The following is a 144,179-nucleotide window of genomic DNA, read 5'->3' as shown; positions in this document are numbered from 1 at the left end:
ACTTTGTTAGAAAAAAACATTTAAGATATGAGACAAGATAGTGATGAGTCATATTAAATTGATGGTGTAACATCTACCTTCTCTTCAGCTATCCTACCAAAACCAGAAAATTCTTTTATTTTAAGAAGCAATTTACAGCATTTCATTTTCCTTTGGAAAATTGTTCCCTAATCTCACTGGCATGGTCAGACACTATACATTATACACATTGTTCTTATTTTTTTTAATAAATTTATTTACTTATATATTTATTTTTGGCTGCATTGGGTCTTCGTTGCTGCACACGGGCTTTCTCTAGCTGTGGCAAGCAGGGGCTGCTCTCTTGTGGTGCTCAGGCTTCTCATTGCGGTGGCTTCTCTTGATGTGGAGCACGGGCTCTAGGCGCTCGGGCTTCAGTAACTGTGGCTCACGGGCTCTAGAGCGCAGGCTCAGCAGTTGTGGCGCACGGGCTTAGTTGCTCTGCAGCATGCGGGATCTTCCTGGACCAGGGCTCAAACCCATGTCCCCCTGCATTGGCAGGCGGATTCTTAACCACTGCGCCACCAGGGAAGTCCCCACATTGTCCTCGAAGTTCATTCATTCACCAGATTTATTACTGCAACTAAAATGTTCAGAGCAAGTGTGTCTCTTGATATTTCTCACCCCTTGTGTCCATAAAATCTTAACCTGAGTTATACACTATTTCTTCTTCACTGTCCAGCCATCCATAGTATAGCTATTAGTAAATTTTTTCCTAATAATTTGAGGCACACTTCAATCAATCTTAAAGGAAGAAAACTTTCATTCTAATCATTTTCAGCACTGCATCAAATAGCAGTATTTCTGTTATTCAGTTTTCTTAACTTGCTAAGTGTTTCGAAACCTGTGCTGTGGACTCCTGGAACCGCCCAAATTGGAGAGGGAATAGAAAACTCCTGGGGTGATCTTGAAGACTCTGAGAAGGAAGCTGAAGATGAAGGTGGCAGTGATGAAGCTATTATTCTTGATAGTATAAAAATGGACACAGGAAAAGTCTCTAATATTGGAAGCCAAGGTATGTGATACTTTATGGCTATATGTAATATATATATATATATATATATATATATATATATATATATATATACATACATACATATATATCCCTATTTTAGTAATCTTATTTTTATATTAGCAGTTGGGGCTAAATATTTTATAATTTAAATTTCAACTAAACTGTTGAGGCTAACTGCAAGAATATGCTTATCTTTGAGGAATAGTGGTATTCTTTGGTATGTGAAGGGAGTGGCATTTTTTATTTTTAAGTTTTTTTTTTTCTGTTTTTGTATCTTATCCGGGCCAGTTTTAAGGGGATGAGTTTCTTAAAATCTCATTCCTGTGTGCTATTTTTTCTTTGTATAGTTTCTAGACTCAAACATAAAAAGGCAGTATCATACGTATATTAGAGTAGTGCCATCCGTAGAACTTTCTGCAGTGTTAGAAATGTTCAGTCTCTACACTGTCCAGCATAATAGCCACTAGCCACATGTAGCTACTGAGCAGTGAAACGTGGCTTGTGTGAAGAATTCTAAATTTTAATAAACAAGGAGGGATCTAGGAAGTAGGTTGGTGGAGAAATAAAGGATACAGCTATTAAATCTGGCTGAGAAAATAGTGAAGGTGATACTGTTTTGGTGTGTAATGCACATACCTGCCTGCCTTCAAGGAAGATCATTGCCTGTAAATATTACTGAGGACCTGCTGGGGTTTTTTGTAAGGCAAAAAAAAAAAAAAAATCCCCATTAATTGGTACCCTTATTCAGCTTTCCCAGTGGTTACTTCTATTTAGTATTATTCTTCCAGACCTCGTTCCATGTATTTACTATATATTTACACCAACATAAGCTGCTTAAACACAGGGACTATTTATTGATAGATGTTAACTTTTTTTTTTAACTCCATATGCCTTTATATATTTGTGAAATTTTTCTAATAGGGAGAAAGTAATTGAAAACTCTATTTAAATATAAAGAATTAATGTAGTAAGTTTCATGGGGAAAATGGACAAAAGAACAGAAACAGACGTTTCTGTTCTTTTGCCCATTTTTTGTTTCTGTTCCTATTTGTATTTGCATTCCCAAATACAAACGGCCAGAAACACATTGGCAAGGGTGTATAGGAAAATGGGTTAATATACTATTCTTGGAGTGTAAATTGAAACATTTCTGGAGGGATCTGGCAAAAATGTCTTTCAGAAGGTATATGCCTTCTGACCAAGGAATTCTGCTTCTAGGTATTTTTCCTTTTAGTGTTGTTTATAATAGGGAGAAATTTAAAATCTAGATCTTGAAAATTAACAAATTCAAGGAGTAGCACAAGGAATTCAGTTGGCATATTGACTTGTTTCCAAATTGGTTCTATAAGATGCTCTATGTGTGTGTGTATAGTGTGTGTGTGTGTGTGTGTGTATATATATACACACACACACACACACACACACACACACGTATGTAGAATTATCCCCCTCATTTTAATTCTATTAAAGAAGCACACATAAGGTTTTTCAGAGCTCCAAGGAATAACCTCAGGGAAGGGAAGAACCAAATAGTAGATCTGTAAGCCTCCACCCAAAATGCTGCTTGGGCTCTCTATCTGAAACTTATATTCCTTTCTTAACATTTTCTTAAAAGATGCCCCTATAGTGCTCTCAGACAGTGAAGAAGAAGAAATGATCATTTTAGAACCAGATAAGAATCCGAAGAAAATAAGGTAACATTTCTGGTTTATTTCAAATGTATACATATACTCAAGACTTTTTAGAAGCTTGCTCTCTGGGTTTCTTCAACCTGAGATTTATAGAATTAGGTCTGTAAAACTGCTTGGATGCCTTTCAAGGTTACAGTATTCTTCTGTCATAGGTGGCAAAAGTAAGCTCCTAGTACTAATACTGTTAAAACTTGTTAATTTACTTTGTTCACAGAACACAGACCGTCAGTGCAACACAAGTAAAAGCACCAAGTAAAAAGCCAGTGAAAAAGAGAAAAAAGAAGAGAGCTGCTAATTAAAGTTCACATAGTTGTATATTTGTGTATATAACTATTAAAAAGGTATTTATTCAGTGCTAACAACCTTGGGTATTATTCACAAACCCATTACAGAATCTAGTTCTTTATACAGTTTTTACATTATGCTTTAAAATAAACGTCTGGAGGACTCTTTAAAACAGGTTTTAAATAACTGTCACTTTGGTAGGTCAAGTGTAGTAAAAGTTGATGAATGAAAAGCATTTTCATAGTGTGTACAAAGACCTGAAAGAGTCTTCTTAGATTATGCCCAAGTCAGACAGTTGGCCCAGTTCCTTAGGGAGGTGAATGTCATCACCTGTGTGTTGGAAGGAGAAGCCTTCCCTGTCCCCATGCTTTAATAAACCAAATTAATTTCTCTAAGTGAAATCCTGAAGTCAAATTTTTGCCTCAAATTAAATTTGACTTACAAACCAAATTTTCCAAATCAATTTATTTCTTATTATCCTGACAGCCGGCATCATTAATACTTTAACAAAAACCACTTAAAATTAGCCAAATATCTAAGATAGTTACATGTACAAAAGATATACAAATTAAAACCTTTAAAAAGTAATAGATACCATAATTTGTACTTGACCGTAACTTCCGTATTCAGAAATGATTGTAAAATTAAAACCTAAGATAAAATCTGTACACCATATACTTTGAGTGATTTACATCCTAGAAAACAAAGGCAGTCTTTCACTGTTACACATTTAGTGTCTCGGGTGGGTTGAGGAGAGAAACACCATGATACCTGTAAGCAGGGGAAAAAAAATCCATTTTTAGTAAACATTCATTGGGTGAAACAGATTATGGAATGAAACATATACTAGGAACTCACAAATGCTATTTCTGTCTACTTGAATTAATGGTTATAAAACCATAGTCTGGTCCCCAACACCTGCATGCATGCCCACCGTTCCTCTCCCCTCTTCTCCCTCAAATACAAGACAGAAGCTCAAAACACATGGCTGCTAAGAGAACAGTTGCTTAAGGAGGCTGTGCCTGACTTGTGAATCCCTTAAGTAAAGTTAAAATGTCAAGGATCTCTGAACCGTACGATAGCCTGGAAAAGCAAGCTTCTTTGGTATCTACTGCTGTTAATTCTTACTTTGAGTTTTTGTACTTTTCTCTTATTGACTGTTGTGCATGCCGCGGAGCTCTGAGGTAGGTCTGGTGAAGGTCCATGAGACAAGGCTTTAGAGTTTCCAGCGTATATCCAGTCTTTTGTACTAATGATTCAGGCTGCAGGAGGGAGGACGGAACCACTGAGTTTTGTTTTTAGTAACAGACACTGAATACAAGTTAGTAGTTGGCATTAGTTGGCTTGAGTTTTGTCCTAACACCTCCAACTAACATCTTCCTGTTTTCTCAAGCTCTTTTTGCTAACTTTGATCAATTTTTACTATTTTCCTTGCCAACAGCAAGTCTTATGGCCTGAATTCTTTAAGCACACCTTTCAAATCCAAGCATTAATAGTAACCAAGCTTTCTACCTGACAGATGCTATTAAACAGGTAAGACAAAATGCTTTCAACAGTGTACGTGGCTGAATAGCTCTTCCAGTTCAGTACATCCTGACAACTGTCAGTTGTATAGGACAGTTATTTAACCTATCTGGCACAAGCATTTACAGCACAAGGTGGATGTGTAAGGACGTCGTCATACATACCCAGCTTTGTCCTGTGACAGTGTAGAGTGCTAAATGAAAGGCTGCTGCGGCGGTCACTGATGGCAAATACTTTAGATATGGGTCAGCATCTATCAAACTTAACTCTCCCAAAAACTGGAATGAAAAAGTAAATATACTTTATGATCATAAGAGCTCTGGAATTCAAAACTCAAATCCTTACCTTCTGACCAAATATTTTACTATCTTTAAGACTGGCTCTGTAGCAACCATTGCCACATCTTTAAATATATTCACTATCATATTTTGCTTCATTCTCATCCTGTATTTTTCCTCCTTAATAGCTTTAAAAACAACTCTTCTGGCTACCATTTACCAAGACTTCCTCCTCATACCACTATTCCTAGTGCTTTCTCCATTTATGTTTTCTTTTGCCAATGGTAGGCTTTCTTTCATGCTGCAGCACTAACCTGTCCCCAGAATACTAAATCCCTTGACCAAGGCTGTATAATGAAACTAGAGCTTGCCCCGAAATTGTGACCTTAGAATCTTCATTCAGCAAAATGAAAAGAACTTACCATTGCTAAACTTTCAACTTTGCAGTTTGCAGACTGCTGGTGCAGAAAGTACTGGGTAAGAAACTGATTTATTGTTGGTGCAGCTAAGTCAAAGGCAAGGACTTTCAAAACTAGGTGCTCCATTCTCAGAACTTGTTTCTTGGTATAAGTGTCATCTGTAATGTATACAAACTCTGCTACTTCTGGGGGGTATATTTCTTCAAACTTTCTACAATGAAAGAAGTTTTAAGTAATCAATCCTTTTATAAGAAAAGCAAGCTTGTTTGTCCCAACTTGAAATCCCTTAAGCAGAATGAATGGAACGAATCCAAAACCAGTTGCCTGTTTGCACTGATACTTGACCATTTCTAGCCAAGACTAGGTAAATGCTAATTAAAAGCCCCAAATATTTCTCCCACTTCAGTCAAAGGAAGTAAGTGAGAGACTGACTTCCCAAGATGGGAACAATGCCAGAGTTCACCAAGTAACTGAAAATGTAGGAAATTTCCTTAGAAAAATAAATAATTTACATTTTAGTTTTCATGTCTTAATGGAGAAAAGATAAGATTTTGCTTATATACCAGAAAGTACTTTAAAGTAGAAGGAAGCACTCTGTAACCTAGTCCTGGTGTATTAAAATGTCGCCAATCTGTAGGTTCATTCAAGGTGCCCTGAAATCCAAATCTAGGAAAATTAATGTCCTAAATTTAAAAAGTTTCATCCACTCCACCATCCCTAAAGTAGTCGCTGACTCCCTGCCTTGTATAGTATGTTAAAATGTCATACTTTAAAAGATCACAGTTTCTTCCCTACACAGAAAGATACTACTAATCACTTTTAACCCAACAAACCAAGTTGTACTTACGAGGCTAACAGCATAGCAGCAGTGCCCACAAGCTGAAGTTTTCCTCTCAACACAGACATCGATGAAAGAAACCTATCAATGTAGTTCACAGCCAAATGCAGGGTCTCATTCTGTAGTTTATATTCTTCTCCTACTTCAACTAACCAGTCCACGAGGATAGCCCTCATACTGTTAGTAATGTCTGGCTGTTTCTTCATGTAACCCACTTTAGGCTTACATTTAACCTGTTGAGAAGGTTACTTAGTGTTAAAACTGCAGTTAGATTATTCTACCATTAACAGATGCTGCCTATATGCTAGAAACTTAAGTATAGCATTAGAGTAATTCACTGGCAGTTAAAAAACTTAAAAACATTATCCTCTTAATTTCCTTTCACCACAGTGAACAAATAGTGTAAAAAGTAGATTCAGAGAGCCTTTACCTCCATTTCCCTAAGGTATGTGTGAATGTCCTCATGGTAGTCTGGTACTTCATTAACACTCACTGGCTTTTCATCTTCCAGTACAATTGACATATCCATAGTATGCGGTGACTCTAGGAGAATTCAAAAGTACAGTGAAGTTCACTTTTCATTTTCGACTTAATTTAAGAGCTAAAAGTGATTGCCCTTGTAAGGAGTCCCAAACTACCAATGTGTTTATTTCATCCAACTAAAAAGAGCTTGTTACGACAAAGTACATAGAAGATTTAACTCTGATTTTAGTACCTATGTCCACTTAGTTTTGGAATGATTTTAATTAACAAGAAAAAGTACTGACAAACCATTAACAGCAAAATGAGTTAGAGGAGCAGGTATTGAAGTGTCTTCATCTCCCATGACAGGAGTACACTGGTTTTGCTAGGACAAAGTTAAAATCCAAGTTTGGAGATATCTAGGATTTGTCAAAAGAGAGTTTGCAGACCCCGAAGTCTAACATTCAAAGCACAGTCCAGGCAATAACTAGAAGTAGGGCTAACAAGTGTGCTAAAGAGAAACTCAGATTTCTTATGGGCAGTTCAAACACATTAACACTAATATCAATGGGTGATTCTTTTTTGGTAAATTTAAATTATCTTTGAAGGCAAAAAATATCCATTATTCTTTTTACTTCAAGGTTTGAGTTTAAAATTTGTTGCAGATTTTAAATAAAAATACACCAATTATTTTGTTTCCATAGGACTTCGCTGCTATACCTCTCATCTACAGAACTAAAGCTGAGATTGAATTTAGTGAGCTGTCCAGTGACTCGATAGCCTGATGGTAAAGAAGCAGCACAAACTGTAGTCAGAGTTGTCTATAGCAGCTACTCTGACCCACAGGAGGACAATGTCCCTCTCTGGTATCAGACAATCACTCAGACTGATTTTACAGAAACAAAGTTTTAAAGGTGGAAGAGATGTTGGCTATCTCAGTATTTAAAGCTGCATTCTCAAATAGCACTCTATTTGAGAATGGTATGTACAAAGTGAGTCTTAACACAACTGAAATATATTCTCCCAATCAAGCAAACATTTCCAGGGTCAGATTAAAATAAGTCTGAGATCTAATGAAATTGATGTGATTAGAAGCGTACCAGGAGCACAGGATTAGGATCCTTTTGTAGGTCACTGGGTCTTGGATTAGCTGTGAGGCCTGAGATAAGTCACACCCTTTCTAAACTTGTTACATTAAACCTAACTCATAATGTAGTTAAGGATCAGGTAAGATCATGTTTTGAAAAGCAAAATTTCATTAATCCAGTCTATTCAATAATTATGATTACATTGATTTGATACAAATTTTTTTTAAAACTTACCAAAACTACCATCCATTGGGTAATCAAGAGGTGCCAGTGGTTTTCTCGGTCCTGGTAAAGTAACAGCTGAATTAAAAGCCAAGACATCTTCACTTTCTGGTTTTTTAGATTCAACTGGCCTCTTCTGAGTCTCTTCTTCTGCTTCATCCACATGGATGGTAAATGCAGGCTGTTGACTGTTTGCTTTCCAGGGAGGAACGGTGACATGCTCATCATTTATAGGAAGATCCTTAAGAGGTGCAACCTAAAAAATAACTGGCTTTGAGCCTATTAAGTGGAATTTTGTTCTGCTTTCATCCCCTTATACTGCATTTACTCCCAATTACTCTATCAGGAAAATTAAACTTTAGGGGGGAAAATCCAGACAAGGAAATTTGAGTAGTCAGTTGGAGAAAGAAGGGATGTTCCAATTTGTCACAGGCATTCCTGCAAGGGTTTTAGGGTCAGATTAAGTGGAATTGGGCAAAACTAATCAAGGCCACGAGATGGGTGGAGTGGCAGGGCGAAAAATGCCAAATTTAGGAAAGATGGCAAAAAAGTGGTTTACCTCTTTCGCCCCAGGGTGGAGCAACAGAGCAAATTCGGTAAGATGGCGGAATTGACCAAAAGCAAAGTATTTTTTATACCCTTTCCTAAAGCAGAGGTAATCTCTTAACCATATGGGTAGGATGAAGGAAGTCCGAGCAGTGCCTGGGGCTTAAAAGCAGAGAGAAAGGCGTGGAGCCGGGCAAAGGCCATACTCATGTTGTAGGACTTGGTTTGACTTCGTTACCTATAGAAAAATACTCCCAATGGAGGAGAGCGGACAGCCAGCACAAACGCAGAGTGCTGGCAGGGAGAGTAATGGGAGAAACTAATGGGAGTAATGTGGCATCCTACACTCCAGAAAACCAGGGATCAAGGGACTCCAGATCCTGGCTTCCCGCGAAAAGGCCAGGGGATGCTTTCTCGCCACTCTCCTATGCCGGCTAAACCCATGCAAAACTCCCGCTCGGCCCACCCTCCTGCAGATACGGCTCACTGCTTTACCCGTCGCGTCTTAGGCCTCTGCTGCGGCGCTGGTCCCCGCGAGTTCCCGGCCTTCAGTACCGCCAGCCCAGCGCGGGTCCGGGACTGCTGGGTGGGCGCCGCCTTCTCGGGGTTGATGTTCTCCTGGTCCTCCTGGAGCGCCGTCTGCTGCAATGTTAACAGCGCCGAGCCTGCCTCGCGGGCCGCAGGCCCGGGCGCGGAGCTGCCCAACATCACTGCTCCCGGGGGCGCGGCGGGATCAGCCTGCGGCGCCAAGCAGCGTGCACTGCGTCCCGCTGATCAGCCTAGGTACACTCCAGCTGTACCCGCCCGCCGCAGCTCGGGCCAGCCTACCCACCCGCTGGCCCGCTCGAGATCGTGTAGGACCGAGGAGGTTGCGAAAGGCGGAGGCAGGCACTGCCGGACGTGGAGGACCAAAGACGCCCCCGAAATGAAGCGAGCAGCCCGCCGGAGCGGCGGCTGTTCATGCAGTTCAAGTATCCCGCGACTATTGAAATGGACCAATGAAAAGGGCCGAGGCCCGTGACGTCACTCGGGGCGACGCGGTCGCAGGCGAGTGAAGGCGGCTGCGAAGGCAACCGAGCAGGGGCGGAGCGGGGCGAAGAGACGTCGAACGGCGGCAGGAGGAAGTACGCGCGCCCGGCGGGGAGGCGGGGCCTAAGTCTACTGTGACTTTAAATAGGGCCGCTAGGCGGTCCCTGTCTCGGGGTAAGGGCTGTCTCTAGGATAAACTGAATTAAACTTTAGCAATTAGTAGCGGGCCGCCCCGGCCTTCTGCCCTAGGACCTCCAGTTAGCTTGACTGACTAGTTTCTCAAGGTCTAAAATCTGATCCGGCCACATACTGGCCTGGTGGTCTTGTTCAAGTTATTCAGTGTCTCCAATTCTCAATTTTCCTATCTGTTAATTGGGAATGATATCTACGCGTTATACAGTTGTCGTTAGTATTAAATAACGTGCATAAATCATTTAACACGCTGCTTATGTAACTGATATAATATTGAAAGACTATAATGTCATCTTACCATTTAGGTGTTTCTTCACAGTCTTATGCTTTTTATTTTTCCTAATGAAGATGCAATTAATTTAAAGTGCCACCTTGAACTACTGTTGATATATGTAACAAACAGTAATGTACTACAAGAAATTCAACTAGACAGTCATTAATTTTTATCTCTTTTTTCTCCCCAAGGTGTGGCAGCCGACAAAAAGCTCGGAGTAAAATTCTAGTGACCTAGATATAATTATGTGTTCCATTTAGAAATGAAGGTTGTTTAAACATAGTAAAAGCAATATGACCTTATAAAAGTAAAACTCTCTTAGCAATATGTGCCTTTAACAAATTTTCACATTTAATATACAACAAGGCTTGCACATAACTAATAAATATAATGGTATATAATTAAGAAGCACTGTTGTTTTCCAACAAATTCATAAGTGTGCCCTTCTTGAAAACACACAGAATAGTTTATTTTCTATTGTAATCCTTATGCTATTTTAAACAACCTTTAAGTACAATATTCACCTGAATATGAATAAAATATGAATTAAGATTAATGACTTCCATAGCCTTAAAGTCATATTTCCCTCCATTTATGATAAAAAAGAAATCAGTGGATATTAGTGCAGGAAAATCTAAGAATCTGTCACTATTTCGACACTATTCACATGTAGTATACTTGTATAGCCCTACTGGTTACAGCACATCAAGTTAAGATCCCCCCAGTCTGTGCAAATTCTGCTGATTTACCTGGCCAACTCAAGTATTTTACAAACTGAGCATGGGTCACAAAACATTACCAAGCAACGGCAAAATCAATTGTAAATCAATCTCAATTCCTTAAAAAAAATTTATGTTATTTCCCCTGGTTGACAACATACATAGTAACCAGAATGCAATCCAGGCACCAGAACTTGGGTTCCACCTTTACAAAATAATAGCATGTCCTCTTAAACACTTAACCTCACTGAGAATCAGTTTTCTTACATGATTTGACAAAATAATCAATATATGTTGTCAAGATCAAATGAGGAGGGACTTCCCTGGTGGCACAGTGGTTAGAATCCACCTGCCAATGCAGGGGACACGGGTTTGATCCCTGGTCCAGAAAGATCCCACATGCCGCAGAGCAACTAAGCCCCTGCGCCACAACTACTGAGCCTGCGCTCTAGAGCCGGTGAGCCACAACTACTGAAGCTTGCGTGCCTAGAGCCCGCAACAAGAGAAGCCACCACAATGAGAAACCCTCTCACCGCAGTGAAGAGTAGCCCCGGCTCGCTGCAACTAGAGAAAGCCCGCACGCAGCAGTGAAGACCCAACACAGCAAAAAAATTATTAATTAAAAAAATAATAATTAGCCAAAAATAAATTAAAAGAAAAAGAATCAAATGAGGTAACATACGTAAATACATTTTGAAAACTGTAAAGCAGTTTATACATACGTGTGTTAGCTTATTAAATATTTGAATATATTTTTATTTTCCAAATAATAGTTCTCGATTATTATAAACATTATAATTACTATAAAATAATTATTTTATACAATGATTATTATAAAACATCCACTTGAAAAAAATTCACTAAAATCCCTTATAATCATTCCACTTGTTTTAAAATGTCCTCCTCTCTCTCTCTGTCTCTCTCTGTCTCTCTGTCTCTTTTTCTCTCTTACTCCTCTTCCTCTTCCTCTTTCTCTGCTATGTGAGGACACAACAAGAAAGCAACCATCTGCAAGCCAAGAAGAGAGCTCTCACCAGAGCCCAACCACGCTGGCACCTTGACCCCAGACTTCCAGCCTCTAGAACTTACGCGGACCTCTCACTGCCGTGGCCTCTCCCGCTGCAGAGCGCAGGCTCCGGATGCGCAGGCCCAGCGGCCATGGCTCACGGGCCCAGCTGCTCCGTGGCACGTGGGACGTGGGACCCTCCTGGACCGGGGCACGAACCCGTGTGCCCTGCATCGACAGGCGGACTCTCAACCACTGCGCCACCAGGGAAGCCCTGAATGCGGATCTTGATGTTTGAATATGTTTTAACCTTGCACGATGTCTATACTAACAATATATGGGTTGTTTGATAAATATTTTAAAAATTAAAAAAAAAGTTCCATTTGTCAAAAAAAATAGAAGCATTACTAAAAAAAGTCATAACATATTTTTAGATAATATTTAAAAACGCACTTGAAATAAAAGTATATACAGTTAGCTTGCAATTCTATTTTAACAGTTTTCATTTAAACATACAACTTTGGAACTTTACCTTATTTATATTTCATGCAGCATCAAAGAAAGCAATCAATGCATTTTGGTCATAACTGTCCAGAATCTCCAGTAAAAGAGGCACTTTGGTTTTTACATTGGTGCCTTTGAATTTGAACTTATCTATGAAAAGATCGGTGATCATGCCTATAAAGAAAAAATGTTAATTTTCTGTCATTGATTAATTCTATTAATGACACATTATTTAATGAAAGTAAGCGACTGCTTGAGAATCTATTTCTAAGCACCTGTAATTCCATTATTTAACATACAGAAATCTGAAAGGATTGATGCATTAAAAAATATTTGGGGGGGATTTTAAGGCACGTTTCAAAATATAAATCATTTGGCTAATAACCCTCTTAACAATTGGCTATAAGCTATTAATTCAGACAATCAACTGCTGGCCAGTTTTGAACTGCTATTGGTATATATAAAATTACAACAAGTGGGGTTTTTTTTCCCACCAGGCTGACCATTTTGACATAGTGTAGACATATTCTGTTCATAACAGCTTTATCTGAATTAAAATATCCCATCTATATGTTGACCATTCTTAGGATTTGACTTGACAGCAAATATTTCTAGTTTCAAAGATCTGGGCAAATTATTTCACCTTTGAGTTTTTGCATATATATAGTGGGAATAAGTCAAGCTATCAACCTTTTATCCAAAACTCTTGATGCAAGATGTGTTTCAGAATTTTTCACATTTTAGGAAGATAATAAAAGGAATATACCATATATATGGCATAATACCCGTGGAAAGTGAGTGGCAGCATCTGATAACAAAACATAACATTTCTGCAACAAAATATATGAATATTCATACTAAGTGGAATAAAAAAACTATAAATAACCTCATATCAGTTTAAGTGAGGTTTTGTCATTAATTCAGATCAAGTCAGATTTATTGCCAAATGATTTATGAACAAAGTTTTTGATTTCAAAGCTCTCTGGACTGTGGAATTGGTGATACGATATGGTGGTTCTGCACCACCCATCTTCTAAGTTGTAATGGGAATAAAAGATCATGTGTTTGCCACATAGTAAATATTAAGATATTAGATATTATTGTTACCGTTTATGAGCAAGTCTCTGGGCATAAAATAAATTCATTAGGTAGATCTTAAGGATCAATATGGACTGATGATACCAACTGACTCTACAGAAGACTCGGCACAGTGCAAAAAGCTTGCATTTGGGGGCGAGGAGATTCTAATGAAGGCTTTGCCACCACCTACCTATGTGACAACACATTCTTAAGCTCAGATTTCAGTTTACAGATGTGAAAACCAGAGATAACACTATCTACCTTGCTGAGCTGTTGGAAGGATTAAATATCCCCCCTGATTATAAAGATGTTATAAATAAACAGGCGTGCTATGCACAATAGGTCTTACATAAAGATCACAAAAAATGTTTCCTTAAGCTGTTCCTTCCTTCCTCCCTCTTGCTCTTGCTTTTTCAATACAACTGTGAAACATTCACCTTCTCACCACCAAAGCAGAATGAGTTTTAAACATAAACTGACACAGCACATATATACCCCCATTAAATTTTGCATAAAAATATTAAATGCTGCATTTTGATATTTCAGAATAGCAATAAAAACTGAAAATTATTTGTGTGAAATATAGCCTAAATTGTAATGCTTCATAGGATACATTCATTTCACACTGGGTTTCTTCATATATATAGATTAGTTCATTGCATTAGACTTATTTCACTTCTTAATATTTATTTGTATTTTATCTAGTAAAAATATTAAACATTAAAACCAACTTGACAAAATAAATACATTGGGCAGTACATGGGTTGTTACTGGTTCATGACTGCTGTAATCTTTGCCTGTCTCCTTCTGCCCAGCTTCTCTCATGTGATCCTTTGCAAACAGCCAGTAGAAAAGAAATATGACAAGGTATTCTAGAATAGTTCACTAACCATAGAGTCTTTCAAGATGTGCAGGTTGCTTTTTGTATTCTTCCTGTAGGTGATCTGCCTCTTCTAGGATACAGCGATATTCTGGTATCAGAAAGTTTGTGTTTCCCTCATGAACCTGCAATTCCTTATTTAAAATTAAAAACAGAAGCACTTAATGTTCAAAATTTAATCCAGTGTAAAGTGGGTTTAAAGTGGAAAACTTTAAGGTCTTTACAATTTTAGAAATCCCATCACAATAAAATAATGATCATAAGTCCCGTGACACAAATACTTACTTTTAAAGCATCAATTAATTGCACTTTCTTAGCCAAAAGCAACTGGTACTCCAGTTTTGGGTGGATTAGCTTTAATGTGTGTTTGACTGATACTTCATTTATCTCTAGAAGAAGTTAAGTCAGGCACAATTAGATAAGTCACTTTGATCAGGAACATTCTTATTGTAACAACAACCCCCCCCCCCAAAACAGAAAGAATGATTCTTTTTTTTTTTTTTTACCGTATAATATGTTGAGGTTAATTTTCCTTTTGTAGCTTCTTTAGAGAGCACATCTTTTAGGATGGATATAGTAGAAATGTTGTCAGATTTAAAAACTCCTTCACCTTTTCTATAAAATTAATATTTTTAAAAGAACAGCTTTAGAAGGAAATACATCCAATTAAATATGTCCAGTAAATACATATTTTGCGAATAGGACCTTGTGTTTAGACTTCATTTAATTTTAGATTTCTTTATATACACATCTCATTATTAATGTAAAACATATTTAAACATGTAACCTTTTACTGTTGTAGCAATTCAAGTTCTAAACATACTTATAAAACTGAATAAAAGATGTTAGACACATGCCTCCGAAAGATACGACAATTTATATAAGTTCTTCATTTAAAACACCTTTTTTTCATTTTCACTAATAAAATTTCCAATAGCTAACCCCTTATGTATATAAAATGCATTTAGAATTGCTTGCTTTCACATAAGTTTTTTTTATGTAATCACATAAATTACAGCACGACTATATGCTTCATCCTTAAAAGAAAGCTAATATCAAACCTAAGAGTAACAACTTCTGTTCTTCCATGCCCAGCATCCACTGCCACTTCTTATGTTCACAGTACCCTTCTTTTTCTTTATGGAACCCCTCCTTCTCTCTCTCTCTTTCTCTCTCACCCTTTTCAATCCATATAGTTTCATTGGCACTGGCCCCAACCCCATTTCTGGGACTTCAGGAGGAAGTTTTCAGCAGCGTATTCCATACCCCTGAGCACAGTGGTTCACGACTCAACGATGATACTCAATCCTGGGACTTTTATTGAAACTAGTGGGAAAGAAAGGCTATGGTAGCTGAAAAGATATAAAGCTGGATGGAGCTGTCGGTGGCCACCATGGCACTACAGAGGAAAGCCAAGAGAAGACAAAAACAGAGCTGAGCAATGGAAAGGGATAAAGTCTTGACAATATCAGTTAAGCCATTGATCCAGTTATGCTTGAAGCAGACCACTGCTAGTCTTTTAAGTTATATGAGCTAATAAATTCCTTTTATTTGGTTTAGCTTGCTTACGTTTGGTTCCTTTTTATGATGACCAAAATTTTCCTAATTAATATATACCATCTTTTACATATTCAGTGTTGCCTTTTTATTTGCTTTTATATTGACTGCTGTAGGCAAATGCTAATTCTTTTTTTCTAGAAAGATGAATAATACACACTTATTTTGATCCCAATTATGTGTTAGAAATCATGAGATTTTTTTTCACTAGTCTTCAATTTTAATTAATAATATTTAACATTAAATACTTATGCAGTACCTGGCACTGTGGAATGACTCACGTGGTTTATCTTCCTTTAAGCATCACAATTCAGTGAAGTAAGTGCTACTATTTCTATTCGTCAGAAAAGAAACTGAAACCCAGAAAGTTAAGTAATGTAGCTAAGAGCAAATAGCTGGTGAGTCACAGAGCCAGATTCAAACCTAAGTATGTCTGTCTCCAAAGTACATGCTTCTATACTTCTTCCATATATATGTATTTTATGGAACAAAAAACCTTTATTGAGTACCACTATGTTCAAAGCCATGTGTTAGATACTTGGAGGATACATACAAAGTTAATTAAGAAATAAACTCTGCCCAGAGCTTACAATCTGATTTACAGACAAGCTTACATAAAAATTATTATATACTTCAAAAAAATAACAATAAAAACCTAAGGCAGGTAAGAATAAAATGTTATGGGAACAGAGAAGAGAATCAAGGAAGACTTAAAAAATGTACCTATTGAGTTGGGCCTTGAAGAATAAGTAGAGTTTTGACTATTAAGGAAAGAATATTTAAAGACACAGAATGGTAAAAAGCAAAGGTATGCTATTATAAAAATATGTAGTATGCCAGGGGCCTGTCAAATTGTCTGCTATGATTAAAACGTGAGGTTCGCTGTGGTACTTCAAAACTGAAGTCATGATTCCAGGTTTACACAGGTAAGATCCCCTGGAGAGTACAGTGAAACACCCCCATAGAACTGATGCTAAAACCAGTTAGATTTCTGGAGAGTTCTTGGTCCCAAAGGCTATATTCAGAGGTAAAATTATGTGTTCACTGTTGTTTCCAGAACCTAGCATGGTAAAGTCTCAGCTAGGAAGCAGAAAGTAGAATACCTCAGTAAACTGCTTAGGGAGAGAAGCTTTAAGAGATTAAAGCTTCTGTCTCTACAGAGAGAAGATAAGAAACCTCCTCCCCTCCAAACAAACAAAATAAAAAAACAAAAGATCAAACAAACAAAAACAACCTACAGATGTGAGAGGATGAGAATGCAAAAACCTTGAAGAAATATGAGGGTACAAGCTCAAAGCAGAGGTAGAGAAACCAGCCTTACCCAACACATTCAGAAAAAGAACAAAGGAGAAGGAAATTTTAGCCTCTACTATATTCAGAAACAGAAATTATGGGAGCCTATGGGAGATGAGTAGGGAGTGACAGTGAAGGGGGCAGGAGGGCAACTGGGAGCTTGAGAAGAGTGTCAAGGAATAATGACCTTCACCTCAATGTGGTCACTTCAAAAGCCTGCATGTTCTAAGCTCTCAAGTTCTTGAGCCATTTCCTATTTTTGCATAAAGAAATTCAATGGTAATTCTTCTTGTAATTCTTACTGGAATTAGGATAAATGTTCAAATCAATTTGGGAAGGACTTGCATGTTTACATTGTCTTCATATTGATAACTATAGAATATATTACTCCATTAAATCAAGTCTTTAATGTCAATAAAATTCTAAAGTTTTCTTCATGAAGTTCTATGTATTTCTAATAAAGAATATTCTTACAGATTTTATATGAACATTTTGTTATTGTTATCACTGCTCTGAAAGAATCTTTTTAAACAATTTATTTTCTAACTGGTTATGGCTGAGAATTGGAAAGGTATTGCTCTTTCATATTCACCTTTAGTCAATCATTTTTTAAACTCATTAATTCCATTTGTTTTTCAAAGATTCTCTTAAACAGTATAGTTTTTTAATCATATTATTCGCAAATTATTACTGCCTTAAAACTTATGAAAATTTAGAAGTTCCATTTATGTAAAAAACACTTGCGAGCCAGGAATAAGTTTTATTTACCTGTAGGTACTTTCAAGTTGTGTATCCAGGAAGGTGTTCTGAAAGTAAAATGTCACACATTCTCCTGCTGGAGGTTTTTCAGGAACTTCAGGCAGGCAAAAAACCACCCAGGAGTGAAGTTCAGCAAAACTGAACTGGCCTGTCAAAGTCAGTGTATTCATGGGTCTGCAATTAAATAGCAGAGGTACACATATTTGTCTGGGAATACACAGAGGTATTATATGTACTCAACACATTAAAAAACAGAATTTTGCAACAGTAGTTACAAATAGAAAAGTAGCCATTTAATTTTTCTCGATTTATCTTACCCATCAGAGAAACATTTTGATTTCAAGGAAAAAAAAAGAATGCTTACCTATACCTGTACTTTTAATATTCAGTTAAGTGACATAAATAGCTTGTTTTCATTATAACATGCCTTCACAAATACAATTCAGTTTACTCAGGTAAATTCCATTTTTAAAAGTCCATCTAGTATTTATATTATAGGAACTACAAAACATAAGAATCTCCGAAAGGAAAAAATCGGCATAATGTGAAGACAAAGAATTGGGCTTTTAAGTAAGATGGACATGGGTTTGAAACACTAGCTGCACGCCACTGGTAAAGTTAGGGAATGATACCTTCTATTTTGCAGGGATATGCAATTAACTTTCTATCTGCAAATTACACATACACACAAAAGGTTGTAAAATAAATCAAATAAATTTAAAATAAATCAAATGGACAAAGAATTAAGAAAATGCACATTTATGGAATTAAAGGTACAGAAAGAATTTTCAGAGAATACAGAATAGAAAGGACTTTTGAGATTGCCACATCATCTCTATTTGCAGATGAGAGAACTAAAGCCCAGAGCTTAAATTATTTTCCCGAAGTCATGTAGGAACAGATATCAGGCTATAATCTGAGTCTCCTGAGTCCCAGTTTGCTGCTCTTTCCAGAACACCACACTATACCTCCTTTAACAACTCTGACTTTTAAGCAGGAAGACACCCTCAGAGAATCCATTCTCTTTAATGTTTTCCCAAAACCTTCCTAGGAACTTTTCTCCTTACATCTTATTTAAATTACATACCTTTAAAATTACAAGCTGCAATAGAAAAAAAACATAGGCTTTGGCCTCAAATCTTCACTCTGTTTCTCATATCAACAAGTTACTTACTTTTCCAAACATTACTACTTGTTTTGCCGTAAGACTTAAATGGTAACACTTCTAAGCACTGAGCACAATGCATGGCACAGAGCAAGTATTCACTAATTGTTCATTTCTTTCTCTTCTTCATTTAAGGCCATGGTCTCTCATTTTCAGAAAAGAAAGTGAAAAACTATAACCAGGAGGATGATTAAGTTGGAATGGAAGTTAGAAATAATAGGGACTATCACAACTAATTGCTCCTGAGGTGAAGTAGAAAGGAAATATAATGTTTGAGGCTAACACAATAAGGTCCTGTTTACAGAGAACTCAAATGCTAAACAGTATTTTCTCACGATAGATGTTTGAGACAGAGAACTATTACTCTACTGATTTCAGAATGGTAAATATATGCGAAAGATAGGAAAGTCCAGCTCAAATCAGCCTCTAAAAGAAGACAAAGACTCTTACGTCTATTAGAAATAATACAGGTATCCCCTGCTTTTTGAAAGTTCACTTTATGCCACTTTGTTTTTACAAAAGGCCTACACGAGTGCCCATTTTCGGTAACCAAGAGAAATCCAAAGAGGATTTTTGCTTTTACCAAAAAAGGTGAAAAGCAAAAACAGCCTCAGCATTTGTTCTGCAGCGGCTGTTACCGAAGCAGCAAGTACCCCAGCAGCACTGAGAGCGGCCCCGCCGAGTTCCTTCTCCAGGAACTACACTCATCAAGCCACATAGCTTTGAACTGTCTGTGAGCATCTGTGCTTTATCCCAATTTATTTTGAGCACCCATCATCAAGATGTGTCCTACAGTAACTGCTTCTTCGCTTTATGCTATTTTGGCTTATGAAAGGTTTCATAGCAACATGCTACTTTCAGATAGCGGGGGAAACCTGTACACAGCATTTAAATATTTATTTAATTTTTTAAAGGTACAACTAGCTACCAGAATTACACTACTAAAATAAAAAGCAACTTTATCTGCATAATGTAATATCCTAAAAATAAACTTCTCCCTCCTTTGTCCTACCTGTCATGATCAATAAAGTGAGTTCTTTGATGGAGTGAAAGGGGTTTGATAAGGTACTGGCGGACCTGACATGTTTTGGGTTGAATTCTTGGAGTCACATATGCTTGAAGTGTGCCATACTGGCCTTCAATTGAGCGAATCTGAACACAAAAGAGGAAAGAAAATAAGAATAATCTGGCAACATAAAGGCTATCTTTAAAATGTTCAACACAAGCAAGCAGGCACTCAGACCATAATCTCTTCTGTAATATTGTGAAGGAAATAAGGACATTCTATGAAACAAGAACTTTTTACCTCTACCGTAAAAGAAAATTTTAAAAGATTTTGGAAATCAAAAGCAAAATTAATCCATCTATGAAAGTCATCCCCACCACATATTTTTAGGTCTGTCATTCCAAAAGACAGACATTCTCACACACCACCCTATCACATCTAAAAGTGTAGGTGTATAATATATTGTGTAAGATTCACATAAAAAATGGTTAAAATTTAGACATTTTTGTTGAAGGGATAAGTGGGTCAATAACTAATACTTCATTTTCTCAGAAATAAGGGTATTATAGCATATGGCTATTGCTATAAATATCTACTGACAGAAAAAAAAATGTTTCCAAGAACTTAATTCTTGACTTTCTATGAAAATAGAGAAGCATACTCACAATTTACTTATGACATATTTGGATTAGGAAATTCTTTTTAAGCTATTTTGAATATGGCTAGTTGGATGTCCTGAGAATTTAAAACACTTACAGAAAACCCTAATTCATGAAATTATGAAGACCTAATTTTAGGAGTTAGAAAGCAGTCAAGTTTCTCCCTCCTGTCCCTTTCAGCTCTTCTCTGTTCCAATTCATGAAGTGGATTGTAGTACCTCTTGTATTACAAAGGCAGCTTCTCTAATCTAACTGATACATCAGCTCATACTTTTCCTGGCATGTGCGGGGGGGGGAAAATCAATGTTTTACCTAAATGGGAAACATAAATTAAAGTTTAAAGCAAGATTTTTTGCAAATTTTATACTGAAAATATTGTTCTAAATGGGAAGAGAGAAAAGATAAGGAAAAGAATAAAAATACAGAAGGAAAATAAAAAATCGATCTGATAAAGCTATATTTTAGGGTTTCTTTTTAAAGGGTAAGCTTACACTGGCACATAAATTTTTCCACAATAAGTTCACAATTAGTACAACACGGGGAATATAGCCAATATTTTATAATAACTGTAAATGCAGTATCAACTTTAAAAAAAGAATATAATTGTTCATAATATTAAGAAAAGTCATAATGCTTTCTCTGATTGTATACTTCATATTCATTTTTTAAAAATCCACACAATGAAGAAAAATTAGGATTAACATATAAGTAATCTGAAATCCTACCACCCAGAGATGATCATTATTGCTATATTGATAGTCAACCTTTCTTTCATACATCTCTCTATGCAGATGTACAAAAATAAATGCATAACTTCACATGACTAAATTCTATTTATATCATAGACATCTTTGTTTTTATTTCTAATAACCAGATTTTTCCCTTATCTCTGCCTCTCCTAATACCATCACCTCCTTCCCACTCCCATCCCACCCATACCTTCCCCCTATTGTATGACCTATCATATCAGAGAGGTATGTTTCTTTTTATACATTTCTTCATATTATAGATAATATATATATATACATATGTAGGACTTTTATCTGCATTTTGGGTTTTTCATGGAATTTGCTCCATGTTAACAGGAATTGACCAACTCATTCTTTATTGCAGCTCTGCAATATTCTATGAAATGGATAAACAGCTATTTATTCAAACATTAAATTACTGAGTGTTCACTTTGGTTCAACTTTTCTGCCTCTACAAACAATGCTGCAGTTAATTATATACATATCTGTGTGTACAATACTGTGATTTTATTGCTATGAAATAGATTCCAACAAATGGGATTATAGCCTATTTTACCAAAGTAGCAATAAGAATTTTTATTTCCTTCAGCTATGATTGAGAGTGTCCTTTTCCTCATCCTGCCACCTGGTAATTCTGCTTTTTCAAAATTTCTGCCAATCTGTTAGACAAGCGGAAACTGATTTTTGTTATTTTGAGTTTCCCTAACTGATAATGAGGTAGAATATGTCCTTTTAATATTTGTTAGCTATTTTGATTCCCTCTTCTGTGAACTGCCTATCCACATTGGCCTATTTTCCTAATTGGGTAGTCTTTTTTTTTTTAAGGAACAAGATTCTTTCTTTCTTTGGCTGCGTTGGGTCTTAGTTGTATGTGGATGTTTCATTGCAGTGTGTGGGCTCAGAAGTTGTGGTGTGTGGGCTCTCTAGTTGTGGCATGTGGGCTCCAGAGTGCATGGCCTCAGTAGTTGCAGCACGCGGGCTCTCTAACTGTGGCACACAGGCTCAGTAGTTGCGGTGCACGGCCCTAGTTGCCCCGTGGCATGTGGGATCTTAGTTCCCCAAACAGGGATTGAATCCGCGTCCCCTGCATTGGAAGGTGGATTCTTAACTACTGGACCACCCTGGGTAGTCTTTTTAAACAACTTATAGGCAGTCTTCATATTCTGATATTTACCCATTATCTGGAAGACAGCTTCTTTTTGAAAATAACTAGGTACTTAATTCATCTGAATTTATCTTTTATAATATATGGCATAAGAATCCACTTAATATTCTTCCAGATGGATGCCAGTTGTACCAATAGCAATTTTTATTTTTTTAATTTATCTTTGGCTGCATTGGGTCTTAGTTGCTGTGGGTCTACCATTGTGCCACCAGGGAAGTCCCACCAAAAGCAATTTTTAAATAAAAATAGTAATTTAATAGAATTTTCCCTATCTAAAAACGCTGTGCATTAAATTCCCATAAATATGTGCTGGGCTATATTTCTAAACTTTATTTTGTTGTGTGACCTATTTATTTAGGCCTTGTAAATACCCCACATTATTTTTATTATAGTAGCTTTATAGTACATTTTACCATAGGGCAAGATAAGTTCCACCTTTTCTCCTTTTTCATAGTTTTGTTGGCTCTTTTCAGGCATTTACTCTTTCCTCTGAACTTTAAAGTTATTGTATCCAATTTTTAAAAAGAACATAGGTTTTTAATATTTTTAGGCCTACTTCCTAATTTATTGGCACAATCTAGCTCAGTGAATGTAATCTAAATGTTTAATTAGGTTACATAAATATGCTGAAGTATATTCCTTTAGAACTTATACCAGTTTTCAATTTTTCCTTCAAAATACATGAAAGGGGACTTATACAGATGAAAATAAATTGTTTAGAAAAAAATTACATTTTAACTGGAACTTCCTTAACCAGATATGAAAAAGTTATTGTGCAATAGCATCTCTCTTGAAAAAAGCATACTCTGCGTTTCAGAACATCAGGAAAAAGTTATAGTGCTTAATTTTTGGGTCATAAACGTATCAAAAATAAAATTTTTTTTAAAATTTCACACTAAAAATTAAATAACTAAAATAAACTTGTATGCTACAATCAGTATTTAATTATAAAGTGATTATGTTAGTAAACTGCAAAAGGAAACTTCAAAGATTTTCCCTGGAATAGTTGGTAATGACATCACTGGAATGCAATCAGAAAAATCCAGATAATAGGAAAATATAGGGCAAATGCTCAGATACTTCAATAACCAAATTACCTTATTTGGACCATGATTGGATCAAACAAACTAAAAAAAACACTACACTAAACATTTGATAATACTAAGGAATTATTATTATTTTTCTTAGGTGTGACAACAGTATTGTGGTTATATTTTTAAAAAGAGTTCTTATCGTTTAAGTGGAGATATGTATATGCATAACAGATTCACTTTGCTGTACACCTGAAACTAACACAACATTGTAAATCAACTATACCCCCAACAAAAAAATTTTTTTAAAAATACAAATTTTACATAATCACTTAGAAAAAAGAGTTCTTATCTTTTAAACATATGTATTGAAATATTTACTAATAAAATTATAAAGTATCTTGTATTTGCTTCAAAATAATTTAGAATGGAGAGTGACAGCATAAACAGGATTGTCATGAGTTGATCATCGCTGAAACTGGAATCATTACTTTTATGTATGCTTGAAACTTTCCATAATAGAAAATTATAAAAAATATTTCCAGTTAGAGGAAATTTAGGATTGGTAATTTTAGAGAACGTGACTGGTTGAATGCTAACAGAAAAGAGAGTGGTTTGGGCTGAATTAAAACCTAATAGGTCATTCAAAAGACATTATTCCAAAATGCTCATTTCAGGGAGAAATTTAATGCAAAGAAATGATATCATATGTTGCAAGATTTACCAAGGAAAAAAGAAAGTTCAAACTTTCAAGTAAAAGTAATCTCAAACAGTTTTACCTTGAGTTCCAGCCTCGTGGTATTTGCCTGGCACCGATAAGTGGCGAGAAGAAAGTTGTCATTTGACTAGGAAGAATTCAAAGTTGAGGAAAAGGATGAATCTATGTTTTTAACAATAACAACAGCACCAACAGTAATAATAATATTTATTTTTACTGAGCACCCATCATTTGGGTGGGACCATGCTATGAGCTTTATGCTTATTCCTACAAACAACCCTATGTGGTAAGTTTTAACAGATGAAGAAATTGAGGTTTGAAGGGTTAGGTAAATTTCCTAATTGCCAGTAAGTAATAACACTGGTATTCAAATTCGTATCTTTAAGACTCTAAAGCTCAGTGCTCTTTCCATATTAAATCTCTCCAATAACACTTTAAAATATTAATTGTTCTCCCAAAAATTTAACTGGCAGTGCAAACTCCTAATGTTTGTATTATAAAGGTAAAAACATCAATGTTCAGTGTTGAATGTATTTGATTTTCACACATACTTATAGACAACTGAGAAATATCTCATCTATGCATTCCCAGCAAATAGCATAGTGTCAGGTAGACTGTAGGCATTCAACACGTTTGTTGAACAAAATTGGAGAGGTTACTTCAAGTATGATAACTTCTTAAAATTGAATAATAAACTACTAAAAACAGAAGAGTATATCTGTGTGCATGAATTGCAAAATCAGACAAAGCAACGTGAACTATTTGATATGAAATTTTCAGGCACTGCTATTTCCCTATTTTTAATAAATACTGAAGAAATAAAAAGAATGCTAATGTTAAAAAGAAAATTCAAATGTTTTAATTTCAAATCATTTAAACTCAGCAAACACAGACGATCAGTCAACTTAAAAATAAATATACTTGTGTGTAATTAAAAACAAGTGTTATATATTTAAGTATTCATGGATAAAATTATATATACTAATTAAAGGCGATAAAATGTCTGGAATTTGGTTTGGGATGGGGAGGGACAGGGTAAAGAGCATAAAACAAGACTGGCCATATGTTAAAGTTAGTGATGAGTATATGGAGGTTATTTCAGTATTCTTTCTCCTTCTGTATATACTTGAAATCTCCATAAGATTTGTTTTTTAAGCCATCATTCTAGAAAATAGGTTTTAAATTAGTATGAAATACTCATTTCAAAGAATCCTGCAGTGATATAAACAGGTTAATCTTTCACTGTAACTTAGGAATTAAAGATCTGAAGTTCATACTAACTTGATTTTTTAAATGATCATAAAAATGTAGGCCTTAATCCTTTTGTTTTATTCTCAAACAGGGATGACAAAGCACATATGATAAATAATACAACTGCCATAAAATCTCTTATCAAAAAAAAAGCTTTACTCTGAAATTAGTTTGAAAATTATTCCCTAATATAACTATCAACTTTGTTCTTTACCTACTCTTGTTATCCTTCTTTTTTTTTTTTTTTTTTTTGCGGTACACGGGCCTCTCACTGTTGTGGCCTCTCCCGCCGTGGAGCACAGGCTCCGGACGCGCAGGCTAAGCGGCCATGGCTCACGGGCCCAGCCGCTCTGTGGCATGTGGGATCCTCCCAGACTGGGGCACGAATCCGTGTCCCCTGCATTGGCAGGTGGACTCTCAACCACTGCGCTACCAGGGAAGCCCTATCTTTCCCTTTTTAATGCCAACTCCAGTCACCATTTCCTGCTCTGGCTTGCTTTCTCCCATGCAGCTGCTCCAGACCTTCTCTGAACCCTAACTTCTCTTCAGGAGCCACACCTAAGCTCTGAGACTGCTAGTCAGCCAGTACCATGCAGAAAGAAGTGATACAGTAAGCACGTCCAAAAGCTCTGATATGGTCTCATCCCAGGTACTTTGCACACAGTAAGTGTTCAATAAATGTCTGTTGAATGAAGGTTAAGCAAGAGTCAACAAGAAAAAGTGAGGAAAGACAGGCAGATGGAACAGATCATGTTTAAATGTAGGAATGTGTGAAGCTGTATAGCATTTTCAAGAAATTTTAAGAAGTTCAGTTTGGCAGAAATCATGTGCATGGGAGGGAAGGTAGCAGCTGGTGAGAGATTAAGTTGGAGATGTAATCAAGAGCTGAATTACAGAAAGTTTTTTATGCTACAGTGAGGAATCTTGACCTACATGCAGCTCAGGAAATAAGGAATCTTTAAAAGGTTTTGAGAAAAGGAATGACACGGGGATGTTTGTCTTTTAGGAAGGCCTCTCTGGTGGCAGTGCACAGCATAGCCTGGAGGTGACAAGCAATACTGGAGGCACAGAAACTGGCAGACGAGGAGTTCAAGCAAAAGCATTATGAGGGCCTGGAAGGTTAACAGAAGTGCAAATGAAGCAGAGTAGACGTAGAAGAGCAAGGAGGTGGAAATGACAAAAATTAGTGACTACAGCAGCACCCCCCCTTATCTGTGGTTTTGCTTTTCAGGTTTTCAGTTACCCACAGTCGACTGTGGTCTGAAAATATTAAACAGAAAATTCCAGAACTAAGCAATTCATAAGTTTTAAATTGCACACCGTTCTGAGTAGTGTGATGAGAACTTGTGACATCCCATTCCATCCTGTCTGGGACATGAATCATCCCATATTCATGCTGTATATGCTACCCGCCCGCTAGTCACTTAGGAACCATCTCAGTTATCACATAGACCAACCTTCATGGTACTGCAGTGCTTGTGTCAAATAACCCATGTTTTACTTAATAACAGCTCCAAAGTGCAAAAATAGTGATGCTGAAAGAAACACCGTAACATACAGAGGTTCCGTACTATTCTGATTTCAGGCATCCATTGGGGATCTTGGAATGTATCTCCAGCAGAAAAAGAGGGAACTACTGTAACTGGATTTAACAGATCAGAGACAGGAAGGAATTTAGGACAACAATCCAGTTTCTGGATTTTCTGAGGATAGGGAAAGAGAGTAGAAGCAGATTTTGAGGGAAGGGTTATGAAAGGAAATACAGAAGAAACATCAAACACTAGTAGCATTCACAGGCTTTATACAAAATGGCATAATGGAAATGAAAGCATCTGAAGAATTTTTTATATTTTTACTCACCTCAGAATCACAGCTGCTAAAGCTGACAACAGCAGAATTTTTATCCACATCTAGTAAATCTATTGGAACATCACTCTACAGTCAATATTAAAAAAAAAAAAAAGGTTTAGATGAAAAACTAAAAATTCTCACAACACATATTTTCTCTAAGGGTTCTCCTTAGCTCTAGTTTACATTTGTCTCTAAATTTGACAGTATGAACTCTCTTAACTTGTATTTGATAATATGCACTTCTAGAAAATAAATATGATAAAGAATAAGAGTTATATTACAATGACCTATTTTTTTCTAATTTGGATTAATCAGATCACAGAATTTCATCTCTCATCGCTCTCTTTAAAGTATACTCTTCCTACTTTTTTTTGTCAGTGCTAAAAATGTTACCATGGGCTGCAAATAATCATATGACCATTCTTACTATATCAGTTCATTTTTATCATTTCTTACTTCACCTGTAACACAGAAAGGGGATAATTTTTGGTCTCCTCCAGAGAGGTAGCTTCTAGGACAATGCTGTTGCACTGTGTTCTGTGTGAATGGTGCTTCTGGAGTTGTTCAATGCAGTAGCCCTTGAGCTAGCATTACCTGAGAGACATTTCTGCCTCTAAGTTTTAATTAATAATCTGATCTCTCCCCCACATCTTTTAAAACTTTGTCTTCTTCCTCTTTATTCTTTTCTCATTTTCTGATGTGTTTTCCATCTTGCTTATTTTCCATTCATCCTACTATCATCCTTTTCCATTCCCTGAATATCTTCCAATTTAAAGAAAAAATAATTGTTAGGCACCCATACTCCAATGTAAAATAAAAATTTTAAAAAAACTAATAATAAAAAAAGAAAAAAGAATTAAGTACACTGATAAATGGAGTTATACATTATTATCCCTAAGTTTCACCTTTTGAGATTATCTACCTAGAAACTGATGGCTAATGACCAGGCTGTATTATTTTAGTAGTTGGAGCTTAAAAAAGGTTCTAATAAGGATATAAAATACTGGAGTTTTCTAAGTCACATCTGTTAAGATTCTCCTAAAGGCTAACCAGAGAACAAATCTTTAATGTCCTTTCTAGGTCTTCCTGAAACTTAAGTCCATTGGTCTTTTGTTTAATATGTACGGGATAAATAAAAAATAAAGACATAATTTAAATAATCTATGAGCCAACTGATTAGCTAATGGAAGATTAAGATAAACATTTAAAATCACCGTTTAAAAGTGTTCAATAATAATTAGTACATATGACTTGTTTGCAAAATAGATCCAGCCATAAAACAAAGAAATTAGACATTTCGCTTACCTGTATTAAGACATTATCTATCGCCGTCTGAACCTCTAAGATAAGGCTGTAGCTGGCATCATCTTTATTTAATGTAAACTTGTCATTTACACTAAATGAAGGTACTGCTGATTTTGCTTTGCTTGATTGAGAAGACTGTTGATATTTCTCTCTTTCCTGTAGTACCTTATATTGCAGATGTTCCAACTCACTCCTAGAGGAAAATATATACAAATTTGTCACCTAAGTGACATAAACATTTGAGATCCTTAGAATATTTACAAAAGTCTGAGACACTTACTGCTGCAAAATGCATTTTTATTGGTTGAGTTAGAACTATAACACTAATAGGAACAAAATTTTTACTTCTATGACTGACCTAATGGTTCCACATTATTTATCTCTGATCTAAAAATTAAAACATCTACTCAGCCCCACACCAGCAATATTAATAAAGCATTGTAAGAATCAAGGCAGGCTGCAAATAATCAATCCTAATACATGAATCTGGTTACAGTCACATATAGCACTAATCAGAAAAGAAACTGATTGTTCTGGGGTAGAGGAACATATTAGATTTAATAAGAAGAAACAGAACGTGTGAAATCAGTAAACATGAACCTTTCAGTAAGACATTAGGGGCAATAGACAAAATAAGAAGGCTGCTGAGTATGAATATATTGGAGACCACAAGGATAATCACGAGCCAGAGGTACCTGAAGTTCTACCAAGTGTTGGAGATTGAACTGTGCAGGCATTGCTTAGAGCTGCTCCAGTTAAAGAGAGAGGAAATGAAGTAAATAGTAACTAGGGTAGAAAAACATGAGGTTTAGCTACTAGCCCCAAGTTAGGGGGAAAAGTCTGGGAAGGCGCTTGGAAGGGATTTGTGCACTAAAGAAAAGAAAAGATTCATTCGCCCAAGAAATATTTACTGAGTGACTCTGTGTACTTAGGATCCGGGTGCTGAATGAACAAAATAGACGTAAGCGTCTCGTGAACGTACATTCCAGTGGAATCAGGAGGGGGCTGACTTGGTTATAAACAGGAGGTATTGTACTGAGGACATGAGACAGTAGTTCATTAACTCTCCTTGGTGTCCTTGCTGCATGAACATTAGAGCTTTCTCTCTTGGTGACTTTGGTGAACTGGTTTGTGGTGAACTGGTGGTGTGGCTTTAGTGAACAAGTACTTGTGGCATTTGGTTGCCTCAAAAACTTCTGTAGCCATCAACTACCACCAAAAAAGGATCAGCCCTCACTCCTAAGGGCTGAGGTCTGAAGGGCTAGGGTAAGGAGAATAGTCATTAAAAGTTTCAGTGACTCCCACTTCTTCATTGTATGCAGCAATTTTCCTTGAGGCCATTTTCAGAGGATTTAAACTGAACAGGTCATGAAAGCAATCCCTGTGTCTAAGAGAGTCAACATTACTCATTTCCAGTAAGAAAACTTATAAGCCAAAGTTACAGACTCAGAAGGGTCCACAAGAGCAGTAAACATTAGAATTAATGAGGAATAGAGCCATCTGTGTTGATTTCTTTCTAATGTCTATGAAAACAAACAAACAAACAAAAAAACACTGTAACTGCTTATAATAAAGGAATGAAAAAATACAATTCTTGAGCTAAGAAAAAAATCAACATAGAATAAAACATATAAAAAGTGTATTTCTAACTCCAAAATATTAATCAGCACTTACTGCTAATTTTCTCAAACTGATAAGCTTTTATTTAAAAAGGTCATAAACTAATTAAATGTATAATTCCTTCCAATAAAATATACTGCATTTATAAATAAGTAAAAAACAACAATCACACACTTTATGAAATGAAAAAAAAAAGAAGCAAACAAAAATCCAAAATTACCGTAATGAAGAAATTTTATTCTGCATCTCCTGATTAATGTTTAGTTCTTCTCCTGGTCCACTTTCCTTATGAATAGGCTCTGTTGTCAGACCTGTAACCCAGCCTGCAGAGATGAATTACAATCGTGCACCATTAAGTGCTGCTAGTGTTAAAAGAAACCCAAGATACATGCCCCCGTGTCCACCAACATCAACCTCGCTTAGTCTTGGACTTATTCCTTTTCAAACAACAAGACAAAACAAAACACAAAAGAAATCAAGCTAGAAGATATTCAAACCGTAAAGAAATTACTTTGGATACCATTTTTGTTTTGCCTGAAATACTGTAATACTACGATTAAGGAAATCTTTTACTTCTTAATTTGAAGTTTTAGTTTTCAAGTATGGAATAAGTCAACACATTCTAGGCAAATGCAAAACATAGCTGATGAATAAAAGTTGTCTTTCAAAAATTATTTTCATGGAAAGTTAAACTCTCATATAACTATTGTGAGAATACAAAAATGACCTACTCAAAAGCAAGCAAGTTTTATAAGAAATGTACACAGTAACAAAACAAACTAAATTTCAGTAAATATTCTTTTTAAACCAAAGGATATCATTTAATTTTCAAAGATGCTAGAGATATACTAAGTACTTTTAAAAAGTATTATTCAAATATTAACTGTTTTATAAATCAATACACCTACTCCTTCCTTTCTTATTTTTTAACCATTAGAGCTTTTAATGCTGTAAGAGTGACTTACTAATAAACATTTTAAAAAGTAATCATCAAAAGCAATTTATTAAATTTATATTTTTTATTATTGATTCTTTCTTCAACTAGCTATTACCATTTACCTTACCTGAATATGTGGATACCACGATTTCATCATAGCCATCTTTCCCTACACAACCACCCTGGATAGATGTGACACTCTCAGACAACGTCTAAAATAAATTTAAGATCAAGCACGTCATTAAAAAAATTTCACAGATATGTGAAATAATAAGCCACAAAATTTATTTTCCTGTCTCCCAACATTCAACATATATTTATTGAATACTTATTATGTGTAGACACTGAGATTGGAAAGGTGAAAATCCTGCACAAATGGCTGAAAATTCCAGTGCTTTTTAATTTGGGGAAAGAAGATTGAAAATGATTCATATATTTGTGTGTATCACTCAGCTACAGTAGTCATCTAATGAGCAAAATCATTTGTTTATATAAAGAAATAAGTTTTTTTAAAAAAATGACATAAGCGGGAATTCCCTGGCAGTCCTGTAGTTAGGACTCCATGCTTCCACTGCAGGGGACCTGGGTTCCATCCCTTGTCAGGAAACTAGGATCCTACAAGCCACGTGGCCAAAAAAAAAAAAATTACATAAGCAAAACTCTCAATACATTTAGTTTATTACCTGAATTCCACAGACCACCTCTCATGTGTTTTCTCCAAATAGTTTTTTAGAAGAATAAAGAAGATGCTAGCTTACATGGAACCTTTAGACAATATGCTACTATGGAGAGAAACCAAGTTTTTCAGATGCTTCAGGGTTTATATCTCTTTTAAGCAATACTTCCCAAACTTGTCTGACAATAATCATTTGGGTGAGTCAACTAGGAATCTGTATTTTTAACAAGCACTCTAGGTCAGTGGCTTTCAAGCTATTTGGAAAGCAAGCAATAAGTTTCATATTGCAATCTGGTATAATTCACACATGAACATACACAACAACAGATATAACTTAAAAGGTTTGTGTTGTACTCTGATATATTCTAATCTATTCTCTTTCATTTAAAAAAAATGTGTTGGCAACCCATTAATGAGTTTAATTAATTAATTAAACTAACTAAATTAATTTCATTAATGACCAGTAGCTCTGCCAGGTAATTATTATCAGGCAAGGCCCAGAACCATTGTCCTAAAGGAGAAGGTACAGGGAATGGACACCAGCATTAAAAATGCTAGTTCTCTTCATTCTCCCTGTAAGAGGCAAACCTCTGAGCTATTCTGCAAATCAGGCTATCTTAGCTGTTCCTGAGCTAATTGCCTGAGAGATTCAAGTGACAAAGGTTTGATTATACATTTGCATGAAGTTAGGTTCATAGGTGCATTTTTTTTTGGCCACACTGCACATCTTGCTGGAATCTTAGCTCCCCGACCAGGGATGGAACCAGTGCCCACTGCAAGGGAAGTGCAGAATCCTAACCACTGGACCACCAGGGAATTCCCCAACAAGTGCATTTTTAACAAGTGTCCCAGTGGATTTCATATACACTAGAATTCTTCAAACTTTTTTGTTCATGTTCTCGCTAAAGTTAATTCTGAAAAAACAAACAAACAAAACTGCATCCATCCATTGCTGTGTACATTTTTAAACTGACTTTCAGATTTTCATCACCACTTTAAATAGTTACAAAGAATGTAATATCTGGAAGTTTTAGAGATTATAATTTTAAAATAAAACTGTCACATAATCACATCCCAATCATACCCAATGAATCTAAATATCAAGACAAATTTATATACACAATTGACTTAAAAATGAAAAAACAAATCCTTCTTTCACAGCTGGAAATTTTACATTGTTCCCTAAACTTCTATTTTCACTCCACTTCCCCCACATATATTTATCTTAATGTAATATACTCATATGCTTGAAATTATTTTATATTTCTCTGCAACCAAGAAAAAATAGAATTTTTTTATCTTCTGTGATTAAAAAGCTCTAAGAATTAGAAATTTCTATTGTCCTAATTATTAGTATTTCACAATTGATGGACAAATATATGTTTTATATTTTTAAATAATAACTAACCACTAAAACAAAATTCTATAGGAAATGTATCTCATGAGACAATGGGACATTTTTTCCTTCTAAATTATTCATGTACCACAATGAGTATTAATTATATATTGGTAGAATAAGACTGAGTTCAACATCAGTCCTATTCCTTTTTTTCATTTTCATAGATAGAAGCACTAATTGAGCTTAGTACCATAAAGATATTGATGAGACTAAAAGAAATTTTGTTGTAGAAAGTTCACTCTATTGTTTAAATATCTTCCAAGTTACATACCTAAAATCATCTGATCTACCACTGAAAATGTTTAATGATGTATCATCTGACACCTTGATTAGGTCCTCCTTCTATTTATTGAAAGCAAAACACTGGAAACCAGCTGACTACAGAAGAATGTTTTACAGAGTCAAAAGAGTCACACACATTCGCACTTTCTGAGTGGTTTATTGAGTGACTATTAATTATAACTTACTCTTTCACTCACTTAGAAGTACCTTATTTAACCTAATGTACTCAGAAAAAGTTATAAAAATTAAAAAAACTGTTATTTTCTACATGTTTTTTGTCAATACAACATTTTAATGAAATTCATTTATCTTATGTACTTCAAGTACCTTTTTATAAAAGTCTTGGAGTTGTAGATTTAGTTAATTCAACTTACACCTTAAAAAAAACAGTCATAGAACCATAACACAGGAGATCATAGACAACATAGTATAGACATGCTTTATGTAAGTAACAACATGGAATGCCAATTAGGAGAACTCACAAGAAAAGACCTTGGTCACTGCTCAAAATATTGGTGAATAAATATATATTTATAAGTTTAAATTACAATGTGATGTTTAAGGTATGTACATATTGTCTTTTTATGATCTGCTCCTTAACATTTTTGATTAACCAACCATCAGTCCAGACTATGTCAGATAAGAGGACTTCTCCTGATTAGGAAAACAATAAAGAGAGTGACGTCATGAATCAAGATGAGGCAGCATATTCGCAGCCTTAACACAACATGGAAGCAGTACCTCTATCATCAGACAAACAGAAGAAAGATTGGGAAGACAGGAATTCTTAGTGCTACACCTGGCAGAGGGGAGAGATGCTATGTCATTACTGGGGTTTGGAATAGAAGTCAAAGAGGAAACTTGGGGTCTAAATAGGAAAGTTTCTCAGGGGTTGATGAGAATAAAATGGGAGATCATCAACACAGGATTATTATGTACTTTTAAGCCTAAAGTATTATTTGCATCATTAGCAAGGTAACTTTTGGCACCAAAGAAAGATGAACAAGTACAAAATAAATCCAGAAAATAAGTTGTATAATGTTTTTATCCCCATATTATCTATATAATAATACACTTTATCTATGTACCAAAACATCTGTTATTTACTGATATACAATTAAAGTAGGTACTGGGAGAAATTTACCACTATTAGAGAAATTAGACAAAGAAAGAAAAGTTCATACTGAGTTGTGGTTTTTTGTTGCTGTCATTAAACAGCCTCAATACATCATGCATGAGGCAGGATGGGAAAACCCTGAACAGGAGAACACCACTTTATGAAAATGAAAGATTCAGTTTATGCCAGAATGCTTCTCCATGTGACTCTGCACCTTGGGATAAACAAGCTTAATTACACTTAAAATTTGTGAACTAAAAATTACTCTTATCTAGTATTTCTTCTCATACTGTGGATCTTGGGTGGCGAGAAGTGAAATTGCTACTGTTCCCTCTCTGCTTAAGGATATTTTTGATATTGTCTTAACAATACGAAGTTTATTCCTAAAACCTGATTACTTTAAAACAACACAATCTCATTTATGCTACCTAAACATATAAATGTTACTCCTGTAATCTATTATGCATCATAGAAACTAAGGTAATACATATAATAATTTGGATATACAGTATTTAGAAATCAAATAAAAAAGTAATTTATTGTTCAGCTTGAGGGCAATAGTCATTTATTCAAACATAAGAGTAGTCTAGAGAAGATTTTGATAATGTCAAAGCAGAGATATTTTAAGCCAAACACAAGATTTTAATATATTTCATTTAATAAAACACAAAGTCAGTCATCTCTATAATTGTTTGATGAATAATAAGCATATATAGTCTTTTTAAAAGTGAACTTACCTGATCAAATCGTAGAACAGGCTCATTTGCATTATCAAAACTATACATTTCCACCATTCCATCATCTCTTCCAACAAGTAAATCTTTAACCCCATCACCCACAATGTCAAAGCTGTCAATACACAAAATACCTTTAAAAAAGGTAAGTGATAAGTTATCAATAAAATTGATATTATAGTAAAAAATATACCAAGTATGAATGAAAAAATATATATATCAAATCAGAGTAGGAAAAAAAAACTAGGGTAAATTAAAACAACTATAGGGCTTCCCTGGTGGCATGGTGGTTAAGAATCCGCCTGCTGATGCAGGGGACACAGGTTTGAGCCCTGGGCCAGGAAGATCCCACGTGCCGCGGAGCAACTAAGCCCAGGCGCCACAACTACTGAGCCTGCGCTCTAGAGCCCGCAAGCCACAACTACTGAGCCCACGTGCCACAACTACTGAAGCCCTCATGCCTAAAGCCAATGCTCCACACAAGAGAAGCAACAACGAGAAGCTCGCGCACCACAACAAAGAGTAGCCTCCGCTCGCCACAACTAGAGAAAGCCTGCGTGCAGCAACAAAGACTCAACACAGGCAAATATAAATAAATAAAATTTTTAAAAAACCAAAACGAAACAACTGTAACAATAACTTCCCAATTGAACTCCATGCCTCTAATTTTGACCTGCTTCCCTACAAACCCACTCTCCACAGAGTGTTTTTGTTTTAGTTTGGTAAATTAGATCACATCATACCCCCACTTACAATTTTCCAATGACACCCCACTACAGTTAGATTAAAATTCAAACCCCTTTACCAAGGCTCATGAGGACCTATGTGACTTGGCCTTACCCTACCTCTGTGACTTCATCTCATGCCATACGAACGTATTTAGCTACACTGGTCTTCCTTCTCCTCAAATGAATCGAGTTTACCTCTGCCTCAAGTCCTCTGCCTTTACTTTTTCCTCTTCCTGGACATTCTTTTCTCCTAAATCTTATACATTGTTAACACGTTTTCTTGTCAATCAGATCTCATGCTGTACTTATAAACAGCCATCCAAACCTACCAAGTCAGATATAAATTCCCCTTAGAAAGGTGTAAATTCCTTAGAAAAAAGGAATATTCCCTGACCCAACTGCACTTCTTTGCCTCATACCAAGTAGTCCCAAATTCCAATTAATTCCCTACAGCAAAAAACAAAAAATGGATTTGAGCATAGATTAATGTTATAGATAGACATTAGTCCATAAAAGCTTATCCATCCCAATTTATTATTAGCATATCTTACTTTAAAAATTATGGCAAAAGTATGATAGGCCTGCTTAATAAACAAACAGTAAATAAACCTGAGGCAGCTCTGTAAATTGCTAAGTCTGCTATACATTATGAATAAATAAAACAGAATGAACTATATAATGTAGGTTGACCTATTTATCTATCTATCTATCGAACCCACACCCTTGGAAGTGAAAGCACGGAGTCCTAACCATTGAATCACCAGGAAATTCCCAGTATATTTTATTTAATAATCACTGAAATTCAGAATCTGAATTACATCACAAACATACCTCCCGACTTCCCTGGTGGTGCAGTGGTTAAGAATCCGCCTGCCAATGCAGGGGATATGGGTTTGAGCCCTGGTCCAGGAAGATGCCACACGCTGTGGAGCAACTAAGCTAATGTGCCACAACTACTGAACCTGCACTCTAGAGCCCATGAGCCACTACTACTGAGCCCACATGCCACAACTACTGAAGCCCACGCACCTAGAGACTGTGCTCCGCAACAAGAGAAGCCACCACAATGAGAAGCCCACACACCACAACAAAGAATAGCTCCCGCTCGCCACAACTAGAGAAAGCCCACGCGCAGCAATGAAGACCCAACGCAGCCATAAATAAATAAATAAATAATACCTCCCCTCTTTTTCTCATTTCGAATTTCCCACTTATGTATTGGTTTGGATGTAGTGATCTGAATAAGCCCAAGTTTTCCATCTGACGTTCCAAACAAAAGGTCTTCTCCAGAGTCACCTAGTTATATTTAAAGTCAACATATTATATTTACCCCACAACTCACACTATTTCTTTAAAACTGAAATATTTTCAAATGTACTTCACGTAAAATGTCTTTCAAATGTCTTTCATGTAAAAATTTCATTTAAAATATTTTAAAAAGACAGATTTTAATTAATTTACTTAATTTAGAAGGATGGTTACACATTCACAGAATTTATAACCATAAGAGATAAGACCTTTCCTCATCAACTAATTTTAAGATGAGGAAACTAAAAAATTAAAGTTCAATAACACATTACTGTTAGCAACTGGCAAGTTAGAAGACAACTGTCTCTATTCCAGTTCATGTTCTTCCTACAATTTCCCATTTTCACTTAATATATAGTTAAATGATTAAAAAACCTGAAATATCTCAACTTAAATAACGTAACTCACTCCCTTATTTGATTGTCAAAAATAAAGCCCTGATTACCGCCATTTCCATTGTGTAGGGCTAAAACAGTAGGTGGGCCAGGAACTTCAATTTCATACATCACATCAGATCCCTGAAGGAGAACAAGTATTTTAAAACTAAAACAGAAGACAAATTTAAAATAATATAGGTATTCATAAATAATATCAATATTCATATAAAGAACCCTGGAATAAAACTACTGAAAAAAACTAGATTGTGAATATTAACTTCTATTTGTTAGCAATTCTGCACGTCGACTCATTTTATAATAAAAATATACATATATAAAATATAAAGAGTGAGGAAATAAATATTTCAAATATTCTCCACTTTGAATACTTTTCACTTTAGGTACTTTGTTTGCCTGAAAACTTGACACTTGAAAAATTTTGATAGGTAAATTTCCCTATCAAAACTTTCCAGGAACAAGTTGTTTCTTCTGTCCTCTCTAACTCAAGGGCTTTAACTTAGAGCACATTCAAACAGACTCAGAAACTCTGGCCTTGCCTTTGGGTATTTCTGAAAACCACTCTAATAAGAGGCAGAATGACCTGCTATTTAGATAAGAAAACAGCTAAATCCTTTTATTTGTCTTTTTTTCAATTTTGTCACTTATAATGCATAGTATTTGCATAGTATTTGTGAATAGTATTTGTGAAGTTGTTAAAGAATGAGGTAGAAGAATTAAATTCACATAGAAAAATTATGATAAATCACTCAATGAAAAAACATTGGCAAAATTACAGTAAATCTGGTATATCATTATTGTTTAAATTTTTAAATATATATAGAATATATAAGAGCCATATGCTTTATATTTTATTTAGAAAAACATTAAAAATTCACAGATATCTACATGTAACTATATAAACACAAAAGAATACACACAAAACTGTTTTAAAAAGGCTACCTTTGGGGTAACGGATTGCCTACAAAGGCAGAGGGGGAGTAGGGGAAAAGTGTGCAGGGCAGAGGAAAGACTTCAACTTTTTACTTTCCACAAATACTTAGTGATTTTTTTTTTTACAATTAGCATATGGATCTCTTGTTAAACAAAGCAGAATCCTAGAATTCAGCCAGATCAAGTTCTAAATGGGTGTGAGCCAACTCGTTAAAAGCCTTATTCAAACAATTCATATTTGAGCATAGGCTAGGGGAGAAATTAATCGTTCACCCCCCTAGAGTGAACCTTGAACATTACTTTAATTCCCCATAGAGAAAAAAAAAAAGAGAACTTCATAGAACCACTGGATTTGTTCTATAAAAGGGCTGGTGCTGAGACAGGCCATCTAACTATAAAATTCCAAAGAGTGAGATAGCCTTTGGTGGCACAGAATAAACAGGTAGACTATTTGTTCAATTGCACTATCATCCTAAATTTTGATCCAATTAATCCACTTGTTATATGTTATTTACATCTAAACTTTGTTTTATGGGTCCTGGGGTGTGTGTGTGTGTGTGTGTGTGTGTGTGTGTGAGAGAGAGAGAGAGAGAGACAGAGACAGAGACAGAGACAGAGAGAGAGAGAGAGAGAAAGAGACAGAGGGTATGTCTATTTTATTGAAAGTCACTTCCGGAATTCCCTGCTAGTCCAGTGGTTAGGACTCAGCGCTTTCACTGCCAAGGGTCTGGGTTCAATCCCTGGTCTGGGAACTAAGATCCCGCAAGCCGTGTGGTGCGGCAAAAAAAAAAAAAGTCACTTTCAAGAAGACAGTTGTAATTAGTACTACTAATAACAATGGCCTTAAGTAGTTGGTTTAGCCAATCATGGTTTTTAATAGAAATGTAAAGATAGTAAATGCTTTTTCAAATATTTACTGAGCGCTTATTCTGTTCAACATACTGTCATAAATGCTGGGTAAACTCAAATGATACAACTCTGATCTCAACTCTCTCCTGTTAAAGCCTAACACCCTCTCCCCAATCCAACTTCCTCCTTTAATTTGATTTTTTGGGAGAGGGGAGGGTGATGGAAGAAATTTTTTTAAAAAAGGGGACCTCCCTGGCGGTGTAGTGGTTGAGAGTCCACCTGCCAATGCAGGGAACACGGGTTCATGCCCCGGTCCGGGAAGATCCCACATGCGGCGGAGTGGCTAGGCCCGTGAGCCATGGCCGCTGAGCCTGTGCATCTGGAGCCTGTGCGTCCAGAGCCTGTGCTCCGCAACGGGAGAGGCCACAACAGTGAGAGGTAAGAGGCCCATGTACCATAAAAAAAAAAAAAGAAAAGCTAGGAAGGGTTCCCTATAGCAAAGGCATTAGATTCTTATTGTACTAACTCATATATTATGTGTGGGGGGGAAAATGTCCTTTCTTCCATATATGCCTCTCTAAAAACCTGTCAAAGATTTCTACACATTCGCCTCAAGTAAAAAAAAAATAAAACTTAGTTAATTAAAATATTAAAAAATTTTTTCAAGATATAATTTTAAGATATTTAAAGTAGTAGTCACTAAAGTAATTTATCTCAAGTATACACTGTTCAGCAATATTTTTTTACCTAAATTATGAAAAACTATAAAAATGCAAATAACAGCAACCTGTAAAACTCTGAGTACTCTGTCCTGGCAGGCCAACACCGGTACATCACGAAGTACTCTTTCCACTGGAAGGCAGATGACGTCATTGATTTTATCTCCAGAAAGGTAATAATGTTGGTCTTTGCAGTCACAATAATGGTTATAGATATAACTTGCACTGAGAAAAAGGTCTGAGCCAGATATGTGCCTGAGAATATTAAAAGTAATTTAAGATATCAATATAAGATTCAGGAAGCTCCTGGATTATTTTCAGAGATGAAAATAAGTTTATTTATATACAGTTTACTATCATTTTATCACAGACTCAGAGGACACTTTTTGTTTGTTTTCGTTTCCCCCACTTAATTTCTAGCCTTTTGGTAAAGCATTGATATTGAAAGCTGAAACTGAGGTTCTACAGGCCTCAGGCTTCTCAAAAATTGAGCTCAGAAGAACTGAAAACAAAGACAAGATAATGGTAATATTCATTGCCTATATCTGAAGACAATTACTATATCAAAAAGGAACTTTTCTGAATGTGTACTATGGGCCAAGCACTGTCCTAAGTGACACATGTATTAGCTCAATCCTCATAACTTTATAAACTTGGGACCATTAATATCCCTATTTAAGGAGAATAATAAAATGTTAAGTAACTTGCATAAAGGCACGGAACTAGTAGACAGTAGACTGGATTACAACTCAGTTTTTAACTCTACAGTTAGCTTTCTTACTACCACACTGAATAGAATAAGGCTATTCGAACTGAATCTACTTGAAACTAAATAACAAACAGTGGGAAAAAAGAGTTCACTAGAATTTTAACTTGAAAAAAGAAATAATAACTTCATTTGAAATTATATTTAACAAAATTTAGATAAATAATCACAACTATGGTATAATTCTTATAATGAATCAAGTTTCTACTGCGGAGCTAAAATTTTTGACAAAAATTATATACTAGTATATTATCATCACTTCTAGATAGCTATCACCACGTGGTCATAAAGAGGGTATTTATTTGACGGTTTCACCTATTTTTCCACTTCTACTCTAAGGTCTATTCAAAAAATTTTTGATACTAAAATTATTCCTTATCCTATAATGATCCTCATTGATTTTCTCTTCTTCAATTATTGTTCAAATGGCTTCACTTTGTGGCTCTGCATACAATTTCAGAAGTTCTCTTAATATAGGGCAGACAGCAGAAGCAAGAAGAACTACAATTCCGCACCCTGTGGAAGGAAAACCTCATACATAGAAAGACAGACAAAATGAAAAGGCAGAGGACTTTGTACCAGATGAAGGAACAAGAAAAACCCCAGAAAAACAACTAAATGGAGTGGAGATAGGCAACCTTCCAGAAAAAGAATTCAGAATAATGATAGTGAAGATGATCCAGGACCTTGGAAAAAGAATGGAGGCAAAGATCGAGAATATGCAAGAAATGGTTAACAAAAACCTAGAAGGATTAAAGAACAAACAAACAGAAATGAACAATACAATAAATGAAATGAAAAATACACTAGAAGGAATCAATAGCAGAATAACTGAGACAGAAGAACAGAGAAGTAACCTGGAAGACAGAATGGTGGAATTCACTGCTGTGGAACAGAATAAAGAAAAAAGAATGAAAAGAAATGAAGACAGCCTAAGAGACCACTGGGACAACATTAAACATAACAACATTCGCATTATAGGGGTTCCAGAGGAGAAGAGAGAGAGAAAGGACCAGAGAAAATATTTGAAGAGATTATAGTCGAAAACTTCCCTAACATGGGAAAGGAAATAGCCACCCAAGTCCAGGAAGCGCAGAGAGTCCTAGGCAGGATAAACCCAAGGAGAAACATGCTGAGACACATAGTAATCAAATTAGCAAAAACTAAAGACAAAGAAAACTTATTGAAAGCAACAAGGGAAAAACAACAAATAACATACAAGGGAACTCCCATAAGGTTAACAGCTGATTTCTCAGCAGAAACTCTACAGGCCAGAATGGAGTGGCACAATATATTTAAAGTGATGAAAGGGAAGAACCTACAACCCAGATTGCTCTACTCGGCAAGGATCTCATTCAGATTCGATGGAGAAATCAAAAGCTTTACAGACAAGCAAAAGCTAAGAGAATTCAGCACCACCAAACCAGCTCTACAACAAATGCTAAAAGAACTTCTCTAAGTGGGAAACACATGAGAAGAAAAGGACCTACAAAAACAAACCCATGACAATTAAGAAAATGGTATTAGGAACATACATTTCAATAATTACCTTAAACGTGAGCGGATTAAATGCTCCAACCAAAAGACACAGGTTCGCGGAATGGATACAAAAACAAGACCCATATGTGCTGCCTACAAGAGACCCACTTCAGACCTAGGAACACATACAGACAACGTGAGTGGATGGAAAAAGATATTGCATGCAAATGGAAATCAAAAAAAAGCTGGAGAAGCAATTTTCATATCAGATAAAATAGACTTTAAAATAAAGAATGTTACAAGAGACAAGGAAGGACACTACATAATGATCAAGGGATCAATCCAAGATACAACAATTATAAATATATATGCACCCAACATAGGAGCACCTCAATAGATAAGGCAACTGCTAACAGCTATAAGAGAGAAAATCGACAGTAACACAATTATAGTGGGGGACTTTAACACCTCACTTACACCAATGGACAAATCATCCAGACAGAAAATTAATAAGGAAACACAAGCTTTAACTGACACAATAGACCAGATAGATTTAATTGATTTTTATAGGACATTCTATCCAAAAACAGCAGATTACACTTTCTTCTCAAGTGCACATGGAACATTCTCCAGGATAGATCACATCGTGGGTCACAAATCAAGCCTCGGTAAATTTAAGAAAATTGAAATCATATCACGCATCTTTTCCAACCACAACGCTATGAGACCAGAAGTCAGTTACAGGGAAAAAAATGTAAAAAACACAAACACATGGAGGCTAAACAATACGTCACTAAATAACCAAGAGATCACTGACAAAATCAAAGAGGAAATCAAAAAATACCTAGAGACAAATGACAATGAAAACACGATGATCCAAAACCTATGGGATGCAGCAAAAGTAGTTCTAAGAGGGAAGTTTATAGCAATACAATCCTACCTCAAGAAACAACAAACATCTAAAATAAACAATCTAAACTTACACCTAAAAGAACTAGAGAAACAAGAACATACAAAACCCAAAGTAAGTAGAAGGAAAGAAATCATAAAGATGAGAGCAGAAATAAATGAAATAGAAAAAAACACACAATAGCAAAGATCAATAAAACTAAAAGCTGGTTCTTTGAGAAGATAAAATTTATAAACCATTAGCCAGATGCATTCAGAAAAAGAGGAGAGGACTCAAATCAATAAAATTAGAAGTGAAAAAGGAGAAGTTATAACAGACAACCATAGAAATACAAATAATCCTAAGAGAGTATACAAGTTTCTGCTGACAAGCAATGCTATGCCAATAAAATGGACAACCTGGAAGAAATGGACAAATTCTTAGAAAGGTATAACCTTCCAAGACTGAACCAGAAAGAAATAGAAAATATGAACAGACCAATCACAAGTATTGAAATTGAAACTGTGATTAAAAATCTTCCAACAAACAAACATCCAGGAACAGATGGCTTCACAGGTGAATTCTATCAAACATTTAGAGAAGAGCTAACACCCAACCTTCTCAAACTCTTCCAAAAAATTTCAGAGGAAGGAACACTCCCAAACTCATTCTATGAGGCCACCATCACCCTGATACCAAAACCAGACAAAGATACTACAAAAAAGAAAATTACAGACCAATATCACTGATGAATATAGGTGCAAAAATCCTCAACAAAATACTAGCAAACAGAATCCAACAACACATTAAAAGGATCATACACCATGATCAAGTGGAATTTATCCCAGGGATGCAAGGATTCTTCAATATACACAAATCAATCAATATGATACAGATTAACAAACTGAAGAAGAAAAACCATATGATCATCTCAATAGATGCAGAAAAAGCTTTTGACAAAATTCAACACTGATTTACGATAAAAACTCTCCAGAAAGTGGACATAGAAGGAACGTACTTCAACATAATAAAGGCCATATATGACAAACCCACAGCAAACATCATTCTCAATGGTGAAAAACTGAAAGCATTTCCTCTAAGATCGGGAACGAGACAAGGATGTCCACACTTGCCACTATTATTCAACACAGTTTTGGCAGTCCTAGTCATGGCAATCAGAGAAGAAAAAGAAATAAAAGGAATACAAATTGGAAAAGAAGTAAAACTGTCACTGTTTGCAGATGACATGATACTATACATAGAGAATCCTAAAGATGCCACCAGAAAACTACTAGAGCTAATCAATGAATTTGGTAAAGTTCCAGGATACAAAATTAATGCACACAAATCTCTTGCATTCCTATACACTAACAATGAAAGATCAGAAAGAGGAATTAAGGAAACAATCCCATTCACCACTGCAACAAAAAGAATAAAATACCTAGGAATAAAGCTACCTAAGGAGGTAAAAGACCTGTATGCAGAAAAGTATAAGACACTGATGAAAGAAATTAAAGATGCTACAAACAGATGGAGAGATATACCATGTTCATGGATTGGAAGAATCAATATTGTGAAAATGACTATACTGCCCAGGGCAACCTACAGATTCAATGCAATCCCTATCAAATTACCAGTGGCAATTTTTACAGAAATAGAACAAAAATCTTAAATTTGTATGGAGACACAAAAGACCCCGAATAGCCAAAGCAGTTTTGAGGGAAAAAAACAGAGCTGGAGGAATCACACTCCCTGATTTCAGACTATACTACAAAGCTACAGTAATCAAGACAATGTGGTACTGGCACAGAAACAGAAATATAGATCAATGGAACAGGATAGAAAACCCAGAGATAAACCCACACACCTATGGTCAACTAATCTATGACAAAGGAGGCAAGGATACACAATGGAGAAAAGACAGTCTCTTCAATAAGTGGTGCTGGGAAAACTGGACAGCTACATGTAAAGAATGAAATTAGAACACTCCTAACACCATACACAAAAATAAACTCAAAATGGATTAGAGACCTAGATGTAAGACCGGATGCTATAAAACTCTTAGAGGAAAACATAAGAAGAACACTCTTTGACATAAATCCCAGCAAGATCTTTTTTGATCCACCTCCTAGAGTAATGGAAATAAAAATGAAAACAAACAAATGGGACCTAATGAAACTTAAAAGGTTTTGCAAAGCAAAGGGAACTACAAACAAGACAAAAAGACAACCCTCAGAATGGGATAAAATATTTGCAAACGAATCAACAAAGGATTAATCTCTAAAATATATAAACAGCTCATGCAGCTCAATATTAAAAAAACAAACAACCCAACCCAAAATGGGCAGAAGACCTAAATAGACATTTCTCCAAAGAAGCATACAGATTGCCAAAAAACACATGAAAGGATGCTCAACATCACTAATTATTAGAGAAATGCAAATCAAAACTACAATGAGGTATCACCTCACACCAGTTAGAATAGCATCATCAGAAGATCTACAAACAACAAATGCTGGAGAGGGTGTGGAGAAAAGGGAACCCTCTTGCACTGTTGGTGGGAATGTAAGTTGATACAGCCACTATGAAGCACAGTATGAAGGTTCCTTAAAAAACTAAAAATAGAATTACCATATGACCCAGCAATCGCACTACTGGGCATATACCCAGAGAAAACCATAATTCAAAGAGACACATGCACCCCAATGTTCATTGCAGCACTATTTACAATAGCCAGGTCATGGAAGCAACCTAAATGCCCATCAGCAGATGAATGGATAAAGAAGATGTGGTACATATATACAATGGAATATTACTCAGCCATAAACGGAACGAAACTGGGTCATTTGTAGAGACGTGGATGGATCTAGAGACTGTCATACAGAGTGTAGTAAGTCAGAAAGAGAAAAATATCGTATGTTAACGCATATATGTGGAACCTAAAAAAATGGTACAGATGAACCATTTTGCAGGGCAGAAACAGAGACACAGATGTAGAGAACAAACGTATGGACACAAGAGGGAAAAGTGGCGGGGGGGCTGGTGGTGGTGGGATGAATTGGGAGATTGGGATTGACATATATACACTAATATGTATAAAATAGATAACTAATAAGAAACTGCTCTTTAAAATAAATAAATAATTAAAGTTTTCAATATAATTTTTATCAACTTAATGAAATTTCTAAATCTCTTACAAGATTTGAAATTTCATTTTCAAATCCATCTGCATTATAAGCAGGGAAGGATTAATGAGTGGTAATCAATTTTATAAGTGGTCAGTTTTCTTACTGAATATTTTCAAGTTCTAATCTTGTTTTCCCATGCAACCTTATCAATGTGATGATTCAGATAATAAATTTTCAAAAACTGAGTAAGAACCTTTCCATCTTACCTCTGCCCCTCCAGTAAAAACATTTAGAAACTAGCTAAAGAGACTATTCGCTGGGAAACTCCTTTCTGAATGTGGAGTATGCTAATAATTAGCTACTTTGGTTTTAGTATTTCACAATTATCACTGGCCATGCCTATCTAGAAAAGCATTTCTAGAAATGAATGATATTCTTATTAAGCACTGAAATTACTTCCACTTGCCACTGTTTAATTCTTATCTAATCTCACCAACCTAAGTTTTACAGCCAGACATCAGGACACATGCTGTGCATTATACAGAATCACACAGGATAGCTATATATTAATAGAACTCTGGATCAGTAGTTTCCAAACCAAGGTCTGGCTTCTTATATAACATGGCTGCATAGAATTCAAATGAAAAACTGTTATTTTAACCCACTCCTAATAATTCTGATTCTGCAGGTATGAGGTAGGACGAGGAATCTATTGTTTAAAGCTTCCAAGGGATTCTCCTAAGTAGCAGGTTTGAAGGACAGTGGATAGATAAACTTCAAAGCCTCTTCCAGTTCTCCATGATTCAAAAACTAAAATTTTAATTGCAAAATTTCATATAGCAGGAAGCCATTAAGGAAGCTATTTTTCACTTAGAGTCTTACCTGACTCACCTGAAATTACACCTTTTTGGTAGTCATTAACTTTGATGGCCAGGCTTTTGACAAAATGATGCTACCTCAAAATCAGAACTACCAGAGACAGCAAAGCAACAGGAACCTAAATATCTGGAGATTTTCTTTCACTTCTTTTATACTTTGATCATGAATCATAACAGAACTAACTAGTCAAAATGAAGCTATAAATAATATAAATGTCTTAAAAAGATAAGATTTCAACAACCAATTGATTTTATATTGACTCCAGGTCAAATTTAATTTCCGACTAATAAAGTATCTTTAATTATTTCCCAGATAACCTACTAAGATGTGATACTTAATCTGATGTTTGTCACCTATCCAAAATATTGTAAATGGATATGTAAAAATAAAAAAGAGAATAAACATACATAGCTTTAATGCTTTCAGTGAGGTTTGTTTCAAAAGAGAGAAACTGTTTTCCTCTCTTTGTGAAGCCTCTAATTTCAGATCCTGCAGCAATAAAAATTTTCTCCTGGGGCGTGTTAAGAACCCCTCCTAGTTCCAATCTGGCAATCTTCTGCCCAGGTAAAGTCTTGAAGACTGTCTGCAAAAATCATTGAGGAAAAAATTAAGTACACAAATTTATTCCAAGTATTTTCTTTTACCATAAAAAAATGCTGTGATTTTAAACTTACAACATATTATAGTTCTAAATAGGAACACCTTTAGATACAAATGTATCCAGTGGTCTTCTGGGTTTTTTGCTAAATATCTTCAAACTTTGCAACGTTTATTCCCCACTCACATTGCATTTCAATGACATTATTAAAATCTAAACTCTTGCAAACTCAAAGTAGGGTTCGCTAAGCAGCAGCATTAGCATCACTTACCTTATTAGAAATGCAGACTCTCAGGCTCAACCCCAGATCTACTGAATGAGAATCTGCATTTTACCAAGATTCCTCAGCTGGTTCCAGTGCACATGTTTTTATACCTCAATCATCTTTTTAAAACTAATCTCTCCTGGTTCCCTTACAATTTTATAAATTTTAGTAGTATAAATTAAGGACTGTAGAATTTACTGAAAACCTGAGCATATAACTTCATATCTCTCTATTTAATTGGAAACATTTGCATCCTTAGTTTATTCCTCGTTATCTTCTATATTATTATTGGCATCAGTTTCTTCCCTTCACCGCCAATGACTTATACACAGAGAATAAAATATCTGGAAGGATATATGAACAATGGAAACACTGAGTTTCTGATAGTTTTTACCCTCTTCATCTTTTTGCAAATTTCATATAATGTAAAATGAATATAAGAGTTCACATCTCAGACCCATCACTTGTAAACTATGATCTGGGAATATGATGACATAAAACTCACTTCCTTGGTTAGGCTATATTAAGTGGCAAAGGTGATGTGACGGTCACGTCCATGTTACACTGTTATATAAGACTCCATCTTAGCAGACTGGACAGATTTCCCTGTTGGCCTGAAGAAGCAGTTCACCATGTTGTGCGAGGGCCTGAGAGAAGAGCTCATGGCAAGGAATTGTGGTGGGCCTCAGGACGCTGAAAGCAGGCCCTGGCTTACGGACAGCAATAAAGTGGGGACCTCAGTCCAACAACAGTAAAGAACTGAATTCTTCCAACAACTACATGGGCTTGGAACAGGACCCTGAGTTCCAGAAAGAAATAGAGCCTGGCTGTACATGTGTTGCAGCCACGTGAGGCCTCGAGCTTGGACTCCTGCCCTGTGAGATAATAAATGTGTTTTGTTTTAAGCCCCTAAATTTGAGGTAACTTGTTACACAGCATAAAAAACTAATATATCACCCTAGGCTGTCAAAGATGTTTTACAAATGGCTAGCAAATGACTCTCATGCTGCCTGTAATCTCATACTCCATATGACTACTTCCCTCAACCTATTTTTCATTATGCTTTAGAAAAAATTTTAATGTAGGAGTATTCAGAAGGTACACATACCACTGCTTCTCCCTTCTTCATGCCAAAGCACATAACTACTCCATCATGATCTCCAACAACCACCTGTAACAGATTGAAGAGAATCTAAAATTACTGTTATTATGCCCTACTAACTTATATGGGGAAAACAAGATTCTCAATATATAAATTATGATTTTAAAAGTAGAGACCAGAAAATCTAGTAAAGACATCCCCACAAAAAATATCCACCAAAGAATTGTAAGAAAGGGCCAAAGAGAAGGCTATGAAGAGTTGTTATGGAAATAGCTGGCTTTCTGTTCTGTTCCTACAAGGTAAACAGAACAAGAAAATAGAGACAGAAATGACAAGGAGGCAATTTTTTTTTTTCCTTTAACTGGAGCATAAGAACATTTTAAGATTAACTTTTAAAACATTATCAGGCACTTCCCTGGTGGCGCAGTGGTTAAGAGTCAGCCTGCGAATGCAGGGGACACGGGTTCGAGCCCTGGTCCGGGAAGATCCCACATGCCACGGAGCAGCTAAGCCCGTGTGCCACAACTACTGAGCATGAGCTCTAGAGACCACAAGCCACAACTACTGAGCCCGAGTGCCACAACTACTGAAGCTTGCGCGCCTAGAGCCCATGCTCTGCAACAAGAGAAGCCACCGCAATGAGAAGCCCGCACACCGCTGCGAAGAGTAGCCTCTGCTCACCGCAACTAGAGAAAGCCCACACGCAGCAACAAAGACCCAACATAGCCAAAACTAAATAAATAAATTTATATATTAAAAAAATTATCAAAATGAGGTTGTGACAGACTTGATATTTTTAAAACTTTTTACTTTTTATTTTTATTGACGTATAGCTGATTTACCTAATTAAATTTAAAAGCTTTTGCAAAGCAAAGGAAACCATCAAAAAAACAAAAAGACAACTTATCGAATGGGAGAAAAGATTTGCAAATAATAAGACCAATAAGGGGTTAATATCCAAAATATGTAAGCAGCTCATACAACTTAACATAAAAAAAAACAAACAACCTGATTAAAAAATGGGCAGAAGACCTAAACAGACATTTTTCCAAAGAGGAAATGCAGACGGCCAACAGGCACATGAAAAGATGCTCAACACCGCTAATCATCAGGGAAATGCAAATCAAAACCACAATGAGACATCACCTCACACCAGTAAGAATGGCTATCATCAAAAAGAACACAAATAACAAATGTTGGCAAGGATGTGCTGAAAAAGGAAATCTTCATACACTGTTGGTGGGAATGAAAATTGGTGCAGCCACAGTGGAGAACAGTACGGAGGTTCCTCAAAAAACTAAAAATAGAACTACCATATGACCCAGCAATGCCACTCCTGGGTATATATCCAAAAAATCCCAAAACATGAATTCGAAAAGGTACATGCACCCTAATGTTCACAGTGGCATTATTTACAATTGCCAAGATATGGAAGGAACCTAAGCGTCCATCAACAGTTGATGGATAAAGAATACTACTCAGCCATAAAAAAGAATGAAATTTTGCCTTTTGCAACAACATGGATGGACTTGGAGGGCATTATGCTAAGTGAAATAAGTCAGACAGAGAATGACGAACTGTATGATAACATTTGTATGCAGAATCTAAAAAATACAACAAACTAGTGAATATTAAAAAAAAGTAGCAGACTCACAGATATAGAAAACAAACTACCAGTGGAGAGGGAAGGAGGAGGGGCAACACAGGAGTAGGGGATTAAGAGATACAAACTACTATGTATAAAATAAGCTAAAAGGATATATAGTATAACAGGGAATATAGCCAATATTTTATAATAACTAAATGGAATATAACCTTGAAAATTATGAATCACTACATTGTACACCTGTAACTTATATAATATTGTACACCAACTATATTTCAATAAAAATAAATAAAATGATCTTTTTAAAAAGTGTAAAAGAGTCCTGAGACCAAAAAGTTTGAGAAGTGTTGCTCTAATTGAGTGAATAAATGACAGTCAAAAATCTGTTGATTTATACTGATAAAATGTTAATATATAGGAATACTATATTTATTTTGCAGCTATTAAAATATCCTACTAGTCTACCAAGAAATTATAATTGTCTTATGGAAATCACAGGATTAATATTTCTATTAAAATAATCAATATTGTTAGTTAAATGTAAAGATTAACATCAATATATTTAATTACTCTTAAAAATATGATAAAGTTTTTAAAAAGCATTTTCTCTACAGTCTATTGTGTTTTTTTTTCTTTTTTCATATACACAATCTGGTACACACAGGGTAAGTTATTACCAGAAAAATGGAATATGGTTTTCAACTAGTTTGCTTATACTATTTACTAATTGTACATAATAATTATAATGTCCAAGAAACTTACTGTCTATAAATGTCCCTTGGTATTCTAATCTCTGTTCAAATGAAAAGAAATTCATTTCCATTTTAGCCTTGGAATTAAAAAAAAAACTTATCAATAATGAAGGAAATGTAAACCTCTCCTCTGTCAGAGCTGAAGACATATGGAGAAATCAGTATCTCTACGTTACCTTTTGTGTGGCTCTATATCTTGAAGCAGGAAGTAGCTTCATAGTCTTCTGAGAGGTCACTCCCACCTAAGGAAACACATCAGCTGCCTGGTGAGTGATTTCTGATACACTAATTTGAAGTTATTAAATCAGAGATTAAAAGGACCAGCAGATTCTAATCATAGTAAGCCTCAGTTTTTTTATTGCAATTAATTAGTGAAATGAAATAATTATTATCAGCAATGAACTTATTTTCTAATGAAATATACTACAAAAGTCAGAATACAGGAAACAATCAAAAATAGTAAAATTTATGCTATAAAGTTGTCAAGTCAAAAATAATAACGTGGCATTACTGGCAAGATACTTCACACCAAAAAAATATTTCTATAAGCCTTCTTTTACAACTTCATACACTTGTTAAAGTGTGTTTGTAATTTAAAATCTTTGGTAATAGATTATTATTGAAAATGCAACATAAAAGATTTTAGCTAAAATACCACCATGCTGATGAAGATTATTTTACAAAAGTTACAGAAGATGGAAACAGCATGGTTTGCTCAGCAGGGCACTGTCACTAGTGGTGCATGGTTAGGGGAGGAGAATGGGACCAAAGAGAGAGAAACTGGTGGAAACAACAGACAATGCAAGAATTTACATATAGTATAGGTCTATCCTTTAATTCTGTATTCTAGGGGGTAGTATTAAAGTTTAATCTGTTTAGATCCGTATTTTTGAAACATCAATCTAGCAATGATATGAAGGATGTCTTGGAGGGAGGTAAGCTGGAGGCTAGGAGCTACTTCAATTATCCAAGCAAGAGAAGATGAGGACTGAACTAGGGGTAACAGAGATGGAGGGAGCAAATGGGACAGATTCGTGAGATATTTAGGAGATAAAAGCAGCAAAATGTGGTGACCAGATGGATATGGAAGATATTAAGGTGGGAAGTACCTAGCATGACTCTCAAGGAAAGTGACAGGACAAACATTTGTACCATTAGCCAAAATAGGATTACTGAAAAAAGGAGATGGAGAAGGAGAGAAAGTCTAGGGCTGAAATATTGAGAGGCAGGGTGATGTACCAGCAAGAACACCAGCTCTGGAGTCAGAGGCTTTGTTTCAAATAGGAACTCCATCCTTTCCGCTATCATGTAAATCACCTTCTCTGAGCCCCTTGATCCTCATGTACCTACTTTAGGAATTTTTATGAGGATTAAATATGTGTACGTGTGTTAAGATCTGAGAATAAACTAGACGCTCGAAAACGGCTGTCATTGCTTTTATTATGATCTGGCTCGTGGGGTCCGGCTCACAGTAAGAAACAAGTGTCTGGCGCTCGGCAGAAGGGATTGGGTACAGATGGAGATCAGGGAGTTAGAAGCTGCAGCCGGGGAGGAGGAGAAGGGTCCCGGGGAGGAATCCGGGAGCGCATCAGGACATTCACAGCATCTTCAGGACCTGGCAGACGCCAGCACCGCGGAGGTGCGTGCTCCCTCTTTCCAAGTCCCCGTGGACCGTCACCAACAAGCCGGAGTTGCCCGTGAGCAAGGTGTCTGGAGGGTGGCACCCAGATCCGCTCCTGTGCCGCGGCGTCGCCGCCGAGACACCCCAACAGACGCCAGTGGAAGGATCGAATCCTCTCAGGGAGCGCAGCTCACCCCACGCAGCGACCGCCCCAACCCCTCAGGTTTACCTGTAAATAATCCGCTCGGTTTAAATTCAGATCCATGACGGAGGCACGGACGCGCTGGGCAGCGCCAGGCCAGGCCAGGTAGGATAGAGGCTGCGGGACCCCAGGCCTCCGAAGGGAAAAAGCTTGCTACCCCACTGAGGGCCAACGCCAACGACTCAGGGCTCAGTGGGGGATGCAAAGGCGGAGCGTCAGGGCAGCGGCGTCCTGCGTGACGTCCGTACGTTCCTGCGAGAGGGCCCCGGAAGGAAATGAAGCCCCACCCCCTCCCGACAGACCGCCCACTGACTTAACCCGCTCCAATGAGAGGCGGAGAGGAACGGAGGGCGAGCTCCAGGAGACCTGAGAAGGGTGGTTTCCAGGTAGACCGAAGACGCAGTCTTGGCTCTGCCTCCGCCACCGCCCTGAGCCCCAAGTCTTAAGTCTTTTCTGTGTAGAGCCTTGACTTGAAGCCCTGGTAGATTCTGACCTGTTTCACCGCCACTAGAAAGGATCCCTCAAAGAATTAGGTTTCACCGCCATAAGAGTTAGCTTACAGCAGCATAGGAGTTCTCAAACTTTTGGCCCTAGGACCCCTTTACAAAACTCTTATAACTATTGAGGACCCCAAAGACCTTTTGGTTATATGAATTATCTATTGATATTTACCATATTAGAAATTAGAACTAAGTTTCTAAAAATATATATTAAAAAAATGAACTCATTATATAAATATTTTAATGAAAAATAACTATTTCCAAAATAAAGAAAAGTAAAAAGACTGGCTTTGTTTGCAAATCTATTCACTGTCCACCTGAACAGTGAACAGGGGAGTCCCAGATCTACTTCTGCATACAATCTATTGGTATATGTTGTTTTTTGTTTCTTTGTTAAGTATATAAAGAAAATGTGGTCCAAACTCAAGTGGTAGTTTTTGAAAAGTTAGTTGCAATGTGGCTTCATTATACAACATCTCCAAAAGTCCATTTGTTAATGTCATCACAGATTCCATCAGAAAAGTTTTGAAGTGTTGGAAAGTTGTCAACCTCAGATGGTGGATACAAATTTTTGAAAAATTCGAATTTGTGCTTAAAAGCTTGAATTTGAAGCATTGGCAACAAATGTCAATTATTTTCCTTGAAATGATAGTTTTCCTTCTTGAATTCACAAGAAAGTGTATGCCAAGTATCCAAGTCTAAATAATCATAATTTGTCAGTCGTGCTTTCAAAAAAAGTTCCATGAAAAAAAGTGAGTTCAGCTAGCAATTCAAATAATCATACAAGTGCTTTTTCTTGAAACAACTAATGTACTTCCGTATTCAGTAGAAATGCTTCATGCATACTTCCCATGTCACCCCACAGAGTATTAAAAAGGATATGTACTTGGACTTCCTTGGTGGTCCAGTGGTTAAGACTCCACCCTTCCACTGCAGGGTGCCCAGGTTCGATCCCTGGTGGAGGAACTAGGATCCCACATGCCACGTGGCATGGCCGAATTAAAAAAAAAAAATGATATGTACTACGAGTAGAGGCTTAAAATTAACAATTTTCACTGCTTCATAAAGAACATTTTTACATGAAACTTTGTTTCCTGTCAATGTGTGGCCTTGATCAACGCTTAAGTACCAGCAGTATTAACCAACCTTGCTTTTGTACCATTAGTACAAATGTCCACACAGTGAAAAGGGCAAGTAGCATCTTATTGTTATGAAAATACCTTCAAAATCACAGACCCCCCGAAAAGGCCTCAGGGACCCTCTGACTATTGCTGGCCTATAGTGACCCATGATCTGAATGAGAGCTGACCTTACCTGACTCACTTTCATCAGTCCTTCCTTTGTGCATACCACACTCTGCCTACAGAAATACTACAGATGAATAAGTGGTTTCTGTGGTCTACTGGGGAGAGTTCACAAATGATTTCTGTGGTCAACTAGGGGAGAGTTCACAAATGTTTGTGAAACAAGAATTAAGCCCTTGAGAAGAGGTTCTTTTTTTTTAACGTCTTTATTGGGGTATAATTGCTTTACAATGGTGTGTTAGTTTCTGCTTTATAACAAAGTGAATCAGTTATACATATACATATGTTCCCATATCTGAGAAGAGGTTCTTAAGAAAAGAAATTATTTCCTACACAGAGATCTGAGAAGGTTTTGCCCAGGTCCCAGGACATTCCAGACAATTCTTTTTTTTTTTAATTTTTTATTTAAATTTTATTTTTATTTTTGGCTGTCTTGGGTCTTTGTTGCTGCATGCGGGCTTTCTCTAGTTGCGGAGAGTGGGGGCTACTCTTCGTTGCAGTGCAGCGGGCTTCTCATTGCAGTGGCTTCTCTTGTTGTGGAGCACGGGCTCTAGGCATGCGGGCTTCAGTAGTTGTGGCACGCGGGCTCAGTAGTTGTGGCTCGCGGGCTCTAGAGCGCAGGCTCAGTAGTTGTGGTGCACAGGCTTAGTTGTTCCGCAGCATGTGGGATCTTCCCGGACCAGGGCTCGAACCCTTGTCCCCTGCATTGGCAGGCGGATTCTTAACCACTGCACCAACAGGGAAGCCCCAGACAACTCTTTTGCTGAGGCCAAAATAACTCAGTATTGAAATAGACAACAATGCCTGAAGATGGTTTAGCTGTGTAGAAATTTGGAGAAAATATCCATTTAGACTCAACAAAAATACATATAAATTTTAGAAGTAAATTGAAAAAATAAAGCCATAGAGGAGATAAAATAGAATTGTAATAGAATTTTATGGAATTTAGGGGGTTGGAAGGTGTATTAGTTATGATAGAGCCACTATAATAAAGTAGTACAAACTGAGTGGCTTAGACAACAGAAATTTATTTTCTTGTATGATCTCACAGGCTAGGATTACAAAATCAAGTTGTCAGCAGGGAACCAAAACAATCCTCTGAGGCATTTCTCCTGGGCGTGTAGGTGGCCATCTTCTCCCTGTTTCTTCATATGGTCTTCCCTCTGTGTTCATCTGTGTCCTAATCTCCTCCTCTAATAAGGCCATCAGTCATGCAGGATAAAGGTCCACCCTAGTGACCTAACTTTAACTTAATTATTTCTTTAAAGGTCCTTTCTCCAAATACAGTCACATTCTGAGGTACTGGGAATTAAGATTTCAACATATGAATTTGGCGGGGGCTGGGGGTGGGGGGGAGGCACAATTCAGCCCATAACAGAAAGGAATTTGTTTCATCTTAAAAAGAATAGAAGAAACCACAAAGAAAAAACAGATATGAAAAACAAAGATTAGACATTTCAATATGTCACAAAAATTTTAAAACAAAAAATTTAGGACTTCCCTGGTGGCGCAGTGGTTAAGAATCCGTCTGCCAATGCAGGGGACACAGGTTCGAGCCCTGGTCCAGGAAGATCCCACATGCCACAGAGCGACTAAGCCCGTGCGCCACAACTACTGAGCTCATGTGCCACAACTATTGAGCCCACGTGCCACAACTACTGAAGCCCGCACACCTAGAGCCTGTGCTCCAGAACAGGAGAAGCCACTGCAATGAGAAGCCAGCGCACCGCAACAAAGAGTAGCCCCCTGCTCAATGCAACTAGAGAAAGCCCGCACACAGCAACGAAGACCGAATGCAGCCCCAAAATAAATAAATACATTTATAAAAAAAAAAATTTAGGATAAAGTTAGTATCTTAATAAACAGTTCATACAAATATTTTAAAAAAGAAATATAATTATTCCAATAAGAAAAACATGAACAGACAATACACAAAGAAGATGGCTACTGAACAAACATATAGAAATTCGTTACCTTCACTTGTAATCAATAATATTAAAGCAAGATACCTTTTTTGCCTTTCAAATTAGAAAATAAATTTAAATGTACCACTATATGCTGTAGAGAAAGCGTGTGCTCATCATCCATGATGCTTTAAACTAGTAATAAAAACCCTTTTCAAAAGCAACTTAGTAATGTATATCCAAATCTATAAATTATGTGGTGATATTTTTAACCTATAACCCCAATTCTGGATATTTAGTCTATGAAAACAGCACAAAATAGGTTAGAAGCCATGATCGAGGCATTATTTAAAGTAGGAACCTACGTGTCCAATAATAGGGGAGTATTGCATCCCTCCACTTTCCGGGCTATTATGCAGCCATTGAAAGTGAAAATAATGAAGGCTGTATAGCAATGTGGAAAGTGCTCAGGACAATTTTAAAAGAATATCAAATTGTGTGTATACTATGACTTCAATTATAGGAAAAGACTGTTAAGAAATATACCAAAATAACTTTAGTCGGTTATAAATTGAAGAATTATGAGCTTCTCCTCCTGTTTTTTTGTTTTCCATGAGGTGTTTAAGAGTCATCTGTTTAACTGGGCATAGTTTCCAAAGTACGCAATCCGCTGTCCCAGTGATTGCAAGTTTCTGATAAAGGGTATTCTAAGATGGTGAGTACCGAATCTTCCCACCGTCTATTTTCTTGTTTCCCTTTTTAGGTCCTGGCAGTGCATGTTAACAATTTAAGGAAAATGGTACCGATATCAATATTGTTATGTTTTTGTATTATAACAAACAAACCATCAAAATGTCAAAAACCTGGTGAAGTGGGCAGACATTATCTTTTTAAAAATGATGCTTGGGAAGTATTTATAGTATTCCAGGACTGGGTGAAATCTTAGAAAACATTAATTCAATGTTTTCACTTTTGGATTCACAAACTATTTTCATAGTAGTATATAATCCTTCAAAGTCCTTAGGAATTTTAATAATAACTTAATTTTTTCATTGTGTGGTTTTGCAATTAATTTTGTGTAATTTTTGCATAGAAATGTAACTTTAAAGAAAAGGTATTTAGATTGCTATTTAATTAAGGTGGCATTATAGAATTCATCTTTATACAATATTTATAATATTTGTAATAAAAACATAGGCTGGCAATGCTCATTTTCCATTTAAGAAGTGATGCCCGCTGTTTATTTCACATTCAGTTAATTGTGTAAAAGATGAGAGGTTTTCTTTTGAAGATCAACTTTTTAAAAAAATTTATTATTTGATATTTATTTTTGGTTGCGTTGGGTCTTCATTGTGGTGCATGGGCTTCTCATTGTCGTGGCTTCTCTTGTTGAGGAGCACGGGCTCTAGGCACGCAGTCTCAGTAGTTGTGGCACACGGGCTTAGTTGCTCCGTGGCATGTGGGATCCTCCCAGACCAGGGCTCGAACCCGTGTCCCCTGCACTGGCAGGCAGATTCCTAACCACTTTGCCACCAGGGAAGTCCTGAAGATCAACTTTTAAAACATAGAAATGAGGCTATGACATATTATCAAAAATAAATAAAAAGAGCTTGTATGATATGTTACTTGGAATTCTTTCATTCTGCATCTAGAAAAGGCAAGGGATGTATTTTTTATTTTTAAGTACTGTGTTCTGTTTCAAAATGATGAGCAAAAGTTTCAAACTACTAATTTTAAGCACTTGTCAAATAATTAGCAGGGTGGGGAGTTTTTATTCACAATAAATGAAATACAAAGTTAGACAAAATTGCCACTATATTTTCTCTTTTTAAACATGTCTTAAGGTAGTTGCGACATCTTGGTGGGCTACATCAAAAAAAAAAAAAAAGCCAAAACAAAACAAAACCCCCAAATACAACACAACACAACACAACAAAACCCCAGATGATTGCATCTCAGATGTGATAAAAATTGCCATGAGACAAATTTACTGAATTACCATGCACTTCAGTAACTTATAACCTTATGTTGTGGTCTTAAAGCTATCATTGTAAGCATAAATTAAAGAACTCATTACTAAGAATAGGAGCATTAAATTCATTATTCACTAATTGTGTTAAAACCATCAACACAGCTAGAGGTGGTTGGCTGAGTGACTGAGTCATGAGTATACATATTGGTCTCCACTAATATGTGGTACCAATTTGGAAACTCTCAAACTCTTGTTTTAGAAGAAAAAAGAAGCATACAATGGAAAAAGAAAAAAGAAAAATAATAAATAGCCCTTTTAGGCTGACTTTAAATAAAAGCAAGATATGGAAACAGAGATCATTACCACCTTGGAAGATGATATTAACCTTCTGAAACACCTCTACAATGCCCAGAGACCAGGAACCCCTGGTGTAGCATAACCCTATTTGACTGGACAATATATGAGACCAGAGAAGTTAAGTGATTTGTTTCAGGCCACACAATTAACAATTAATGCGGCTTCAGTTTCCTTTAGACATTGGCCATATGACACTTTACCATCCCATTTACAAAAGCTGCTCTCATTTGGCTTACACATTTGAATTGAAATATGTTGGACATGATGGGGAAAGAGAATTATCCTAAATTATACTAACTTTGCTTTTTTTTTTTTTGGTTGGAGCAGTGTGGCTTGTGGAATCTTATTTCCCTGACCAGGGATCAAACCCAGCCCGCAGCAGTGAAAGCAAGCGTGGAGTCCTAACCACTGGACCGCCAGGGAATTCCCTAACTTTGCTTTTAATAATCACAACATATTTATGTCATTTCTAAGTTTCAGTAGTGCACAGAACTTTTTGAAGACACTGGATACTATTTTACATAGTCCCTTCTTTTATTTCAAGTCTATGAATCCAAGGTTCTCAACATATTGTGAATTCCAGCAAGTCAAGGGTCCTCAGTAAGTTTAATACAGCAAGCACTTACAAAGTGCCAAACTTTTTAAACAATAAGCCTAAGAAGCCAGTTGAGTGTTGCCTCCTTTCCTTGATCTTATCTGTAACAGAGGAAAAAACTAAGCATAGCAAAGAGGTCAAAAAGTAGGAGATATTGGACTTTGATAGTCCTGTAATCAACCATAAGCACCTAAATGTCTTTTGCTAGACAAGTTGCTTTTGGTCCTGTTAAAGTGTTCCCTTCTCCAAGTTGCCCCACCAACTTCTTTGAGCTTTACTTTTAAGCCCAATGTGCCTGTTACAATAGTAAGTGGGTCAAGGACTTGGTGGCCCAGGCCTATCATTAACCTCAAAGAAGTATGAATTCTCACGTAATCCTCTAAACTAATCTTCACCTCACCCTTAAGTTACCACAGTAATACCTACCTCTTAGGGTGGTTCCCTAGACGCAAATTCTAACAAGATTTGGATGTGGTGATTTATTGAGGGGATGCTCTCAGGAGAAAGGGAGGGAGGGAGGAAGGATAAAACAGGGAAGAAGCTAAGAAAAGATTTGGTCTCAGCTGGAGTCTAGCTGCAGCCTAATCCTATCCAGAGCTCTGAAACATGAATTGCACCAAAAGAGTTGGCACTACCTTGACACAAGGGGACAGCTTTTTGTGCGACCACGCCAGTTGGTCGTTTATTGGTGTGAGGAGGGGAGGTCATAACAACCAGACCAGGACAGGGCTGCTTTCTTTCAGCTGAGGGCAATTTCCTGGGGAACAGGATAGCTGGGAACTGTTAAGGAGCCAACACTCAGGATCTGAGAGATGCATGCCCTGGTCCATTCAAGGCAATCTGGGCAGGGCATCCATGGTATCAATAGCATCTACCACACCTTGGTATCACATCTTCCTCTGGACTACCACCCAGAAACTATAAAAAAAGAAAAAATGTGAAATATCAAAAACATACTAGTTTTACACAAGCATAGTAAATAAAGGAGAAAAAAACCTACGTTGAGAGCTCTAGAGTTGTGAAAGGTATGGACTGAAAAGATGTATGTACTCACATGGCATAGATGACATGAGTTTTATCTTCACTCAAGACTCCAAGAATCCTAAACTAGCTGCTTTTAACACTTTTACATTCAACATTTTTCCAACCCCAATCAAAAATATTATTTATTATTCTGCTCCATAGCTGTAAGCAAAAATACCCACACTTGGAATCCTAGACAATACTATGTATAAGACTGAAAGTGTTGTCTATTATGGACACTCCATATCTTTACTGTAGTAATATAAAGTATAGTAACATATAACAATGAAAAATTCAGTATTTTATTCTGTTCTGAGGTATAACATAAAATACATAAAGTTTGAACAATGTTTAAGACAAAATACTATTAGCATAGCACAAAAGCTAATGAAATATCCTACAATGGTAGCAAAAAATGTATAAAGTTCTTTTCTTAATTAAGTCCTCAAAAGTAGAAATTAAGAAATAATCTTTAAAGAGCTTTATGTAGTTCAATGTTCATTTTTGTCTTCATTTTGTTCATTTTTGTCTTCATGTCTAGAAAGCCTTCCTGTGTGATAGCAATGACTCAAAGTATTATGTATGTAATTGGCTTTTAGAACCTATAAAACTATCTATGATCTATGATCATAATTTGTATTCTGGTAAGATTTGAGAGGAACAGACTGAAGAGAATTAGGACGGTAAGCATAACTCTATGCTTTAAACCTAGCTGGTTAAAAAAAATACTTTGACGTTTTATGGTCTGTGAAGAGAGGAGGGAACTTACCAGTCTGCATCCCCTTTCCTAGTAAAGTCATGAAGCGTTGTGGATATTACCAGTGTTCAGCTCAGTTATATAGTAAGTCATACACATACATCACAATCTATTTTGTGTAGCAAGTGTAAGTGAAATGTCTTGATAAGGAAAAGGATGTCAATCATTGTAAGCAATGATGGCAAGAGATGCCTCAAAGGAAAATGAAACACACCTGGTGATGCTTGGACATGGCTTTCCAGGTACACAGCCATTGCTCCTTCCTATTCCTCCACATAGCATACCCTCCAAAACTCAGAGTGGAGCTAACAGGCAAGATATGAAGTCAGTTGTTGATAACTTATTTAGCATTAAAGCATCAGAGGCAGAAATTAGGAGGTTATAACAAACTAACAACGCTGCATAACCCCCGACTTTACAAAATTCACCACCCCACTGATTAAAGTCACATTACTGAAAAAAACCAAATGAAAATCTAAGACAGTAAGCAAAAAGTATATACTTTAGAAAAATCTTTAATGTGTTGTTTTGAACAATTCTATGAAACAAATATGTAATGTAATTATATTTTCTATTAACCCATTTCATTGTGAAATTCTTCATTCAGGGCTCAAAGGTTCTAGGATTATCAGTGATGTCAAAAATTCTAAGAAAATCTGACCAAGTCATAGCTGCTTGTAAAATTTTTTCAGTTTATATTTTTCAAAAAAAAATCTCTTTAGCACTTGGACAAGGGAAGATATGCTACATAGTGATGGCCTTTTAATTTTTATTTGTATTTCGTTGGCAGTTCAGTTCAGTTGGTTTTGACAACATTTATTGAGCACCTACTATGTACCAGGCACTGTACTAGATGCTGGAGACACAAAGATGAATAAGACATGGTCCCTGTCCCCAAGGAGCTTACAGTCTCTTAGAGGCAAACAGGTAGTGCAAAGACATACAGTTTATTCTAAAATGGACAAAAATATCAATAATGTAGTAATATTGGGCCTTTAAATACAATGGCACGTCATTGTTTGTAATGTCAAGGCAGACAATTAAAATGAAGACCATTTGCATGTGATAAAACAGTAAAATCATTAAGACCTAACTTTTAAAGATTCACATGATAAAGGTAGTTAATACTAAAAATTTACATCATAGTTTTTCAAGTATTTCATACTTAGAAATATTATTGCCCACATTTGTGCTACAGTCAAAGCCATAATTCCAGGTTACTGAATCATTCACATCTCAGCACGCTGGGATTCAGTTTCTCACTGAGTTTATGAATTAGAATGGCTAATTCCTCAGTTGCTTGGCTCTTGTCCTCCAAAAGTTCATAGCGAAGGCTGGAGATATCTTGCTTGATTTCTTTTAATTCACCTACGGTATTTGTATTAAAAAACATATAATTGGTAATTTGCCCTTCGTATTTAGAAAAAAACAAAGAGTGAAATTTATACATGAATGCATTTGTCTCATAACATCTCCAACATAGTTACTTTAGGTGTTTTCCTTTAGAATGTTTAAGGAATGTCTGCCTTTAGAAATGTACTGGCTTTTGAAAAAAAAAGCTATAAAAAGTGGTTCAGCTATGTTTTAAAAGTACAACTCAGCTAAACTATTGTCCTGTGGCTCAGCCAATTTTTAACACAGGGTGATTTCTCTGTTAACTGGTCTATAATCAGAGTATCTCCTTTCTATCTTCAGGGAGTTTGTCTGGTTCCCTGAGCCATAAGGGTTGACACCTATATGGATCATTTCCCATTGCTAGGCTGGAAGGGAATCCTAGCAAAATGAAACATTTCTAAAAATGAATCAATCTATATAACAGGCAAATACTCACATGTAAGAAGTAAACTGAGGTCAAGTTTGAAGTAAGGGAAAGGAAGGAAAAAGGGTAGGGGTATTTCTTAGGGAAGGCAATGGCAATGAACATGGAGCTAAGGAACAAACAAATTAGTTTCTGTGGCACAGGGGATGATGTATAAGGAAATAACAAGCAATGGTGAAATTAAGGAGTTTAGATGTGGTACCACTGGCAATGTTTACATACGCAGAAGTCTCCATAGGAAACTTCTCGCTATTAAAACACAACTATTCCCATAATTTAGCTTGGTAATACTTTGAGCATGTGTAGATTGCAATTAATAACTGGATTCTCTTGCAAATAATTGTAATGTAGATAAGCCATTGACCTTGAAAGGTAAACCTTGGGGCATGAATTTATCTTGAATCCAAGAAATGATTCTTTAAGTCACTGGTACTTTAATAGCTTTCTATAATAGAATCATATGTAAAACATATCTTTCATGATATTTTCCGGTATCTTTATGATGCTTTAAAGTATAATCTATGTTCTTTTATTATATAAACGTCAGAACCTTTTATTTTAAAGAATTCTAGCTCTTCCTCAAGAATACACACAAAACATTTGATTCTTTTTGTGGCAAAAAAAAGGTGGGGGGGGCTTTTCCTTTCACATTTGGCAACGTAGAGGAAATAAACTGATAAATTCGAAATCGCGAGGCCAGTCTTTGGTGGAAGAAATGGATTCTCACACCATTTAATATCATATTTGGACCATAAGCCCAGTGGGCCCCCTTTCACCTCCCTACTACTACATTCTTCTTCCTTGTTTTTGAGTTATGGGAAGCCTACACACTAAGTGTTGTACTTAGTTTGCCAATACAGGAAACACAAATTACTCAACCTCTTTGGAATTTAGCTTCTTCATATATTCAGTGAACAGGTTAAATTATATGATATACTTTCTTAGTTAGAACTTTGTTCAAAACTCCAAATTTTCCTTAACTCACTTTCCTCTTTTGTATAAAAGGACTTGGAAGATGACTCCTTGTTTTTGATGCTGTCATGGTGGCCCATTGCCCCCTTCACTTAGTTTTTTTGTTTGTTTTCAGGGAGGTTATGGTACAACAGATAAGGTTTCTGCTTTCTAAACTAAAACTCAATTCCAACCCTGTCTCTCTGAGACTGTTTCTAGGTCACCATGATTGGGTTTTTGCTGGTTTCCAATCACACATTCTTAGATTTCTACAAACACATACCATTGTATTGACTCAGATTTGTAAGAGATACCTTGTATTAATCAAGTAATGGCTTCAAAGCTCAACAGTTTAGTTTAGCCTTTTCTTATCAGCGTAGCTCTATCTAGTAGCATCTCACTGGTGTTGAAAGCTAGAGTTTCTATTTTTACGGCAACTTATTTCTCCCTGGTTGAATTCTTTCCATCTCTGGATCTGTACTTTGTCTTATACCCCAGCCTTTGATGAAAAAGTGTTATAGTCCAGACAGACATGCTGCCTAGGATATGCCTGGAAAACAGGTGCCAAGAAGAAAAGTGAAAGGCAAAAGAGAAACACCAGATGAGAAAAATGGGATAGAGATTTCTTTCTGGACAACAAAGTAAAGATTTTTCTGAAGAAATGTGGATTCTGTTTGAGCCAACGTTATTTTACCTGCATCACTGGAAAAATGTTAACACTCAATGTGAACTCCCTGAAACAGAAGTGAAACTACAGACTACTTATGTAATAGGGATTAAAAACTCCCAGAAAGATGGCAGACTTTACATTCTAAGAAATCAGGGCATTCTGTAGTGATAAACTGTCTCTGATTGACAATTTAAGTAACTTTCTTTAAAAAGAAAGAGTTTTAGAAATGTAGCATAAGATTCTCCTGTCAATCTTGGAGGAACCCAAACAGTTACCTGAGATTGGATTTTTTTTTCTTTTTCACACGTTTTAATTTTAATTTATTATTAAAATGTTTTGTACTGAACTCAGTAATGCCCCCGTCTTTCCTACTGGGATTAAGTGGCTTAGTCTTGCTTTGATATATTATGATGAGTCAAAATACAAGGCAACTCCAAAATCAACTTAAATTTGTTTTCTTTTTTTTTTTTTTGAAAGCAGGGTAAGAAGGAATTGCACTAACAATAGTTATTTCTGGTTGACTTTTACTTTCATTTTTTACTCTCGCATATTGGATTTTTGATAGTTTTCCAAGTTTATTAAATTAGTTGTAAAAGGATGTTTCTCAAGTTGAAGGTGCTTACCTTCATTAACTTCATCATTTTCTTTGTCTACTTGTGCTTTCAAAACATACCGCTTTATAAGTCTTTTCATTATCTGCTGTTGGGTCAAAAAAAAAAATTGTATCACCAATGATACACATAAGTAATCTGGATCCTATTTCCCAAAGAGCCTTACATACCTGTAAAGCAAAGAACTCAGGGGAGAGAAGCTGTATGTAACTATTTACAGAAGACTCACCCAGATTTCAGAACCTCATCACTTTTCACCTTGTGCTGAGTTTTACTGCATGATCTACAAACATTGCCCTGACCCAGCCTTCATTCACCCTCACTGCCAACCCACTCCAGGGATGCAAGAAGCTTCAAAAGAAGTTAAGTTGAAAGACTTCAATTCATGGCTTCTCTTTCAAATAATGATTTCTCTTTAAGGCGCGTTGACACTAAATTATCATCTATAGATACTACCTTATTTCTCATTGTTTAAAAAATACATAAGTATATGCTCAATATGGAGAATTTGGAAAATACAGAGAACTAAACAATAAATGAATATCATCAATTATCCCACCATCCAAAGATAATCATTGTTGTTATTTTAGTGTATGTCTTTCCAATATCTTTAAATTTTGTATATATACTAATTACTATATGTATTACATTTTATGTTGTCTAAATACCATATATTCTGTTATATTATGTTTTCCTCTCATAGCAATATATATTGTGAATATATTTCAAACTAAATAAATGCTCTTACAAGATAATTATTTACCATACGGAAAAAATTAAATTGGAGCCCTACTTCATACCATGCGCAAAAAAAGGAACTCCACATGCATCTTAAATATGAAAGACAAAGCTTTTAAATCCTTTAAAAGGAAGTATAGGAGAATATATTTATAAATTCAGTGTACAACTGGATGTTTTTTAAACAAGATAAAAATTCTAATTATAGTATTTCTACTATAATTATAATTCTATTATAATTTCTACTTTTCAGATTTATAAACTCAACTTCATTACAATTAAAACTTCATTAAAACTTCTGTTTATAAAGGTACCATAAAGGAAGTAAAAAGGCAAGCCACACACTGGGAGAAAATGTTGATGATACTTACAACTGGTAAAGAATTTGGATCCAAGGTATATGAGGAACTTTAATAAGAAAAACTCAAATAATCCAATAGAAAAATGGGCAAAAGACAAACAGGCACTTCACTGAAATGGAATTGTGAATGGCCAACATGCATATAAAACAATCTCAAAATCTTTTCTTGGGGAAATACAAATTACAATTAAAAGGAGATACATGGGGGTGGGGAGGGGAATTGGATGAAGGCAGTCAAATGGTACAAACTAATAAAGACGCAGACCTACTGGAGAACGGACTTGAGGGTATGGGGAGGGGGAGGGGTGAGTTTTGACAGGGCGAGAGAGAGTCATGGACATATACACACTAACAAACGTAGTAAGGTAGATAGCTGGGGGGAAGCAGCCACAAGGCACAGGGATATTAGCTCGGTGCTTTGTGACAGCCTGGAAGGGTGGGATGGGGAGAGTGGGAGGGAGGGAGACGCAAGAGGGAAGACATATGGGAACATATGTATATGTATAGCTGATTCACTTTGTTATAAAGCAGAAACTAACACACCATTGTAAAGCAATTATACCCCAATAAAGATGTTAAAAAAAAAAAAAAAAATGGTACAAACTTCATTATAAGATAAATAAGTACTAGGGATGTAATGTACAACATGATAAATACAATTAACACTCTTTTATGTTATATATGAAAGTTGGTAAGAGAGTAAATCCAAAGCATTCTCATCACAAGAAAAAATTTTTTTTCCATTTGTTTAATTTTGTATCTATATGACATGACTGATGTTCACTGAACTTATTATGATAATCAGCTCATGATGTATGTAAGTCAAATCATTATGCTGTATACCTTAAACTTATATAGTGCTGTATGTTAATTATATCTCAATAAAACTGGAAAAAAGGAAAAAATTGATACAATTTTATATCTGAAAAGGGAAAAATTAATAAATCTTATAATGCCAAGTGTTGGAAAGGATATGGATCAATGGGACTTTTGTACTTCACTGGCATGAGTACAAGTACAGTAGACCACTTTGAAAAACAAGTCGGCATTATGTTTTTGTAATTGAAGTACAGCTGATTTACAATATTATATTAGTTTCAGGTGTACAACACAGTGATTCAATATTCTTATAGAGTACACGCCAGTTAAAGTTGTTATAAAACAATGGCTATCTTTCCCTCTGCTGTACAATATATCCTTGCCGCTTATTTTATTCATAGTAGTCTGTACCTCTTAATCCCCTATCAATTTGGCATTATCTTTTAAAGTTGGACACTTGCATATCCTTTCACTCAGAAAGGCCACTCCTTGGTATAGGCCCTAGAGAAACTTAGCACATGTGGACCAAGAGACAGACATAGACGAGGTTTATAGCAATCTTGTCTGAGACAGCAAAAAACCTGGAAACAGTCCAAACAAATACCAACAGAAGAACAGACAAATAAATCATGGTCTGTTACACAGTGTAATGTCATTCTGTTCACTAATGAAATTAATTAATGCAATTAATGAACCATGGCCACACACAACAGTATGGATGAATCTTAGAAGCATAAATGTTGAATGACAAATTCAAGTTGCAGACTTCACAAAGTATGAAACTATCCTTATAAGGTTACTAAATAAAGGTAAATCCACATAATGCATTTTTAGAACTATCTATATTTGTGATAAACCTATATTTGAAAAGAAAGCCAAAGCCAGAGGATGAGAAACCCAGACTTCCAGATAGTGACTACCCCTTAGGTGGAGGCAAGGGTGTGGCCTAGAGAGGGGCACCCATGCAGAGGCAGTGGACAGATAATGTTATCCCTCTCATGGAAGTGGTGGCTTCCTAGGTATGCATGTAATTATACTTCATAATTGACGTGCTGCACATATTCTTGTGCATATATCAAGCATTAAAAAGACAATAAAGAAAAGAAAAAAAGTTCTAACTGAAATGCAGATATAGTGAGGGTGGAAAATGTACCTCAGTTTTAAGAAAGTATGAATTATGAACCAAAGTGACCCACTAGATGCCAAGGTCAAGTAAAAAGGAGAAATCTAGGATAATTCAAAATGTCTGTCTCAGAGAATAATGACAGATTGAGAGGGAGCCCATGCTATCAAAAAGGAAAAGTCCATTTTATCAGTCATAATAAAATATGTATAAAACTTGTTGAGCTGTGTGGAATCTGGACCCCAGGACAGACCTTAGGCAGGACTCATTCATTCATTCACCAAATATTTTTAGTGAGCGCCAGCTCTGTGCCAGGTACCATACTAGGCACTGGAGATGCAACAGTGAATACAATCCCTGCTCCAACGAAACCTCACTGGGACAATTCGCTGTGGCTGGGATATAATTAAGTTTTGGGGACAATGCAGGCATATTCCTATAGAAAGAAAAAACAACGAAGTGTTTATCAGTGAAAAGCAGCTTGAAAGGCGGTAATACAAATCAGTGGGAAAGAAAAGACTGCTCAACAAATAGGGCCTAGACAATGGACTATCCTTACAGGGAAAGTTAAAATTAGACCTTCCTCACACCATATATTAAAGAAGAGAGCCAAATGGACGAAAAATCTAAATGTGAAAAGCAAAAACTTTGAAAGGAATATGGTAATGTTTCTTGAGAAAGCTAACAGAAAGGATAAGCCATAAGGAAAATGTTGATACATCTGACGATATTAGGACAATTTAAAACTTTCATACAAGGAAGAATATCAATAACATGTAATCTTATGTCAGATGGGATTTTTCCTGCTGTCCTGGAATTGTTGATAAACCCAAGACTGATGAAAAAGGATGCTAAGTACCAGGTCAGCCACCATGGTCTAAGACCACGTTGGCCCCTGCAGCTGGAGCCATCCACCTCCCCTCGGGGCTTACTGAGACTCACTAGACCAGTATTGAACTTACCAACTACTTTCTCCTCACCTCACATTAGGAAAGAGAGTGAGACATGGGAGGGATCATAGGCTTTGCGGGGAGAGAGGTTATTCTCTCCCTTACCTGTGTGGAAGGGAGAAGGTGCAGCCCGCCTCCTAGAAGCGAAGGGAAGAAGGAAATCCAAGGCAATGTAAAGTTTAGGGTTGCCTGTACGAAAGGGAGCCTGGCATCCTGCTTCCAACTAGATGGTTGTTCTAGCAGGCTTGCTGGCCTGATCCTGGTAATTTAGTCAGAAAGGAAAAAGAACTGTGATAAGAGCGGAAGAGCCATTGGGTCAACCTGTACTCTCAATATTTGACAAACAGAGACAAATTTCCACTATGTTGGGTAGAATACACAGCAGTGGAAAACGAAAATCTTTTCAATAAATAGGGCTTGGACAATGGGCTCTCCTTATGGGAAAGGTGAAAATTAGATCCACACCTCAAGTGAGAGCCAGATCTCTGCATCAGGGAGCTGTGCATCGCCTTCTCAAACCCTTTAAACATGCCCCCGCACAGTTAGACAGGTAGCAGTTTGGTGACGGCCACAAGCAGGGCATCAGGATTTGATCAGTGTTAGAGCACTAGTGACGAACAACAAGGAAGAGACTGCAACCTGCAGTTAACTCAAGGGAAAAATGTTTACTTTTCAGCTTCTTCCCCTTGCCTCGCCACATAGCACAGGATGAACACCTAGAAGAGCTAACAGGAGGAGGTGTGGACAAAGCAGACCACAGCCTTCAGCCACTGGAGTCACCTTCAGAGGTTTAGCTTGTGCTATAGGAGTGAGGAGGAGAAGAGTGCTAGATTGATTTGGAGAGTTTTTCTTTCTTTCTTTCTTTCTTTCTCTTTCTTTCTTTCTTTCTTTCTTTCTTTCTTTCTTTCTTTCTCTGTTTCTCTCTCTCTTTCTCTCTCTTTCTCTCTCTCTCTCTCACTCAATAATTTTTATTTATTTACTTATTTATTTACTTATTTTTGGCCATGCAGCATGGCCTGCAGGATCTTAGTTCCCCCACCAGGGATTGAACCCCGGCCCTCAGCAGTGAAAGCACCAAGTTCTAACCACTGACTGCCAGGGAATTCTCAAGTTTCAAAATAAACATAACTATCTCTTTAATTACAAACGTGAGACTTTCTAATAACCCAAAGTCATTGGAAAGTTATGGAGCCTTGACAAGGTGTTGTAAAGGGCTCCTCCATTCAGTGGAAAAGAAGAGTTCAAAATAAGACAGTTAGTGGGAAATTATTGAAAACAAAGTCACTTTCATACATTCACAGGCTGCGACTCCTTAGTGAACCATTACATGAAGTTAAAAGACAAACCAAAGAGGGAGAGAGGCTGCTTGCAAAACATACTGACCAAGAATCAGTATCCAGGACATGATAGAATTTTGACAAGTCACTAAGGTAAAGACAAACAGCCAAGTAGAATTAGGAAAAAGAATTTAAATTCACAAGAAAGGAAAACTGAATGACCAACAAATGTATGAAAAGATGTTCAATCTCATTGGTAATCAGAGAAGAGTACGTTTAAAAAATTAATACCAATTCACACATAAACGTTTGGCAAACAGTTTTTCTTTTGAAAAAAATTCAAACGCACAGAAAAGTTGAAAGTAAAATAAAGTGACTTCAGACTTTTCACCTTGATTCACGAATGTTAGAAATTTGCCACATCTGCTTTATCTTGCTCCCTGTGTCTATTATGATTATATTGCTAAAGCATTTGAAAATAATTTTCAGACATCATGTCATTTTAACCCTAAATATTTCCATGAGTATCTTCTAAGAATGTTCTCTTATATAACCATGCTACAATGATCAAACTTTAGAAAAATTAACATGGATCAAACTGTCTAATACATAATCTATATTCTGTCTCATTTTCCCAATCAAGGATCACATGTTGCTTTTAGATGTCATGTATCTTCAGTCTCCTTTAATCTGGAACAGCTCCTTGGCCTTTCCTTGTCTTTCATGATGCTGACGTTTTTGAAGTACAAAGGGAAGTTGTTTTGTAGTTTGCAAAATTTAAAAATTCTGATAATACCAAGTTCTTGTGAGAACATTGGGAAACTCTTATACCCTGTTACTGGAAATAGAAATTGATATTACCACTCCCAGGTACACAACCTGGAAAAACACTTACAAATGTGCAAAAGGAGACATTTACTAGAATGTTCAATACAGCATTATTTATAATAGGCAAAAATGGAAAATAAGCTAAATTTTCATCAACAGAGGAATAAAGAAAAATTGTGTATTCATACAATGGGATATTATAGAGCAGTTAGAATGAAAAACAAGACACATGTGTATCAATATAGATAATTCTCAAAAATATGAAGATAAGTGAAAAAACCAGAATATGTAATGTTATTTATATATATTTCAAAACCACATAAAACTAGTATCAATACATAATGGTATGAATATACTTATGTAAATAATAAAGTATACGTGGGAAGAACATACAAGAACTTCAAGATAGTGAAGATCGCTGGGGAGGGATGAAAGTCAATGTAATAGAGTAAGGGTATTTTAGTTGTATCAAAATTTCCTTACAAAAAAGATCTGAAAAGAATATGGCAAAATGTTAATATTTATTAAAGTAAGATGGTAGTGACACAGATGTCCAACAGGACATTTTGTGATACCTTTCTGTGTTTGAAATAGTCCATAATCAAAATTTAAAATCTAATAAAATAAAAACAATTAAAATACTCTTATAAATAGGTTTTTAATGCTGCCTAGCAAATCGATGTGCCTCGCTAGCCTGGGCATTCATTCCATCTTCAGTAGCCAACAGTCATTCAGTCATGATAAACAAATATTTTTCACTTTTACAAACAAAGCTGTAAAAACTTCATGTTGTAGAGAAACTGAGAATAACTCAGGGCTTATAAGGGTCTTATTTAGTATCATTCAGAAGTGCATTATTTAGAAATACTATCTCCAGAAAAAATGAAACTTCTAAAAATTTAAGTGAGGCAGAAGTTTGGAGTCAAAAACCAATGAATTTGAGGGGCTTCCCTGGTGGCGCAGTGGTTGAGAGTCCGCCTGCCAATGCAGGGGACACGGGTTCGTGCCCCGGTCCAGGAGGATCCCACATGCCGCGGAGTGGCTGGGCCTGTGAGCCATGGCTGCTAAGCCTGCGCGTCCGGAGCCTGTGCTCCACAATGGGAAAGGCCACAACACTGAGAGGCCCGCGTACCGCAAAAAAACAAAAAACTATGAATTTGAATGTAGGCCTTTATTTACTAGCTGAGTGAATTAAAGGTGCTTAAACTCTTTAAGCTTCCATTTCCTCATTTATAAAATGGGGGTAATAAAACTCAACTAATAAGTTGTACAGATTAAATAATCAAATGCATGTAAAAAGCATAGTTCCTGCTTAGAAAAGGACAGCTCTTGTTGGTATTATTTATAAAGTTTGAGGACTAAGATACTGCTACCCATATTCCCTAGTATAATACTCTAAAACATTTATGTAACATTATTCAAAGCCACACTTAGAAAGTCTATGAAAACTTACATTTACCGCCAGAAGGGACAATAACAGGAAAATAAAATATTTTAAACATTCATATAGTGTTCAAGTTCCTTAGAAATATCCTGAACAAAACTATTCAGATTAAATTCCCTCATTGAAGAGAAAAGAAGAAGGCATATTCATCTCCATTTCATCTTTAACCCGCAGGGAAAATTGTAGTTATAGGCTTAAATTTTTCCCTTCTAAATTTGATGTGTTTTAAGCTTTCCATGCATCCCACAAAAATGTTCACCTTAATATTTATAGCTTAAATGTACTTTTCTACCACTGCACCAAGTTGGAGTCTCTCTAAAAGGCAAGAAGACACCTGCTATTGGGCTGAAACCAGTTTCCCCACATATGACACTACCTGGTAATTGTCCATCCCTTAGTTCATGTTGGAAAGATAACTGATGTGAATTCCAAAATGATTTGCAGCTCAAAGAAAGTGCAAAGTTTAGCCATTTCCATTCTATTAGGTAGCTTGTCTGGTGAACCCAAGGCAGTATTGTATAGCAGTTGAGAAAGTGGGCTACAAGGACAAATAGCTTGGATTCGAGTGTGTTTTGAGTTATTTACAAGCAATCAAATCTTGGTGACAATCTGTGTAGTGGAAATGTTAGCATCTATCTTGTAAAAGATAATACAAGTTAATTACATAGAAGGTGCTCAATTAATGTAACTATTATTCCTTATTATCATTTATGTTTCTTTTATAAAGAAAAATTTGATTAACCCATCTTAATAATGCTGGTACTGTAGGCAAAGATCATGAAACTTGTGAGTAATAAGTAAAAGTATCATTTAAAATATTATCTTTACCTCAATTTCTGATGGATTCTTTAATCAAAGCCAGTACCACAAATTAAATCAATCAATAACAGAATCATCTTCTTTCCCTCTTTGTCAAATTGCTAACTAATGCAACAGAAGTCTATAAATTAACTTCCATATTCCACAGACTTCCAGAAATTATCCATATTTCTCAATATGAGTATGTGAGTCACTGTTTAAGGAAGACATTGTAATATTATTGAGTGGACTACGGATTTCCTCTATCCAAGGTGTGGAAAGCTTGGTCCTAGTTACCTCAAACATTATCTCTTGCAAACAAATCCAAGTTCATTTCTCAGCCCTCCATTAAGACTGGGAGAAGGAATGAGATTTGGATGGTTGCATATGTGTGTATGCCCTGCCTTTCCAAAAAGCATCAAAGCTTTTCTTTTCACTTGCTTATTTTCTACTGATTTAAATTCAACTAACAATTGTTAAGTAATCTATCAGATACTTTTACATTTATTTCCTCATTTACTCCTACAGAGAAGCCAAATTTGACTAACATCGGTAGATTCTATAATCTGAATTTTAGCAACCTATAAAGTGTGACTATAAGGTAATAAGATTCATTTGGACAAACACAAAGAACTTGGAAGTAGAGAGCAGAATTTTAGGGAGGGGAGGGTCCCTGGAAATCATGTGTTTTTCATTTTTTCATACCACTCATTGTGACATACATACCCTGACAGATCACCATTGCACAGCCTCTGAATAAACATCTGTGATTCAGACCCTGCTACTTTTTCCAGACAGTTGGTTTGGTCTATTTTTGGACAATTGTAGCTGTTAAAAAATTCCTTTGTATTGAGCCAAAATCTGCTTCATTGTACTTTCTAACTACTGGTCCAAGTTTTGTTCTTTGGAGAAACAGAGAATAGATTTCTGTCTTCTTCTACTTGATCAGCTTTCAAATATTTTCCTCCTCTGGGTTTCCCTGGGTTCCCATACCATTTTATTTATATCTCACTTATACCACATAGCCATATCCCAAGGTTGTATTCACCTACTTTTTTCTTTCCTTCCCTTCCTTCCACCTCCATGCTGCCCTTCCACTCCAGTGGAGAGATCCTTGAAGCCATGGACTGTATATTTGTAGTCTTACAACCTAAGACCATGCATAACAGAGGATATCCTGAATGTGCCATGAAGCTTAAGGTGAATTCCTCATATTACCATGTACTTCCAGTAAAATCAAGACTACATGAATTAGATCAGAGACCATCATGTGGGCCGCAGACAGTCTAACACTATCTGAGCCAGAGGTGTTCCCAAGCCAAAGAAGGTTGTTAAAGCAGAGCTGCCACAGAAGAGAGCAGAGAGGTAAGATAAGCCCAGCTTTTGTGGAGGCTTACAATATATTCTCATTTCTCAAGGTCATATTAGCATACCTATGTACTTTTAACTTGAATTAACACAGGTATTCATGAGCAGAATTCAATCATAGCTATCCCTCCAAGTCTTTATGTTCTACAGAAAAATCATTCCCAGTTTTTCAAAAAAATTCTTTATATACATAAAAATTACCTCTGCATGCTCATAATAATTAATGTTAATATAAATAATACTGCCATTGATTAAGGCACCTAAAAATTTTTCCTTTGTTGCCCTTTGAGACACATCTGAATCTCTGTCTTTGAAGTAATTGTCATGGAGAGGAAACATTCATTTGAATGTAAAACATGTAAGATGATGACCTGATTGGTGATGGCCACATATTTTTTGAAGGTGGATGTAACTACTTTTTTTTGCCGAGCCCTGCAGCTTGTGGGATCCTAGTTCCCCAACCAGGGATCAAACTTGTGCCCCCTGCAGTGGAAGCGCAGAATCTTAACCACTGAACCTCCAGGGAAGTCCCAGGATGTAACTATTTTTGAAAAAATGTGAAGTCAGATGGCACTGTTTTGTTAATAAGGTGAATGATTAGCTGAGTTCAGGACTGAGAAAGTAACAAAGCACTTTTTTGTGTCTTATAAACTAATTATAGACGTAACTCTTTAGAGATATTCCAAAAATATTCTGATCTGTGATATAAACCATTAGAATTAGTGTATTCCAAAGGTCACCCCTTTGAAGGAAAAATCCCCATTTAGTAGATTAAGATTTGGAATTTCTTTAAGGTAAATCACATAATCACACTACATGAAACAAAAATTCATAACAAATCAAGTTTTATCACTCATGGAGTTCATAACAGGTAGATTTTTATCTAAATGTAATCAAGACATTTATATGAAGTTTGGTGTATATATAGCTGATTGAGACTTTTTCCCTCAGTTTCTCTTTTTCTGCTATCACTTTTGGGGAGCTACAGAAGACTATGCCACAGGCGCAGGGAATTCTTCTCTTTAGAAAATACGAAATATACAGGATTCTGGAGTCTCTAGGCATTTAGCAAGGATCATCTCATGCGGAGGCATAGCCATTTTCAATTTACCAATATACTTAGCAGTTTCTCCACTTCTTCTAAATCACTCAAAAGCAATAAGGAGAATAGGAACAGAAACACAACTCCCTCATTAATGAGACTTAGAGGAATCCATATTCTTTTTTAGAAAGGTTATATGTAAAGGTCAAATGGGGATATGGAGAAATGCCAAGAGCAGACATCCATGGCTGAGAATGTCCTTGACCTTTTGATACAAAGGCTACAGAAGCTTAGAATTATAGGGCTGAAGGAGAAATTATAAAGAAAAGCCATAATTGCTAGAAGTACTTTGTGAGTGAGGTGGAGAGGGAGAGTCTGCCTTGTGAACAATCCTGCAGTGCTATTTTTGACAAGAGATAATAAAGAATAAGTTGAACTCACATATACAATGCTGTGCCTAAAGGCAAATTCCTACTAGCCGGGGATGGGGGCCCTGGAATTCACTGGCCCCACTCCAACCTCCTGAAAGCAGCTGGTCCGAGAAGAACTTACTTCATTCAAAACTGAGTAATAGTCAGTGAGGAATCTATAAAACATATATACTAAGACAGTCCAAGAAAAAAGGAAACTAACAAATAGCAAATAGAGAACACTCACTAGAAAAATGCTAAAGAAGAGATGAAAACACATAATGCCATTATTGAAACATAATCTTTTAAAAATAGGGACCAATCATGTCTTCAAAATAAGAGCACAAGGAAAATACGGTAAGTCAAAGTAGGAAATGATATATAAGTTGGAAAATCTCAAGAAGAGGAGGAAGAAAAAAATTAAATCATCACAGAAATGAAAGATATATTTGAAGCAGCACATATGAAGATAGACAGGAATAAAAGACAGGATGGGAAAAAAAGGAGCCAAAGAGAGAAATGGATGAAAAATTCAAAAGGAATAGAGAAAAAAAGATTCAGCAGGCATCTAATCGGTATCTCTGAAGATGAGACCTCAAATAATGGAACAGAAAAAATATTTCAAGGTATAATTCAAGGAAATTATTCAGAAATAAAAGAAGACTTGAATGTACAATTTGAAAGGACATACTCCATGCTAGGAAAAATTCATGTAGATCCACCTACAGAACAATCAATTGCAAGTTATTGGATTCAAAAGATAAACAAAGAAAATTTGGGCATTCAAATCAAAATCTCAGGTCAACTCTATGAGAAAAATAATCAGGCTGGCCTCAAACTTTTCCATATCAACATTCCATTCTAGGAGCAGTGGAGCAATGTTTACAAATACATCAAGAAAATAAAGTCATATCTAAGAATTTTACAGCTAGTTAATATGAATATATAGAAAATAGGAAACAGTTTAGGACATGAAATAACTCAGAGAACGTAGTTCCCATGAGCTCTTTTTTTTTTTTTTTTTTTTCCGGTACGCGGGCCTCTCACTGTTGTGGCCTCTCCCGTTGCGGAGCGCAGGCTCAGCAGCCATGGCTCACGGGCCCAGCTGCTCCAGAGCATGTGGGATCTTCCCGGACTGGGGCACGAACCCATGTCCCCTGCATCGGCAGGCAGACTCTCAACTACTGAGCCACCAGGGAAGCCCCGCCATGAGCTCTTTTTGAAGAAACTGGAGGAAGACAAACTTTACCTGACAAAGAGATTAATGGAAAATTAAGGCCAAAAGACTGGTGGTGAGTACTGACTGTTTAGCTGTGGGACTAAAACTAAAACAAATGTGAATTATAATCTTACAAGGTAGTGAAGGGGATCAGAAAATATCACCCTCAAATATATCACTTTGACATAGGATTACTTTGAGCTGAAGGCAATTAAGAAGCAGAAGACACAGAAGGAGCTCACTGCCTTCCTCCCAACTGCCCAAGAACAGGACATAAATTTCCCTTTGTGAAGGTCTTCCCCCTCCCCTCTCCCATACCAAGAGGAAGAGAAACAAGCATCACCACTAGAAACAGAAAGTTGGCTCAGAGATGGTTCTGCACAAACACAAACCTTACTACAGTAACCCTAATCTTCCATTAATTTCCCCATATATATACTCACGTTCCCACAATTTACCACCCCTGGGAGCCCAAAGACATCCTCTTTCCTTTGTTTTGTCACTTCTCCACAATTCATTGCCCTTTTAGGATGATATATAAGCCTCAATTTCTAACTACCCCTTTGAGTTACTCATCACAAAATTCTTCCATGTGTTTGCACTTTGCATGCATAAATAAACTCCGTTGTTTTTTTCTTTTGTTAATCTGCCTTTTGTTAGTTTAATTCACAGGCCCCAGCTACAGAACCTAATGGGTAGAGGAAAGGTTTTTTTGTTCCACCCCTACAATTCTAATGATTTAACTAGCAAAAGCTGGGAGGAGGAGGGGAAAAATGGTGAAAGATAAAATAAATATACTGATTTTTTCTTATTTTATAGCTGGAGGGTCAAAAGATAAAACTTGAAACTTATAAATCAAATAACAGATATAAGTATGTGTAAAGCACCAAGACAAATAATATAATCCACTTTGGCAGAGACTGCCAATTCTCTTCCCTGGTTTTTTAGTTCAGCACACGGCCACTAGGAATTAAGAATTATTTTGTAGCCTCCATTGCAGACATGCTGTTTGTGTAACTTTACAGAAGTTCCTTACAAGAAGGAGGCATCTTTCTTCCCTATCACTGTCTGACTATATTTTGGAATGCAGATATAATAGTCAGAGTTCCAGTAGCTTTCTTGGACTGTAAGATCATGTTAGAATGAAAGCCAATCATGACAGAGTAATATTATAGAAACAGCCTGGGACCCTGACAGTGGTGGGTACCATACCAGCCCTGGAATGACCACCTCCAGAATTCTTGAAGAGAAGAGAGAAACACATTTCTATGTTCTTTCAGGTATTAGTGGTTGGTGTTTGGTGGTTCTGTGTGATCTGCACCACTTAATCCTAATTAATATGAACACTCTGAGGACTACTTTAAAATGATACTGGGTACATGAATGAAGATCTGAACAAATGGAAAGGTGTGTCACATTCTTGAAAAGGAAGACACAACATTATAAAAATGTCAATTCTTCTTAAGTTAACACAATCTGTAAATTACCAACAGAATATTTTGCAAATTATACAAGCTGACTCTAAAGTTTAAGGAGAAAAATAAACAAGAAAGAATAACCAGGAAAATTATGCAAAATAATTTGAGTAAGAGTCTCTTCAAGTAAAAGTCTTGAAGTAAGGACATATGTATGTGTTTCTGTGTATTTTGTTTGATTTTGTTTTAAACTATAGTAATTAAAACAATGTGGTTCTATAGCATATTGAAAGCCCAGAAATAAATCTAAGTAGATATGGGAACTTAGTAAATGATAAAAGTGATATTTCAAATCAATAGAGAAGACAGATTATTCAACACACCCAGTTGTGTAATCATCTGGAAAAAAAATAAATTTGGATCCCCACCCACACATTGCATCAAACTATATTCTACACAGATCAAATATTATCATGTAAAAAGTGAAACAATTAGTGTACCAAGGAAAATATGGGTAAAACATTTCTTAAATATCCTCATATGGGAGAGGAGCTTTTGAAATAGGACACAAAATCTGAAGCCATAAACAATTTGTAAAATTGACTACACACAATTCTAAAAGGTTGGGAAAAAATACCCACAAATATTAAAAAGACACACAACAAACTGGGGGAAAAATTCTCAACTCCTATCACAGGTAAAGGGCTGATTTTCTTAAAAGAATTCTTAATTCTTAAAAGAATTCTTAATTCTTAAAAGAATTCTTCCTAATTTATAACAAAGAGCCCATCAAGAAAAGCAAATAAATATTGGGTCTTAAACATAGAAAACTAAGCCTAAAAAGATGGTCAAATTCATTCATTACAAAGAATGCAAAGTAAAATGTGACACTGTGGTATCATTTTCACCTATCAATTTGGACAAGACAAAAACCTTTGGTAACATACTATTGGTAAATTAAGGAGGAAATGGGCACTCTTGTACGTTTATTGTTAAGAATATAAACTGGGCTCAGACGCCGGCCGAAGCTCCCAATGGTGCACTCCGGAGCAGAGAAGGTGAGTGCCCAGTGCCCCACATGACTCAGACCCCACACCCGGCCCTCAGGTGACTGCACCTGACTGGGAAGCCCCTGACAGGAGGCCACCGCTCAGGCGACTCTGGGACCTGAGGAAAGGAGCCCCAGGACAGGACGCCCGGCCCTCAGGTGACTCTGGGACAGGACGGCTGCCCGAGGAGTGAACTTCCATTTTGGAGAGGGGCCCACGTGTGAGGGAATAGCAGATGGTCTCTATCAGCTGAGGGCTTGAGATCAACAACCAAAAGGAAGCGAATTCCAACAACAGCCATGTGCCTGCTAGAGGACCTGGAGCCATAAATGAGTCTCCAGCCCTGACCAGCAGCTCCCGTGCAGCCTCCTGTGTGAGGCCCCGAGCAGAGGACCCAGCTCACCTGCACAGGTACCCACAAAGAAATGGTATCCTAGCAAAATGAGGCAGGAGCAAAAGAGTTGAACATGTGTGAAAAGGAAAGTGACTCATAGTCCATTCAGTCTAGTATAAAATGGGAAAATTGTTACAATCATTTGAAGACCCAAGGGAATGATAAAAGGCACACTATCAATAGACAATTGTTTACTCATGAGAAACTGCTACCGTGTAGGGGAAGGATAATAAACCTGACTTGGTCATCTAGGAGCACTCAAGTACTTCCACCCAACCTTGGACAGAGTTAAAGACAGCTTCTTTGTGGCTGGCAGAGAAAACCAAGCAGCTTCGCTGGCGAGAGGATTCTAAGGGAGGAGGAGAAGGAGAGTAGCAGGAAGGAAAACAGACATCAAGAGGGTCTTGGTGCTCTGGCCTGGTGTCAAGCCTGAGCCTCTAAGGTGGAAGAGCTGAGTTCAGGACATTGGACCACCAGAGACCTTCCAGCCCCATGTAAGGTCAACTGGCGAGAGCTCTATAAAGAGACCTCCGTCTCAACACTAAGACCCAGCTCCACTGAACGGCCAGCAAACTCCAGTGCTGGATGCCCCATGCCAAACAACTAGCAGGGCAGGAACACAACACCACCCATTAGCAGAGAGGCTGCCTAAATTAATACTAAGTTCACAGACGCCCAAAACACACCACCAGACGTGGATCTGCCCACCAGAAAGACAAGATCCAGCCCCACCCACCAGAACACAGGAACCAGTCCCTTCCACCAGGAAGCCTAGACAAGCCACTGAACCAACCTTAGCCACTGGGGGCAGACACCAAAAACAATGGGAACTATGAACCTGCAGCCTGTGAAAAGGAGCCCCCAAACACAGCAAGTTAAGCAAAATGGAAAGACAGAGAAATATGCAGCAGATGAAGGAGCAAGGTAAAAACCCACCAGACCAAACAAATGAAGAGGAAACAAGCAGTCTACCTGAAAAAGAATTCAGAGCAATGATAGTAAAGATGATCCAAAATCTTGAAAGTAGAATGGAGAAAATACAAGAAATGTTTAATAAGGACCTAGAAGAACTAAAGAGAAAACATACAATGATGAAGAACAAAATATATTAAATTTAAAATTCTCTAGAAGGAATCAATAGCAGAATAACTGGGGCAGAAGAACGGATAAGTGACCTGGAAGATAAAATAGTGGAAATAACTACCACAGAGCATGATAAAGAAAAAAGAATGAAAAGAATTGAGGACAGTCTCAGAGACCTCTGGGACAACATTAAAGGTACCAACACTTGAATTATAGGGGTCCCAGAAGAAGAGAAAAAGAAAGGGTCTGAGAAAATATTTGAAGAGATTATAGTTGAAAACTTCCCTAACATGGGAAAGGAAATAGTTAATCAAGTCCAGGAAGCACAGAGAGTCCCATAGAGGATAAATCCAAGGAGAAACACGCCAAGGCACATATTAACCAAACTATCAAAAATTAAATACAAAAAAAAAATACTAAAAGCAGCAAGGGAAAAGTGACAAATAACGTACAAGGGAATCCCCATAAGGTTAACAGCTGATCTTTCAGCAGAAACTCTGCAAGCCAGAAGGGAGTGGCAGGACATATTTAAAGTGATGAAAGGGAAAAACCTACAACCAAGATTACTCTTCCCAGCAAGGATCTCATTCAGATTTGATGGGTAAATTAAAACCTTTACAGACAAGCAAAAGTTAAGAGAAATTGGCACCACCGAACTAGCTTTACAACAAAGGCTAAAGGAACTTCTCTAGGCAGGAAACACAAGAGAAGGAAAAGACCTACAGAAACAAACCCGAAACAATTAAGAAAATGGTAATAGGAACATACATGTTGATAATTACCTTAAATGTAAATGGGTTAAATGCTCCCACCAAAAGACATAGACTGGCTGAATGGATACAGAAACAAGACCCGTATATATGCTGTCTACAAGAGACCCACTTCAGATGTAAAGACACATACAGACTGAAAGTGAGAGGATGGAAAAAGATATTCCATGCAAATGGAAATCAAAAGAAAGCTGGAGTAGCAATTCTCATATCAGACAAAATAGACTTTAAAATAAAGACTATTATAAGAGACAAAGATGGACACTACATAATGATCAAGGAATCTATCCAGGAAGAAGATATAACAATTGTAAATATTTATGCATCCAACATAGGAGCACCTCAATACATAAGGCAAATGCTAACAGCTATAAAAGGGGAAATTGACAGTAACACAATAATATCAGGGGACTTTAACACCCCACTTTCATCAATGGACAGATCATCCAAAATGAAAATAAATAAGGAAACACAAGCTTTAAATGACATATTAAACAAGATGGACTTAATTGATATTTATAGGACATTCCATCCCAAAACAACAGACTACACATTCTTCTCAAGTGCTCATGGAACATTCTCCGGGTTAGATCATATCTTGGATCAAAAATCAGGCCTTGGCAAACTTAAGAAATTTGACATTGTAAAAAGTATCTTTTCCGACCACAACACTATGACACTAGAAGATATCAATCACAGGAAAAAAGACTATAAAAAATACAAACACAGGGAGGTTAAACAATACACTACTAAATAACCAAGAGATCACTGAAGAAATCAAAGAGGAAATCAAAAAGTACCTAGAAACAAATGACAATGAAAACACCATGACCCAAAACCTATGGGATGCAGCAAAAGCAGTTCTAAGAGGGAAGTTTATAGCAATACAATCCTACCTCAAGAAACAAGAAACATCTCAAATAAACAACCTAACCTTACACCTAAAGCAATTAGAGAAACAAGAAGAAAAAAAAACACCGAAGTTAGCAGAAGGAAAGAAATCATAAAGATCAGAGCAGAAATAAATGAAAAAGAAATGAAGGAAACAATAGCAAAGATGAATAAAACTAAAAGCTGGTTCTTTGAGAAGATAAACAAAATTGATCAACCACTATCAAGACTCATTAAGAAAAAAGGGGAGAAGACTCAAATCAACAGAATTAGAAATGAAAAAGGAGTAACAGCTGACCATGCAGAAATACAAAGAATCATAAGGGATTACTACAAGCAACTATATTCCAATAAAATGTACAACCTGGAAGAAATGGACACATTCTTAGAAAAGCACCACCTTCCGAGACTGAACTAGGAAGAAATAGAAAATATAAACAGACCAATCACAAGCACTGAAATTGAAACTGTGATTTAAAATCTTCCAACAAACAAAAGCCCACGACCAGATGGCTTCACAGGCAAATTCTATCAAACATTTAGAGAAGAGCTAACACCTATCATTCTCAAACTCTTGCAAAATATAGCAGAGGGAGGAACACTCCCAAACTCATTCTACGAGGCCACCATCATCCTGATACCAAAACCAGACAAAGATGTCACAAAAAAACTACAGGCCAATATCACTGATGAACATAGATGCAAAAATCCTCAACAAAATACTGGAAAACAGAATTCAACAGCACATTAAAAGGATCATACACATCAAGTGGGGTTTATCCCAGGAATGCAAGGATTCTTTAATATATGCAAATCAATCAATGTGATACGTCATATTAACAAATTGAAGGAGAAAAATCATATTATCATCTCAATAGATACAGAAAAAGCTTTTGACAAAATTCAACACCCATTTATGATAAAAACTCTCCAGAAAGTAGGACAGAGGGAACTTACCTCAACATAATAAAGGCCATATATGACAAACCCACAGCCAACATCATTCTCAATGGTGAAAAAACTGAAACCCTTTCCTCTAAAATCAGGAACAAGGATGCCCGTTCTCATCACTATTATTCATCATAGTCTTGGAAGTTTTAGCCACAGCAATCAGAGAGGAAAAGAAGAAGTAAAGCTGTCACTGTTTGCAGATGACATGATATTATACATACAGAGTCCTAAAGATGCTATCAGTCTTAGAGGAAAACATAGGAAGAAAACTCTTTGACATAAATCACAGCAAGATCCTTTTTGACCTACCTCCTAGAGAAATGGAAATAAAAACCAAAATAAACAAATGGGACCTAATGAAACTTAAAAGCTTTTGCACAGCAAAGAAAACCATAAACAAGATGAAAAGACAACCCTCAGCATGGGAGAGAATATTTGCAAATGAAGCAACTGACAAAGGAGTAATCTCCAAAATATACAAGTAGTTCATGCAGCTCAATATCAAAAAAACAAACAACTTAATCCAAAAATAGGCAGAAGACCTAAACAGACATTTCTCCAAGAAGATATACACATTGCCAACAAACACATGAAAGGATGATCAGCATCACTGATTATTAGAGAAATGCAAATCAAAACTACAATGAAGTATCACCTCACAGCAGTCAGAATGGCCATCATCAAAAAATCTCCAAGCAATAAATGCTGGAGAGGGTGTGGAGAAAAGGGAACCCTCTTGCACTGTTGGTGGGAATGTAAATTGATACAGCTACTATGGAGAACAGTACGGAGGTTCCTTAAAAATCTAAAAGTAGAGCTACCATATGACCCAGCAATCCCACTACTGGGCATATACCCTGAGAAAACCATAATTCAAAAAGAGTCATGTACCACAATGTTCATTGCAACTCTATTTACAATAGCCAGGACATGGAAGCAACCTAAGTGTTCATCGACAGATGAATGGATAAAGAAGATGTGGCACATATATACAATGGAATATTACTCAGCCATAAAAAGAAACGAAATTGAGTTATTTGTAGTGAGGTGGATGGACCTCGAGTCTGTCCTACAGAGTGAAGTAAGTCAGAAAGAGGAAAACAAATACCGTATGCTAACACATATATATGGAATTTTTAAAAAAAAGGTTCTAAAAATGGTTCTAGGGGCAGGACAGGAATAAAGACGCAGATGTAGAGAAGGGACTTGAGGACACGGGGAGGGGGAAGGGTAAGATGGGACAAAGTGAGAGAGTAGTCTTGACATATATACACTACCAAATGTAAAATAGATAGCTAGTGGGAAGCAGCTGCATAGCACAGGGAGATCAGCTCGGTGCTTTGTGTCTACCTAGAGGGGTGGGATAGGGAGGCTGGGAGGGAGATGCAAGAGGGAGGGGATATGGGGATATATATATACATATAGCTGATTTTCTTTGTTATACAGCAGAAACTAACACACCATTGTAAAGCAGTTATACTCCAATAAAGATGTTAAAAAAAAAAGAACATAAATTGGTACAAGCTCTATCAAAATCAGTTTGATAATAGCTAAAAAATTTAAATGCACATATACTTTAACCAGACAATTCTATAGGCTTGCACGTTTCAAATATCATGTATAGAAGGTTACTTACTTGTATTGCTTGTAATAGCTAAATATTGGCGATATCCTGTATTTCCATCAATAGAAGGCTGATAAATTAAATACAACCATATAATGGGACATAACGTAACCATTACAAAGCAAGCCTTTGACAGTCAGTGTGCCCAGCAATTTTGCAGAATGTGCTGCTTCCAAGAAAATCATAGGAACAGGAGTACACCCGTTAATTGACATTACCATTCATTATAAATTCTTTGATCCTCATTCTCGTGATCTTGTACTCAACAGAAATCTAAAGATTTGGTAGTCAAAGTGATCAACCACCTGGGAAGGACTATACCCTCTTCTGAGTTGGAAAATAGTGTTGAAATGTCACATCCAAGATCAAAGGGCAACAGATATTTTAAAGTAGTACTGATGCAACAGTATAGCCTAAGATTCCATTTGAAAAACAGATTATCAGGAGAAATGTACCAGGTTTTTTTGTACTGTGAGAACATTATTTTCCTAATATAGCACATCTCCCACTGCTTTCTCCAGCTCAAGGTGTATGAAAGTGATCTTCGGAAATTGTGGCAACACTTTGCTTTCAATATCACAAAGGAACTCTTCTTCCTCAATCAAACAAACAAATAAACAAAACAATAGCAAGAAGAAGAAGAAGGAGAAGAGGAAGAACTTGGACTCTGATTTCTAAAGCGCCCTCTAACATACCATTTTCTCTGTTCCGTTCTATCCTCACAGCACATCTGAAGAACTGAAGGATATAATTCTACTCACTTTTCTCACACACACACACACACACACGCGCGTGCACGTGTGCACACACACACACATGAACACAGAGACATATGTGGAACTACATAGAGATAAAGAGATATGTCTAATGAATGCTTACCTGATAACGTGTTGGCGGATTGAGAATGCTGTTAAAACTGTGTGATTCAAAAACTCTTGAGTTAGACTGAGTGAAGAGGTTTAACTAGGAAAAAATACAATTAGCCTAGTAAATTAGAATACATTTATTTGGAAATCATAAATATAATCTACTTTATTCTCCCTGATACCTTTTCTGCAGTCAACATTTCCGAGGGACATTTTGTGGAAGCTGAGTTTTATGAATGACTTCATATATTTCCAAAGGCAAAAATTAATGTAAGCAACACGCTCACATTTATCAAAATGTTGGACAGATGTACTGTAATAGAACTGTTTAACTGAAAAAGTATTTTTAAAAGTTGTCTTGTGTTAAGCATAATTGTTCCTGGGGTCCTTGTACGCTGTATCAAAATGTCTTCATGGCATCTAGAAGGAGAACTTGCACAGAAGCAACTCTATCTGCTCCTGAGCCTGTGTTCCTCTCCTACACTTGAACAGACACACACTACAAGTTCAGAGGGTATAGGGTATCATTTGGTATTTTGTAATCCTAAAACATGAGCCAAAACAAAACGTCTTCCTAAGTATCTTGGAAGTACACTGTGCCAGGTTCAACACTTTGGAGAGAACTGGACTAAGGTATTTTGGCTTTTTTTCTTTTCTCTTTCTTTTTAAGGTTTAACTTTTGAGTGGGTAAGAACAGAATGCAAGAGGAGACTGTCGTTACTGTCTACCCTTCACGTATGTGAACAGGGCCTGCATCTTATTCACAGATAAGCTGCTACCTATACAGTGTGATTCAAAGGCAGGGCCCTTTATCCAAGAAAATGTATTCACTCCACCACCTGTCTTCCCACTATCATAACTTAGGAAGCGGTGGGACACTAGAAGGGAAGGAAGTGCCACTTATAGGTAAGGATCCTCCCGGTTTTGTCCTCTTTCGATTGTGGCAGGAGAAAACCTCAGCTAACAAAGTTAATTCTCCTATTTGCCACTAGAGGTCAGTCTCTGACTACTGACTGAGGTTAGAGGTAAACGTTAGATTGATTTCTTGAGGTTCCTTCCTGTCCTCTAAACAAGAAAAGCAGAAACATAATTTCTCCAAATGTTTACGAAATTCAGGACACAGAGAGTATCTATAAAGATTAATAAGATTAAAGAGATAAAAACAGCTCATGAACAATTTAAGAAATAAAATCAAAACAGCAGGGCTTCCCTGGTGGTGCAGTGGTTGAGAGTCTGCCTGCCGATGCAGGGGACACGGGTTCGTGCCCCGGTCCGGGAGGATCCCGCGTGCCGCGGAGCGGCTTGGCCCGTGGCCCGTGAGCCATGAGCCTGCGCGTCCGGAGCCTGTGCTCCGCAGAGGGAGAGGCCACAACAGTGAGAGGCCCACCTACCGCAAAAACAAAAAAAAAACGGCAGTTTTTTTTTTTTTTTTTTGGCCACACCATGCCACATGTGGGATTTTAGTTCCCGGACCAGGGATCAAACCTGTGCCCCCTGCAGTGGAAGCGCGGAGTCTTATCCACTGGACCACCAGGGAAGTCCCCAAATGGCAGTTTTTAACCAGATATGGGGAGACTAGGAAGCCAAGCAGCATGGCTCCTGAACGATCAGTGCTCAACCTTCTTCTGTTTCCAGCAACGTCTCTGAAGAAAGCTATTCTTCCTGCCGCTGTTGCAATACAGGCAGGAGAGGACACCCTAAACAGAACACATCTGCCCCCCTCACATCTCTGTGAGCAAGCTGGGTTTTTTTGTTTTTGTTTTTTTTTTTATAACAGGGTTCTAGGTAGCCACAGCCAACTTGAATGTGCTCCTCTTAACCTGTTAGTGTTTCTCCCCTTCTACATTATGACAGTATCAGGAATGAAGCCAAATGTCAGTGAAATCATTTGCCTACAGAAAGGAAACTTGAGGGTGTGAAGTGCTGGAGCTGTGAGTTCCCATGCTTGAACAGCTTCCCTTTTAAGTAATAAAGCCTCAGAGAATAATAATCAATCCCCAGAGAAACAAACTGCCTTCCAAACAAAGTCCATCTCAGCAGTAGCAGGAGCTGCCCAGGATGGCAGTTAGAACCCAACCCCTTTAAGACACCAGCTAAACTGCAGCTAAAGGCACAGCCCGTGGGGAGGAGGCGGGGCAGTAACCAAGCCAGAGCCACAGCTGCTGGGCAGGAGGCAGCCAGGTGCAGCAGAAAGAGTTAGACCTCTGAGGCCGGAAAACGCCAATTCCACGACTACCCCCACACTGGCTAGCTCTTGTGACCTTGCATAGGTGAGTTGTTTTAATGGCTTCAGTGGTCTTATCTATAAAATGGGAATAATAATACCTACCTCACAGCGTTGCATGAGGTTCAAATGTACGGCAGAGCACTTTGTAAACTGTGAATGAGGAAGGGCACTGATATTTGTTGAGGCTGGAATTTTGTGCCTCTCATATCCTCCTCACAATAACCCTGTGAAATTTTCTCTCTTTCAGGTGAGACAACTATGGCTTAGGGTAATGAAGTGATTTATCCATGTAACTTTCTAATAAGCCTTAAGCCAGAATTGAAACCCAGGTCTAATGCCAAGGCTCTCTTCCTTACATTATGCTGCTTCTCACAGTTACAGTGAGATATTATTTGAAATCGTAGCCAATCACTGTCTTGCAACCTAAGAGCCTTAAGAGCCCATATTCAGGTCAAACAAAGAAGGTTTAAAAGGCTACCTTCTTAAAGAGTAAAATGTAGAGTATTACAAATCTTGGAAATGCACATCTCTTTTAAAAAGTGAGAAATTAAATTGCACTAATCCTGTCTTTTTCCCCAGCATCAACTGAGAAAAAATATGTACTTTGTGGAGGTAACATTGCTATCTTGTGGGCTCCATTTTCACAACTTTTAGGCAAAATTATATTTTAATTTTGCTCCTGTCTGCTTCACTCCCTATTATTTGAGGTTCTGCCAATATCCTTCTGTCTCCTATACCAATTCTACCTCTGCAAATTAAGTTCCTGATTCCTGATACTAAAGAGCTAGCATGGAACTCATCTTTGTTAAAATACTTTGACTCAATTAGTATGACTCAAGAACAAACCATTCTTGATTATTTATAAAAGGGAGCATTTATGGTTAATATTTGGGGGTGCTCTTAAGCCTGTATCAAGTTTATGATATTAAAGGAAAAACGATTATTTAGCCCAATAAAGGGTTTCTACAAATAATAATATGTTGGTGGTGAACTATATATACAACCAAGAGAAAAATGTGAGGATAGAACTATTTAATTTCAGAATAACAATTGAGAAGCATGGCACACACACACAAAAAACAAAGTGTTTTCTAGCAATAGCTTTTCTGTTTACTTTTAACAAGTTAAAGAAGTTTTTTGTTTGTTTGTTTCTAATTTGGTAGTTTACATGTAATTCTGACCAAAAACAAGGCATAGACTAAGTGACTTCTTGATATATTATGAAGACATTAAGTATTAGTCTATGAAAGACTATGGAATGAACAGTTACTTTCAACATCTTCTAAGTTCACACATAAAAATTATTGAACAAACGTCAAAAGACAAGGAGAAAGACAAAACATTTATCTTCAGGTCTCAGTAAGCTTTTGATACCTACCCTGGACTTTGAGTTACCCATTCCCATTTCTATATCCTTCTGTAGCCTTCTCCTTCTGCATCTGGAAAAGTTAATGATCCGCATGATGAAATAAACAAATGACTTTGGACTAGGAACCAGACTGAAGGGTGGAGGTAATGTTTTTCCATCATCAAAATATGATAACCAAAGTTTTGAGCGAGCAAACTTCCATTCTACGTCACTGTCATCCTGTGTCACAAAAACAGAAAAAATATAACAACTGATTTTAAAAACTAAAAAGTCTAGTAATTGATTTCAGTAGGATCTTACAATGAACATACATTATGCTTTTGAAATACAAAAGTGGCATATAAACATTTATCTGCATATAATCTCTATAGGGCTATACAGTATCTAAGTAATATAATTTTCATGATATTTAAAATTTTTTTTCTCTTCCATATGCCTCTGTCTGTACCCACTGAAATTTAACCAGAATTTCCTGTCCCCTATCCAAAAAACAAAGCAGGGTCGAGGAAGGATGAAAAGATTAATTCCTCCCTCCCTCCCCACCCCCTCCAATTCTGCGTATTCAACAATTAGTTCTCCGTTCCCCTCCTCATCTACACCCATCCAAGCCAGGTTGTAGACACAGCATATTATAAAGGGCAAAGGAAAAGGACAGCAGCATTCAGATGAATTGCACTTTGGAGTTTATGTGTCTGCCATATGTACTCAAATGTCACATAAGGCCCTCAGTGGCCTGTGTCTGTCTTAATCTCCTTTTATCCTCAGTGCTGCCCCTGGTGGTGGGCATAAACATTCTAACTGGTAGGAAGAATGGAGAGAAGAAACGGAGCTGGTCCATGATTGGAAGAAGTTGGCTCAGTCATTTCACACTGCCCAGTCTGCCATTACTACACCCAAGCAGGTGTTCAGAGTACCAGTTTTCATCTCTGGAGGACCTAACTTCTGCTTTGAGAACACTATCTTATGTGTTTCTAAAACACAGATAGAGAGACTTGATGGACTTAAAAAACAGTAAAGAACTAAAGAGATACAGCATACTAAACTGGAGTACCTAAGAAAATATATATACAGTGATGAAGAAAGGCACCAAATCGAGCCCAATCCCAAACAAAAATAAAGTGATTTCTAGAATACTAAAAATTCTGACTAGATAAAGAACATCATCAAAGTTTACCAGGCACCTAGTAATTCCTCTACTGGGATCTTTCAGATGGTTGGCTGGCCAGCATAGGAGAGAATAATTTCCCTATGGCCAATACTTCTTCTAGACACTAATTCAGCAATATACCCTGAGAGAAGGCAGAGTGATGGTAAATTCATGAGGACCCTGCTGTGCTCCTAGAAGATACTAGAAGGTGTATTACCACCTATCCAGATGGAAAACACAGAGAAAGGCCCTGCTTTGGTCTAAGCCTCTCTGTTGACGAGATCAGGAGCTCCAGCACAGGGCACAAAAGCAGACACAGTGTGCTATTAGAACGAAATGGCAAGGACAGACACAGTGGGTAGGAAGCAGATTTACCTCAATTTCTTGATATGAGCTATTAATCATAGCAATGAGCATGTTGAGTAAAACAACCACCATAGTTACATTGTATATTCCATAAAGAACGTAGCCAATATTCTCTATGAATTTGTGATCATATTTGAGCACAACGGAAGTCACTTCAGACAATCCAAATATCGACCAAAACAAAGTCTTGAAACTTTCTTCTACACTGTTGAAAGAATAAGGTACAAAGTAAATAAATAAACAGTTTTCAGTACGAAAAAGTCAAAAGTAAGAACAAGTTAAGGTCTGAATACTGCACAGATGTAAAATGCTATTGTATTAAACTATCAACATAATACCCCGATCCTAACAATTTCGTTATAATATTTAATAGAAAATTTTCCCTCAGGTTTTTAGGAACTGGTGATTAAATGGTGCCGCTACCTAGTTTTTCTTTAAGTTAACATCAAGGGAAAATTTTCCGAGCTTGGCAGGTGAAAGTTGAAGTCATGCCCCAATACCCATTCCTTTTTCCTAGAAGGATGGAAGTTTGGGGTTTGACTTTGTAGGTGGGTTAGGAATTTAAGTCAGGTTTTCTGGAGTAGAACAAGATGAGGATTAAAATTATATACCCACTTCAAAAAAGAGTAGGTACAAACTTATTCCTTGCAGCATGGCAGCAGGGAAGAATGAAAACTAACAGAATATCTATCAATAGAAGAGTGGGTAAATAATTCTGGTACATCTATAAATCGATTGCTATGCAGCCACTGGGAAAAAGATGAGACATATCTGGCTTTATGTGTTTATATAAAATGATATCCAAGATATATTAGAGAAAAAATGAGATGTAACAAGTGTGAAATAGTCTACTGTTTTAATAACAAAGAGGGGTATACAAACTCTTATATTCTTGTTTATGCAAAAACCATCTCTGAAAGTAACCAAAAGAAACCATTGCCTCTGTACCTAAGGAGAACCTAAGAGACTGGTGTCCAAGGCTGAGGAAGGGGACAGGCTCTTCACTGTAGATACTGCTCTACATGTATTTTTCACCACAAGAATATATTACCTACCTAAAAGTTTTACTTAAGTGGAAGTGAAGAGAAGGCAACAGAATTAAAGATTCCTATTCTTTTCCCTTCATTTATATAGTCTACTTCCTGATTCTTCCATCACAGCAGTTAGCACTTAAGCCCTCCCCAGACTAATTACCTACTTGTATCCCTTAAATGCGCTATGCCGACTGATTTGGCTGGTTTTGTCATACAACCGAGTGGTAGTCACTGATCTGTGAACCATGAGAATAATCCTTAAACAGTTACACATGTAGAATTCCAGTAAAAAGGAGGGTTCCAAAGTAAGCCCTTTTTTTTCAAGGAAATAGTATTTTTTTTTGGTTTGTTACAACAGATGCTAAACAACAATTTTATAGATTTGCAGGTTTTAGTACTAGTTTAATTCAATCATTCAACAAATATTGATGGAGCACCTATTACGTTATAGAAATTGTGCTAGACCCTGGGGATAGAGGGTTCAATAGAAAGGTTCCTGTTCCTGTAGAGTTACTCTCGATTATGAAACATTTGATGATGTGATGTTATAGCACAGATGCTAAAGGAAGAATAAGAAAGACTATTAGCCTCTTTGTTCCTGCCGTGAATTTAACAGCATCACAAAGTGTCCCCACTCCCTCCTCTTCCTTTGCAAACCTTCCCACCTCTAACGCTGGGAATATAGATTCCCGAGAATCCACACGTGTGGGGAGAGGGTGGGAGGGAAAAGGAGAGGACACTGGCAGTTCCTAAGCTCCTACTATGGGCAAGAGGCTTTACATAAATTACCTTCCATATCCTTACAATGACCTGATTCAAACCTTATTGTGCTTTTTTTTTTTTTTTTTGGCCTCACCATGGGGCATGGAGGAATCTTAGTTCCCCAATCAGGGATTGAACCCGCACCCCCTGCAGTGGAAGCACAGAATCTTAACCACTGGACCACCAGGGAAGCCCCTACAATACTTATTTTGAAAACAAGAAACTAATACTGAGAAATGTTAAGATACTTAACCAATGACCACAGCTAGAAAAGAGCAGACGTTGCATTCACAGCCAGGTCTGCCTGATTTTCCAGCCTATGGTCTTTCCACCATATCGTGTTGCCAGGTCCTCACACAAAGCAGTGACGAAATGTAGTGTATAAGATGAGTTCTCATAGAGGTCAAAGGGGTACTACTGTGTGCAGGATCTCTCTGTCCTTCCCCCCTGGGTTCAAACAGAATGTTTTTTTTCTCATCAATAAAGTGAGTTTCAGTTCTCTTTCACCCCTATGATCTGCTCTATATTAACTACTTGGAAAAATTCATTTCAAAACAATTTAGTTGTCTGGAAGGGCTGGATATTCTACTTTAGTCCACAGGGAACTTACTGAAGGTCTAGTTTGTTTTCAGCTGTGGCATTACAGGGCACAGAGGGTACAAAGGGAGGCACGGAGGACCTTCTGATCTCCTCACCTGGAAGGACCACAGTACAGACGGAGGGCCCGCCTCCCGGACCGCTAAACAGCAATGGGTGACAGAGGATCTGGCAATGTGGACTTCTCCGGGCTGAGGGAGCTTAAAGGGACAATAACTAAAAAAGCTTATTCAAGGAAGACTTCGTGCGGAAGGTAAGCCTCCAGTGCAGACGCCAGTATGATCAAAGGAAGGAAGTGGTACTACTGTATAGTGGACGGTACAACGTTTAGTTATAATTTCTTCTTCTTCAACTCCCTGTACTGATTAATGATACATTAACATAAAAGCCAATGCTCCAGGACTTCCTTTGTGGTGCAGTTGTTAAGAATTCACCTGCCAATGCAGGGGACATGGGTTCGATCCCTGGCCCAGGAAGATCCCACATGCCACGGAGCAACTAAGCCCGAACGCCACAACTACTGAGCCTGTGCTCTCGGGCTCTTGTACCACAACTACTGAGCCTGCGCGCTGCAACTACTGAAGCCCACGCACCTAGAGCCCGTGCTCCACAACAAGAGAAGCCACTGCAATGAGAAGCCCACACACCACAACGAGGAGTAGTCCCCACTCGCTGCAACTAGAGAAAGCCCGCACGCAGCAATGAAGCCCCACTGCAGTCAAAAAAAAAAAGAAAAGCCAATGCTTCTTTTTGAAATAACAGTAATGGCTACAAAATGATGAAACTAAATTTAATGTCATACATAATGTAAGAGATATCCAGTATTAAAAATTTGCTACCCAATTCTCTGAAAATAGCTAGTTTTATCTAGGATTTCCCTGAGTTTTGATCCACTCTGTGATCAAACATTCACTAAACTCAAAGAGATGAGCCTTTGGAGCAATGTAATCTCACACAAGCACTGTTTTTGTTTTCTCAGGTTTTCTCCATCCCTTTCCTTTTTTTCTTTTTTCGGTACAGCTGATGTACGATATTACGTAAGTTTCAGGTGTACAACACAGTGATTCACGATTTTTAAAGGTTATATTCCATTTACAGTTGTGACGAAATGTTGGCTATGTTCCCTGTGCTGTACAGTACATCCTTGAGCCTATGTTACACCCCATAGTGTGTGCCTCCTAGCCCCCCCCCCCCGATTATTACACGGCCCCACTGGTAACCACTAGTTTGTTCATTACATCTCTGAGTCTGTTCCTTTTTTGTTATATTCACTAGTTTGTTGTATTTTTTAGATTCCACATATAAGTGATAGCACATGGTTTGTCTTTCTCTGACTTATTTCAGTTAGCGCACTCCAAGTCTATCCACATCTTCTTTATCCATTCCTCTGTTGATGAACACTTAAGTTTGTTTCTATATCCTGGCAATTGTAAATAACGCTGCTATGAACACTGGGGTGCATGTCTCTTTTTGAATTAGTGTTGTTGTTTTTTTCTTATATATACCCAGGAATGGCATTGCTGGATCATATGATAGTTCTATTTTTAGTTTTTTGAGAAACTTCCATACTGTTTTCCACAGCGGCAGCACCAATTTGCATTCCCACCAACAGTGTACAAGGGCTCCCTTTTCTCCACATACTCGCTAACATTTGTCATTTGAGGCACTAACTATGTTTAATGGATTATTTTCCTGCTCTTAAAAACATCTTTATTACAATCATTGAAAAAATTTTTTTTGCTTCATCTAGACTTGTTAGAATTTCCCTTCATCCTACCTTTTTTTGTAAAATGTTTTACTTACGTGGTAAAAGCAGCATTTACTTTAGCCCCAAGGTAGTAAGAATAAAGTATGAACATGCCAATCATAAAAGCAAGAAACACCATAATAAAGAGGACCATGAACTTAAATATGTCCTTCACAGTCCTTCCAAGAGAGATCTGTAAGGGGCCGAAGCTCTCATTCGCAGGGAGGATGTAGGCGATCCGAGAAAAGCTGAGCACGACGGCTATGGCATAGAGACCTTCAGATATGATCTGAGGGTCAGAAGGGAGCCATTTATCTCTGGCTGCAAGAAAAGAGAGAGAGAGATTAAAGATGGAACTTTCTATTCATTGCTAACTACGTGGAATACCTTAAATAGGATCTACCTTGTAGGTAGGTGGTTATTATCTCAATTGAAACTACTCCACATTTAATGAACTGTCCAGGCACTATTTTTCAGGTTAAACCAGAAACATACGAATTCTACATTCATATAGTTTCTTTTAATGGAGGAAACGCTATTATAAAGATACAAAGCTGACTTCACATTGAGCAGAAGCAGAATATAGTACAAGAGATGAAAAAAGAGGTGAAAATGCTTCATTAGATACAGACTGTGTCCAGGATGACAAAACAACTGACCTGACTGATTTGTCCCCTCAGTTACCAGATTTATTGACCGGCTATTTTATCATCCTATAGGCTCAGTTGGCACATATCTTCTTTTCCCTAGTTCATGAGAAAACTAGGTCATCTAACAGTTTATGCAAGTAAAATGTCATATTATAAGAAGTGAGAATGTCACTGAATCACAATGGTGCTGTCAATGTGATGTCTGAGCGACACAGCTGGTTCCTGGAAAGTATAAAATGCTACTGAGGTGCAAAAATCTTGGCAACAGATTCTAAATGAGGACCCCCAACACCCCTTTCAAGGTTATTTTAGTAAGTTCACAGCAGACTACTGGATACTCATTTCCCTGGAAGATCAGCAAAACACTATGTGGTTAATTCTGTGAGAACTGGGTCACTCCCAGAAGGATGGTGCACTGCAGACATTTCCAACAACAACAATAATGAACATTTATCGAATGTTTAATGTGTACCAGACACTGTGCTTTCAATGACTCTATGGATCTGAGGTTATTATTCTCTTCTCAAAGATGCAGAAACCAAGACTTAGAAAGGTTAAAAACTTGATCAAAGTCACAGTAAAGAGTGAAGCCTAAATTCACAAATTTCCATTCCTCCCGATGATAGTCATGAGACACACACCAGTAAATTTAAAGAAGAAGGTACTGAAATAGTCAAGATATATGTCACACACAAATACAATCTAAGCTATTTCCTTAATTATAAGTGGTAATCACGTGCTCATTTGATCCTTAGTATATAAAAATCTTTGGTTGCTGACAATAAGAGATAATGTGTTTATATGTCACAATGTGTAAAACGTGCACCTTCATTGTAGAGCATGCACTCAGCCTTCTTCAATAATGTTAACACGCTGCTGGTACGTATCACAGTGTACTTATAAAGAGTTATTCCTTACAATCAGAACGCGTTTAAACTCTGTGCCTGAGTTTCCTTATCTGTAAAATGAGGGTTAGACAATGATTGCCAAAATCTTTTCCAGGTTTAAGATTTTGCAACTATATGAAAATTTGCGAATTGCGGCTTCCCAATTTCGCCTCAAGGGAAGAGAAGCTAACATCGCTTAATATCGGTTTGCAGTGGGCAAGGAAGGCATCGGTAACCATGCACATCTGATGTCACTGGGGTCTCCTGCTCTCATGATCTACAGAAGCCTGGCTTCTCCATCCCATGTCGGTCGTAGGAGCACAACATCCTTCCCCAGCATTTCTGCTGGTTCTGCAAAGCTTACATTCTCACTGTCACTTTAGCTCCTATTTCCTGCCTCTGCTGAATTTTTGTTCACTTTCCTCTACAGCAGTTTAGCACCTTTTATTATTTTATCTTCTCTAACCCAGGCTCTCATCTTCCACATCAAACAATTTAGCAAGCTATTTTTCCCCCCAATTAAAGAAAATTTCACGTCCTAAGAATATATAAGCATGATCATGATGTTAGGCTTAAAGGTAATTTTCTCCCACCTTGCAATACCTCCTTTTTATAGATGTGAAAACTGAAGCACAGAGAAGTAAACTAATATGATGAGACAAAAGAGGACTCTGCAGCTGATAACTTACCATAAGTGAAATACTGTATCTCTGGTGGAAGTGTAACTTCACTGAGGTCGCTCTCTTGGACATAACTGTCCACATAGTGTTGTGCTTTTGTTGCCTGAAGGAAAGCCAGGAATCTGGCTGTGAAAGCAGCAATGAAGATGGAGAGCATCCCAAAGTCTAGGACATTCCACAACTGCAAAATGTATTCCCTGGGTCCTTCCAGCCAGAGCTCCTTACACTCAGACCACATCATTCCTGTCACAAGATGCACAGATTACAGACAAGAGTTTACTGCTTGGATAGGGAAGCTACTATTTCGTCCACCATCTGTCCCCACCTATAAAATGCCCCAGTGTAAAGCATGCCACTGGGCACTGTAAAGCACCGATGGACTACAACTCGGGAAGGGAGGTGCTGGGCAGAGTTAAGTGAAAGAAGCAGCTTCGACCAAAGGAATGATTCACTCCATCAAGTTAGATTTTGGTGAAACATAATTCTACATGTGGCACCAGAAATGGTGCTACTCTTATGGGGGTAGGGCAGGAGGGAGGGAAGGAAATAAGCAAGGAAGGCTCTTCACATCAAGTGATTTTGGCCCATGAAACACTTGGAGGAGAGGAGAAAATTCATCTTTATAAAATGACAATGGTTAATTATCAAATCATGGTGATTATTAGAGAAATAAGCCCGTAATTGAGAACCCTACTCTACACTTTTTTTTTTTTTTTGCCGTACGCGGGCCTCTCACTGTTGTGGCCTCTCCCGTTGCGGAGAACAGGCTCCGGACGTGTAGGCTCAGCGGCCATGGCTTACGGGCCCAGCTGCTTCGCGGCATGTGGGATCCTCCCGGACCGGAGCACGAACCCATGTCCCCTGCATCGGCAGGCGGACTCCCAACCACTGCGCCACCAGGGAAGCCCTACGCTTTTAACAAGAACAGTTTTCCAGTCATCCAGGAACACTTACCTCATTCCCCTACCCTCTCTCCTCATTTCAGCTTCAGGCTGAGAAGGTGAGGAATGTCATTGGAAAAAGAAGAAACCCTTAAGCAGGAGGCCCTAGGACATTATGAAGAAACTGAAAGCGGAAAATGTCCTTCTGGGAGAAGAAGACAAAATATGCCAGTTTAACAACTTGTCCTGACTATGTAAGGGGAAAATATTGTAGCGCTTTTAAAAGACAAGTAGTGGGGCTTCCCTGGTGGTGCAGTGGTTGAGAATCCGCCTGCCGATGCAGGGGACACGGGTTCGTGCCCCGGTCCGGGAAGATCCCACATGCCGCGGAGCGGCTAGGCCCGTGAGCCATGGCCACTGAGCCTGCGCATCCGGAGCCTGTGCTCCGCAACGGAAGAGGCCACAACAGTGAGAGGCCCGTGTACCGCTAAAAAAAAAAAAAAAAGACATGTAGTGGCTCAAAATAAAATTTATAAAATAATTAATTGACTCAGGTTAAGGCCACAGGAGTGAATGAGGAGGAGAACCAACCCATTAATTTGGGAAGTGAGAAGATAATAAGAAACATTCTGTGTGAAATAGAATATCCAAAAATAACTTTGCATTAGTGATCAATAGATAAACTGGTTCCAATCTTTATTTTTTTCTCATATTGCTTAAAATGTTTACTTTAACATAGCTATTCAAAATGAGCTATTGTGAGGTGAAGTAACATTCTGAAAATGGAAACTCTCCTTAAAAAAACCTCTGAAACAGAAGCAATAAGTGTTCTTTAATCATCAGTTAATAGCCACTAGGTTATTTCAGAACTATTTCAATTAAATATTTGATCATCACAATGAGTCACATTTTATTTTTTTTAATTTATTTTTTAACGTCTTTATTGGAGTATAATTGCTTTACAATGGTGTGTTAGTTTCTGCTTTATAACAAAGTGAATCAGTTATACATATACATATGTTCCCATATCTCTTCCCCCTTGTGTCTCCCTCCCTCCCACCCTCCCTATCCCACCCCTCTAGGTGGTCACAAAGCACTGAGCTGATCTCCCTGTGCTATGCGGCTGCTTCCCACTAGCTATCTATTTTACAGTTGGTAGTGTATATATAAAAATGGCATTTTATTCAGTAATTGAAGTCGGATTTCTGAAACATGGTACATTTATAATTAAGCTTATGTTACTCATAAAACTTCTGTTTAGTGTTAAGGGATACCTTTCAGCATTATCAAGCTGCCACGTTATTCCAGTATTTGCTATTCTGCTTATCTTACAGTGGGGATGTTGTCACCATATAATGTACCACAGCATTTTAAATAGAACGTGGCAATCATTATATGGATGTTATTTTGGTAGAAATTAGAATACTTGAAATAAAAGGCTTACCAAGAACCCAGACCATAATTAGCATTTCAGTCCATGTGAACTGGGTGGTTTTCACCCTGAAGATCTGTTTGGGATAGTCAATAACAGTGATATTTGGCAACGTGGTGATTCCTTCGAATCTGTCTGAGGCATTGAACACAAGCAGGCACAGGAAGATGATGAAAGAAGCAGCGTGTGCCACAAACTTCATAAAAGGGCTTCGCAGAATTTTCCCCAGCTGTAAGAAGGCAAACACAAAAAAAACACCAAAACCTTTTACTTTAGGAAATCTGGCTTCCACTTATGAAAACTACTATACAGGATAAAAAAAAAAAAAAACAGATAAAATGAGGACACTCTCAAAATTCTGCTTTTGTTTCTGAAGAGTTATACATTGTAAAAAGTACTCCTTTTAGGGGATGCTTCCTCTAAGAATAATTTAAGAAGTCTTCAAACTTCATTGTTTCTAAATATCCAATTTGTCTTAGGATGTACTTCATTCACAGATGCATTTCTGGAAATTACAAGGCATATACTGGTTATTCTTATTTTTACGTGAAAGATTATGCAGTGTCAGGATTTTAGAGTCTAGGAAAAGAAACTCCAAATTTGTAATATGTAATTCTTTATAATTGAAATGTTATGATGAGTTTGTGGACTCATTCATTTATAATTGAAATGTTATGATGTTTTTGCAGCACATTACAAAGCCTTTGAAGATTAAAAAAAACTTACTACTACAGAAGTAAATTTTTGTTCTCACTTCTACATATTCCAAAATCAATTTGTATTTTGTATGATATAAAAAGGCAGAAAATATTATAATAAACATAAATATTTTATCTGTTGCTATCCAATAAGAGCAGAGAGATACACAATAATTAAAACCTCTAAGTAGGTTAACTTAATGAAAAGTCATCCCTGAGTTTGGAAAATCATATAAATAGTACAAAAGCACTTTTAAAATTCAGTTTATAATGATTTTAAGGTAACTCTTTTTAAATCTCATGTGATATAATGTCCTTAAAAGCCATATGTTCTAGTAGGAATGAAAAACAATTCTTCCTGTCCCAAGAGCTTCTGCAGTCCAAGAATTAGGTATATTTGGTAGATTTATCAGAGAAGTTCTCTATTCTGCATACTCAGACCCTACTTTCAAACTCAGTCTGTGACCTTAAAAAGTACGAAGGTTCACATTTAAAAGACTGTAACTTCAAACAAATGTTTTTGTATGTCCAGAAACTTAATTTGGTGTCAACAAATAACCAAAGAATGTCAAGCATTTCTGGGATTGGACATGAATGCACACAGACAAATGTCACATTTTCCATATTAGACACAGAAAAATAAACCACTCATTTACATATCACTGTGCTGTTCCACAGCTGCCAAGAAGACACACTGGGGTAGCTCATCCATAGCACATAGTGATTTGGGGGGAGTTGCCAAGTCTGTTTCTCCTAAAGGTTGATCTTTGAAAATGTTAAATAACATAAAAAAAAAAAAAAAGCAGCATGCCTATCTTAAAAAATGGGATACATGTGGAGAATTCTTACTATAATGTCCTTTCACCACAGGATAAGTGGTATATGGCAGGTATAAATGTGGGCTCCAGAAACAACTCAATTCCCGCCTTTCCCTTCTCTGCTGGGCAGAGTTCAACACATCATTAGCTGCACTTTTACAAGCGAAGAGAAAAAAGAATAGACTTCAAGATGCCTACTTCAAACTCAATATGTTTTAACTGGGTAAGCTGCCCTAAGAGACAAACATGTATAAATCTGAACATTCCAATTCATTTCCCCCAAGAAGGGAAATTATTTGGGTGGGATATGATTTTTGCTTTAATGAATGCGCTCTCCTTATTTATAGTTTTTAGTCTTTAGTGTTTATGTATTAGCAGAATCTTAAGGTATTTGCCCATGATAGATAACAAAGGAACTTAGCTGAGTCATCAAAATTGATCAAAATGACAACATTTCTGCCTTAAACTGCATGGGCAGCTCAACGACGAAGTGAGATGGATGAATATTCTTACACGTATATGGGCCTGCGGAGCAGGACTCTGCAGGGTGAGACAGATGCGCCAGAGAGATGACGGATTTCCAGGGTCATTTGTGAGTGGCCTTGACTCATTTTGCCTGAAACTGCCTCTGATTTTAACAAAACCAGATTTTAGAATATAAAAATAGGACTAAAGGATCTCAGAACTGTTTCTTCTCCCTGGCAGTGTCCTTTATTAACCTAATACAGATTCTGTTAGCATGATTCCTATTCCTTTCCACATCTTGTTTAGAGGATCTCTTAGGCACAATTAAATTGACTGTAAAATGGCAAAGTTGAGAGAGGGATAAAGGTAGTGAACAAAATGATTCAAACAAAACTAAATATATGAACAATCTAAAAAATCCAAAGCCCCCAAACCCAAATTCAACCCTTTTTAGAATCTCCTGAAAGAACAAAGGGCTAGGGGCACCTGACATGTGCTTTCTTAAAGACTTTGGATAATACCACTGTTCAGAACCTAGCTTAATACACCCAGCCTCAGATCTTTTTGACAGGTTCAACCAAGCTGCCTTTTCAGTTCTCAGGTTAACTGTTTCTTGGAACCACTGCAGTAGGGCTCTTCCTCTTCCACAGGCCAGCCTGGTAGACTATTTATTAAGCTGGCAATAGAATCGGTACAATTGCTACTTCACTTAAGCAGCTTTTCCTCCTGCTTACCATGGAGATTTTATCTTAAAAGCCTAAGTATTATATGCCTGCAAATATGATCTATCCCACTAGTACCAAATTCTTTTCATCCCTTCTTTGAACTAATCCAGTCATTAAAAAGCAGAATTCGTATTCTTGAGTCAATTAACATTCAGGGTAAAACTGATAAGAGCCTTAAGTAGGAAGCTTTTTCTTTTTTCATCCTCAAAGGACATGGTACACCAACCACAGAGGAAACAGAGGTGGAAAAGCCGGTACCCTGCTGCAAGGTGCAATCCAGTAGCCGATGGCAAGGAACGGAAGGCCCAAGGCCACGACCAGAACCACCAGACACTTGATAGCTACCGTCTGTTCCCGCAGGCCTGAGAGGTTCTCGTACCAGATTGTCAAGAGCTGCTGCTGGCAGTTGGGGTGAGCCACAAACTGTTGGTCGAAACAGAGAGAGGGAGAAAGAGAAGTAGGTTACCATGCCATTGTCGACAGCTGGGCTACCGAATGCGTGTGCCTCCTAAAGATATTAGGCACTGGATATAGGCACTGGAAGGTTTCTGGTAATAGTCTTTACTTGCCCTTTGTTTTTCAAAATTGCTTCAGAACTATTACAAGAACTAAAGTGGAAACATGAGGGTAAAACTGACGTTGTCCTTAATCATAGTTCTTTCTCTCTGTATTTACAGACTCCTCTCTGGAATCTGGGTGACATACGCTTTCCTTTGCAGAAACGTGTCCCATGTTGCTGTCTGTCAGCTTACTTGCATTCAGTTCAAAATGGAAAAGAAAATAGTTATTTGGTTTACTGGATACTATAGCTAAAAGAGAAATGTTACTGTTTCATGAGCAACTCCTAAAATGATACATCTACGAAAAATATATACATGATATGTCCCATGTGGATGTATGCCCTACCATAGCAAATATGCAAAAGATTTGCAAAAACTCAATGAACCTCCAAGTGTTATGCTTGATCCACGTTTGCTCTGCTTCCAGGAATTGGCATCAAATATCATGTCCATCCTATTTTAGTAATCTGTACTCTTTTTTTGCTTCCTCTATCACAGGTGAAAAAAACACAAACATTTATCTCTATCAATTCTTTTATAATTACAGCTCTAATCAGGAAAAACATGAGCAAATTATACTTATTTTAGCCCTGCTATTTTATTTTATTATTTTATTTTGTTTTTGCCATCTGATTTTGCTAAGTCATCTGCCTACATCTATATAGAAGGACTGGGATTTCATTAAGGTCCTGTCTTCATTAAGGTGGCAGAATATATTTGTAGTCAGGCCCATGTGAAAAGGCCCCTACGTCAAAAGGTGCCTATCTGCAGCTGGATATGCCTTTCTTTGAACGGCCAGCTGCACTTTGCCCAAGCTTGGGAATTATTCAGGGTCATTCACAAATCAGTGATGAGTGTCAACATATTTTTAAAAAAGAGTGCTTAGCAACACAAAAATCAAGGTATAACTGTCTTCTATAAAATGCTATAAACAACAAAGAACCTGCTAGGAAGTACCCATGAAATGTTTTTGCAAATTCTGAGAGGCAAAGGAAGCAGCCGCAGTTCCCACTAAGCAAAGGGTTCAACTTTAATCAAGTTCTAGTTAATGAGCTGAATGCTTCGTAGTAACTCTAGGCAATTCCTCAAGTTACCTGGCTATTTATCAATAGCTTACGTATTTCTTCAAGGAAATGAACAGGATTCCACTTAGTGGTGTAGAGTTTACCATCAGCTGTTCTAATTTTTTTTAAAAAACAAAAGGAAAAACAAAAATAAAACCTCATCTCCCAGGTTGGGCGGTAGAGGCACAGTTTCCCTCAAATTCTCACTCTTTCCCCCAGTGTGCACCCACCCTCTGGGAAGTCCACTGACTTTGCTATGACAGCTGCCACCACTGTGTACAAGGAAAACTTGACAATCCATTGACAGAGGTGGTGAGGATGAGTTTACAAATATCAGGTTTGAAATACTTAACTGAATTTTTTCCCAATAATACAAAGGAAATGAACAGTAGGATTTGGGAGATTGAAAGTACTAAAAGGAAGATGCTATTTTTTTCTTGCTCGATGATTTCAATGTGAAAAAGCATATTTTATCTTGTAAGTTCCTTTTAATTTAGTTATAAAAATCCCAGGTCCTGAGGCTCATGGGTCATTGCTAGTGGCTAAGTATACATTAGATCTTCTTTCCAAATTCAAGATTCTGTCACTCTTCCAAAGTTCTGATTTTTGAAAACAGTATTTCAAGATCAATGCAGTCATTATTTGAACTCATGATGAAATAAAATCAAGGTTGAAGGCTTCCTGGGGTCTATGTAACAATTTCCTAGGAGTCTTACTGAGAATTTCTCCAAACTTCCACTTCTGCCCCTGTACTCTATTGGATCAATATCTTTCTGCTTCACCCCTCCTTTTGTGTTAAGAATCTTCATCCCCTCTACGGTTCTTCTTCTTTTTTTTTTTTAAGATTTAATTTTATTTATTTTTGGCTGCATTGGGTCTTCATTGCTGTGTGCGGGCTTTCTCTAGTTGCAGCTAGCAGGGGCTACTCTGTTGTGATGCTCGGGCTCTAGGCACGCAGGCTTCAGTAGTTGCAGCACGCAGGCTCAGTAGTTGTGGCTCACGGGCTCTAGAGCACAGGCTCAGTAGTTGTGGCACACAGGCTTAGTTGCTCTGCGGCATGTGGGATCTTCCCGGACCAGGGATCCAACCTGTGTCCCCCACATTGGCAGACGGATTCTTATCCACTGCACCACCGGGGAAGTCCCCGTTCTACGGTTCTTAAACGTCTGTCTCATTCATTCATTCATTCTTCAAAATGTCATAAGCCCCTCCTACACGCCAGGCAGGTGTTAGGTATTTGGTACAAGAAAACCAAAACGGGAACATCAGTATTGCAGTAAGTGATAAGTGGTCCCTGTTCTAGAGCACACAGTAAGCTCTACATAAATGTGAAGAAGTTATTATAATGGAGACTTGGATTCCATATGCTTGCCAAGATAAATAATCAGCATTTAAAATACTCTTAATTTGAAAGTTGGTCCAAATGTCTTGGTGTTTGGAGGATCTGCATTTGTGGGAAGTTGGAGAGATGTAACTAAAAGGCAGTCCTGTGACTCCAGCTAGGCTCAGCTTAGGAATGGGAATGTTGCATTCAGAGAAATCTACAGGTAGAGCATACACTGTCATCAGATCAGATTACCACTTGGGAAGCCAACATGCACTTGCTTATAGGCCAAGTGTTTCTGTAAAACAGAAAATCCACATGAAGTTAAGAGATACTTGGACACGTGTCCCTGTGAAATTGATGGACAAATTTCCCTTTTGTGGTTGTCCAGCCTTTCTTAGGTTTTAAACTCTTGAGTACAGAAATATTAATGTTGTAGTATGGCTCCGTCTTCTTGCTCTTCCTCCTTGAGCTAATCTTTAAATTTGAATCTTTAAATGCTTTATTGGATTAATTATACTGTATAAAGTTTACAAGGCCCTCAAAGACTTGGTGGAAATCAATCCTTTCCATATGGCATTATGCAATGATCAATCTTTGACCTGGTGTGACTTGTACAATACGGTGCAGACACTTAATATATGTTAAATACTAGCCAAAATCATGGTGTTTGCACTTCACTTGTTACACTTTAAGATTCAACCTAACAGGTATATCTCCTATACCATTAATTCTACCCTCTTCTTAACTGAGATCACAATACGGCACCATATGGCATTTAATCCACGGAAAGCAAACACAAATAGATATTTTCCTCCAATGATTTAAAATCCTAATACAAGTACATAAGGAACATTTTAAAAAAGAAAATAAAACCAGTATAATAGTAGCAAGTGAGGGCAAAAGAGCTGATCCTTCTAGGAGCTGAGTTTTGCTCTTCTCAATGACTTCAAAATAGGGCAGTAACCTTTATCTCTTAAAACTGATTTACCTCCTAAAAAATGTCCTTATGCTGCCACACCAGTCACAGCCAGCTGGATAAAATTTGTATGCTGTTTCTTAACTTCAGTGGACCAACAAATTGAAACCATTACAGATAATAGTACCCTTATTTGAGGTTTTCTGATATAAAGGGAAAATGCTTGACACACAAGAAAATCTCAGTCTTTCAATGGAACAAAATGACTGGAGCATAGAGAACAAACTTGACTCCCTACCAAATGACTGACAGATTGTAAACTGAACCACCAATCAGGGCAGCTGATAAATTTCAACCTAAAAAAATTACACTGTCTTTTTATCAAATTAGCTTTTCCAAGAACTATCTTCATGGGAGTACTGTTGTACAAAAACATGGTAGGAACACTCTGTTTTTGTTTTTAATGACATTGCTGGAGCCACAGTTTACAATATTTAAAAGAAAATATTCTTGTGAATAAAAACTAGATCATTCATCTTCTTTTTAAAGTTCTTTGAATTGTGAAATATAAACTGAAAACTCCACTGTGCTGCACAGCAGAAACTGGTACAACATTGTAAATCAACTCTACTTCAATAAAAAAGCATTCTTTTTAAAACCCCTGAAAACTTACATTGTACACGTTTTCTGGATTTCAAACCCACTGAGTGCAAAATGCTGTTACCAAGAGCTAACCGACTGTTACCTTTCAGGTGCCTGAGCACAAACATGGCAGAAGCCCTACAGTGCAGGACCCCTTCCCGTGCCGGCTGCCACATGCACGCCAAAGTCTCTGCAGTGGATTTACCACTCTTTCATTGTACTGCTCACTTTCTGGGCTTTTGTTTTCACACTTTCTGCCTACACAGTGGATAATTTTATGTGTCTATATTGCTGCATGTCTCGTTTCTAGATATCTTTCTACGGTTAAACCTAATCTCTCTCTGGAGGAAATAGAGCAAGGAGGAAGAACTCGGGAAAGGATTTCCTCTTTCTCAAGAGCTCGGTTTTCCAGATTTGATGATCCATCCAGTGCTAGTATCTTTTATCTCTGTCAGGGGCTTTCTTACAATAGAGAAAGCTCACTTGAGATAGGTAGGACTCCCGTTACTTCTATGGGGGGAGTGGATTGATATTCATCCTCAAGTCAGAGAAGATAGAGGTGCAGTCATAAATAGAGCTCAGGACTTTTTGGAGGGCAAATAGTCCATTATTCTAATTGGAAAATAATGAATGGTTTGCCTGAAATTTAATTTTCTTGTACTTATTTTCAAAAAACCCAATTTCACCCTCCACTCTATTCCATTCTCTTTTGTAGAATAATGTGGGTAACTCTACAAACGGTAATAACATTGACTATCTTTCCAGTTTTATTATTTACCTTAAAGACCCCTCAGAAGTGAATCTGGGATGAATAAGCTTCAACATCCACTCCCTGATAGAAGATACATTATTGTTTGTTCCCCACTAGCAGTGTATGATTGCTCATTTCAACAACAGCACTGAGAATTGTAATTTTTTATTCTTTAATAATTTGAGTGAGAGGAGATGGTATCTGTATGTTAGCATGCATTTATTTTATTACTAGAGGGTTTGAAATTTTAAAATATGTTTGTTAGCCATTTGAATTTTCTTTTCTGTGAATTACCTATCCAAGCCTTTTGCTTATTTTTCTACAGGGCTCTGGAAATTTTTCCTATAAATTTGTTTGTGTACTTTGGATATTAAGAATATCAATCCTCTGTAAGTTATAGTACAGAAAAAAACATTCCCAGTTTGCCCTTCACCTTTTTCGTTTATGATCTTTTTGATGTACAGAGGTTTTAAGTTGCATGTGGTCAAACAATTTATATTTTTGTTTTTTATCTCTTCTACTGCTTTTATATTAAAAAATCCTTTCCCACATAAACATTAAATTCATGTTCAGACCTCTCCTATTCAGATCTTTCATATTTTCATTTTCTTCATTAACTGTCATTGAGCCTCTAAGGCCTAAGGTGAACTCATGGTTATTCCTAGGGAAGACCTGAGCCCAGAAAGAACCCAACAGACTCAGAATCAGAGTTGGGGGTAGATCTTGGGCAGATGGCAGAAGAGACATCCTGAGTTTCTTATGGGACCTAAACAAATTAACATTAATCAAATTGGTTTCCTTGGTGGAATTATGGGTTGATTTGAACATATACAAGTTTATTATATTATTGGGGGGTGATTCCATAACATATAAAGGATTTTGAAATCCCAATGCCATGCATATAGCTATGGGCTACTTCAGTGTCACAGTGGGTAGGGTTCATGAATCATTATAACCCAAGAGGTTATTTTTCTTGGGGACTAGAAATGAGATGATGGAAAAAGGAAGCAGCAGAAGTGGGTGGGGGTATTTTTGATCCTTGCTAGATGGAAATGGGTGAGTATTGAGTGAAGAATGAAGGAAGCCTTGGAGAGAAAGAAAGAGGAACTAGGGCTTTTGGGGGAGGCATTCCAGAATAAAGTTCTTATATACAGTTATTGGGTGAAGATTCCAAATCAAATATTTTAACTGATATTCCTTTTATAGCATAAAACAGACAAAACCAGAAATACCTGCAAAGTCCTAAATCTCCTTTCAGTTCCGAATACATTTTTGTTGTTGCTGTTTCCTGACAGTTGACGGATAGCAAATTATTATTAATTGACACCTCATACATTGTAACCTACACATCAATTTATTTAAAATCAACATGCAAGAAGACATTCACTCTGCAAGACAGTTTGGTTCACAGAAGCGCATCTGTAGATGAGCTGTCTCTGCTAATACGACACTTTCAAAGCAATGATAAAGAACCAGTGACAACTGAAATCAATTCTCTCCTCTCAGGTGCTAAAGAGGAGAGATGCCCATTGCAAGATATGTGAATAAATGTCCAGACAGTTTTCTAAAAACAGTTCAATATCAATCTTATGCAAAACTATCTTTTTCTTTCAATACAGCAAAACTTCAACTAGCAAGAATACTCTGAGAGGAGGGCAGTTAATCCAATTCATTTACCTTGTAACTGACACTTCCTTGAAAAGTTATTTTACCTCAGCATTTACTGAGAATCTTCACATTTCACTATCTTATTAAGTAGAGGGGAGATCTGTCATTAATGGCTGGCTGTAATCTTGTGAACGTTACAATGCGGAAGTTTTCTACACTGTGGTAGAACTGTGTATGTGTGTGTGTACACACATAGAAACACACACACACACACACACACACACACACACACACAGAGAGATTCCCCCATCCTCATTTGCTACCAGGGTGCAAACTTTGGCCTAGGTTCCACGGGTCAGAGGCCTATGTGCATACCTCTGATTTGGAAGAGGCTTTTTATACGAGGCAGCACTCAGCACTCAGCACATCCTTTCTGTTGGTGGGGAGCTGGTCATCTGCAGCAGAGGCAGAATTGTTCTGTTTGGGCCACAGAAACTCCCTTACCAGGTCAGTTCTGGGCCTGGTTCTGGGCAAGCTTTCTGCAAGCACAGCTTAGATAAGCTTGTTCCTCCACCTCTCCCAATGATTCTGTGAGCCTCCTAATATCCTTAACTGAATTATTTTCTGTTTAAATTGGCTATGGTCTACCACTAAGAACCAGAACCAGCACAATAAACATGAAATGTCGTTGATGACTAAGAACTGAACTTGTTTAAGAGCCATCATTCTGAGAATGAATTTTCAAATGCAGAAATGTGATTAGCTAACACTTATTGAGCAATCACCATGTACTATGCCTGTGCTAATTACTTTACTTGCATTAGCTCACGTAATCCTTAAAACAACCGAAACAGTAGTTGTCCCCACTACCAGCGAGCGGAATGAGGTTTAGACTGATCAAGTGACTTGCCCTGTCATGCACAGAAGACAAGTCAGGACTTGAACCCTTGCAAGTTGGCTCCAGGGCCTGCCCTCCTCTGCACCATGTCACACTGCAGGAAGGAGAGAAGATTCCATAGATTGACCAGTTCATGAAACCAGATCTTTCCCCGACAACAGCTTACTTCTTTGTGATTTAAAGTGCAAAAATTTAAGTTATATAAAATATGTATAAGCGATTAGATTCGGGATAACTGAGATTTTTATTATAAGTGAAACGTCCTAACTACAATTGACATGAATTATTTCAAAGGCCCATACAAGTAGCAAACACATAATACATAACTGTTCTGTCTGCAGTAACCAGAGTAAAAAAGTAATCATAATTTTTTTTTTTGGCAACTGCATAAAATTCCATAGCTTGTGTGATCTTAGGCACGTCATTTAAGCTTGGTGAACCTCGGTTTCCTTATAGAATAGAAATCTCATCATCGAGCACCTATTTTATAGGTGAAATGGATAATAACAAAGGCTTATTGCAAGATTAACATGCGAATGTAAGTAACAGTGCCTTACAAAAATGTTTACAAGTAATAGATTTTATTATCATTAAATGCATTTTAATGAGCAGTTTACAAAGCTCTTTTGCATATCTTAATCCACTGAAATCCCACCAAGACCCTGAGACAGATAAGAGGTATTATTCTCCTTTTATATGAGGAAAAAGAAATTTAAAGAAGTTTTATGACTTATCCAAGGTCCAAAAATGGATAAAAAGTGGAAAGGATCGGAGCTAGATACTTGACTCACAACTTTACCATGATACTTCATTTAATCTCTTTCATGAAGTGAAATAAATCTTCTTATCAATAACATCTATTACTGCTATTATTTTAAAATCTTTCCTGGGATTATGGCATAGTTGATAGTACATGTTTATTCTAATATGGAGCTGGATGAAAGTAGGCCACTCACCTTTTTGACTTCATACTTAATGGCAAGTTTGACACGACTCAGTGAAGCTTTATGCCTGTGCATCTCCAGAGGCTCTGCCGATTCCAGATCTCCATTCAGAATGGCTTCTACCTCTTCCGAGTCTCGGCAAAGATCCAGCACACCCACTACGAAGTCTTTGCATTGCATGGAGAGCTTGCGATAGTCATTCTAAGACCAAGAGGTTTAGAGTTTAATGCAGAGAATGTGCTTTAATTCAGTGGAAAGTGTTTAGGGGTTTTGTGAATTAGAAAAAGTCTCCCTACCTCTGGGTAGGAAGTTGCAGCCCCCAGGTGGATGCAAGATTTTTCTGTTTGTTTGGGGGTTTTTTTGGCGGTATGCGGGCCTCTCACTGTTGTGGCCTCTCCCGTTGCGGAGCACAGGCTCCGGACGCGCAGGCTCAGCGGCCATGGCTCACAGGCCTAGCCACTCCGCGGCATGTGGGATCTTCCCGGACCGGGACACGAACCCGTGTCCCCTGCATCGGCAGGCAGACTCTCAACCACTGTGACACCAGGGAAGCCCTGGATGCAAGTTTTGTTCAGTTCGATACCGGCTGGACTTGCTCCCACCTACCTCCTTAGCCAGTACCTTCTACAACCTGTACAACCATAGGAGACAGTTCTGAAAATGGCATGCATGTCAGTGATTGAGTTATATTAAGAGATGTTGGCTAAATGCTAATGCTGAAAGACTAAAGAATCAAAAGAATCTTTCTTGTACAGATGAACAACAGTTTTCTTAAAGCTCAAACAAAACCATTTCTACGATGAAAGTTCTTTAAATTAAGTGGCAATTTGGCATAGAAGATTGACTATGTATGAAAATAACCTGTCTGGTTTACTATCCATTGCTTCATTGGAGACAGTGCTTCTCAAATTGTAGTCCTCAGACCAGCAGCCTCAGTAGCACCTGGACATGTGTTAGAAGTGTAAATTCTCAGGTCCCACCCCAGGTGTCCTGAGTAGAAACTGACGTTGAGGGCCCACAATCCGTGTTAACACACTCTCCAGGTGTTCCTGATAACACATTTATGTTTGAGAATGATGGTTCATAGTGAAGGCAAAGAGAAGGATAGGTACCAACATGGAGGGTATTTTTTCTTGTTTGTCTGAAGGGCACATTATAATGTCCTGCAGAGCTTCTAGAGAGAGAGAAATGTCTGATTATATGTAACTGAATTCTCAAAGGTTGCAGAATATCAATACCTGAGAGAAAAATTTTCAGGCTACTGGAACGAACACCTTGCTAAAAATAATCTGTGAATCTTTAATTTCACTAGCATATTTATATAGTGCCATGGACTGGTATGAGGAAGTCAGCTGTCAGCATTCCCTGTTACTTACTGAATGGAGCTCTATTTCTAGCCCATTGATTCCAGTCTAGGTATCAATGGCCATCTCTTGGGAAAGGGCCTTACTTTTGCAACCCCCAGCTCCACTTCTACGGCTTTCACTAAAATTTTAGCCCATTAAGAAAATTAATCAGATGATAATCTAATTTGGTGCACTTGAGGAAAATAGAATCCCTCATTCCAACATGTCCTGAGATACTGTATATGTCTAATAACTCAGTAACATTTAGCACAGCAGAATTTCTGGGCTTCCAAAAATCATACTTTAAAAATGATGTACAAAGAATTTCAATTTTTTTCCCCTTAAATGATTAATTAACTTGATTTGATGGGCAAAAATCATGTCACCAACTAAAATAAACAAGAAGAGGAGAGACTGTTTAAAGTCTACACAGACTAGAATAGTTTCCATTTCAGATATCAGAAATCCAGATAAAGAACAGTTGCAGTTAATCCTTTTCCTCTCATAAGGGAACAGATAAAATAAATAAAAACTTCAATCTTTGGTTTCCATTCAAGTTGGTACCATGCAACTGATAAAATTAATAAAATGTTCAGTCTCTGGTTTCTATGCAGAGTGTCAGTTAAATATCCATCTGCCTTCCATTCCTGAAAGACTAATGAAATATTTTATTATAGCATCCAGAAGAAGTGTTATCCATGTCTGTTTCCATATAAAGCTCCCCTTTTAATACAATTTTTTAGATGAAATTTCCTCATGTTACTCGTCAGTTCAGACTGTTCTGTAAGATTTGGTGCAACACAGGATGGCCAATCCTCCATTGATCAGAAATAAAAGAGACTATTTTCTATTCTTGAAGAAGAGATAGGAACCAATTTTGCAGTAATACCTGAATAATATCTCATTATTTTAAAAAATTATAATCTGTAAAATTATCCGATCTTAAGGAAAGCTTTGTGGCTTTTTCATATCCACTAAAAGATCAGTCAAGAAGCAAAAAACAGGTAACCAAGTTGCAAGGACAACACTGTTTTCATAACAATTTAAACATTTCCTGCTGGAAGAAGTCTGCTATCCAAGTACAGAAAATAATCAGAGCTGGAGGTAATAGCGATTTCTTCTCCTGGGGTTGTGGGACACCATTTGCCAATATATGCAGAGCTCTCAGGGAAAGATGGAGAGCACCACTAAAGACGGCCTTTCCTCAGCTGCAAAAGGAACTATCTGAAGTCTGAATTGCATCATGAGCTGACTCTGTCCGTTCTGCCATGAGGTCCTGTCTCATGTTGCTTCACAACTCAGACCGTTTATCTGCTCTGAATTTTCTAATGATGCTGTCTTAATTTAGTTTTGCTTGATCATCTTCACTGTGCCGCTTTTCCATTACCATGGCCTTCCACAAAGTTACCAGATGGATCTGCAGCCCACTTTACAGAGCAGGAACTCAAAACCTGGAAGAACTGCTCAAGCCAGAGGAAGAACAACGAAGCTTGCGCCTCATCACAACCTGTCTACAGGTTTCACCAGGTTTTTAATGTGTATGCTTTAATCATCATTCTAATCCATTTTTATCCTTAACAGGAAAATTGAAATTCAACTCTAAGCGGCATGGTCCTGTCAGATCCTTTCCCTAATAATAAAAGAGGCAGGATAGTGTAGTGATTAAAAGGATAAATCTGAAACCAGACTTCCTAGGTTCAAACACTGCTTCTACCGCTTACTGCTTCTACCACTGTGTGATCTTATAGAAGTTACTTAGCCTCTCTGATGAGAATAAGCCTATCTAATATTCCTACTATGAGGATTAAATGCTTTGAGTGTGCTTGGTACACATCAAATACTATAGAACTGCTTCAGTGTTACCAGGTACAGCATGTTACATAGAATAGCTAGGACTGGGACCCAAGGCACCCAAATCTAGGCTTAGCAGATGGGACCTTGGCTACAGTATTTGTTTTATCATTTGTAGAATGAGAGGTGTGTATAGTCAGATGATTCCTAGAGTATTTTCCTGCTATAAAATGCTATCTTGCTTTTGGATTACATTCATTTTCCTCTTCCTTACAGTCCTACTGTGATATAAGTTGAAATTGTTTTTCTGCTTTAAAGAGGGGAAACTTGAGGCATGGAGAAAACAAATGGCTTTTTTTTTTTTGCAAAAAAAGTGCATCATTGATTCAGAATTAGGAAATTAGTAAATTTCAGCTAATAAATGACCAGCTTCCTTGCCACTGACATTTGAAGGATTAGACAAGGAATCCATCCTGTCCAATATTCTGTTTCTCAAAATAGCTTCAGATAGCATTTGCACATCGAAAATACTTCTTTAATAACCTGTCACCAAGCTGTCCTCCATTAATCTATCTATATCTATATCCTAGAATGTTCAACCCTTGGGGTAATGACCTTCACATGTTTTCGGCACCATGCCTCCCGCACTCTTAAAGGAACTTTGAAAACTGCACGGTGGCTGAGAACCTTCCGTGAAGCATCTAAGTGATGGCAGTTTGAGGGATGAGATACTGGATCTTACAGGCCATTGATAAGATAAAATAGTCATATGTGTCTGAAACGGAAAAAAAATCAAGTGTTTTTCACTAGGGAACATGTTGTCTTTTTTTTTTTTTTTTCCATTTCAAGGCCAGTACTTTGAGCTCAAAGCCTCTATGGAAAGAATATAGTGAACACCATGGAATAGGGCAAATTAAGTGACCCTGCCACAGAAATAAGCTTCACTTCCTGCCCTTTCAGAGCTCCGAGTCTCTGGGTCAGTGCTGTGAAAGCACTATTTTCTCTGTCTGTCGAAAGCCCTGACAGGTGGACATGAGTGTGGGATGAGAAGGCAAAGAGGTGAAAGGAAGGCAGATAAGAAAAGAATAACAAGGAGTAGTGAGAATGGGAAAGAAAAGGAACATTTAGTCAGGGGAGAGAGACCTGTAGTCCTCAGAGACTGTAACTTCCAAAGAAGTGTCTGTATTTTGGCTCAGAGATGGTTATGCTACACAACTGCTTTCCATATAATTCAGAAAAAGGAAGTGTGAGATTTAGATGATTTTTGCGTACCCTTAGATATTTGGCAGCTTTATGGATGCCTTCTTAAACTCAGCTGTGTTTTCTCCTCTTTTTGCCTCTTCACTTATAATAGTTTCCCACCTTTGAAAGGTTATCAAAGGTGACTCTTTATGTCAGGGTAAAGGAGATTCCAAGTATTATCAATATGGGTTTAGCTGGCTTCAAGGGGAAAACTATGAATAAATTTTCTTAACATTGCTTCACTGAGACTACTTCTCTGGACAGAATTGCATACATCACCATCTTTCGGAAATTATTAAAACATAATCCAACCACAAAGCTACAGTAATCAAGACAGTATGGTACTGGCACAGAAACAGAAATATATATCAATGGTACAGGATAGAAAGCCCACAGATAAACCCACGCACATATGGGCACCTAATTTACAACAAAGGAGGCAAGAACATACATGGAGGAAAGAGAGCCTCTTCAATAAGTGGTGCTGGGAAAACCGGACAGCTACATGTAAAAGAATGAAATTAGAACACTACCTAACACCATACACAAAAATAAACTCCAAATGGATTAAAGACTTAAATGTAAGACCAGACACTATAAAACTTTTAGCGGAAAACATAGGAAAAACACTCTTTGACATAAACCACAGCAAGATCTTTTTTGATCCACCTCCTAGAGTAACAGAAATAAAAACGAAAATAAACAAATGGGACCTAATGAAACTTAAAAGCTTTTGCACAGCAAAGGAAACCATAAACAAGACAAAAGGACAACCCTCAGAATGAGAGAAAATATTTGCAAATGAAACAACAGACAAAGGATTAATCTCCAAAATATACAAACAGCTCATGGAGCTCAATATAAAAAAAAAAAACCCAAACAATCCAGTTAAAAAATGGGCAGAAGAGGGCTTCCCTGGTGGCGCAGTGGTTGAGAATCCGCCTGCTAATGCAGGGGACATGGGTTCGAGCCCTGGTCTGGGAGGATCCCACATGCAGAGGAGCAACTAGGCCCATGAGCCACAGCTACTGAGCCTGCGTGTCTGGAGCCTGTGCTCCGCAACAAGAGAGGTCGCGATAGTGAGAGGCCTGTGCACCGCGATGAAGAGTGGCCCCCCGCTTCCCACAACTAGAGAAAGCCCTCGCACAGAAACAAAGACCCAACACAGCAAAAATAAATAAGTTACTAAACTCCTACCCCCAACATCTTCTTTAAAAAAAAAAAAAAAAGGCAGAAGACCTACATAGACATTTCACCAAGGAAGACATACAGATGTCCAAGAGACACATGAAAACATGCTCAACATCACTAATTATTAGAGAAATGCAAATCAAAACTACAATGTAGTATCACCTCACACCAGTCAGAATGGCCATTATCAAAAAATCTAGAAACAATAAATGCTGGAAAGGATGTGGTAAAAAGGGAACCCTCCTACACTGTTGGTGGGAATGTGAATTGATACAACCACTATGGAAAACAGTAGGGAGGTTCCTTAAAAAACTAAAAATAGAACTACCATATGACCCAGCAATCCCACGACTGGGCATATACCCTGAGAAAACCGTAATTCAAAAAGAGACATGCACCACAATGTTCACTGCAGCACTATTTACAATAGCCAGGACATGGAACCAACCTATATGTCCATCGACAGATGCATGGATAAAGAAGATGTGGCACATATATACAATGGAATATTACTCAGCCATAAAAAGGAACGAAACTGGGTCATTTGTAGTAAGGTGGATGGACATAGAGTCTGTCATACAGAGTGAAGTAAGTCAGAAATAGAAAAACAAATACCGTATGCTAATGCATATATATGGAATCTAAAAAAAAAAAAAAAAAGGTACTGATGAACCTAGTTGCAGGGCAGGAATAAAGAGGTAGACATAGAGAATGGACTTGATGACATGGGGTAGGAGGGCGAAGCTGGGGCAAAGTGAGAGTGGCACTGACATATATACACTACCGAATGTAAAATAGTTGGCTGGTGGGAAGCAGCAAAATAGCATAGGGAGATCGGCTTGGTGCTTTTTGATGACCTAGAGGGGTGGGATAGGGAGGGTGGGAGGTAGGCTCAAGAGGAAGGGGACATGGGGATATGTGTATGCATATGGCTGATTTGCTTTGTTGTGCAACAGAAACTAACAAAGTATTGTGAAGCAATTATACTCCAATAAATAGCTAATAAAAAACAAAAAACATAATCTAGAACATTCCCTTTTGTAGAACCTCTTCTACAGACTTTCAGTATATATCAAGCAAAACGCTTAAAAACAAGGTTTGAGTGACACTTGGAATAGTGAATTAACAAATGTAGAATTATAGTTTTTATTACTTTGTTGAAATAAAGTGACATTTAGACTTTGAATGCTTTTCTATTCTCTTCAAACAGAATTTGAAGTTTTAAATTTGCTCTACATGAGTTCTGTCAAAAAATAATTCATTTTAGGTACAAGGAAATAAATCTTTTCAAATACCACATAATGAATCTTTTCAACGGGAGTAGATATCAGTGATATTTATTTTCTTCTTTTTATTTTCCCACATTTTCCAAAATTTTTACAATAAATATGTGTAGCTTTTATATTAGAAAAGAATGCAATGGAATAACAAATAAAATTATACTAAGGCCAGATCTCCAGAAGGACAAGATGTGTGTTGATGGATGTAGAGGGAATTTGGCACATACAAAAGGGAACCCCCCCACACACAAAACTTTCCTACCATTTTATTTCAACTACTTACCTTGAATTATATTGCTAGTCACATTTGTGTAGCTCACACCTAAGTGTGAAAAACTGCAATAATATCTGAAAAGCAGAATCATCACTTTTTCTGTGATCTGATACCACAACACTAAATTACAGAAAATAATTCAAGGAACCTATGCCTAGAATCATCCTCTTAGGTGGATAACGGGAGGCAATAACCTGCTGAAAAACAGTCTGACTTGGACCCGATCTACGAAATCTCCTTTTGCCCCAGATTTAATAGGTAGAACCATCCAAAATGCACGGCAGACTGTAACAATTAAATTTTAAAAATGTTCCACTATTAATGCATAGATTTTATAAAAAAAAAGTAATTCTGCTTGACTGGAGATGATGTCCAGAAAAAAAGTTCACTCATAAAAAAACAAAAAAATCTATTAAAGCAAATCAATCTGCTGTCCTTATTATTTCTGGGTTGACTTCATGTCTATGGCTCACCATTTTGAATGCTGTGGATTTCACTTGTGGATTTCAGGTACAGCCGTTTTTGTCACAAATAAAATGACTTTAGTCATTCATTTAAAATTTTTTATTAGCCTTTTGACTTTCAGTCTAAAGAGATATACAAAGGGCTTCCCTGGTGGCGCAGTGGTTAAGAATTCACCTGCCAATGCAGGGGACACGGGTTCGAGCCCTGGTTCGGGAAGATCCCACATGCCGCGAAGCAACTAAGCCCGTGTGCCACAACTACTGGAGCCCGTGCGCCTAGAGCCCGTGCTCCGCAACAAGAGAAGCCACCGCAATGAGAAACCCGCACACCACAGCGAAGAGTAGCCCCCGCCTGCCGCAACTAGAGAAAAGCCCACGCATGGCAACAAAGACCCAATGCAGCCAAAAATAAAATAAATTTAAATAAAATAAAAATTTTTAAAAAGTGATATACAAATGTCTGGGCCAATAAACAGTGCATGCAAAACGAATACTATTTCTATATTTTCTATATTGGGTGCCACCATACAATCAACTACAAAAGAGGAAGAATTTGGAAGGGAGACGATCACACCACATCCCTCCTTCAACAAAAGAGAAGTCTTGTGTACTACTTAACGCTTATCCAGAACACAGAGCAGCATCGTAATTACAGCTCTCTGATCTAGTATATACCCATCCTCAGAGCGAATTTTTTTTTTTTTTTTTTTTTTTTTTCTCAGAGCGAATTTATCACAGCTCCGTGGTGAGAAAGGAAAATCATCAGGTCGTTTCTGAACGACGCTCCCAGTCCCTCGTGGTTTTAAATCCTTTGGGCGAGACTGATTCGGGAGCAAACTACGGCAGGCGCCTGGTGGCAGCCTGGAAGCGGAAGAGCGCGCAGGGCAGCCGGGGTGGAGCGCACAGCTTACCTTGAACTCCTTCTCTATGTTGGCCAGCTTGGCCAGCTCGTTGCTGAGCTCCAGGGCGGTGAGCACGGGGTCCTCGCTGGACAAGGACAGATACGCTGGGCTGGCCAGCCCTTTGTAGGCATTGATCCTCGAGCGCGAGTGGCTGAAGGAGTCGTGCCTCTGCTTCTCCGTGCAGTCCCCGCACTTGCAGAAATAGTCGTGCGGCCGCTCGATCCTGGCGCCCTTCATCAGCAGCATGTGCACCACCTCGTACTTCTGGCAGTGCGCCGCCAGGATGATGGGGGTGATGTCGGGGGAGAAGCGCGTGCCGTCCTCGTCGTAGGCGTAGAAGTCGTCGTCCTGCAGCTCCTGCTCACAGGGGCTCAGGGTGAGGCGCTTGCTGGCCGCGAAACCCGGGTGGTTGAGGATGGCCTCCACGATGCGCACGTAGCCCTTGCTGATGGCGAGCAGCAGGGCGTCGCCGATGCGCGCCAGGTTCTCCTTCTTGAGCAGCAGCTCAGTCACCTCCAGGTGCTCATTGCCCACCGCCAGCTGCAGCGCGTTCTGGCCCATGTAGTCCACGCAGTTGACGTTCAGCGTCCTGGACTCCTCCAGCATCTTGCGCACCACAGGGATGTTGCCGTACTCGGCGGCGTCGAGGAAGCGCTCCTCCTCGGCGGTGAGGCTGGTGCCCCGATCGTTGAACATGAAGGCCGGGCCCCGGACAGCCTGGCGCCGGCCCTTCTCGCGCATCACTGTCTTGCGCCTCAGGGAAGGGCTTTCCTCCATTGACCTAATCAGCAACAGCAAGAAGAAGGAAAAAAAAACCCAGATGTATAATATTAGGGCATATTGCTTCCTCCCAGATGTCGGGCCATTTCTGGAGTACACAGCAGCCACCGCGCACATCTGTGGCCCGAGGACAGACAGGTCCGTTGCTGACACCCGCCTGAAATTTACACCTGTACCTAACACGGGGTGCTAGAACTCAGAGAGGGGCCGGAAGCCCTTCAGAACAAGAGTTCCTGTTCCGTAGAAAATGACATTCACAAGGAATAATAATATAAACGATTTCCAGACACCCTGCTTCTCCCTTGCGACCCTGGCAAAGATGGGACTCATCATACCTTGTGGAAATAACCTTACTACTGCTCTTAAAAGCCTTGAAAATAGGGGCGAGCAGGTACCTGGCACCAAAGCACTAGGCTTGAAGGCTAAAGAAATTAAAATTTTCAAGAATTAGGCCAGAACAATCCTCTCAAGTCACTGCATATTTTTAACTAAATAAAATCATTGACACACACAAAGCCCAGTATTTAGGCCAAGTATTATCTTTCAGGATCTTAGATTTGCTATTTTATTTTCTCTTAAGGGTATCCCACTCCACTCCCCCACCCCTCCAAAAAACTTACAAGATTCATTTTTTTCAATAACACAGACAAGATTTAGCAATTATAAAATGAGAATATCAATCTAGATTTATTTTTTTGAAAATAACTGTGTCTTTGTAATGAGTTGTTTAATTACCAATATTATATAGTTACCTCTTTGAACTAAAAGGATATGGTATGATTTATGGTTTAAAAATCACTAGTATTACTTTATGAATAAAGCAACGACCATTGACAAAATAGCATTCACATAGTCAGGGGTTGAAAACTAACTAGAGAGGCACTGTCCTCCGTGGGGGGCCTGGAGGTGGGCATTAGGGAGCATCTCTAGCAGGTGAACTCAGAGGCGGGTAGCAGTGTCCACTCAGTTCTCAGCTCCGTGGGCCCCAATTTAAGAAAGGAGCACCGAAGCCACTGGCAGAGGTTTCCCAGATAGAGACCAAGGAAATGTGGCCAGGCAAACCTACAGAGGTAAGGAAACCAAAGAAGTCCCCTGACAAGCTTGTAAACTTGTCCAAGGGCAGAGGGTGCTGTGACTGACCCCCCATTCTAACAGCTCAACTAGTGTCAGGTGATCAACTTTAAAAAATTAAATATAGTATTTATATATACACACACATTTATATGAATATACTTATATATACACATATGTACACACACATGTATCTATGTGTAGGAATTTCTAGAAAGCAATACAAGAAGCCTTTCATTGTATTTATACCTGGGGCTCTGGGGAGTGGAACTGAGGAGCACAAGGGAAGGGAGATTCTTACTTTTCACTTACAGCTTTTACACATTTTGAATAGTTTTAACCATAGTTTGAATATTTTTATTAAAAATAAAATTTGTTTAAATTTTAAAACATCTTAATCCCTTAGTTGACAAATTTTTTTAAATATAGGTACATACTACATTATACATAACCATTACACTATAATCTTTCTGAAGCTAAATAAATGCCATATGTTTGACTATTATTAGTAGGTGTGGTGTGTAGGATAGTGTGCGGAGTGAGGTGTGTAAAGTGTGTGGTGTGTGTGTGTGGGAAACAAGGAGGTGCAAGGCTGGCTGGGGGCGTGTGTTTTGTGTGTGTTTTTTTGTGTTGTGTGTGTGTATCTTTGTTTGTAGAATGATGATTTTTTAGGTGGACAAGAACTGGGAAATAGCATTCACTGAACTGCATAGAAGAGACCTTTGTTTCAAGATCAAACTCTATGACAAGGGTCTTTTTAAAAATCTTAAAAATACTGTCATTGTAATAAATTGACATACTTATTACATTAGTAGTACTGACTTCATTAGATTAAATATTACTATTAAGCTACAAACCGGTACTCTTCAAATGGCTAGAACTTCCATATTGTATAAATGATGAATTTTGTGCTTACCATTGATAATATATTGACATTATTTATGACTACAGAATATATATGCAGAATATGTAAGTCTGCAGAATTCCCGTCTATCTCAGACGGGTTATCTTTGGGGAAATAAACTCACTATTCAAGTGTCACATCTTAATGGAATAGGGCTTTTTATCTAACGATTGCTACCTACAAAGAAAATAACTCATAAAAACCCTACCTTTTCTCCCAAAAGAGAGTGATCTGAAAATACCAGAAAATGATTCTTTCATAAATTTTTTCTTTGCATTTCTTAGTATTTTAAAGTTTTTTTTCTTAGTATCTCTTCTTCTTTTGGAACCTATACCTACGTTTTGTGTATTTGAGCTGAAATGTGGGGTTTTAGTACTATACAACACAAGTGACATGAGCCATTTTGATTTTGTCTTTAAAAGATTCTAACACTGAGTTAAGTGTGAAGTAAGATTTTTCAGTTAGAACAAGTTATACTGCTATTTCAAAATAAAAGTACTGACTTAGTGCTACTTGTCCTCATGGTGAATCCACATAAGAAGTGTCTTTTTTTTTCTTTTTTAACTTTCCTTACAGTATTAAGATAAGCTTCATTAATCTGGACTGATAAAATGGTATGAGTCACAATCAGTTCATCCACAATGCATTAGCATGGCCTCAATCTTGGCTGGTCTTGACAATGCATCTCCTCTGGCATGAGAAATAAGGAAAGAGTGAGGGTGAATGGGAGAGGATGCCTAACCTTAGGAATGCTAACACTAAAATCATTTTGCCAGACATTTTCTTACCTTTAGATCCTCATCCAGTGGGTCAACTCATTCAGCACTGCAAGGGTGCATTGGACAGGGCCTTCTCTTGGGTAAAAGCATTGGAGAACCACTGACCTAAATCAGTTGCCCTACAAGCACAATGTGCAAGCTCCTTCAGAGCTGACATGGATGGCTGGTAATATCTGATTGCTATGGACTGCACTCTGTACCACCACAAATCCATATGTTGAAGCCCTAATCTCCAATATGGTATGTGGAGGTGAGGTCTTTGGGAGGTAATCAGGGTTAGATAAGGTTATGAGTGTAGAGCCCTCATGGTGGAATCAGTGCCCTTGTAAGAGGAGAAAACAGAGAGCTTGCTCTCCCTACCCTCCCACCACCCCCTCCCTGTGAGGACACAGTGAGATGGCAGCCATCTGCAATCCAGGAACCTGACCAGAACCTAACCATACTGGTACCATGACCTCAGACTTCTGGCTTCCAGAACTGTGAGAAAATATGTTTCTGTTGTTTAAGCCATCCAGTCTGTGGTACTTACGCATGACAGCCCAAGCTGAGTAAGACACTGACCATACATCTTAAGGCAAAAGAAAATGTTTTCATGCTTTATGAAACAAACTTTGGATTCCTAGTACTTGTCCAAACACTTAAGCAGATAAAAAGTTCTTCCCGAGAAATATTTTTGTGCACCCAAAGGCAATCCTTTGCTCCATTCTATTCAGAGGCAAAAATATAAGCAATGCTCCTCAGTTTTCGTAACTTTGCCATCCACTCATCTGACTTCTAACCGTGTGACTTGAGGCCCACCTGCCTCAAGATCACTTGGAATACCTGTTAAAATTCAGATTTCTGGGCCCCATTCTAGATGCACTAAATCACTCTCAGGGGTGGGGCCCTGGAATATATATTTTAAATGAGCGTCCTTTGCAATTCCCGCACACACTGAAGGCTGGAAACCTCCAGTATAAAAACGGCGATATCCTGGATCAATGACCCCAGGCTCAGAGGCCTGTAAACACTTGTCACACTGGCCCTGCCAAAAGCAAAGTTGGAATAACATGTTTGAGCAGTGCAGGCTAAGGGATAAGCAGCCTTACATTCATTTAGGTTCCCTACCCTTTATTACCACTTAAAATTTGATCTTCAGGACGCTATTCACCTGAATCACAGTAAATGAGAAGCCTGTAAAATGCCTTTACCAGTGACCATTTAATGTCATGCTCTTTCTTTTACCAAGGATTGATATTTTTAAAGGGTTACTATGTTTCCTTCAAAACTGCCTTTCAAGGGTTAAAGAGGTTTTCCATTATAGTATCTATTGTACCTTTTATGAGGATTCAAGTGCTAAAATCATCCTAGAATTGTGTATCAAGAAGCCTGTCTCTCCAGATGAGTTTGCTTCCCTTGATCTAATAATATGAACTGTATACCCTTGTCTTTTTCTGTGGCCCAGGGTACCCAGGAATTTAGCTTAGATCTAAAAATGCTCAATTACCATCAGTATCCTAACCCAGGTTTCTGGCACAGTCTTTCCCCTTCTCCTAAATCATTTCTGACATAGATTTAAAATCAGTTATCCTGTGTTCCATGTGTCTTAAACCTATTTTTTGGTTATCTAAATTCTTTTCTGAAAAACAGAGTATTAATAAATACCCCCTCATATAGGCCACCCCTGACCACACTCCTGGATGGTAAGGTCATGCTTTATTTGTCATTACCCAATGCCCAACAGGGAGTAGATACTCAATAAATATCTATTCAACTGAGTATTCAAATCTCTTCCTGGGCCCTATCCTCTCACTTGGCTTCAGTTCCCACATGTACAACTATCTGTCCTCTGGTCACTCTAAAATGCCCCAACTCACGTTCTCCCTTAAACCAGCTCCCCTCCTAACATTTGCATCTCAGGCTAGTTACTCAGGCTTAGCAATTTCAAGGTCATCTGTGACTCACTGTCTTGATCCTGTCAGTCACAAAGTTCTGAAGCTTCTCCTTTGGAATGTTTCCTGTACCTGACCTTTTCTTCCAATTCTCATTGCCAACGCTATCCTTCAGATCTTTACCCCATCGTGGCTGCATTATTAGAACAGCTTTCCGGCAGAGATGGCACAAGGGAAGGCAACGAAACTTTACTGAGTTCCTGGTATATGTGTCTGTTTCTCATGCGCTCTCATATTTAATTCTTGTAACATTGCTAGGAAGCAGGTATTATTTTCTGTTTCATAAATAAGAAAACTCAGCTCAAAGGAAATTGCCCAAGGTAATACACAGAGTAAAATGCAGAACTGGGATTCAGCCTAGGGTCTGTCCGACTCCTATGCTTCCTGGCAGTTCGTGCTGCTCCTGATGTCCTCTTTGTATCCCCACAGACATCCCCAGCAGCTTGCACTTCTTAAAATCGGCTTTTACTATCACACTTCTCTTTTTTTTTTGTGGTACGCGGGCCTCTCACTGTTGTGGCCTCTCCCGTTGCAGAGCACAGGCTCCGGACGCTCAGGCTCAGCGGCCATGGCTCACGGGCCCAGCCGCTCCGCGGCATGTGGGATCTTCCCGGACCGGGGCACGAACCCGTGTCCCCTGCATCGGCAGGCGGACTCTCAACCACTGCGCCACCAGGGAAGCCCCACACTTCTCTTAAAACCAAACCAAAACCAAAACCAAAACAAACTAGGTCCTCCAGCTGATTTTCAGGGATGCTGACAGCCTGCCCCCGCATCCCTAACCAACCTTCTCCTCCCTGCGCTTCAGATTCGTTCTTCACTGTCTTATAAACATATTATTCTGCTTATTTCTGTACTGTAAAGGGTACGGGTATAAAATATCCTATACCATCAAGGGTATTTTTTTGAAAAATTAGCAAGGTGCTTTTCAATGTTGCCTTTCCAAATACCAGATCTTGACCCTGGTTAACTCGGGGACATCTTGTTTCAGCCTTGGGGTGTGGGAGGGATGCAGTATAGAGTTGCATGAGTTTAGGTGGAAATAAGATAAATTTTAGAGGAGGAGTGCACATAGAGAGATCAAGGTAATTTTTAGCGTGTGTGTTTTTTTTTTTTTGCAAGAAAAATGGGGTTTTGTAAGCAGAATTTGGGAAAAGGGAAATTGTCTTGAGGAAGAATTTGCTTAGTTCCTTTATTTCTCTAATTAATTCCAAAAGAACCTGATCGCTGAGTGCTCTTGTCACACAGACAAGATAATTCTCCCACTTTTGACACCAAAGCAATGGTGCTTACTGTCCTGGGAGAAGAAAGAAATAGCAGAAAGGAAGTAAAAGTCAAGATGTGGATTTAGTAAGGTGAGGAACCACTGAGGGTAGGGGGATTCTTGCCCTGCTTGTTTGATTTAGAGATCTGGAACAGTCCTGCCTGGTTCAGTAGGGAATGGTCTGGGCTTTCTCAAGCCACCCTCAGCTTCCATGTAGTGTGGACCCTGCAATGAGAGCCAGGGAGCCTGCACCCAGACTAAGGATGACCAGCTATGAGCTGGATAGAGGATGTTGCAGGCACCCAGCTTTGTAGCCCCCAGGAGCTGAGCTGAAACCACATATGCCAGCGAACACATCTGGGTGACAAAGTCAGGTCAGCCAAGATCAAGTTACTGCCACTGACAAGCAGCACCCAGCAGACAATGAAGACTGCCCAGAGACCAGAAGAGTCAGAGAATAGCACCCTTTCCTCCCTCCAGGGGACACGTAAGCTCCCCTCCCCCAATGCCCAAATGCTACAGAGAAGAGCAGGGGAACCAGCAGCTTTCCAAGAGCCTGAGCAATTTTATCCAAGTGAGACAGTATTTCTTAAAAAGGAAACTTACTTTATATTATCAAACTAAGATCAGTGAAATTGGCCTCACAGCATCCCTCCAGAGTGCCCTGAACTGTGGGTGGACATGCGGACCAGAAAGAGACTCCAACCCCTTATGGAGATTGCAGAGAGGAATCAGTAAGCAAAGGTCCCTTAGACACCAGCTCACAGCACAGGGAGACACTGTTCTAGTTGACTAGATCCCTGCGATAATGCAGGTCAAGGATTCCCTTCTTAGTAACCCACATAATTGCTTAATTGCTTAATTAACTTAATTGCTTAATTTACTGATTGCTTAATTCACTTGCTGAATGAGAATGAATGTCTGTTTAGCAAGCAAAAACAAAACAGAAGTTTAAAAACTAATTTAAACCACAGATTGAACATTTGGTCAACTTTTCTCCCCACTAGTCAGCAGGTAGGAGGCTCAGGGGAAAGGCCTGTTATGAGAGCTACATGCTGCCCATACAAGTTGTTCTGGTTTCTTGTTCCTGCTACACCTGCCTCTGGGATGTTACTTTTGTTTCTATCCCTGGGCATACTCTTATTCTTGCCCTCTGCCAATTCAAATCCTTCCTACCTTCTGTGGCCCAGTTTACATTACACCTCTGGAAACAGAGGGTAAGGCTTCACACGGTAATAACTAGAAGACCTGCAAGGTTCCGTTCATTCTGAAATGTTGTCTCCTGAACCTTTCTGAAACCATTCCTGACCACTTCAGCCTGACCTTTTGCAATATTGCTAGTCTGCCCATAGATCTATACACTTTTTTTCCCCTCTCGTTGATTCTGTCTCCTTGATTATTGTCTCCTATGATATTCATGTCCCCTAAATCTGGTTGAGAATAAATGCCCCATGCTTCCTATCTTATTTTTCATACTTCTTAGCCACCTCTATAGTGCCTAATATAGTGCAGTATATGTTCAAAAATACTTGTCAATTGATGCTAATTCTACAGATAAAGTGACTCAGTCAGAATGTTAACGTCCTTAAGGTCACTGAAAGGAAGAGAATTAGAAAATGAGAGCTCAGAGGTTCTCTCCTAGAGTCTCTCTACTTTACCATGCTGTCTCTAGGGAACAAGAAAAATGAATAACAAGTTGCAAATCAAAATAGCACTATTAAAATATAGGCTGAGCTTATGTATTGGAATACTTTGGTTCTATAAAAAGTGGCTAAATGAGCCATTCTAAAATGGCTCTTCGGGTTGAATCACAAGCTCCTTAGCACTCAGCAACAAACGGACATTATTAAAGAAGTCCCCTCAAATCTTTTATTGAAGTGAGGTGAAGAATTCAGCAGCTACTCAATCTATCTAGCAAGCCAGCCAGCAACCAAGCAAAGTAAACACCACCAACAATGTGAACCAAAGCGGTAAGAATAACAGTCAAATTGCTTTGACTGATCAGTTCACCACACTGAAGGAGGCGCATGCGCCCACCGGCTAGGATCCGGTCCGTCCTTCTGTGAAGGGCAAGCAAAGCAGGAGGAGCCGCGGAAGATAAGTAGTGAGGAAGGCACAGAGGAGGGGGAGAACGTGTTCGAGAGCCACCACCGTGTTAGCTACCGTATTAGGGATGGTGATAATCGGAAGCGGTAATGAAGGTGGGAAGCAGCTGACACCTGACGGAGGACAAGAAAGTCAGAGATGAAAAGTCAAAAAAGAGACAAACCCCACAGTCCCCCAGGGAAGCAGGCACCTGTCAGTCAGTGTGGTCGCCTCTGGAGACATCTGACAGCTACACACTATGCCTACGTGTGAGTGTGCTGGGAATGAGGAGAGGGCATCTGACAGCCTCGATAATGTCACGTTTTGAAAAATCTCTCATATGTGTGTTTGTGGAGGGGAAGCAGTAGAGTGGCGGGGCACTCTGAGCTTGAGGAGCCCCGACGGGCACCAGCGTGCCAGGCTAGAGAGAGGCAGCCCAATCAGTCCGACTGTCTGGTGTAGCGGGGACAGCGCTCTGGGTAGCGCCGCTTTCCACACCACCTGCTGCTGAGCCTGCCTCTACCATCACCACGCACAGTCCGACAACACGCTGTCACGACCGCGGCCAAAGCAACAAGACAAGGCACTCCGCTTCAGAAACAGGAACGCGTCACTTTCATGCCTAAAGAGTCCCACCCCAGAAAACGGTTAGAATGTAGAGATTCCAGAACTTCTAAGTCTGGGGAGGGATTTGGATCTCCACAGTAATTAATTTCCTGAGAGTTTCTGTTGGCCAGTGTTACATTCAGAATTCTCCATGCATCATTTTCATAAATCTATTAGACATCTGCTAATTTTGATATATGCCCTAATGACTCAGTCGGAGACAAGAAGCTGTTGTTGGAGGGAAGCTCCTGTCTCTGCTCTTCATCGCTTTCCCCGTCATCCCTCTCAGGAAAGTTCTGGAGACCCTTTAGCAGCTAAGACCAGAAAAGCAAAAAAGCTTTTAAGAGTGTGTTGTTCCCTCTAAAAGTCCACTGGGAGCAGAGGTGAGGACCCCTAACCACTGCCTGCATGAGTTCTTGGTGATGCTTCTTAAACGTATGTGCCCAGAAAAGCGTTTAGGTAAATGCCTTCTAGAACTTAGATGTTTCTGTTTCCAAGAACTGCATTTTGTGTGTAACTCCATTGAGCTGACTTATTATTGTTTTGTGATTAACTGCTTTCATGCCAGTCTCCTCAATAATACTGTAACATACTTAAGAGCAGAGACTGTCTGTCTATATCTCTACATGCCTGGCTGTTAGTACGTGGCTGATCAATATCTATCTCTTGGAGGCACAGATGTGTGTGTGCTTAAAGCGTTAAGACTGAACACCTAGGGAACAGATACTTTTCCCCTTCAGATTCAAGCATACCCTTGGTCACATAAAATAATGTGTGGAAGTAGTGGTGGAGGGGAATTTGGAGTAATTCTTCTATAAAAAAGAATGTCATGAATACATTAATATAAATTAATTATCAGGAATTAAAGTAATGTAAACAATCATTCTTCTTTCAAAACAGATTTCTGCTTAATCACATTCAATTCTTAGTTACACCACAAAATAACTGACGAATCTTACAGCTTGTGATTTTGATCTTACATAAAGTTACATTTTGTCAGGATAATCTGAGGGCAAATGGAGGATACGTCTTAGAATTAATAAGCTTTTATAGTTAATAATTAAGCTTATCTTCAAAAACAAACTCATTTATTAAACTCAGTACTTTCTAAAACTAATTTTTATTATTTCAGGAAGATTAGTGACAATGAAATTAGAAATGAAGTACAAATTCTGTCTATAATTGATCAAGAACTTGAGATAAAATGAACTCAATAATAAAATCAAAAACCTCTACTGACCCAAGAGAAGTTCCTATTCAGCTATTTAAACATATTAGTCACTATCAATTAGATATATATTAACTTCTAATGTTATTAAAAGCAAAAGGATCTGGTTTTCTATCATTGTCATCCATATCTGAAGTCAAAAGCCTGAGGTTTTTAGATTCTTGTTCCCATCTCATCACCCTGCAACCTATTTTTCAACAGAGAATCCATATGCATCAGTCCTATTTGACAAAATGTATTTAGAAATGCAAAACTGGTGTAAAATATTTAGTAATGTCATGCTCTTTCCTTAACACGTCATGCACTTGTGGACATTTAAATCTCATTTTTAAAAAAAGGTCTAGGGCCAAATTCATATAGTCACCTATTATTTGAATAGTGCAAAAAAAGAGGGGAGTTTTCTTTTGAATAGGGGAAATTTTCTGACTAGATAAGTGTAGACAAATACCCCTGACCTAGATACTAAATTAAAGACAAAATGCTATAACAATCCTAATTATTCTCATAAAGTCACTGCTGAGCCCCTTATGCACAAGTGTGAATTTGGCACCCATAGCTCCCAACTCCAGACCTTCTATCTGGGGCCAGATTCCTCTGTGTACACCCTGAACAGGCCACTCTTCTGGCTCCCCTGTCAGACTGATAACTACGTGGTGTTGATTGCCTGAAGGGGGCTATATCAATCCTGAGCCAGGAAGTTGAAAGTATTCCTTCCTATGGAGAGCAGAGAGCTCTGCAAAAACAGTTGTCTTCCTCCCATTACATTTCCTGTGAAGTTTTATAAGGAGAAAACATGAACAGACAGACGTTTGCTATCCTAGCACAGTAATGAAAAATTCCTAAAGTTCTAACTTACTCTTCAGATGTTGTCCAGGATCCATTTACCTCTTTGATATTAAGAGAAAACCATAAATGATATTTGGCAGGGGTCAATTGTTCCTTGAGATATTCTTATCTCCACCCACCCACCCCCACCCAATTCTTGTTTTTTTTTTTTTTTTTTCGGTACGTGGGCCTCTCACTGTTGTGGCCTCTCCCGTTGCAGAGCACAGGCTCTGGACGTGCAGGCTCAGTGGCCATGGCTCACGGGCCCAGCCGCTCCGCGGCATGTGGGATCTTCCCGGACCAGGGCACGAACCCATGTTCCCTGCATCGGCAGGCAGACTCTTAACCACTGTGCCACCAGGGAAGCCCCCCCCCCGCCACCCCGCCCAATTCTTAATCCTCCTACTTAGTTTAAAACTTTCTCAAGTTGATCTGCCATCAGTAGTCAAATTGAAATGATGAATTAATTGAATCTCATAAATGAGTTAATACTAATTATTAGTTTCTTGTGTTGCTCCTCCTAGGAGTAAGTGCATCTAAAATCTCTTTGAGGAAGAGAGAAATGCTTAACCCAAACTCGGCCACAGTGGTTTACAATGCAATATTCTTGCATTATTTTGAAACTATATAAAATAATTTACAACAAACCAACAAAAATGACAACTCTCTATTGTACATAGTGAAATTACTACTCTACAGGATAAACTAAAAATATAATTCAAAGTTTCAGATTATTAAAGGTCTCAAGTCTAATGCCGTGCTGTACTATTCTTGAAAATTATAACTATGGAGAAACCTGCCTCTTCCTTAATAATGCTAGTTTGACTTCAGTCCTTAAAGTCCAAATTCCTATCCCTGGAGATTCAACAGTGACTTGGCAAATCTCTGACTTCCACGCCAGCGGTGGAAGGGAAGTGCTACTTCCAGTCTGAAACACAAGCCAACATGCACAGCACTGCTCTCAATCCCACAGCCAAGCTAAACCTAGACTGGAACATTTTCACAGGCCAGTACCACAGAAACTAACATCCAAGTAGACAATTTGGGTTACGAGGCATTGTATACTCATCTTCAGATCCCCTATCATACAAAGTTGAGCATCAGAAGCTCTATTATTTTTTTAAATCTTCTAATCACTCTGTGGCTTTATTTTATATAACTTTCAAAATAAAATTGAATATATTTATGGTATATAACATGATGATTTGATATACATATACAGTTGACCCTTGAACAACACAGGTTTGAACTGTGCAAGTCCATTTGTACATATATTTTTTTAACAAGTATATTGGAAAAAGTTTTGGAGATTTGTGACAATTTGAAAAAACTCACAGGCAAACTCTGTAGCCTGGAAATATTGAAAAAACTAAGAAAAATTTAGGTATGTCATTAATGCCTAAGATATATGTAGATACTAGTCTATCATTACATAGGCATAAGGTGAGTGACATTTAATTATAATGTTTAAATAATTAAATAATATACTTTAAATATATTTAATAATAGCAATAATGTTAGTTTTCTTACTGTTTTATAACTTTGCTTTCAAAGAATTACATTACCATATAGTATGCTTCTCTCTCTCTCTTTCTTTCAATTGGAGAAGATGTGTGTCAGCCTATCAACACAGGTAAGTGGTTTTAAAAAAACATAATCATGTTTCCAATACTGTATTATGAATATGGCATGGTAATAATACCATATGCCACAAGAATTTTATAACAGTTCATTCATTATTTATAGGCTACTGTGAAGCAGCCATATCGATTACACTAGGCTACCATAAAGCAATCATATTGCTGCTTCTTCGTTATCAATGCATGAATCATTATACCTGCAAATAAATATGAATTTCTTTTTCACATAATTTTTTCATTTTTGATGTCTAGTGTTAGTATCAATAATACATATAACGTCTGCAATGTTTTGTATCATATAAGACAATATCGTTGTAGGTACTGACAGATGATTCATTTTGTAAACAGATGACATAAGCATGGTATCAATAGATACAGTACAATACTGTAAATGTATTTTCTCTTCCTTATGCTTTTCTTAATAACATTTTCTTGCTCTTACTCTATTGAAGAATACAATTATATAATATGTACATATAACATACAAAATCTGTGTTAATCAACTGTTTATGTTATTGGCAAGGCTCTGGTCAACAGTAGGCTATTAGTAGTTAAGTTTTAGGAGGAGTCAAAAGTTATACATGGATTTTAGACTGTGCGGGGAGCACAGCACCCCTAACCTCTGGGTTATTCAAGAGTCAACTGTACATAGTGAAGTGATTACTGCAGGCAAGGTAATTAACATATCCAGCTCCTCACATAGTTACATTTTGTGTGTGTGTGATGAAGAAACCTGAAATCTACCCTCTTAACAAATAGTCCAAATATGGAAACAACCTAAGTGTCATAGACCCATGAATGGTTAAAAGAAACTGTGGTGTATATATATATATATATATATATATATATATATATATATATAGTGTATATATATATATACAATGTAATATCAATATTATTCAGCCTCTACAAAGGAGATCCTGTGATTTGTGACAACATGGACGAACCTGGAAGACATTAGGCTAAATGAAATAAGCCAGACACAGAAAGAAAAAAACTGCATGATCTCACTTATAAGTGGAATCTAAAAAAGTCAAATACATAGAAGGAGAGAGTAGAACTGTAGTTACCAGGGGCTGGGAGGTGGGGAAATTGGGGAGATGTTGGTCAAAGGGTACAAACTTGAAGTTATGTAGGATGCATAAGTCTAGAGATCTAATGTAGAGTATGAGGACTATAGTTAATAATACTATATTGAATACAGAAGCTCTATTATTGATTTACTAAATAATCTTTAGAAATTGACTTAACTTCACTGTGTATCAATTTCCTCATTTGCCAAATGAGAAAACCTGCTTTAAAGAGGTGTGATTCAAGTTAATTCATTTAAATGACAGCATGAGGTATAATATAAACACAAATTACTGCTTTAATTATGACAAATTTTTGGCAGCACTTCCTCAAGAAAAACTAAACAGAATCCTCTCTCTTTTTTTTTTTTTTTTTTTGCGGTACACAGGCCTCTCACTGCTGTGGCCTCGCCCGTTGCGGAGCACAGGCTCCGGACGCGCAGGCTCAGCGGCCATGGCTCACGGGCCCAGCCACTCCACGGCACGTGGGATCTTCCCGTACCGGGGCACGAACCCGTGTCCCCTGCATCGGCAGGCGGACTCTCAACCACTGCGCCACCAGGGAAGCCCTCTCTTTTTTTTTTTAAAGTACGTTTATTATAATTTTTTTTTTGGCTGAGAGGCTTGCGGGATCTTAGTTCTCCAGACCAGGGACTGAAGCCAGGCCACGGCAGTGAAAGCACTGAGTACTAACCACTGGACCACCAGGGAATTCCCCAGAATCCTCTCTTCTAGAAGCCTTTCTCTCTTAAAGATAACACTGCTGAGAAATCTAATGACTTCTTGCATGTATGTTAATGAGTAAGGATTGAGTCTTCTTACTAAAAGTAAGACAAAACACAAAGTTTTTCCCTTTATTTACCAAATATTTGCCAACTATGGGTCAATTCTTCCCTTTTCTTGAACCTCTTCTCTCTAGGCAGCCTTGTCTTAGTACCACCTGCTCCTTCATCTTTTTCCGTGTCTTCTGCTTGCTACTCTTTCTTTCTGCCCCTCTAAACAAAAAAGTTCCCCTCAGAAAACTAGCTCAGGCTCCCTTTGTTTCTCTCTTCGCACTCCCTCCTTGGGCAATATCATGAACTCACACAACTCTATAACAATTCCCATTAGATGCTCAAATTCTCCCAAGCTTTAAACTTGCATCTTCCTGCTTGACACTTCTATCAAAATTATCTGAAAAATCAGATTCTACTCTGTTTGTTCTTTTCTTTTCAACAATGACATCACGATCTTAGTCATCTACATCAAAATCACCAAGTCATCTCTGACCCTGCTTTCTCTTTAAACCCCTGATGGACAGTTAGCTGCAAATTCCCATAGATTCTTTGTGTATTCTCTTTTCCTATCTCTCCCCATTCCATCCCACCAGTCCTACACGATTACAGATCCTAATCTCAGCCTGGAAAGCTACAATAGCCCCCTAATTTATTTATTCACATTCTGCCAATTGCCATTTCAATCTATCCTGTTCCCAGAGTGGCTTTGATCAAACTGTTGCCGCTTTGAAACAATCAATGGCTCCCTATTGCCTCCCCTTGACATACAAGATCCTATACATTAATGCCCCAAATAAGCTATGTTTCAGTAAAACTCAATTAATATTCCCTGGATATGCCTGGCATTTTGGAAGTGGGAGGGCTTGAATTAATTGCCCATCCTGTCTCTGCCTCCTATCCTATTTACTTTTTAAGGCTCATAAAGGTTTTCTTGATTTCTCCACAACCTTGTGTTGTCTATTTCTTCTTTGCACTTGACTCATCAGAGCTCTATCCTGTGTGTATGTATTTAAGCACTTATTTTACTCTAACTTACAGCATAATTGTTCATATGTAGTTTCATTTCCACCTCTCCCTTATGAGATTTTAAACTCCTTGAGTGCAGTAAAGTTGGCGTACTCATCTTTGTGGCTTACTGTACCTAGTCTGCACTTTGCACATGTAAACACTTAAGAAATGTCTTTGAATTAAAACTCATAAGAACTGCCTTCAAATGCTTTTGGAGTTCATCAGACATATTTAATAACTAAAAACTTCGAGAATGAGTTAATCTTGCCAGTGACATACTACTTGGTCCTAGATTTGCAAACAATTGGGAAAAAAGAAGTCTTGTTTTGAATCAATGGTTGGATAAAGAGTTCTATTAAAGGATTTTAAAAAAAAGTCTTCTTAGTGATATAGTAGGTGACACTTTTCCTCCTAAGTCAGTCTGTTTAAAATTCCCAGATGGAATACTGGAGCATGGAGCAGTGAAATGAGCAACAGGGTTATGCTAAGGAATCCTTTTGGTAAAAGTGGGATTCTACCCTCAGCATTCTGCTGGCTGTTAAATTCGGCTATTCTATTCTGCCTACTGAAAATGACCCTGGGGCTTTGGTAGACTGGGTATCCTTCTCCAATTCCATCCTGGGGCTGTATGTTTACTTTCTGAGCTATTAAACTGTGGCCATATTCTACTCAAAGGTGGAATAAAGAGCTAATCTCTGCTACAGATATCAAGTTAGTCTCTGCCGTTACCAAGTGACAGGCCTCAAAGAAACAAGAAGAGCTTGCTGCTCTACCTCTAGAAGGAACCTTTATTAATGGATATCGCCTTCAAATGACTGGGTCTTTTCAGCCAGCTGTATTTACTTTACAAAATAAGTACACTACAACATTTACCTGTTGAATTATGTAAAGTCAGAAGATAGATAGGAAAGATGTCCTCTTACGAGTTAGACATCGAGTCTACATTAGAATTTGTCCCAGGGCTTTGTGTAATTGACCTCAAGCTTCAAAAAGCAAAGTGTGTAATCTCTGCTCCCCCCTACTTTCTCAGATAAGAGTGCTCTGGTGTCCCATTTATTGTGGATTTACGATAAAAGGGAAAAAAATTAAAGAATCAAGAAGTTGAGCTGGGTTATAAAAACCAAATTGGCAAAAGGAAAAATGGACAATGTCTTAAAACCTTAGGGAGGCGGCGAAGCGAGCTGGCCGCGCTTTAATCCGAAAGGACCTACTTTCCCTCCATTTCCTGGGCCATTTCCAATCCAGGCTAAACTTCAGCAATAAGTGAACCACACTGGGAAGCGTCGCTCGTTTTAAATCAGAAACCTTCCCTAGACGACCTACTCCCAGCCAATGATTTGCGTTTTTAATAGACAAGTCCGGCCGAGCCAGGTGCGGGCTCTGACCAGCCGAGCAGTGCGCGACCCGACCGGTTCGAGGTCGCCCCAGAAACCTCGCTCCCCGCCTGTGGGCAGCTTGCGGGCAGCAGGGGGCGCTGCGGAACCTCCGTCCCTTCCCGGGAGAACCCCCTTCCCCGGCCCAGGCGGTTGGTCCAGCCCGTCACGACTGGCCCCAAGTTCTCTACCTCCTAAAAAAGACAGACGCCCAAGGTACGTGACAAAAGAAACAGAGAGCACGCGCCCTATAAAACGAACCACTCTCTTCTTCATCCTCTCTGAGTCTCGCGGCTGGTTAAAGGCTGTTTCCAAGATTTAGCAATTAAGAAAAGTTGTTCTTTCTCACACATTAAAGCGCGGGCCTCTACCTTTCTTTAAAAAAGAAACAGCTACTGACCCTGAGCCGCCTGGGAACCACAACCAAGTACCTCAAAGTGGTGCCGGCGGCCGCCCCGCGCCCGCTCTCTCCCCGGGAGACCCTCTGGGGCTTCGGCTCCAGTTTACCCCCAAACTGTGACTGGACCGTCGGGAAAAGAGGTGACAGGGCAAACCTTCACTCCACACTCTGTATCGCACACCGCCCCCTCCCTTCTCCCCACGCCCGACGGCCGGGAGCGTCGGAGGGGACTGAGGCTCCCAGGGTGGCTCCACGCTGAACGCCGGGAGGCAGCCGGGGTTCGAGCTCGCGGCGGTGTCTAAGCACCCTTCCCCTTCTTTGACCTCCCGGGGTAAGCTCCGGGACCCCGGGGTCCATATTCCGCGAGGTCCCCGGACCACGGGCAGGGGCACGCAGGTCCTCGGTTGCAGGAGAGCAGGCGTCTGCTTACTGGAAAGCGTGCCTGGCGTCCGTTGTGTCAGTCCGCGGGGCTGTTCCGTGCGCTCGAGCCGGGACAGACACCCCGGCCACGCCTTCGGCGCCCCCAAGTCCCTCTACAGAACAACACCAAGGGTGCGAGACCCCGCCCTAGGTCTACCGTACACCCGAGCCGCCCCGCATAGGACTGCGGTGGAGGGTGGGCTCTGAGGGTCCGGGGCACATCGCAAGGCGGCCGTGGGCGCGCCTTCCCGCACCCCGCCAGGCGCGGTCCTCCCGAGGCGCGGGCCGCGGGCCGGCCGGGTACTCACATGTCGGGCCCCGGCGGGAAGGGCGGCAGGCAGTAGTCGTGCGGTTCCCGCTGCAAGGGCGCCAAGCGCGGTTCGAGCCCCCCGTTGACGCCCCTCCAGCCCCGTCGGCGGCGCTGCGTCTCCGCGCCTTCGTCCTCGCCCTCCTCCTCCTCCTCCGGCGCGGGGAAGGTCACCCTCGCTTGCTCCTTGCACTTGCTGACCTTGGTGGACATCGCGCCGGCCGCGGTCCGAGCGCGGGGATGCCGGCCGGCGGCCTCCTCCACCGCAGCCGCCTCGCGGTCTCCCCGCGGCGCCCCTTCCCTACCTTCCGCGGCTCCAGCAGTCCCGGGCAGCCCCGGGCGTGGAGGCAGGAAGAGGGAACGGCGCGGCCCGAGACCGAGCAGTTAGAGGCGGGAACCAAAGCCGTGTCGCCGCCGCCGCCGCCGCCGCCCACCATCAAACCGTGGGGGCAGCCGCCACGCCCGTGGCTGTGAGGAGGAAGCCCGGGGCCGAGCGGGCCGCTGGTACTGGAAAACGCTCTCCCGCCCCGCGGCGGCGGCGACGGCGATGCCCCCTCCGTGCCCGTCTCCTGTTTCCGACAGCATCACTTGCTAGGACAGTACAGTTACTCAGGGTGAAGGAGAGAGAGAGAGGGAGAAAGGGAGGAAGGGAGGGAGGGGGAGGGAGGAAGGGAAGGAGGGAGGGAGAAGAGGGGAAGAATCAATTCCTTATCAGACAGTGAGAGCTGGAGAGGAAATCAGACAGACCAGCAGGTAGGGAGTAAGGAAATCAGAGAAACTTCCCTTCCCAATTTCCCCTTTCTCTTCCAAAAGAGCCTTTCTCCACTTAGAGATACAAGTTTCCCAAGGAAAGGAAAAGGAAGTCGTCTGGCTTGTTAATTTTCCTGCAGTTGTATTTACCCTGTTCAACTTTATATTTGTTTCAACAAGCACCATTGGTTCGTCGTGTTACTTACTCTAAGACTTCGTTGAACCTACAGAGGTTTAAGTACATTTCCCTGAGTGCCAAGAATGTTAATGTTTTAATCGTGCATGATGCTTCAGGGTTTTTTTTGTTTGTTTGTTTTAAATGAATTTCAAAACATCTAACAAGATTTATATACTTTCCAAGAAATATTTTCCAGCAAAATTTAAAGTATTCTTTTTAAAACTTAAAAATTGCATTTTAAAATTCAAGAGCAGTATTTCTTCTGGGAGAAAAAACTTGTAGAATTTTAGTCAGAATGAGTTTTAGGGATCAAGGAATTTATCCCTCGTTTTAGAAATAAGAAAACTGAGGCCTAGAGAGACTGAATAAACTACTCAAGGTAGGTAATAGAAAACTCAGATGAGACCTAGGCAAGTGTATTTTCTAAAGCTTTCTATTGCCTCAAATAAACAGCTTTTCAGCAAGTCCAACTTGGAATAATCACAGAAATACCAGGTATGCTACTATGAAATAAGATACTCATTTTTACCATTGTCCAATTATACTGTATTTTTTTTGAAGAGCAATTCTTCTCAAATTTAAAGAAAGCACAAGGAAATTTAGCTCTTTTGAACTACAGTCTTAAAAAGTAAATAATATATTGTGTGTTTTATTAAGATGATAATGTCTGTATGTTTTAGGAAGCAATGATGTTTATTTATACACCTGGTACAGAAAAAACAAATAATGTCTGGTGTTTTACAGTTGGAAACACCCTTCCCATACCAGCACATATAGAAGTTAGAAGTGTCAAAATCCTCACAATGCAAGTTTCCAGACCCCTTCAATTCCACCTCTGAACGATCTCTAAAGCAGGACTGCTTTCTGTACCCCCAAACCACTGCTTCAGTTAAGGCTCCCATCATCCTCCCTGCCATCTAGTCTTTCTGCAGCCCACCTCTCCCCACACCATTTCATTCTCCACGCTGCTAGAGAGACCATGCTCAGAGCAAGTCTGATCATGAATTTTCACTGTAAAAATCTCTGGTGGCTTCCCACTGCTCTCAGGTTAAAATCCAAATTTGGCATGCCCAGCCCTTTGTGGTCTGACCTTAATTCTTCAGTCTCTCCTCCCATCCTCCTTCGTATACATCCTAACTCCAGTTACGCTGAACTTCTCACTCATCACCCTACATTCTAGCCACTTTCCTGTTTCCCTGCCTTTGTCTGTGGTATTCCCGTCACTGAAACATCTCTCTCCCCTCAGCCACCTGGCACACTTTTACTTTCCCTAAAGACCTAGATTAGGTACGGCATCCAATCTGATATCCCTCCTGCCTCCCAGTTAGTTCCCACAGCTCATGATCCGCACCCATGGCACTCTGTGCGTACCACAATCTTACCAGTCGTCATAGCACATTGAAATTAACTTCTTATATTCCTGTCTCTTTTAAGACTGAATTCCTTGCGGGTGGTTTGGGGTCTTATATACCTTGAACTTCTTGAGAGTTTATCTTTTTGTCTTTGCATTTAGCTCAGTACCTGATGTGCAGGAGAAGCTCAATAAATGTTGAATGAATTCAGGAAGTCTACAGGTTCTTTATAATTATGTTAACGACTGTGTGAACTGCTCTTATGGGGCTCTGGATAGAAGCACTGTGGGAATGCTGGACTCACGAGGGTTTACTCTTACTTACAGTGTTAGTTTCCTAGGGCTGCCCTAACGAAGTATCACAGACTGGGTGGTTTAAACCATAGAAATTTGTTTTCTGATAATTCTGGAGGCTGCAGGTCTGAGATCAAGACGTTGACAGGGTTGGTTTCTTCCAAGGCCTCTCTCTTGACTGCCTTCTCCCTGAGTCTTCACATGGTCTCCCCTCTGTGTCTGTGTCCTAATCTCCTCTTCTTATAACAACACAAGTCAGATTGGATTAGGGCCCACTGTAATGACCTTACTTTTAGCTTAATTACCTCTTTAAAGACCCTATCTCCAAATACAGTCACAATCTTAGGTACTGGTGGTTAGGACTTCAACATATAAATGAGGGACAGGGGCACAATTCAGCCTATATCACAAACTAACTCTCCTGGGCTGAGGGAACTGTTTCATCCAGAGACTGCCAACATTTTTATTCTTAAGAAGTGCATTCATGGGCTTCCCTGGTGGCGCAGTGGTTGAGAGTCCGCCTGCCAATGCAGCGGACAGGGGTTCGTGCTCCGGTCCAGAAAGATCCCACATGCCGCGGAGCGGCTGGGCCCGTGAGCCATGGCCACTGAGCCTGCGCGTCCAGAGCCTGTGCTCCACAACGGGAGAGGCCACAGCAGTGAGAGGCCCACGTACCGCAAAAAAAAAAAAAAAAAAAAAAAAAAAAAAGAAGTGCATTCATGAGATTAACGAAAACCCAGAGGAGAGGAAATCTAAAGAAAATAGGTTCTTAGAAGAGAGAGGAAATAGGGACCTCCTTGGCATAAGCCAGCTTTGTCTTTTTGGTTTTCTTCTTTTGTAAAAGAGGGTCTATCAGTGTATATATGTTGTTGGCTGCCTGTGTACTCATGGAATAAGTGCCTAACATGCATTCAAAATCCATTACTCCTTTGGAGAAGGACAACAACAAAATCAATATTCAGTATTCAGAAAATCAACTGTCGAGGCCAGTTATTTTCAAGTAGAGGTGGTCACTGAGGCAGAAGAGAAGCATAACTTTCACGATAAGTCCAAATTAAATAAAGGCAAATTTTTAAAACCTGGTAGCAGAAGATGGGTTCCAGTTTTCCCCCTGAATCTCTAAGAAATGCTATACCTTCTTTAAAATCTGTTTCACACACTGTGGAAGGCTCTGTTCTCTGTCTCTCTGTCTCCTCTCTCTCCCTCTCTCTTCTTCCAGGGTTGTCTGTAACACACCTAATAAGAAGACACTGTTGAGCAGTAATTCTTACACCCCAGGATGAAGTTTAGACTTAGCAGTTTTCTCAAGGGGGCAAGGGCATGGAAACAGGTATAATGTTCCAAGCAGCACACATTTTAGAAAAATTTTTTATTTATTACCATTTATTTTTGGCTGTGTTGCATTGCTGCATTCATTGCTACGTGCAGGCTTTCTCTAGTTGCGGCGAGCAGGGGCTACTCTTCATTGAGGTGTGCGGGCTTCTCATTGTGGTGGCTTCTCTTGTGTCGGAGCACGGGCTCTAGGCACACGGGCTTCAGTAGTTGTGGCACGCGGGCTCTAGAGTGCAGGCTCCATAGTTGTGGCTCTCGGCTCTAGAGCACAGGCTCAGTAGTTGTGGTGCACGGGCTTCGTTGGTCCGCGGCATGTGGGATCTTCCTGGACCAGGGCTCGAACCCGTGTCCCCTGCATTAGCAGGTGGATTCTTAACCACTGCGCCACCAGGGGAGCTCCAGTGCACATTTTTTTCCTCTTTAAGAATAGAAGTTCTCTTCCAAGTGGATTTTGCTTTGCTTTAAAAAAAAAAACAACTTTATTTTTTAGAGCAGTTTTGGATTCACAGCAAAAATGACTGTAAGGTACAGAGAGTTCCCATAGACCCGCTACTGTGACATGCACAGCCTCCCCCAATACCAACACCCTCCACCAGGGCCGTATATTTGCTACCACTGATGAACCTGCATTGACACATTTTTATCAACCGGAGTCCATAGTTTACATTAGAGTTTA

At 38.3% G+C, this 144,179-nt stretch overlaps 4 protein-coding genes across 4 annotated transcripts in view; 1 reads left to right on the top strand and 3 right to left on the bottom strand.

The window, feature by feature from the left end:
* Positions 1-3,083, top strand: part of EXOSC9 (exosome component 9) — an 11,695-nt gene extending 8,612 nt beyond the window's left edge. The window contains exons 10-12 of the mRNA XM_032632390.1: positions 852-1,033; positions 2,649-2,727; positions 2,939-3,083. Of these exons, the coding sequence (XP_032488281.1) occupies positions 852-1,033; positions 2,649-2,727; positions 2,939-3,023 (346 nt within the window). The 3' untranslated portion in view covers positions 3,024-3,083. The remainder of the gene's footprint in view (positions 1-851; positions 1,034-2,648; positions 2,728-2,938) is intronic.
* Positions 3,084-3,459: 376 nt separating this feature from the next.
* Positions 3,460-10,999, bottom strand: CCNA2 (cyclin A2). The gene is made up of 8 exons (XM_032632391.1): positions 8,882-10,999; positions 7,853-8,096; positions 6,499-6,611; positions 6,078-6,301; positions 5,234-5,441; positions 4,698-4,811; positions 4,138-4,271; positions 3,460-3,780 (listed from the first exon to the last, which is right to left on the bottom strand). The coding sequence occupies exons 1-8, from the start codon at positions 9,092-9,094 to the stop codon at positions 3,732-3,734; spliced, it is 1,299 nt and encodes a 432-aa protein (XP_032488282.1). The 5' UTR covers positions 9,095-10,999; the 3' UTR covers positions 3,460-3,731.
* A 192-nt stretch (positions 11,000-11,191) lies between these two features.
* On the bottom strand, positions 11,192-53,817 carry BBS7 (Bardet-Biedl syndrome 7). Its single transcript, XM_032632389.1, is given in 20 exon segments — positions 11,192-12,284; positions 14,081-14,204; positions 14,356-14,459; positions 14,577-14,609; positions 14,612-14,685; positions 17,689-17,853; positions 19,857-19,996; positions 24,234-24,299; positions 27,284-27,358; positions 28,580-28,772; positions 30,420-30,522; positions 31,264-31,348; positions 35,348-35,478; positions 37,252-37,368; positions 37,826-37,898; positions 40,345-40,531; positions 47,825-48,000; positions 49,389-49,451; positions 51,917-51,982; positions 53,591-53,817. Coding segments are annotated over 20 exon segments (2,145 nt in total). The 5' UTR covers positions 53,627-53,817; the 3' UTR covers positions 11,192-12,150.
* An 8,657-nt stretch (positions 53,818-62,474) lies between these two features.
* Positions 62,475-139,811, bottom strand: TRPC3 (transient receptor potential cation channel subfamily C member 3). Its single transcript, XM_032632672.1, has 12 exons — positions 139,600-139,811; positions 121,141-121,912; positions 112,654-112,842; positions 104,190-104,354; positions 101,238-101,454; positions 98,922-99,155; positions 96,752-97,016; positions 92,565-92,760; positions 91,052-91,261; positions 87,460-87,543; positions 66,039-66,114; positions 62,475-63,343 (listed from the first exon to the last, which is right to left on the bottom strand). The coding sequence occupies exons 1-12, from the start codon at positions 139,809-139,811 to the stop codon at positions 63,201-63,203; spliced, it is 2,763 nt and encodes a 920-aa protein (XP_032488563.1). The 3' UTR covers positions 62,475-63,200.
* Positions 139,812-144,179: the final 4,368 nt, after the last annotated feature.

This window comes from Phocoena sinus, chromosome 5 (assembly GCF_008692025.1).
Source record: "Phocoena sinus isolate mPhoSin1 chromosome 5, mPhoSin1.pri, whole genome shotgun sequence".
Taxonomy (NCBI): Eukaryota; Metazoa; Chordata; class Mammalia; order Artiodactyla; family Phocoenidae; genus Phocoena; species Phocoena sinus.
Note: the sequence above shows the minus strand (reverse complement) of the source record. Positions and strands in the feature narration are given on the sequence as shown.

Excerpts from the sequence above, each read along its gene's own strand:
- CCNA2 (XM_032632391.1), bottom strand. The coding sequence starts at position 9,094 with ATGTTGGGCAGCTCCGCGCCCGGGCCTGCGGCCCGCGAGGCAGGCTCG. Across the intron at positions 6,612-7,852 it reads CCCAATGGATGGTAGTTTTG|AGTCACCGCATACTATGGAT; the intron begins GTAAGTTTTAAA and ends GAATTCTCCTAG. Across the intron at positions 4,272-4,697 it reads CTGTCACAGGACAAAGCTGG|CCTGAATCATTAGTACAAAA; the intron begins GTATGTATGACG and ends TCCCTCCTGCAG.
- TRPC3 (XM_032632672.1), bottom strand. The coding sequence starts at position 139,811 with ATGTCCACCAAGGTCAGCAAGTGCAAGGAGCAAGCGAGGGTGACCTTC. Across the intron at positions 104,355-112,653 it reads TTAAGTATGAAGTCAAAAAG|TTTGTGGCTCACCCCAACTG; the intron begins GTGAGTGGCCTA and ends TTCGACCAACAG. Across the intron at positions 97,017-98,921 it reads GATACAGTATTTCACTTATG|CCAGAGATAAATGGCTCCCT; the intron begins GTAAGTTATCAG and ends CTTTTCTTGCAG.